The following is a 144,179-nucleotide window of genomic DNA, read 5'->3' as shown; positions in this document are numbered from 1 at the left end:
GGGTTAAGCTACATAAACAATTAACCATTGTTTAACACATATATAGAAAAAGTAGCTTTTAGAAAGTTAGACTTTGACAGGGTGATTCTCCAGAAGGCTACCAGCAGTTGGACCCTGTCAGTGCTTTCCCTTAATGAGGTGTCAAAATTGCTTGAAGAGCAGAAACCATAGATTATGGGCCTCATTCCGACCCAGACGGGCGGCGGACGCCGCCCGCCGGGCGGAAACCGCCCAAACACCGCCCCGCGGTCAAAAGACCGCGGGGGGCATTTCAACTTTCCCGCTGGGCCGGCGGGCGATCTGCAAAAGATCGCCCGCCGGCCCAGCGGGAAAGCGCCTTCCACGAGGATGCCGGCTCCGAATGGAGCCGGCGGAGTGGAATGTGTGCGACGGGTGCTGTGGCACCCGTCGCGCTTTTCAGTGTCTGCTAAGCAGACACTGAAAAGCAATGTGGGGCCCTGTTAGGGGGCCCCTGCAGTGCCCATGCCATTGGCATGGGCACTGCAGGGGCCCCCAGGGGCCCCACGACACCCGTTCCCGCCAGCCAGGTTCTGGCGGTGTAAACCGCCAGAACCAGGCTGGCGGGAAGGGGGTCGGAATCCCCATGGCGGCGCAGCTTGCTGCGCCGCCATGGAGGATTCCCATGGGCAGCGGGAAACCGGCGGGAGACCGCTGGTTTCCCGTTTCTGACCGCGGCGGTAACGCCGCGGTCAGAATGCCCATGAATGCACCGCCAGCCTGTTGGCGGTGCATTCGCTGCCCTCGGCCCTGGCGGATTCAATCCGCCAGGGTCAGAATGAGGGCCTATGTCTTTTGGCTAGACCTTGGAGTGAGCTATATGATTCCTCTCTGCCCAGGAAGAACCTTTGAAGAGGGCTTGAGATCTTCATTAGCTTAACATGGAATAGGGTGAGGCCTGCCTGCTTAATCACAAGTTTAAAGTGAGCCCTGGTGAAAAGAAGCCTTTGTTCCCTGCACTAATTGATGCTTATGTGACACCAATCCAGTGGGAGGGGGAGTTAATTCCAGAATGAATGTGGTGGGGTTGAGGAAGAAGGGACTGCTGATTTCCCTAGACACACCCCTGAATGTGTTAACAGCCACTTCCAAAAGCAGAAGGGTGGAACCATGCTGCATTTTATCAAGAAGAGTGCATTGTGAGATAGTTTGAAGTAAGGCAAACAGGATGTGCTGTAATTGTAGGAATGGTTGTCCATGGAAGCATTTTTTTCTCATTGGTTAGTTGGTGCCAAGTTTCAATGCCACCCATTGTCTAATTAATCATTCAAAGCCTTCCCCAGCTCTGCGCAACACATCTGGACCTCTGGATGAGCAAAAGAGAACCTGAACTGCTGTGTGTGACCTGTGTAGAGACCTGAGGGGCCAGATCTGCTCTCAAAAGTGGGCATCAAGGGTCTGTTGACTCAACACTTTTATTGCTACATGCACACAACAAGCTGCAAGAGGACCTTTTTCTAGAGTGACCCGAGTGCCGATTGGTCCCATATTTAAATGGAGGAGCGCAAAACATTAAATATAAAAAAAGTTAAACTTACCTTGCACTGTTGGTAGCAAGTCCCCGATGTTCAGCGGCACGTCTTTGCTGTTGCTGGCTCCGGACTCCAGTCATAGTGCGAGGTCCTACAGCTACCTCCTTTAGCCAATCACGATGCTGCTCTCACTCTGTAGGGCAGCATGAGTGAAGCATCTTGTTTGGTTTAGGCGGGCTGCCTCAGCACTCCGCAAAAGCACTGGAGAACCCCTCTGGAGGATTTTGAGCTCCAAAAGAGAGAATAAACCCAAAAGTAGAGATCTTGATCAGGCAGAGGCATGAAACTTATCAGACTGATGAAAAGACTTTGGGAAGCTTTTCCTGCTGAAGCCAAGTGCTTCAGTAGGACCTCGTCAATCAGCTAATCATGTTCAAGAAGACTTCACTGCTTATAGCATACAACCTTGCACCTTTGGAGGATTTTGACTTCAGAACAAAGAGTACGTCAAAAGAATAAACAATCTTTACCGATATTACACCCTTGGAGTATCTGATCTCTGCTCCACTTTGGTAAGGCTGAAATCTCTCCTAGGCCTCGCTCAAGCACAAATAGTGATTTCTGATTTGTGCTTTACTTTTACTTGCTGTAAAACGGCCTAAACATTAAAACATTCATATCACTGGTTTCCTTTATTGCATTTTAGTGATTTTGGGGTTGTTTTTCTTCTTTCACATTTGCTCTAATTTCTATCAATTATGTATTTTTTGTTGTGTTATGACCTTTTAATTGGTTTGGTACTGATAAATATTTTGCACACTTTTCCTTAAGTTAAGCCTGTCTGCTAAGGGGTGAGCTCATGTTCGTTTGTTGAACTTGTTTGCTAGATCTGACAAGATTTTAGACTTACTACTTGTGAAGGGCTCATATCCTCCCACAATAAGTAACCTGTTTTCATACGTTGGCACTCAATCAAGTGATTCAAAATGTGTGTTCAGCAGTTGCACTCAGTTTTAAAAGTAGAAAAAAACTAAATTTCCATAAACAATCAAATGAAAAAAATATATTTTCTTTTCTTGTTGTAAGCTCTTTGATGGGAACATTTCTTGATTTTTTCATATTTTTTTCTATTTCAACTTTTGCACATTATGCATTTATAAAATAAAGGTGGATCTACCTGCAATGAAGAGCCTCAGGATCAGGGAACAGTGAACCATGGTCAAGCAGAGAGGCCTGACAATGGAGGAGACTAAGGCCAAGCCAAATAAGATGGTGGCAGCTAGGTGTCCACAGGGCAGTCCTCACTAACTAGAATGCTAAAGATGTTGTGTCTAGATGTCTTGTGGACAATTACTTTTATAAATGATTTGCTTCTTATTAGAGGATGGACAAACAGCATCTGGAAACTTTGTAGTGGAGATTGGTGCCCTCACAGAGGAAGGAGAAGCATTTAAATCTAGAAAAGGAGGAAGAAGAGTTCAACTTCCATATGAAAGATGCACAAGCTCATAAGTTTAACCTTATTCCTGAAGAACACTGCCAAAAATTAAAGACTCATAAAAATCTTCACAAAAGTCTTCAAGTGACTTCATAGGCATTTCACTAAAGCATTGAATAGAGAGCTTGGTGAAGGGCAGTGATTAGAATACTTTTGATAGGCAGTAAATTTTGATTATGAAAGAGCACATCTTGAGTAATTGTTCTTTAAAGTTAGACTATCATCTATTAGACTCCAAGCTGAGAATCCCAAGATTGCTTAGCAGTGCAGCCAATGTATAGGTACGCACTAGAGTACCCCAAAAAATCACAGGAGAGTGAGCTCCAAAAAGGGGTTGCAGGCACTGAAAGGAGGGGATCGACAATGATAAAAAACAAAACTCCTAATGTCCCAAAAGTCTGACAAGAGATAAGAGTTCCAACCCCCTTCTGGGAAGCAGGATGGTGGGAATCCAGGGGGGAAAGCCCTTTGAGAAAGGCAGATGGTTATATTGTATAAGGTCTGGGCACAAGAGAGGTGATTTCTAATGCCCCAAGAATAGGGTACTTATCGGTAGGCACTCTGCAGGGCGGGCGGTGTAACATAGTAGAAGAAGGATTAACCAAATGGGGGCATAGATTATGCCCTAGTCGTTTAGTTGGAAGACAGACCGAGAAAGAATGTTGCCGATTCCTGAGTGTGGTAGGACTTGCTTCAAGACGGTTACAGTTAATGAGGTCCCTGTCACTGTACTGAAGCATGCATGTGTCAGGCAGAACCTACTGGTAGAAGGGACGGTTTTCCCAGAATAGTATTACCCAGGAAAGGTCTGAAGGTTACATAATGTCCATAGGGGGAATTTGATTGCCCTGTGGCCAGCATCTCCATAGAAGGGAGGTAGGAAGTTGCTCAGCGAAGGATATTTATATATACTCACTTGCCCACAGACTACATCCTTGTCACTGAACTGACACTGGTTGGTAGGGAATCAGTGGGAGGGAGTTGCCAGGTCGGTCCCCCACAGATTTTTGGGGGTAGTGTCCATAAGTTTAAGGGACAGGAAAGCAAAAGATAGGAGGCTCATACTGACTGCTGAGGTAGGACCAGCAAACTAGGGGTTTTCTGCTCCGACAGGAGAGTCCCCCAAGGTTGGAACTTGTGAGGCACAGAGACTGTGGACAGGAGATTTTCATTAGGTTGACTCCTGCCTGATATAGGCTATCATCAATGAGTGGGACTTTGAGTCTACTCTAGCAGTCTAGGATTCCCAGGACTACCTTTCTGCTCTGTGACATACCTACCAGGGCTTGATTGTAAAGGTCACATTTAGACTTGCTTTGTGATGAATTTGGGTCTTTTTTTTCGCAAATTCAGTGCAAAACTAACTCCATATTTATACTTTGGGACTAGACCCATCTAGCAACAAAGTTATGGAGTTAAAGTTATTTTTTGGATGGGGAAATCTACCTTGTGTCAATGAGGTGCAAGGTAGGCGTTCCTGTGCAAAAAATGACTCTATGGCCTTAGCGCCATATTTATCCCCCATGCTAAAATCACACACAGGGGGGAGAATGGGTCAAATAATGGTGCAAAGCTTGCTTTGTACCATTATTTAACACCTGGGTCAGGGCAGGCATTAGGGGAACTGTTGGCCTATTTCCATGATGGAACACCATGGAATAAGCCCACAGGTGCCCTCCCCAGGCCCCAGAGACACTCCCACCCACACCAGAGGGACATTGGAGGATGAAGGAACCTTAAATGGGCCTCCCTACATGGCACTGGGTGCAATGGCCATGGCCAGGGGACCCTGGTCCCCTATGTTGGTCGTTGGGCTGGTGGGCATGACTCCTGTCTTTTCAAAGACAGGAGTCATGTGGTATGGTTGGTTTTGTGTTAGAAAATGGCACACATACATTGTACATGAACAAACACAAATATGGACAGACACTTGAGACCAGCAAAAGATTTGAGTGGGTAGCAGAGAGACAAAAAATGGTGGGTGTTGCTCTCCTAACAGTGTTCACATAGTTAATGAAATTATACAGATAAAGAAATTGGAATAAAAAGGTCAAAAATAATAATAAATTAGTTAATAATATAACAAAGTTAGTGATATTTGTATTGGTTTGTAATACAAAGTAATGCAACACAGAACAATGTGCTGCCTTGCTTTACTTTGCATAAAGGAGCACTACAATAGGTGGTGCATTGTCATTGCCCCATGAATTGTGACACAAATCCATATTCAGAAAGATTTATAAACATGAATGTATGCCAAAATCCTTGGCCTACCTAAAGTTAGCATAAGGAGCAGCAATATTTTTTATTTCTCTTTGCGTTTTCTTCTTTATGTGTGTGCTGCATTTGATACCACACATACAAAGAAGACATTGTTTTCCAGCATAGTTTTTGCCCCAAAGCTTTGCCAACTACAATGCAGGTATGCTTGCACTATGGTGCAAGGTCGCCTGCCATGGCTCATGGCTACAGTAAGTGTACCTGCACAGGGATAGAGCAGAACTGCACTACTGCTTTGTAGATATGGTGTTGTTTTGCTTTCTCCAAGTGATGCAACCCAGCACAGTAACACTGCTTGCTGCCCTGCATTGTAGATATGGTGCTGTTTTGCTTTCTCCAATTGATGCAACCCAGCACAGTAACACTGCTTGCTGCCCTGCATTGGTCCAAAGCTTTCTAAATCTACCCCTAGTTTGGGTGTTTTGGAAGGACAACAGCTTTTCATTATGGTAGATAACAAAAAAGAACAAGTTGGAGGAAAGAATAAGGAAGATAAAGAGAATGAAGGGATGACAAAAGGGGAGGTAGGAAAATTACATTCACATACATGAGTATTGTGGTGCCATTGAGAGTGCACTTGTCTTCAACAATGGAAGAAATATCGGAAGGAAGAATGTGCAAGTGTAGCTCAGTAATCACATACAGAAGCTTATTTGTCAAAAAAAGGATTCTCCAGAGGAAGAATGTGAGCTTGCTAGATAGACTAGAGTTCTGAATAACATGGACACTTAGCCAGCAGCATTTTTGTTTATTGAAGTGTATATTGTGGGTGTAACCCAGGGTGATGTTTTGTTCTGTTTAAACATATTGATGTAATCAACATTGCAAATTAGGTGTTGGGGGGAACTTGCTTACAAAATGATGAGGAGTTTAGAGCATGAATGGGATGAACACTAATAAGCAATGGAGTAAAAATGATAGCAAAATCAGGCTACTGATGATGACTCCAACCAACTCTCATCTGGCAATGCATACACCCAGTTGTTTACCTAGCCAATAAAAAATATTTCTTGAATGTACCACCCAGTACAGAGGGACGTTTGTCAATGGGGAAAGATACAGTAGTTGGAGCATGTTAGGAGTTAAACAGAGGCTTTTGCTTCAGATAAATGTGTAACTTTAAATGTGAATGTGCATAATGTGGAGGTGAACATCCTGTTACTAAAAGTTTTGGGCAGATCGCATTGGGTACATAGCGGCAACATGGGAAATGCACGGCTCAATAGCAAACAGCTACATTAGCGATGTCTATGGATTTGCATTCACAATTAGGAAATCACAATTTTGGAAATCACAAAATTTCGATTTCCTAATATCAAATCGCAAATTAGGAAAAGATGCATTTTCAAAGAAGAATGATGATATCAGACTAGGAAGTTTATAAATGCAAGATGTGGCCACAACCCAGAAGCCTAGAAAGCTGCTGGAAGTGGGGAGTTCACCTAATTAACTACCTGCAGTGGGTTTGGCATTTCCAGGATGACACCATGACTGAAGAAGATGGGACAAGGATTCAGGTGGCAGGAAAAGAAAGGTTACATTCTCTGATAAGTAACTGTAGCTCCTAATTGAGGAGTGTGTCTCTCATATAGGCCAACATTTTGGAAAGGCCTCCTTCACAGTATCAGAGAGCCAAAGACAAAGATCTGGACCAGCATCCTGAAAAAGGTGAACTCACTAGGTGTCCTCCAGAGGGCCATGCCAGAAATATGCAAGGTAAGGAGAAGGTGGACAGCAGGACAGCTGAGGATCATGGAACAGGTGATGGGCCCACAACACCCCCCTCTCCGTCTCCTGGAGACACTGTGGGAAAGTCATCCTGTTTGCCGTGATCATCCCCCCAAACGTTTGGACTGATATTGGTGGTTGCTGACTCTGACTGTGCCCTTGGCACTGCCAATCAGTACTAGGGCCAGTGCTCTGTGTAACATGGTATAGGCAAATGAGACCTATTTATAATTGGCTCTGACAACCTACCTCTAAGTCCCTAATCTATGGTAGGACATGTATATTTAGGGACCCCATTATATATAGGTGCAGTGCTGTGGTGTCCAGTGTTATCTTAAAGGTGGGCCTGCATTGCTGGCTCGTTGTAAGTTAAAGTTAACCCCAAATTCATCTTTGGAACAAAAAGTAATTCCATAGTTGTAAACTACCTTATTTGTACACATAGGTTACCCCTACGTTTGCCCTAAGTACCCTCAGGATTGGGTGCAGTGTTAAAATAAGCAGGGGCTTTATAAAAGATGTTTTATAAGCCCTGGTGAGGGAAAAACAGGCACATTTGTTGTTCCCCATTGTAGTCAATGGGCCCTATAGGTTATCATTGAAGATTTTATTTTAAATGAATAAAGTTTTCTTTTCAATAGAGATGAGCTAAAGATAGCACTTTTGGTACCAAATTAAATGTTATAATAAATCCAATAACTTGCCAATGCTGAATTCAGTCTAACTAGCACAGCAAAAGAGTTTTATAACTCTTTCCTAAAGTTACGAAATTCAGCCCTGTAATGTCCTTTCCTGATTGGTCAGTTTCTGGTAGCCGGGGCAGACTGCCCTAATGAGGTGTGAAGTAGTCTGGGCTGACACAAAGGAAGCCTCTGGGGTGTGGGGCACTACTACAGCAGATGCAGGTTGGGTAAAGTGTAGCCAAATTGATCTTCAAAGGAGGAAAAGCCAATTGAGACAGAAATTGGACCTCCCCCATTTCCTATAGCCCCCAGACAGCTAGGAGTCCCATTGATTAGATTAGGAGAGGGGCTGGAGGAGGTGTGGTAGGGAAACTTGACCACACCAGTGGATGGGCTCAGCCAGATGTGACTTTCAATGAGACATTTCCTCCAGGTTGGATTTTTAAAGAATGTTGCTTTGTGGGACTGATTGTTGCAACACTTCACAAGAAGTGGGCACCCCACTTGCCAGGAGAACCCTCTGCTTTCCACCATGAGGAGCAAGGATAAATATGGCAGGGCTGCCCCATAATTCAGATCCGTGCTGGAAGAAAATACTGGAGAAGAAGGACTTCCATGCTGGACCACTGGCTTGCACCTGGATACTGCACTCAGAGGGACTGCATCATCTGCACACTTTAGGCTTCATCATGAAAAGGTTTTTGCCTTGCTTCTACAACTCCAGGAGTGGACTCCCTGTAGCCAGAGTCCCCTGCATCAAGTCCTGCAAGAAAGGCCCAGCTGTCCAGCACCCAGTGCCATTTGAGGATGGATTTGGACCAGGTGCCTTCTGGTAACTGTAGTCCCTATATCCAAGGAGCCACTCAGAGATTTTGGAACCATGGAGCAAGTTTGTGGACACTTTGAGGACCCAAAACATACTTCTGAAGAAGATCCAGAAGTTTGGAGCAACTTTGGAAAGAAGCTCTATGAGGTGACCTAACTGTCGATTAGAGTCAAACCGGTGATGTCAAACCGCAACCCAGACTGAGTTTCAGGTTCCTCCTGCTGAAGCTATTCCCTGTCAACAAGACTTCCTGGAGTTCACCAGGACCTGTGCTGAAGGGAGCCACCGTCATTGCATCTCATCCCAGCCTGAAAAGGAGCCTCACCCAAGGATGAGAGAAAGCACTCTAGAAGAAGTGACATAGTCTGAATGTAACATTTTGATCAAGGCCTCCTGCTCAGTGTAGACGAGCAGGGCTCCATCGTGGTCGGCCTCAATCTTTGACTTTGTCCTGGTCGAGTGTGACCAGATGTCCCTTGTTGGTGATTCTGGTTTTTAGGGGACAGAAAGCCTTTAATATGACACCTCCAATCATGCTGGCAGCAGCCACGGTAAGTCACCCTCTCTTTACTTCTTTAACATAGCATAATGTTAGCAAATCCAAAAATCAAACATCACAGCATTAATAACTTCATTGAGATGCTTGCCTTACCCTGGTCATGCATCATGGAAGTTGAAATACACATAAGTTGCTTACTGTGCTATGTGCTAATGACTACAACAAACATATATGTACATCATAAACATGGCACAAACACACTGTTACATCATTACAGTGTACATACATAAACCATTTAATTACACTATTTATATATGTTCATTTCCACACATCACACCCAGGATGTGTAGGAAGCCCAATATGCCCGATATGCTGAAGGGGCTGCAGACACACATGTTGAAGTTATGGACACAACATCATCATCTAATCAGCCCATCTGACCATTTCTAAATGCCAGGAGAGCAACCATATCACCACTGCCCGATTTTGTGAACAGTGACAAGGGAACATTGCAGAGCAGGAACACCACACCCTTTATGTGCAGGACACACAGACAATGCAGTGGCCAATGATCAACAGTCCACAGTAAAAATGAGTCAGAGAACATGTAAGAGTTTTTGCCAGTGTTTGGTGGCATGGAAAAATCCATCATTTCTGTGCAGCACCTGCAGACAAAACAAATAAGGACTGTCAAAAGGCATCTGCTACAGATGTCTCATTGATGCAGCAATTGGAGAGAGAGCAGTAATGATGGTTAGCTGCAATGGAGCAAGAGCACCATGTGCAGCAACAGAGGCACAGGCAGGACCTGGCAAGGTTTCATCCATACACATGGTCCATCAACAGATTGGCAGTAATGTAATGTAATATAATGGGCAGTTCTAAGGTTCTCTGTTACTCTAAAGCGAGTCCTGACACTCTGCATCTCTGGTGAGACCCAACTGAGAGGACTGACACTAAACCTGCTTAAAAAGCCAAGTTTTCAGTTTTTTCCAATGTCGCGTAGACTCTCATTATCCTAATGAGACTACTGGATTTTTGGGCGGCAAGATCGTTCACAGTGTGGGGGACTAAGTCTGACCCACGTCGAAGGACCCGTGTCACCCCAAATCCGGGTTGTGCTCCGTCTAACTAACAGTGCCTTATCTCTCCCAAAGGGAAGAGACAATTGGGCAGCCGAGCGCATGACATCTTAGTCCTTCCCAGGGAAGTCTTGGTCACTCAGGTCACAATCAGTTCTCTCGTACAAAGTGCGGTCTCATATATAAATGACAAAGGCAGTTTGAGTTTTAAAGATTGGTTTAATAAAACAACTGCATTTTAGATAACAAGGGGTGAGCCGCAATAACCAGAACCATACAACCCAGTAGGATTGAAATAGCAACGAGGAGAGTGAAACATAAGAATAATGCTATCATAGTGCAACTAGATTACGTTCTCTCTCTAAGTTATATTTTGAGCACAGCATGTGAAGCTCTAAGTCTGCCTTTCAGGTTTCCCCAGGAGGACATCAACCCTCATACCTGAGCAAAAGCCTGTGATCTGGATCAGCATCTGCAACAGGGCAGTCAGCATCTACTTGTGGGTTCCTGGTCGGAATCTCCCTCTTACGTGTACCAGGACTAGAAAGTGTTTTTATAACTAACACGCCGGTGTTCTAAGAAACGTCCCTATGTAAGAATATGTACTTTCTACGAACCCTAAAGACTAAACTTCTACCACGTCTATCCAAAATGTACCAGACTGTATCCTTGACTGAAGCACAGAGCGAGCAAGAATGTATTGTTTGAGAACTTCAGTGCTGAAGTAAGCTAAACAGTGTGATAGAAGAAAATAAAACAAGACCGTGAAACTGGGTATTGTAAAATAACAGTGCGAGGCTAAATAAAATGCATCTAGGGCAAAGTGCACAGAGGCCTAATACTTTAAGCAAACGCGCAGAAAGCTACATTAAAAATGGCTACACTACACCAAAACTGGAATGTGGCTGAAATGCTCCGTAGCTGCAGGAGCTGTAGTGCAGGCGACTCTAGCCCTTGAGAATATACAGTCACAACATCTATATCCCCAACATCCTGCCCCCAACCTGAGAGCAAAGAGGTCTCTAGACTCAGTGGCTCATCCATTTAGGAGACATGCAATTACAGGCATTCAAGATGACACACTTCTGGGACTCCCATGTTAAAAGTCCCATACTCTAGTGCTGCTGCCACAGCACCCAACCCCAGAGTCCAAAGAAGTGAACCACACAAGACTCAGAGCAATGAGTCACCTTTGTTTTGTTTTGCTGTACATAATTGGTTACATTTTTTCACACTATTACATCTACAAGGATACAGTAGATCCTTGAGTGAAACAGTGATGTTGGTACCTGAACGAAAGGTGGTCTCTCTGGTATGCACCAAGCATTTCCATCAATTGTGTTGTATCATTATTATGTGTTTCATTTACTCTTACCACTTAAAAGGTTGTTGGTGATCACTGTGTGTCAGGCTTTGCCCTCTGGTGCAAGTTTACCCTCCTGCTGCACCTGTAGTGGTGGTAAGTCATCATTTGAGTCAGAAGCAGGCTCTATGAGGATGTCTTGCAACCCTTCTTCATAACAATATTGTGCAGACTGGCACCAGTGGCAATTATCTTGCAGAACGCTTCCAGTCTGTACAATAGTGCCCCACCAGTCTTGTATAGGCAGCAAAACCGGGACTTCAGGATCGGAAAAGTCCTCTCTTTATTTGTACGCATTGTCCTGTGTTCCCTGCTCTACTGCCTTTCACTTCCTGTCCTTGGAGTCAGGTATGGTGTGAGTATGCAGGGACACAAGGCATGTGCTCTCTCATCTTAAGAGCATGAGAAAGGAAACCATTAGGTCACATTACACACACTGTCCTGACCACTATATTGATTGACTGTGTGATTCTCTTACGTAGTAGTAAACATCAGCAAATTCACCCTGTGAGAGTCAGTTTTATACTCCATTGTGGCGAAACATCAATGAGTCATGGGGTCTGCCAAGGAATCTGGCCATAAGGTCTGTTATGATAAAGGGGGCATCACATATTACCTGCACATTGAGTGAGAGTAAGCTTTTCCTGTTCTGTAAATGAATTCATTTTCTGAGGAGGAGCATGTGGGAATATGTGTGCCATCAACACAGCCCATGACATTGAGGAACTGTGGTACCCTGTAGAACATTGATTTGGTTTATAGCAATAACTGGAGGGTATTCGGAAAATATATATATTGGTTCAGTTTGCTTACCATGATGTCCAGAAACCTGTGAAAGAACCTGTAAAAGGCACTTTGTGACTCCCCTGGCTGCTGCTATGACCCCTTGGTAACTGTCAGAACCTAAGAGGTGTAGGCAACACAATACCTGCCCATGTGGTAGAATTGTGTTGCTTCAGAGAGTAGCTGAGTTATAACTTAACAATTAAATCAAGAATTAAATGACTACTGAGCTTGTACCTTTCCTAAATCTCCTCCTTAGTCTGTTTAAACAGGGCGACCCTCACCTTAAAAATGCTCACTTGTCTCCTCCTACTTCTCTCTCTCCCAGCCAAAATCTTCATCCTCCTCGACAGAATATACAAAGCCACCTTGTAAAAATCATTGATGCATTTTGGGTGCCTTTTTATATTTTACATAAATATAAATAGTACACTGTTCCAACGTATAAGTATGCAGGGTAAAGAAAAGTCAGTAATTTCAGGAGAGCCCTCAAGCATCCACTAGGATGTCAAGTATCATCATTGGGCAATCTCCTCGTCAGACCGGTGCTGCAATGACTGGCGGACCACCCCACAAAGGTGGTGGTACTCTACCGAAAGATATGTAGCAGAAAATAATTAGGTCTGCGATAGATACTGACTGTGAGAAAGAAAAAATAGGAGAGAAAAGTGAGTTAAAATTGGCTCTGAGCCTCAAACATCATCATTAAATAAATCAAGTAAAGGTTCAGGCCAAGATTAAAAAAGAAAACACAAAGGGAGTGAATGCGGGGAGTGTTGTCCCACTGCACTCAATACAAAGGAAATAGGTATAGAAAATGCAATTTCTACAAGATAGGAATCACACTTTGCACCACTGCAAATGCCTCTCGTACATTTGGAAATGGCATTTGGCATTTCCTAACAATCGAAAAATTGTGATTGTGATTTGGACTGTTAGGAAATGCAAATTGCTTTTGTTCATGTGGCTCCCAGTCTGTCGGTTAAACATAGAATGTTATTGATCACTAAGTATTATTTGCACTTGTTTTGAGATGCAGAATATAAATTTTATTTCTTGAAGTTCCTTCTGGGGTCAAAAAAGCATTCTTCCAGTCCTGCAAACCATTCTTCCTTTACAGTTTATAAAAAGTTAAATTATTAACTATCTGTTCCTTACCCCAGATTTCACCTGCCTCTATGTAGAGAGAAAGGAGCTTATATTCATGTCTTCAGCCATGCAACACCTCAGAGACTGACTGCAAAGGGTTCTGGGTTCGTCTATAGTATTGTTTTATACTGATGCCCTGATTCCAACCATGTGGTTACATCTACATGGATTGTTGTGTTGTAATCTCCTCCCTTGCTCTAGTTGGTGGAGTGTGATACAGTATGGGGTAGGTATATTCCGTAGATGTCTCTCCCTATCCTTAAAATTTGGCTCCTTCCATTGTTCTTAGTTTTAGATATAATGACATCTGCCTAGAAAAGTCTGAGACCTTAGATCACAACTTAGGTAAATTAATTGAGTAAGGGTTTAACCTCATTAATTGAGCCCTTACCCAACCATTTTGCCCCTCCCGACCTGCTCTGGTGATTGATTGAAGACACACAGAGATTCACTTGGGTATCCCACAATGAAGAATGTGATGTGGGCCAGATGCTTTTCTATGGTAGTGATTTGTGAATGATAACCTTGTCTTCAATAATATATGCTAGAGCCAACAACTACATTTTTCTTGCTTCAAAAAGCATGGATGATTTTATTAATATCCCACTCTAGCTGTTTCATTCACAGTTTCAATTTGTGATAGTACAATATGATCAATATGCAACAGTGAAGTATGTTTTTCACCTGATTAATAAATGTGGCCAGGGGACAGATTTAGGGGGTCATTCTGACCCCGGCGGTCTCTGGGTCGGCGGGAGCACCGCCGACAGACCGGCGGTGCCCCGCAGGGCATTCTGACCACGGCGGTTCGGCCGCGGTCAGATGCGGGAAACCGGCGGTCTCCCGCCGGTTTCCCGCTGCCCTGCAGAATCCTCCATGGGGATTCTGACACCCCCTACCGCCATCCTGTTCCTGGCGGGTCTCCCGCCAGGAACAGGATGGCGGTAGGGGGTGCTGCGGGGCCCCTGGGGGCCCCTGCAGTGCCCATGCCAACGGCATGGGCACTGCAGGGGCCCCCGTAAGAGGGCCCCACAAAGTATTTCAGTGTCTGCTATGCAGACACTGAAATACGCGACGGGTGCCACTGCACCCGTCGCACCTTCCCACTACGCCGGCTCAATTCTGAGCCGGCGTCCTCGTGGGAAGGTTGATTTGCCCTGGGCTGGCGGGCGGCCTTTTGGCGGCCGCCCGCCAGCCCAGGGCAAATCCCAAAATACCCTCAGCGGTCTTTCGACCGCGGAGCGGTATTTTGGTGGGGGAACTTTGGCGGGCGGCCTCCGCCGCCTGCCGAAGTTAGAATCACCCCCTTAATTAGGATTCATATAAAATCAGCTTTCTGATTATTTCTGATGTATCATAATTGTTTATCTTTGTTAGGACTATGGGGGTGATTCTAACTTCGGCGGGCGGCGGAGGCCGCCCGCCGAAGTTCCCCCACCAAAATACCGCTCCGTGGTCGAAAGACCGCTGAGGGTATTTTGGGATTTGCCCTGGGCTGGCGGGCGGCCGCCAAAAGGCCGCCCGCCAGCCCAGGGCAAATCAACCTTCCCACGAGGACGCCGGCTCAGAATTGAGCCGGCGTAGTGGGAAGGTGCGACGGGTGCAGTGGCACCCGTCGCGTATTTCAGTGTCTGCATAGCAGACACTGAAATACTTTGTGGGGCCCTCTTACGGGGGCCCCTGCAGTGCCCATGCCATTGGCATGGGCACTGCAGGGGCCCCCAGGGGCCCCGCGGCACCCCCTACCGCCATCCTGTTCCTGGCGGGAGTCCCGCCAGGAACAGGATGGCGGTAGGGGGTGTCAGAATCCCCATGGCGGCGGAGCGCGCTCCGCCGCCATGGAGGATTTTGCAGGGCAGCGGGTCCCGCATCTGACCGCGGCCGAACCGCCGCGGTCAGAATGCCCTGCGGGGCACCGCCGGTCTGTCGGCGGTGCTTCACGGGGTCAGAATGACCCCCTATGTGTGGCAGGGCCATTTATGTTGAGAAGTTTTCACCCATGGTCTGCAGCACTTCATTTGCATTGTTTGAAGTGCTCTGTATTTATTGTGTCAATGTGAGAGCAAGGTGCAGGGACATGCAGGTTGGCTTTAATGTAATTTCTGGTTTTATTTGGAAGACAGGGAGGTCTGCTTGTTCCAGAAAAAAAGAAAAGCCTGAGTACAATGTTGATATTTTCAAGTGTTTGAATTGGACATGATCAGGATGGAGACTAGACAACAACACAAATAGCCAAAAAGTCAAAGGGCTGGGATGTCTATGGTAATCCTTTGTCACAAGAAAAGAATAAGGTTAGGAGACTGCAGATTCAGCTTGGGCATTTAAAATTTACCTCAAGGTTTGTTAGAGCAGGTAGGATTTTTCTGCAGGGGATTGGAAATTGCAATATCAGATGCGTTATTGCATCATCCCAAGGTAAGAATTTGTGGTAGTTTACAAACTTACCTACAAATATGGAAACTATTTTTGATGAATTTCATGAAGGTACTATGTTGGCACTTGATGAGTTGCTGTGAGGGAGGCAGGTCTTCATGGGTCTTTTAAGACAGAAATTAGTGTGTGATCCTATGGTCAAAATGCTTACTGAAACAGGGACACAGCACTGTTTTCTTGGATTTATTGCTTTTGTTGGTATAGTTGTGCTTGCAAAGGGATTTAGTAGACAAGAAGTAGAAGGTAACATTCAATGTTGGTAATTAAGCTAATATGACATGACAAAAAGCAATGCATTTTAGATTTTTTAAGCTGCTGACAGGTTTTATATTTTTACATCTTTACACCTTTTTATATTCACTTTTGAGCAGTACATAAGCCAGGTCAACAGTGTAAATGATTGGTCTCATTTGCAGGGGCAGAGATTGCATGTGCTGGTCGTGGAAGGGTTTGTGGAGAGGAAGAAAGCATCAGAACACTAGCATATGGGGGTTGAGGGTTCTAGAACTTGTTGAGAATTCACTGTCACCGTCTTTTTAGTAGAAGAAAATTCAGGGTTGGTGGAATTTTGTGGCTAAGGGTGCTTAAAAGATTGACTTTCTTAGTGTGTGATGTATGCATAGGAACTATTTCAGGCAAAGTGGCAGGTATTGCTTTTTATGGTAAGTATATTTAGAGGTAAGAGCTATGAGTGGAAAATTTGGGGAGGAGGATACTGGCTGACTGCGTGAAAGAGAAGTTAGTGATGCAAAGTTGGCTGCAGCTGGTCACTGGAGATTTGTGGAAGAAGGTTTTAAGAGTGCTGGAGGCTGTTGTTACTCAGTAATTGAAGTATTATTGTTCAGGCTATGAATTTGTCTATTATTCTTTTAAGATATATACAACAGGGGCAGCCCACAACCACCTGGAACCAGAGGCACAAAAACAACAATTAAGACAGAGGTTCTGAATCAAGCATCAAATAAGAAATACAGAATAAACAGAGATCAAAAGTAACAAGTATGTTAAAGGATTATTGGGAATCCCGGTACACTTGCTTAAATAATTGTATTTAGATTCATACAGTTAATCAATATCCCTAAAAACAGTGCTCTGTGCCTGAATGCTGACTTTTGCAGTCATTCCAAGTACCAGCTGATTTGTCTGCAGCTCAATGAGCCTGGTTGTCTTTCTGTACCTACCCGTGTATTACTCATTGGTGTATCGGGCACTTTTGACTTGGTTGTAATATATTTCTCCATAGACAGTGATCAATAACCAGCTCTTGCTTCACATAACTTTGTCAGTCTTGATGATAATTCTTCAGTCACTAAGGGTTGAAACTCTGTCAACATTTATGGTGCTGTCAACAAATACATCTATTAGTTGTACTGGAGTCTGATTGTTTGCAACTCTTGTTCTATTGCCCTCCTGTAGTTTACACATTACTACACTGGTTTATTACTATCCACTGTAGGATCATTTGAGCAAAATAGCACTGTTTTTTGGATACTGATTAACTGTTTGGATAGCACTGTTTTTTGGATACTGATTAACTGTTTGGATTACAATACAATTATTTATTTCTGTCTACCAGGATTTTCAATATTTCCACTAACACCATCCAGAGCCTATGTCTTGATTGTTGTTTATTAATCTTTGCGGTATTTAGACATTTAGATATAATGGGAAACAAGCCACATGAGAACTACAGGACAAGAGGTCACAGAAGTTTTAGGTTATCTGGTTGTTTTGCTTCTACAGTCTAAAACTGACCAGCGAGGGAGGAATTTAATGGACCAATTTGCAAAGGTGATGGCAGACATTAAATGGTAGATTTGTTGAATTAAAGAAAGGAGCAAATGGTCAGCTGTTCAAGTTTTGATTGCTTTGAAGAGTACAATGGGCTTCTTCAGATGGATTTGTCAAATTTTTTTCATATTCTTTTAGAGTTGGGGTGGAAACTGAGGGAGATAAGTTGGGTGTTCTGGAGATGTCAGACAATCCCTTGGCTGTTCAGTAATTGGACTGCTGCTATCATTTCATTAGGCCAGACGAAATATGTAGAAGTAGGTTTCTATGTATTGTTTTTTTTTTTAGTCTGACCCACCATATGCATTGGACAATATAGTTTTGGGAGATGGGCAGTCAAGCAGATAGGTACAAGGACTTATGGATACGTACTAGGAATCTAGGTGGATATCACAGTGGTGCGGCAAGAGGAGTATGTGATGAGGCCAAGTTTTACTCATGTTAGTTTATTTGCTTTAAGATAGAGGCTGTTCAGATTTGTGGGTGATGAACATGGGAGAAAATGACCTTCTGCAGTTATTGGGAACGCAATGAAAAGTGACAGAGAAAGTGGAGAGTTTATGAAATAGTACACATTTATTGTTGAAGGAATTGTCCCAAGACAAGTGAGATTCAGAGCAAGAGCTTGCTATAAAGCAATTAATAAAATGTTAACTGAGAAATGAAGGGGTTCTTTGCAGTGTGAGACTTTGATGTGATTAAACATATTGTGATTGATACGGAAGATCATACACTGTATTGATGAGATGGTGTGCATTTATCACACATATCTGTAGATGTATCTCACTGTGACAAATTGGGTTGTTGGTTGATAGAGATGTTAGCTCTAGTCAAACAAAAGCCACAGTCCCTTACACAGTGAACCACAAAAAAGTCGTCACTAAGATAGGCTGTGCTTAACCATTCCTAACACTGGGAGCTTGGCAGAAAAAATAGTCAGGTTAACTTAGAGACAATATTTAAAATTTTCATGCAGCACAAAAATAGTAATAAAGGGATAAAACAACACAAGAAAACCCCAAACCATTTTAGAAAAAGTACATTTTAATAAATTATTTGATTAAAAAATCACAAAAATCCAATCAGCAGAACTGGACGTACGACTTTTTAAAAAGTTAAATGTTCAAAATAGCACCTAAATGATCGAAGCACAAACCATGGACATTGTGTCAAGCTCAAAAGATAAGGCCGCCCCCGAGCATACTTCAGACACAGGAAGTGGATTGGGCCCGGTCACCTTAGGATTTACAAGAATTCTTGAAGAAAATTGTCTGAGAAGGTAAAGTTCAGTAGGGCAAGGCTGCAGGAGGTGTCCAAGGGGGGAGCAACATCATCGAATGGCCTTAGGTCGAAGCCAGGGTGAAGATTCCTACATTCACAATTAGTCCCCGAAATGAAAGTTGAAAAATTGTATTGGGGTGAAGCAGTGGACTACAGCCAAAGACAGTTACACAAGGTCAGATACCCCTTTTATAAAGGACCACTGAGACAGATTTTTTGCTGCTGTAGAGAAAAACGTAGTGAGAGAAGCTGGAAAGGTAATCTGACTAGCAATGCACCTCAGGCAAATAGGTGAGCAGTTTAATCCTGGTCTCTTCTTGGTTCTCAGAACACTTTTTGGGCAAATTTTGACTACTCTCAGTTTTGGAAATTGGTCATCTGGGCACCTTTAGCACCACATTCAAGGGTCCACAACTAGTGGGACAGTTCTTGGGGGTTCGGGACTCACTAAGGCTGGGTTGAGGTGCTAGTTCAAGATGGTGGGAGCCTGTTATGTCTCTGTGGCTCTGAACAAGTAGGCCAGCAAACTAGCTCTTGGATTACTGGGGACAGATGAAGAGGTATGGCTCCACAGCAGGGCTGGACTCTATGGTTTCAAGCAGGGTCCAGGCAACAAAGCAGCCCTTTCAGGTACAGCAGCTGTCTGACAGAGTCCACAGATCCAGTAGTGAACTGAATAGTGGATCTGAAGGCACCATTTTTATACTCTGGTCCCCATCTTCTTCTGGAAGGTGGAAGAAGCTTCTGGAAAGGTTCTTTGGCGTGCTTGGAATTTCCTGACTCCCCTTTCCTGGCTCTAAGCTGGCTGTAGTGGCAGTACAATGTTGCTAGGCCCTTTGTGTGAAGGCATAGCATTGACTATTCAGGTGTAAGTGGGTCTGTGCTAAGCTCTGCCCCCCCCCCACCTATGCTGCTAGGAGAAGACCCATTATGGCACAACTATTGCCTCTCTAGTGTGACTGTCTAGGAGGAAATCACAAAGACTGTCATCTACACGCATTCATTTGACCCAAGACAGGCTGCAGGCACCAAGGGCTAGGGACAGAAAATGCTAACTTTCTAAAAGTGTCATTTTCAAAATAGGCATAAAAATGTGACTTTACCATTAAAAAGGGAGTTTCATTACAATTCCATAGGTACCAAACATGATATATGTTCCTTCTCCCAATTGGGAATTATAGCTTATTAAATGCAATAAGGAATCCCCAATGTTATCCTCTGGGAGGGGTAGGCCTCACAGTAGTCAAAAACTAACTTGACTTGGGAGCTTTTCACCACAGGACAAAACTTAAAAGTAAATGTTGAACCTTTTAATTACTCAGCACCCTGCCCTATTTGTCTGCCTTAGGGGTGACATATGTAATAAAAGGGAAGGCAAGACAATTTAAATGTCAAGTCAACGTGGCAGTAGGGCACTGCAGTCCCACTGCAATGGCAGGAATGGGACATGCTTTAAGGGCTACTTAATTGGGTGGCCCCATAAGTGCTGTAGTCCCACTGATAGTATTTCATTTACAGGCCCTGAGTATATTGTATACCACTCAAGAGGGACTTATAAATACATTAAGTATGACAATTAGATGCATGCTTATGAAATCATGTTTATGGGAGTGGGTACAAACACTTTAGCACTGGACAGATTTAATAAAGTGCACAGAGTCCCAAGGCCAACTAAAGCAAAAACCTGGGACACATCAGAGGAAAATAGGTGAAATCTTTGGAGGAAGAACCTTGTAAGGCTGACAGGTCTAACACTCCTCAGTAGATGTTTAGTTGATTTGTTTTTTTAAATATTCATGAAACAGAGGTCAAGATCAATGTATACATTTATGAATAAGGATTGTCAGCAACTAATGAATAATTCTTTAAACCTGTGATGGTAATTACATGGGAATTTTTCTTTCTTACATATGCTTGATTTTATAACTTCTTCTCACAATTGGTTTTTACTACATACTTTGTATTGCATACCTACACATATTGTTGCATTTTTTTATGTTAAATTTACTGTCTGAAACACTTGAGTATTAACACTGCCAGAATGTATTTATTGTTAAGCTTGTTTAATCTCACCCCATCTCATATATATATGTCTAATAATATTAGACGCTCATTATTTTTATAAATTGTGGATATTCCGTCCGCCATATTATGATCCCATTATATTCAATAAGGATCGTAATATGACGGGCGGGATATCTGCCACATTTGAGATGGGCCTAATAAGGCCCATAGATTTTTTTTTGAACATTGAACAAACTCTTCATACATTCAAGATAAGGTCAACATCAGCTAAACTCATGCCTAAAATGGTTCCCACAGTTGTTATGCTGACCATATAGTTTTGCTTAGCATCATCGCTGAAAACCCATGCCCAAGATGGCATGCACTGTTGTGTTTTTCACTATTTGGATTTGTGCAAAACACTGTGTGAGTAAGTAGCATGCCTTAAATTGGTATCATGACATTTGGACTTAGAATGCTGAACTGGCACACAAGATGGTGTTAATTTTTATACTTAAAACAACATTGATTATTCCCCAGCTATCCTGACCACATTGTGTGTTTACGATGTTTTTGGTTTGTTCATGCTCAATATGGTGCCCATTGTTGTTAATTTGACAGTAGAGCTTCGTTCCTAATACTGTCTGAGCATATTGCACATCTAAGATGGCATCACTTTCCTAAAATTTAAATGCAGAAAGCTTAATAAACATGCTGTATGCTAGAAAAGGGGGTTCCTATGTTTATTGTCTCAATATCATTGTGATTTGACAAATGTGTACAAGCATACTGACTGGAGCATAGTTATCATGGTGCTGTCACTCTTTTTAGGTAAGCCTTGTCAAGGTTATTTTGTTCTGTTTTCTATGATACGGGGCACTCTTTAGCCACAATATCAATGATTTGTTTCTCTTGATATTGTCTTTCAATGCCAGGTATTAACTTGACCTGTATAATCCATTCTTTATTTACTTATCACTCATTTAACACCATGACATTTGATATTTTATATTCAATGCATGAAAACATTTCAATAATTTTCTTGGGAAATTGAGGTGCAACCATGTTTTTTGATTTGTCACATTAAATTATTGAAGATAACGCTTTTTTGGTTCTCGCTGCCTCTACCTTGAATTCCCTTCCTCTGCACCTCCGGGAGGTGTTGGATGAACAGAACTTTAAACTCCTCCTCAAGACCTGGCTTTTTGAAAGAGCTTTTGAGTAGGTATATGTCAACAGAGATATGCAACAAGCCACATAGTGCTGGGACACTCTTTGAGTAGTTGTGCACTCTACAAATGTTATGGTTTGATTTGATTTATTGGCTCACCTTTTTTGAGGTTCTAATCTTATAGAGCATCATTATATATAATTTATGATACCCATTTGCTTAAGGTTATATTTTTTACATACTTTGTGTGGTTGGTGGCCACATCAGTGCCATCATGAGTTTTAAAAGAACAATGTGTTTCCCTGAAATGTTCATATATTTGATTGCATGTTGAATCAACAAACATAACACTTAATGCATTGCTAAAACCTTAGGCAAACCTGATATTAATTGGAAGTAATGATTGACTTTTAGCACAATAATTTGATAATGATATGGTCCATAAACATATGCTATGTGTGGTTATTAGTACAGTCAAAGTCTCATATTAACAATGTGTTTATTCAACATGGATGAAGAAGTGATTGGCAATTCTGTGAATTTTAGTACATTTAGGTTAAATCTATGAGCTTCTGTGTATATACAAATTACTACGTTGCTAGGTCCATTTTTTTAAAAATGGTTATGAAATTTATGAGAGTGAATTGTGAATCTGCATGATCTAAGTTTCATTGTAATTTTACAATTAATGATGATCATATGAATATGTGTTTACAATATTAATAGAAATTTTGGTTTATAATTATATATAATGTCATTTGTCTTACTATTAAATTGCAATGTTCAGTTATTTGTTTACCCATTTTCTTTTTTCTGTATCATTCCACTTTCTCTATTTTATTCAACCTTTCATTCTAGTTGTGGTTGTACTCTTTTAATTATAATTATATAAATGTGTACACTTTAGCACATGTTTCCTCTATGAACTGAAGAAGTCACAAACTTGTATCTATAAGTCCTAACATGTCTGGGCTTTTCTAGTTCCTTCCTTGTTTAAACTGAACATCCGATTAACTTGAAATCATCTTCGATAAACCAATTTTAATTCATCACTTATCAAATACGTTGGAGTCTCGTATCAAATGTTGGACCATATAATTGTCAAATTGGTGCACTTACACATAGTGCTTGATTTCGATCTTTGTGGACGAGTTACTCCATAACAACGGTGATTGATTGATTTCCCTTCTGCCCAAATATAAACCCCATTATATCCTATGGGATTTATATTTTGGTGGACGGGATATCTGTCACTGTTGTGACAGAGTAATATGTCCGCCAAGATCTAAGTGAGGCCAATAGATTTAAATCTACAGGTGCAGATGTACTATTAGCTTTTTTAACTCTATATATATAGGTGTGAAAGTTGTGGGAAAAACAGATTTATCAATTTCCAGAGACCAAATGTGTTTGCCACAAAAAAACTAGGGGCATATTTATCAAAAAATTACACAGCTCAGCCCATGAGCAGGACTGTGCCTTACCTAACAATATACATTGCATTTCTGTCATTTCCCAGTGCTGGTGCACACTGCGCTGCCTGCAACCAATGCAGGCACCTTTGCATCATGGGGCAAGGGTGACTATGTGGCAAGCTGGACTGCTTTGTGCAGTAAGGAACACCTCTCTGGACAAAAACGATCCCCTGAAACATTATCCTCCTTCTATGTGTGATGCAGAAGGCAGCACACATGGAATAAGTAAGTAACAAGGAGCAATAAAAAGATTTGGCCCTGTTAAGCCTAACCTGGGGAGACGCAGCTTTTTAGTGCATTCCCAGGATTACCAGTAATGGCAAATCTGAGAATAAACACACATGTGTATGTCCTGCCTTTTACCTACTCAGCACCCTGCCCTGTGGGTTACCTAGGCCCTACCTTAGAGGTGACTTATATGTATAAAAAGGGGAGTTTAAGGCTTGACAAGTACTTTTAAATGCCAAGTTGAAGTGGCAGTAAAACTGCACACACAAGCCTTGCAATGGCAGGCCTGGGATATGGTTAAGGGGCTACTTATGTCAGTAGCACAACCAGTGCTGCAGGCGCACTAGTAGCATTCAATTTACAGGCCCTTGGCACATGTAGCGCACTTTACTATGGACTTACAAGCACATTTAATATGCCAGTTGGGAATAAACCAATGTTTAACGTAGAGAGCATATGCACTTTAGCGCTGGCTAGCAGTGGTAAAGTGCGCAGAGTCCTAAACCCAGCAAAAACAGTGTAAGAAAATTGGAGGGAGGCAGGCAAAAAGTTGGGGGATGATCACCCTAAGGCTGTCAGGTCTAACAGCACCAAAATCCATGGGTGGATGTGTGAGAACAACCATGCTCTACCTAAGGAGCACCTTCCCAGGGCAGAGTAATGCAAAACAGTGATTTGCACTGAGTTGCCTTACTCTAGAGTTATCAATCAAAACAAAGCCACACAAGGTGGCCTTGTTTGGCTTGCTAAATTTAAATTTAGAGTTGTGTCGCTCTTGCGCCCCATTGCATGGTGCAAGGGCAGGGTAGGGCAACTTGTCCATTAAGGTAGGACAAAGCCAATGTAAGGCCAGCCACTTATTAGATATGTGTTCCATTTTTAGAATCTTCTTTAACCAAACAGGATTTGGTATATACTGTAAAGAATGTAGTTGTACGTTGAGTGACAGATATCTGCATACCTGCAATTTATAGCAGTAGTTGAAAGTTAGTGTCAAATTCCTAAGTGCCTGTTTAGCAGAAAGAGTACTGTTTTATATGAGAAGTGATACTAGTGTTTGTGTATTTCACTCATGTATCAGAAAAATCTTTCCTACCCTATACAGTTCAAAAGGTTTGGTGTTTCACAATGATACAAAAGAGGCAACAATTGAACTGTTTGAGAATAAACAAACACATCAGTTTCAAATATCTTTCATACTGTAGTGCCTATAGTGCATTTAATACCACTACAATAGTGCTATTATCAACCCTATGTGTGAGTTCACCTCCTATGCTACTCATATTTTCTGTGCAAAGGTCTCTGATACATATGTGGAGATTTCTATACCTGTACACATATATTTTTGTTCCAACTGTGGGAAGCACCAGGGAGAGTGGCTGCAAATTGGGAAATACTTACTCCTGAATGGATGGGGCTTAGGGACCACACTTCTAAATCTAAAACAATAAAATATTTGCCAAAACAGTGGTATATCTATTCCACCTTACCCTTGGAGTACGTCCAGTACCAAACATGTGCAACCATTGGTACTGCTACACATTTCATCAAATATTGGATAAAAAGTTAACAATAGGGTAAAAATAGAAAATAAAGGAACACATGTTTTATTCTTTTACTTGTTTCTATACTTATGTTTTGTACTTATTTTACTCATTGTTAACTAAAGCTTACAGCACTTGCAACACACTTGTTAATGTAAGGAGAAATTGCTCTGGATTCCACCACGAATCTACAGGTGAAAAAGATTACAACACCAATCAATCACATGCAAGCTAACCAAAAATTAAGTGAACTCACACACCTGCAAAGGTTTTCTGCTTTCACTAAGTTGGTGAATGTGTTTGTAGCTTTGCTCCTCATGCAGAGGAACAAATAATTGAAAAGGAGAGCAAGGGTTTACAGGCAAAAGATCAACCGCTTTACCAGTCATTGCCAGGTACCATTTCTCACCTGATGACATCCTTGACATGGTTTCAGACTCAGAACAGAAGCTTGATTCACCTACTGTTGCTATCTCTCTATCCCTGTTTAGTTCACAATACTGGCTGCTCTCCATTTCATGACCATTGGATCTTTCCAGAGGGCACCTCTGACAATATTGGCATTTTTCAGCTCAGCCGACTTTATGCTTGTTTTAGGTGCTATGATGCATCAACAAAAAAGTTTATCGACAGGCCACAGTCACTAGAGGAATGGCACAAAGTGGCAATAGAATTTCTTGCTTGGACCACTTTACGTGTGAGGTAGATTCCAATGACTGCACCCTTCTAGCACTTCAGCCACCTTACCACACCGTACACCTTTACCACAATAGACACCGCTATCACCCTTTCAATGATGTTCCAGTTTTCTGTGATGACAGAAACTGCTTCACTGATGTGAATGCGGCATTTGCTGGAAGTGTACATAACAGGAAAATCTTCCATCAGTTACCTCTTCTACTTTGATTTGTTGCAGAGAATGTTGGTGACATGTAAGTAAGAATAAGAACATGGGGTGGCATCTCATACATAGCCACTTATTACTCACTGCATTACAATAGACACACATCACCTTGATATTACATGTATGTTTGTAGACATAATACATTGCATTTAGAATAGAAAATGCCCTTTTAAGAAATAACAGATATTTTTGTTTCCTGTGATGTCTATTATGCACTCTCTTTCTGTCTCTTCACAGCCTATAAATATTCTCCCACACTTCATTCACAGAGGTAAAAAAAGGACACACACACACACAAGCCATTACTGTAGGCACTTTTGGAATCAGTAAGTGATGATGTAGACTTAGTGACCATACAAGGGAATGCTGGTGTACTTCTTGGACATTGTGTGCAAGATTTCTTAATCATGTACTGTGCTGCACAACAGCTCCATGCCATAGGGCCTATGTAAAGACTTTGTCGCAATCTGTGGTCACATCCAGGTGCTGAGTGTCAGGTACAGTGCAAAGGTTATGTTAGAGAGGTGTATGATTGACTAGTGAACTCATTTTTCACTTGAGATGGAATTTGGTTGCTGCATTTTTGTGGTTGGACAGTATACTGTTAATGATGAGTGGTGGACTACTATACTGTTGCCATATACCATCCTGAGAAAACACTGTTTTCATATAATAATAACAAATATGATTTGATCAATTTAATAAGAAAATGATACTACAATTTCTGTGACATACAAACATTTTTTACTCACCACACTAAAATAGACTCTCTCACATGGTACAGTATTTTATTTGAAGCTATATACTATAGAACTTTATTTTGCTACAAAAATCTAATTCATACCCACATCCTGTTCCAGTTTTATTTTAATCTCCAATCTTTTGTAGGGTCTGCTTCCTGTTTGTGTATGTCTCTTCATGTGTGGCAGACACTGTGGAGGTGAGATGTAGATCTCCCTTTAGTGCAACAAACAGGAACAGTTAGTAGGTCATTTTCCGGTCATTCTGGGCACCCTTTAACCACAACATCCTTCCCCATTCTGCTGCTTCTGTATGCATCCAAACTCCTAACATGTTGAGAGACAAGATGAAGTTGCATCTCATGCATACTCAGTTACTACTGACTGCAATACAATAGACATACATCATCCTGATATTCATTGCATGTTTGTTGACAAGATATATTACATTTAGAATAGGAAACCCCTTTTAAGAAATATCATATATCTTTGTTGCAAATGATGTCTGCTATGCTCTTTCTTTCCATCTCCTCACAACCTACAAACGTTCAACCACAAAAGCTCCATAGAGGTACAATAGGGCACACACACACACACGCCATTACTGTAGGCATTTTTAGGATCCTTAAGTCGTGATTCAGGTTTATTGATCATACAGAGGAATGCTGTTGTGCTTCTCAGAACCTGTGTTTAAGACAGTTCAATTTGGGTCTGTGCTGCACAACAGTGACATGTCATAGGTCTTATGTATGAACCTAATCCTGATCTGTGATCATACCCAGGTACCACGTGTCAGGTACAGAAGAGAGGTCATGTTAGACAATAAGCTCATTTTTCACCTGAGATGAAAGCTTGGTTGGGCAGGACACCATACTGTCAATGATGAGACTACTACTCTGTCCCTATATACCATCCTGAGACAGCACTGTTTATTTTACATAATATTAACAACAAGCATGCGTTGCTCAGGTTATTATGAAAATGATACAACAATGTCAGTAATATGAAAATAATTTTCACTTTCCACACAAAATTAGTCTCTCTCAAATTGTACAGCATTTTATTTGAAGATACATAATACTGACCTTTATTTTGCTACAAAAATCGAATATATACCCACTCCTTGTTCCGTTTTGTGATCTCCAAAATTTTGTAGTTTTTCTATGTATGCAGAGGGCTGCCTCCTCCTTGTTTTGGTCTGCTTATGTGTGGCCAGAGACTGCTGAGTTGAGGTGGAGATCTCCCTTTGCTGCAGCAGGCATGGACAGGAAGCCATTCATTTTCTGGTCATTCTGGCATCCTTTCACCACAACATCCTCCTCCATTCTACTGCTCCTGTATGCATCCAAACTCCCAACATGTCTGACAGACAAGATGAGGGAGGCCTCCCTTCACTGATCAAAAACTTTATATAATCTGTGAAGCAGTCCTTGAAAGGTACCCTCAGCTTTGCGGGAATCCAGGTACCAAGCAGAAAAAAATGCATTGCAGGAACCAATTTGGATCGGCATGCACTGCAGTACCAGGGTTGTCCACACCCGACAGAGTAAGAATTACCACAAGTGCTAGAAAAAACTTTACCTCTGGGTCAGAATTACAGCCAGGGCCTTCCTCTGAGCAACCGTCTTGGTGTCCCACATGTCACCAATGTAAATGGGGGTCAGAGAAGCCTGGCTGACCCTCCATGCTCAAGTGAAGAAGTCTGAACAGCATACAGGCAATAAATGTATAATTTCTTAAGATCACATGAGTTTTGACAGAGGTGTCAAACCTGAGGTTTGTTCTTATATTTCATGTTGTATTTAACATGTGTTATTTTGGTGTTATGAAAGGAAATACCTTCTACAAATACTAACATCTATGTTATCGTGTCTTTTTCTAAAACTAACCATCTTATCATGGCAAAATTAAAATGTTTTTGAAATTTTACGTTTTGTGACCACATCTCATTTCATGCATACTTGTAACATTTGGGATATGTAATATTTCTGATTTATCAACAATGGTTCATATATAGCTGACACTATATACATTTACAGATATTTAAGGTGTGGCATATTTAATATTTCATTTTTTTATTTTTTTATATTTAAGGCTGGCATTGTGCACCTTTACCACCAAAAAGTTTCAAAATACTGTGGCCCGTATTTATACTCCGTTTGCGCCGAATTAGCGTCGTTTTTTTCGACGCAAATTCGGCGCAAAACTAACGCCATATTTATACTTTGGCGTTAGACGCGTCTAGCGCCAAAGTATGGGCAAATAGCGTCATTTTTTTGCGTGAACGCCTTCCTTGCGTTAATGAGATGCAAGGAAGGCGTTCCCGTCTAAAAAAATGACGGCGACGCAAATGCGTCGTATTTATACTCCCGGGCAAAAGTCACGCCCGGGAGGTGGCGGGTCAAAAAACCCCGCATTTGCGCCACTATTTAACGCCTGGGTCAGGGTAGGCGTTAAGGGGCCTGTGGGCTCAAAATGAGCCCACAGGTGCCCTCCCCTGCCCCCAGGGACCCCCCCTGCCACCCCTGCCCACCCCAGGAGGACACCCAAGGATGGAGGGACCCACCCCAGGGACATTCAGGTAAGTTCAGGTAAGTATAATTTTTTATATTTTTTAATTTTTTTTGGTGGCATAGGGGGGCCTTATTTGTGCCCCCCTACATGCCACTATGCCCAATGACCATGCCCAGGGGACATAAGTCCCCTGGGCATGGCCATTGGGCAAGGGGGCATGACTCCTGTCTTTACTAAGACAGGAGTCATTTAAATGGCGTCTGGGCGTCGAAAATAATGGCGCAAATCGGGTTGAGGCGATTTTTTTGCCTCAACCTGACTTGCCCCATTTTAAGACGCCCTAACGCCATTTTCCCCCTACGCCGGCGCTGCCTGGTCTACGTGGTTTTTTTCCACGCACACCAGGCAGCGCCGGTCTGCTAGCGCCGGCTAACGCCATTCCATAAATACGGCGCCCGCATGGCGCTTCAGAATGGCGTTAGACGGCGCTAAATTTTTTGACGCTAAACTGCGTTAGCGCAGTTTAGCGTCAAAAAGTATAAATATGGGCCTGTATTTTTTTGTTGCAAAACACAAAAAGTCACAGAATTAATAAAATGTTTTACAAGATGACAAAAAGGGGGAAAATATGTAACAATACACAGATTACTAAGTAAAGCAACTTGTTATAGAAGTTGGAAAAAATTTGAATGAATGTTGAAAACAAGGAGATGCAAATAAATTACCCTGTTTGAACAAACCTTTCTGACTCCCTGATAAAAACATATAGGCCCTCATTACAACCCTTGCGGTATGTGATGAAGCAGCGGTTATACCGCCAACAGGTCGTCGATAACAAAAATGGAATTATGACCACAGTGGAAACCGCTCAGACAGACAGCCACTTTAACACACCGAGCACCACAGCGGTAACCGCCAACAGCCAGACGGAAGACAATGTACTGCCCACTGTATTACGACAGGCCTATCCTCCAACTTTTCCGGGGCGGTACCAATGACATTGAAAGCACGGTGGAAACAGAAGACAAAAGTCAAAGGACTCACCTCTGGAGACTCAGGGAACAACCACGACACCATGGAGGCCGAGCTGCACATATTTTCCATGCTCATCTACCTTTTCCTGCATTATGAGCAGCAAGGCCGGAGAAGTCGACCATGGTGAGTACTACCGCCTAGCACACAAGGGAGGAAAAAGAGAGTGACACACAGACGCAACACCCCCATCACCATACACACAATCAGATGCACAAACAATACATATCAACCCCGTACCCCTCAGGAATAAGGCAAGGATGAAATGATTGGAAGAAAGTTAGTGTACTAGGATACAATAACATGAATAAGTGCATCAAAATACAAACGTATATACATATTTACAAATGTAGGGACACTGCCCAGTCCTCAATGTCCGTGGGCCACAGGGCCACATCACATAGGCCAAGGCCCAACCTCACTCCTGCAACAACACTGAGAGAACACTGCAGGGGCATCAGGTCAAAAATACACAGGGACCTCAGGGGGACGGGGAATGGGGGGGCACCTCAGCCAGAAGATGGTACAACACCACTGGTCCTGGAGGGGCCAACATGCCCTGTGCACTGTCCTGGGGAGTCCTAGGCCACAGTTTCTCTAGTGGGTGGTTTGCCCACTGCTTGGTCCTGGGGAGTGCAAGGCCACAGTCTCTCAAGTGGGTGGTTTGCCCACTGCTTGGTATTGGGGAGTGCAAGGCCACAGTCTCCCAAGTGGGTGGTTTGCCCACTGCTAGGTCCTGGGGAGTGCAAGGCCACAGTCTCTCTAGTGGATGGCTTCTTCACTGGTTCTGGAGGGGCCCTTGTGCTCAGCATGCTTCATCCTGGGAAGGATGGGGTGAGTGGATGGCTTCTTCCACTGGTTCTGGAGGGGGCCTTGTTCCCAGTGTGCTTCATCCTGGGAAGGATGGGGTGAGTGGATGGCTTCTTCCACTGATTCTGGAGGGGGCCTTGTGCCCAGAGTGCTTCATCCTGGGAAGGATACAGTGAGTGGATGGCTTCTTCCACTGTTTCTGGAGGGAGCATTGTGCCCTGTGATGCAGATCTTGGGGAGTGCAAGGTCACAGTCTCTCACCTGGGTGTCAGACACACAGGATTTTCTGGGGCAAGGACGCACAACAGCCCATAGAGGCAGGACTACACACTGTCCGGTGATGGCTGCTCAGTGGTGGCAGTGGTGGTGCTGGTAGCAGTGCTGCCAGTGGTGGGGGAGGCTGCACCCCATCTCCTGCAGCCTCGGATGGCTGTCCACTGGGGCTGCTGCTGCTGGCAGTGGTGCTGGTGGTGGTGCTGGCAGTGGTGGGGGGAGGCTCCAGCCCATCCCATGCAGCCTTGGACGGATGCCCACTGGGGCTGCTGCTGCTGCTGGCAGTGGTGCTGGTGGCGGTGCTGGTGCGGTGCTGCTGGCAGTGCTGGCAGTGGTGGGGTGAGGCTCCAGCCCTCCCCTTGCATCCTTAGACGGCTGAATCACCATGATTGGTGGTGGGGGCTCAGAATGAGTCCCAGCACCAGGCCCCTTGCCCTTCCTGTCAGCAGCCAGGGATTGCCCCTTGCTCTTCCCTGTCGCAGCTGGTGGTGCCTCCTTGCCCTTCCCTGTCGCAGCTGGTGGTGCCTCCTTGCCCTTCCTTGATGCACCTAGTGCAGGCACCCTGTAAGTGTTGATGCTTGGTGCCTGGGATCCTCTTCCATCTGCAGTAGCTGACCCCATTTCTAACACATGGGTTACCTTGTTCTCTGGAACCTGGTGAGAGGTGCTCTGGAACCAGGTCAGAGGGCTCAGACTGTTCATCTTCCTTAAGAAGACTTTTGAACTGTTTCCCCAATAAATAAGTATATCCATTCAGTGCCTCAAAAGAGGTGCTCACTTTTCCATGTTGGCCACGGTATGAAAGTAATATACTTGCTGTGGCCTCAGATATCTCTTTCTTTCTGAATATTCCCCTTACATTAAGCTTGAAAACCTCTGAAGCCTAATCTTAGCCTTTTGCTTCATGTCAGATATGTTACATTTACTGTTTTCTATCAGCATTTGTTTTTTTTATGACATTGTGATTATATTCATTACACATGCAAAATATGTGTATATTAGTGATACCCACGATTGTTATCCTTACTAATGGATATATGCAACAAAAGTACATGTCAGTGAGTCACATGAAGAAGCATATTTCCAACTTGAATTCTCAACCTACGTGTAAGAAATAAAGTACTATTCAAGGGGGATAAGAACCCACTACAAATAATATTCACATTCCTTGTCAGGGTGAACCACAAAGTTCACTAAATAAACAAGGGCTTAAACCACTGGTGTAATGGCACAAAGTCAGTCAGGCTTCACTTAGAGGCAATGTGTAAATCATCTATGCAGTACTCAATGAGGACATCAATTAGTAAATAATAAATAAATCTAATCAGCAATCAATTATGAATTATAAACGTTTAAGGTTCAAAATAGCGCCAAAAAGAATTAAGCACCAGCCGTAGTCATCTGGTTGCTCTTAAAATGGGGCAAAGTCAAAAGTTAACACCAACCACAATCTGTATTGCTCGGTCACAGAGTCCAGGTTCATCTCAGTGAAAAGTTTTACCTTTGGATTTAGTCACTGGAATAGAAGTCAAAAACCCTCAGATAAAAAGAGCTCTACATCGCCAGATAGCAGCTGGATGACGCTGTGGTGAGCCAATAGATTTTGGTGGGAAAGCTAGTAGTGGGAACAATTTTTGTTTTGTGCCCAAAGACTGTCCCTTGCTGGCCAGACACTTTTTGCGATTTCGCCTAGTGAAAATTTCTAACTTTGGATTAGTTACTCTTTTTGTAACTTGGGGGCATAGTTATACTCCATTTGCACCAAATTTGTGACTTTTTTTTTACGCAAATTTGGCGCAAAACTAACTCCATATTTATATTTTGACGTTATTTTTTAGATGCGTGAACCTACCTTGCATCAATGAGATGCAAGGTAGGCATTCCCATCTAAAAAATAGTGATAACCCCATCTTTATTCCCCGTGCTAAAATGACGCGCGGGTGGGACTAACCCTCCAAGTCACTTCTGGGCCCTGTGTTTAAGGCAAGAAGGTCTAGTCTTCTATCAGGTTCAAGGCGATACAAATGATGTGAAAATGATAGAAACTACCTGAAAACATGACTGATATAGCGTCCATGGGTTCAGTATATTTAGAAAACACAGTAGTAGGAGAAAGGCTGAGGTTATGTATAGGTCGTGTAAAGCAAGGCTGCTTTCCAAGTAACTCCACAATGTCAGATATGCAGTGCCTGACAAGCATCACAGTGCTGACAATGTCTCTAATTGGGAGATGCATAGTACCTGAGGGACAACTTCTCAACAGAAAGAAAATTGGTCGTGGACTATGCCTACTCTGCTTGAAATAAGTTGTCAAAATGATGTTTTAACAATAAAGGGCCAGATGTTCGATACTCAGTGTTTGAGGCATACATTTTGCATATTTTTGCAAGTCGTAAATTGCAAGTCACAAACACTGATGAACAACAGTGTCTGATACACTGTGATCCCCAAGTGGGACACAATGGACCTGCCTCATTAAAATTCATGAGGCAGGTGGCAATTTGCGACATATTTGTAATGGCTGGCACTCACAGAAATGGTGGTCTGCCATGTCAGTGACTGCTTTTTAAATAAACAATTGTTTTTAAAAATACAGCTCATTTTCCTTAAAGGAAAACGGGATGCATTTCAAAAATGAAAATGAAAAGTTTTCTTTTCATTGTTTTAGAGTGGCATGTGGTCTATTGGACCACTGTCTGCTCTGAAAAGATTTTGCTGCCCCCAATCTCAAATGGGAAGGTGTTCCTTGGGGACCCCTTCACGTTTGTGAATTGGTTACCACCTCCTTCAAGGAGTCAGTAAAGTATGACTGTTCTGTGTCCGCAATCCTAGTCGCAAAACATTTATATATACAAGTGTTACTAGCTATAAGGAAGGGACACCCTTTACATGCCCCTTCCTAATAGCGACTCGCAAACCCTACTTTGCAAGTCGGTAATAGCTACTGACTCACAAAATAGGATTGGTGCATCTGGAAATGCATTTTACTGGTTGGAAACAGACCATCGGCCGTTTGCAGTAGGAAAAATGCATCGTACATCTGGCCCTAATGCTTGAGGAAAGGCAGACGTTCTAAAAGAATATTACACGTGCAACCAAGTGACATTCAGATTAAAAAAAATATAGACAAAGGAACTGCAGCAAAGAGAAGGACAGTATACTGCTAAGGCCCATGTATACATTACGCCTGGGGGCAATTTAAATCATACTCTCATAATTCGTGTAATTTCGGCAATTTTCTAATATGCTTGTTAGTCAAAATTCCCCAAAACACGCCATTATACCACTTTGGGTAGGAATGCGCCATTTGCCGTAAAAAGTTACTGAAAATGCATCATTTGTGGAAAAATTTACTGCTAATTAACAGTAACAACAGAATGTGAGAAGTTGTTGCTAGCGATGCTTTTTGCACTATTTTAAGCAGCAAATGCATCCTGGTGTCAAATCTCACATATTTTGCCAAATACTCTGTATAATTACACAAAGCAAATTACATCAATTTAACGCAACCCTAGTATACATTTACACACCCTGGCCCAGAGGTATGAAGTTATTATTCCTTCGATAAGCACAGAATGTTGAGAAAACACATTTAGACGGTTGAAATACAACAGACACGCATAAGTCACACCAATCATCAGAAGAAGCAGCTACATCCCAAGAGAGAGCAGCCAGACACAGAAGAACTGCAATGGGAAGAAATCAGATTGAACACTTACATGAACAGACATGAATGGATTCCCTGTCGCTGAAGGATTCAGGTTATAGAACAACAGACAGTTGAACGTGAACGTTACAAAAAAAGGAAAATAACTATTATGTAGTTGACAAGTGGATTCTCACTCACAACCTATCAGTGAACAGAAAAGAGTTAGATCATGCTGTAGTAAAGCGGGAGCAAAGTGGTAGGAGGGAACAGTTTTCTTTGCAGCCGAATATTCAGGCGAGAGCAGCAAGTGATAGAGCGGCCAACTTCATCACTTGATTAAGGATAGACTGATGAAAATATGTATTACCTCGGCGCAATACAGAACAGGATCTCTGTCCCATGCACGATTCCTAAAGCAGGAGCATACAGGCCACAATGGCACTGCTGCAGGCAGTAGGGTGGTGGCCCCTAGAATGAACTGGGGACTCCATAATGCAGGACAAGCAGTGTAGGGCCAGTAAAACAGCATCTACAGGAGAACCAGAGGTGCCACTAGCATTTTTGCCTCCACCAAGATGGGGCAGGAGTAGAGGTACCTCCCAGGCATTAGAAGAGGGCTCTTTGATAAATGGGAAAGTGATCTTGTCAGACTCTTATGTGAGGGGACGAGGGCCCTCTGACCAGGTACCAGAGCACCCCTCACAAGGTTCCAGAGCACAAGGTAACCCATGTTTTAGAAATTGGGTCTCTAGTTGGCAGAGGTACACACCCTTGTCCAAGTAGGGACCACAACCCTAGTCAGGGTAAGTCACACACAATCCAAATTATCCTGTGCCCACCCTCTGGTAGCTTGGCACTGAGTAGTCAGGCTTAACTTAGAAGGCAATGTGTAAAGTATGTGTGCAATAATTCAATAACACAGTGAAAACATCACAAAAATATACCAGACAGGTTTAGAAACATATAAGATATTTATCTGAGTGAATTAAGGTCAACACGATCATGATTTGATAAGTACAAGTTAAAGTGTCACTTTTGTAATGATAAGAAGAGTCTTAAGTCTTTGAGAAGCAACAAGTGTCTCTTGCAAGAACAAAGTACCTGGTATGCGTCAAAGTTACACGCACGGAGACCGCAGAGGAGGAAAATGAAGAGTGTGTCTGGGATTTCCGGGAACGCACAGACGATGTGTTGATTCTTTCCACGTAGTAAGAACTTTGCATCGAATTCCAGCGTGCAGACTCGAATCCTCTTTGCGATGAGGGGTCTTTTGATGCCCAGGGACGATATGTGGAAATCCTGGGCATGCAGAATAAAGTCATAGGTGCTGCATTGATCTGGTGGGCGATATGTCAGAGTTTCTGATGCAAGGCAGGTGCTGCATTGATTACTCCCGCAAGAAGTCAGGCTGCGTCGTTCCGGCTTGACGATACGTCAATCCAGTAGGCTGTGCGTCGAAGTTCCAGTCGCAACACTGGTGCTTCTTCGATCTCCTTTCAGGGAGTAGGGCTGCATCGTTCCGGTTCGGTGATGCGGTGAATCTTTCACTGCTAGGCAGGCTGTGAGTCGCTTCCAGCAGGCTGTGTGTTGATTTTCATCGCACAAGGAGTTCCTTGCAGAGATGAAGTCTTTTTGGCCCAGAGACTTCAGGAAACGAGAGGCAAGCTCAAACCAAGCCTTTGGAGAGCACTTCTCAGCAGAGCCAGAGGCCATCAAGGTAGAAGGGCAACAGCAAGGCCACAGTCCTTCACAACAAAGCAGTCCAGGTGAGTCTTTGGGCAGCCAGACAGCTCCTCTTGGCAGGTTGCAGGATCTGGTTCAGAGTTTCTGTTCCAGGAAGTGTCTGAGTTGGTAGGGTCAGGGACCCAGTTCATATACCCAAAAGTGCCTTTGAAGTGGGGGAGGCTTCAAAGAGTGGTTTTGAAGTGCACAAGGTCCCCTTTGAGTACAACCCAGGGTCCCAGTAGGGGGTTTGGCAGTCCATTGTGTGAGGGCAGGCCACTGTCCTTTTAAATATAAGTGTCAGGCCCTCCACCCTTCCAGCCCAGGAAGACCCATTCAGTATGCAGATATGTGCAGGTGTGACTGAGCATCCTGTGTTTGCCGTTGTCTGGGTGAAATGCACAAGGGAGCTGTCAATCAGCCCAGCCCAGACTTGGATTAGAGACAGGCTGTAAGACACAGAAGTATTTAAGTGCAGAGAAATGCTCACTTTCTAAAAACTGGCATTTCTAAAATAATAATATAAACTCCAACCTCGCCAGTCAGCAGGATTTAGTATTGCCATTCTGGCTATACTAAATATGATCATCTACCCCTTTCCGATCAGAACCTACCACTCAAACAGTATATGAGGGTAGCCCTCAAGTTAGCCTATGAAAGGAGCAGGCCTCGCTGCAGTGGGAAACAAATTTAGGAGTTTTCCACTACCAGTATACATATAAAAAACACACACAGGTATATGTCCTGTTGTTTACCTACATAGCACCCTGCCCAAGAGGTTAACCAGGGCCTACCTTAGGGGTGACTTATATGTAGAAAAAGGGGAGTTTCAGGCTTGCCAAGTACATTTAAATGCCAAGCCGAAGTGGCAGTGAAACTGCACACACAGGCCTTGCAATGGCAGGCCTGAGACATGGTTTAGGGTCTACTTATGTGGGTGGCACAATCAGTGCTGCAAGCCCACTGGTAGCCTTTAATTTACAGGCCATGGGCACATGCAGTGCACTTTACTAGGGACTTACAAGTAAATTAAATATGCCAATTGAACATGAGCCAATGTCAACATGTTTTGAGGGAGAGAGCATATACACTTTAGCACTGGTTAGCAGTGGTAAATTGTGCAGAGTCCTAAAACCAGCAAAAAATGTGTCAATAAGTGGAGGGAGGTAGGCACAAAGTTGGGGGTGACCACCCTAAGGATGTCAGGTCTATCACCATGGCATGCTGAACACTCATGAGACAAGTTCACAGGTTTCAGGGTTGAAAGAAAACAGAGAGTTTCACATAGGTTCACAGAAAAAGGCCCCTAAGAAGAGGCGGCATGGCACAGCTAAGTAGGTTTCTCTGGAGGAACGTACTATTAGAGGATGAAGACTATTGTAGAACTTTGCGGAGACTATGTGAAGAATAGGAGATAAAGGGAATGCACAGCCCTCAGATGCTCAGCTGCCCACTGAGGCGGAGAGTAAAAGAGTGGGAACAGACGCCTCAGGTAGTAATTGTGCACAGTTTGTTCAATAATACTGGTAATACATAGCAGGTATACAAGGCGTCTACCCCCAATGCTAGGGGGAAAGGGGGCAGTTTGGTGCAGCTAGCCCAGCACATGATGAGGGGGCAGAGGTAAAAAGGGGACCTTTCACCTCTGGGAGATTGGAGTTGGAGTGGTAAGTGGCACTGTCTTGGTGGGTCAAGGTGACAGGGCTTTTATGGCTCGTGTATTGGCCAAGCCAGGGAGCACTGTGATGGATCTGTATCTAACAGGTCCTGAACCCGAATAGGGAGCCAAGGGCGATTATTGTTAGACTGGCCATGGCACAGCCGAGAGGCTGTGTGGCTTAGGTGGATTAAAAGACAGAACAAATTTATAAAAGAGATGCAGGTGTGAAAGAAGGTGGGCCCCTTAGAAGTAATACTGCTGGACCTGTTTATTTTACCTCATGGGTGCTGTATTTAAAAATACTGAATGAAGCATTCAGGCTTACCCACAATATGACAAGGCCTGAAGGAGAATTGAGAAATGTCCAAGTTTCCCTAAGTAAATGCTTGGTGTCATACTCAAGCATTGATGAATCCATTGTAAGAGTCCCAAATTGCAGTGTGGGAGCAAAATGGAGGCACCAGTAACGACCATTACATTTCTGGCCACTGAGAAGAATTCCGGAGCCAAGCTGTCATGATTAGCATCAGCTAAGTTAGAAGGAATTGCTTCATGAAGTGTTGGGCATGGAAAAGTGTGAATTGAGGAAACTCCAACAGGTCTTAGGACAGCTAAACTTTGGAAAAGAAGTGATGTCTCAGGGCCTGGCCTTTAGTTGTTTGCAAGGAAATGATTTTTAGAGTCAGGCATATGGCAGGATTGGCGACTGAAGTGGACAATGCTTTATCATGATGTCAGTGGTTGAGCCTGGCCCTCTGGAGCAGATGAATATGTATCAGAAGTAGATCTAGAAGTAGGTGAGGGTAATAGAATTGACTGAAGTTGGCTATTTACAGTACAGAGACTATTACCAACAAACATGAAGAGAATGTGTAAAGAGAAGGGCAAAGAAGAGGAACAGCGATGAAGTAGGAATGGCTGAGAGAAAAATGTATGTGGCAAATGTTGTTATACCGTGGAGGGACAAAAGGCAGTCACCATATCAGCAAAGTTGTCAGCAAGTGCCTTTTATGGGAAGTATGTCTGGAGTGTGTGCCATTTGGAGATGGAAATTGTAAACAGGACAATAAAGGAGTGGACGAGAAAGAGAGACAGGTAAATAGAGAGACAAGATGAAGCCTAATACCACTAGAATAAATTGTGGAAACAGGAATTGGAAGTATTTCTGAGGAAAGTAAGAAAAACATGTGAATCTGCTTGGGCTTGCCTCTTGTACTGAGCTATATTCTATATTGCATTCTTTGGGAAATTCAGACTAAAAGAAGTGGTAGGACCAAAGGTTTATAGAGGGGTTGACAATAAAAGGCCTGATATTGGAAAGGGAAAAACTACAATGTTGTGTACTTAGTAGCAAAATGGACAAAAGAGGAATTTGGTTTCATGTGTGGTAGAGGAAGACATGGGAAACTGAGGTGTGCCTGGTATTGACTTACAGCATTATGCAGGGGTGAGAGGGTAGAGGTTTGGAAGTGCTTCTACTCATGAGGGTGGCAACAGGGTAACAGATAGTTAGATGTTGAGCAGTTTGAGCAAGGTTTGACAACAAGGAAAGATTGCAGCCTGGATAGAGTTGGAACACAATTGTTTGGATTTTGGGGTGGAGATAGAGGCGTACATGTTGGGATGCATAAATTGAAAAGGCTAGGAAAAAGAACGTAAAAAAAGTGTGGGGTTATGTGTGGTCCAGGGGTGCAGGGGAGCAATAATGGGTCCTTTTTCAGAAGCAGTGGGCTGAAATGTCAGCAAAAAAAATGATTTGTATTTTCAACACTCATAGTAAAGGAACCTAAGGTACACTAACAGGAAAACCTTTGTGGTCAGTAGCTGGGCTTTGAAAAAGAATCATGATGGTGGTGAGGAAGTGTTCTAGTGGCATGAACAGGGGGGAGTTGCTCCCCACACTGTAGGAGAGTGTGAAGAGGACAGTTCTAGAAATAGGCCCTCATTATGATCATGGTGGTTTGGCCCACCATGCCGGCAGTGGCGGCTGAAGCCGCCAGCCGGCATGGAGGGCCAAACCGCCATATAATGGACATGGTGACAGCCGCCAGCGGCAGCCGTCACCCACCGACAGGCTCCCGCCGTCAGGCAGCCTGGCGGCGAGTTGAAACACCATACGCCAGGGTAGCTGCGCTACCCTGCGGATAATGTTTCATTTCCCGCCAGCCTTTTCCTGGCGGGATATCCCTCCAGGAAAAGGCTGGCAGAGAGGGTGCCCCGGGGCACCCCTGGGGGCCCCTGCACTGCCCATGCACTATGCATGGGCAGTGCAGGGGCCCCAGTGCAGAGCCCCGTCGCGCAGGTCGCTGCCCGATTTTGGGGCAGTGATCTGTGCAACGGGTGCAACTGCACCTGCCTCACAGAGGCATTGATGGCGCCTCCATGTGGAGTGGCTGTCAATGTCCCGGCCGAGCCTTTCTGTGAGCCAGCGGGCGGAAACAAGGTTTCCGCCCGCCGGCTCACAGAAAAGTTCATTATGTGGCCGGCGGGGTTCCGGGGTCAATGGCAGTCAGTGTTTTGATCTCCAGCATGAACACCATAATTTTGATTCATCAGGGAGGGCGGAATTACTTGCTGGAGATGATGGTGTTAGATTTGTGTAAACAATAAAAAGAGATGGTGAGTACGGACAAGTATGGCCATTATGATATTTTTTTGGACCCACCTATAACCCAGAAGAGTGTGGAGGGATGCAAGGAAGCCGGCACTATTACCAGTGCAGATACAGAAGTAATCAGGGAAGAGTTCAGTTTGTGGAAATCTCAAGACATGGGAGTGGTTAGCCACATCAACATAGGATACAAATGTCAGATATTCATGTATGATGGGGTGTACTCTTCTTGCTGTGAAACAAGATTCTTTTGATGAAGGTATAGAGGTATAATAGGTTTAATGATCAAAAAAGAGATGAAAAGACAGAAAGAAAAATCTCACGGAAAGTTAAGAGAGAGCTAGAGAGGTTAGGAGAGAAGAAACATGGGGGAAAACTGTGAAATGCGGCCATGTGAGCACATAGAGAGGGCAGTCTGAGACTGGAGATGATTGGGGTTCAGAAGTAAGAAGGGCCAGACTGAAAACCCAAAGTATCCCAGGCAAATTTTGTCAGAGCAGCCTCATAGGGTGCTTAGCAAGGGAGCCTCAACATTATAATGGGGCTTGGGGGTTCTACCCCTAAGAAAATTTGTGAACAAATTGCAAAACAATGCATTCTAACACATATTTCTTTATATAGCCAATTGCGTTAGCTTCTAAAGCATAGTAAGTGATGATATACACTGCACCAGGATACAACACTCTTTGTTGGTGCTCTTCAATGATTCCCATATCATAACCATCTAACAGTGCCTCTTATCTCCCCAAAGCCCCTCTCTCACATGTATTTCATTTGCTTCATAGCTCCTCTCTTAACAGCATATGGTCTTGGAGCAGTTTACATCACACACACATACAGAGACAATGAATCATATGTGTGTAAATCAGTGTATAGAACATGTTACATATGACAAAGGGGACCACGAGATCCAGGATTCACGTCATCCATACTGTTAGGCATTATTTAAGAGTGCTTAGACTGGGGAAGCATAAACTCAGGATTCAGAACGTGACCCAGTGGTTAGGGTTGACTTTACTAATAATTTAATTCCACCTGAGCAAACCCTTTTGTCTTGCAAAATTAGGATAATCAAAGACTGGGAAAAACAGAACTTTCTAACCTGTACCATGCAGTCTGCATGCAGATCTTTAATGGCAGTTCATAGCTCACTGCAGTGGCATAACAAAAGCCCCTGGGGTGCATGGGGCGAGCTCCAAGGGGCCTCCACAGGGGAGGTAGCGGGCTGGGGAGAAGAAGGCCCCTACATGTACTTTGCAGTGGCTCAAGTTCATTACACCACTGTCTTACTGTGTCAGATTATGACTGTAATTTATGAACTGCACAGTAACAAAATGGTCTCTGTAACGAAAGCAGTATCCCACTGAGCATTGCAAGTAAAATACTGCTATGTGATCTGCATAGCACACTATCTTTGCAGCAGGCATACCAACCCTCTGAGCTACCTTAGATGAGTGATAACTGCCACTAGATAAATATCCCGACCTCTCTCCAGCGGATAATTTAATCCCCAGAATTATCTTGGACCATTAATTCTTGCCTGAAAACTGTTGGACACAGAAGGAAGTCTGCTATTCTATAATAACTGCTGCAGTGCTATAAAACTGCCCCCACCAGTAACACAAATGGGCCCCCATCCTTCCAGCCTCGCAGGAAAACACCTGACGGCCAGTAAGGCCAGTCCCGCCTTGGAAGTAAGGAAATGGAAAGTTAACGTTTACATTTGTTAGCATATGTGGCATTGAAGGAACTGGAAGGGAAAAATATAAGCCGCTAAGGCCCAGGTCTCAAACCCATCAGGCAACACAGTGCGGCAGCCAAAAATGCAGTGCTGTGATGTGTGACAGGCAGCGAGCAGGAGAGTGTCATATCCACAGAGATCTGGCACTCTCCTTCACCCTCCCATGCGATGGTGCTGATTTTAGCTGCTGTGCGCTTCACACGCACCTTTGCACCATAGTGCAAGAGTGTCTGTGTGAGTCTAGCAAAGGTTTTGTACTGGAAGGATACCCTTCCAGTACAAAATCCTATGCTTAGACTCACTTTAAAACTTTGCCCACTTTGTATGTGTGTTGTACAGTGCAGCACATATGCAAAGTCAGGAAAGCAATGAGAAACGAAAACATTCCTCTATTGTCTGCTTTCAAAAGGCGTTAATTTTTGCTGAAAACCCTGTCTACTGATGTTAGTTGATAGGGTTTTGCAGCTACCGCCCATGTACAACCCATGTAGCACCCCTTGAGGCAAAGAATTGCAAAACAGTATTTCATACTGCTTTGCATTACTTTTCCATACATCCAACGCCAATACTAATTTGCATTGGTTTCTTAATCCCCAAAAAGGTTTTGAATCAGGTTTGCATTACAAAAGTAAAGCAAACCCAATGTGAAACCTTTGTGAATCTTGGCCTAGTTGTGGGTTATTTTGAGGGACTGGGAGGATTGATTAGCGTTTGAGTTAGATTTTGGTAAGGGACATTCAAAGCGTGTGTTTAAAAGCCGAAAGCTAGAAACTATTGTGCTTTCTACATGCTTCCAATGATACTGCTTTGACACAACTATAAGAAACAGGAGTATTTTTTCCCCGAGTTATGTTTCCTGAAGAGTGGTACAGGGTGACCAGTGGAAAAGGCGAGACCCTAATGAATATTCACAAGCCTTCCCAATATATTTTCTATTTTGGGCTTCCAAGTAAACATTCTTGAAAAAAAGGGTTTGTGTAGATTGGGGCAAAAATGTTCCTCAAAAAGATAGATATTCCTTTCGATCTACTGAAAGTTATTTCTGGACCAAAAAAACTGTTTTCCTTCTGTTAAAAAGAGTAATAAAAGTATTGATATGCTAATGCACATTTCCACCTTTAGCACGCAGTCGCGGTTTGTGACATATTTAAGTCAAGGAGTGCAAAACAAACATTAAATATAAAAAAAAGTTAAACTTACCTTATACTGCCAGCAGCACGTCCTCGCTGTTGGTGGCTCCGGATTCCAGGCTGAGCATGAGGCCCCACAGACACCTCTTTTAGCCAATCAACACACTGTTCTCATGCTGTTAAGCAACATGAGTGAAGCCTCTTGATTGACTGGAGAAGGCTGCCTCAGTGCTCCGAAAAGCACTGGAGCCCTGTGCCTGCTCTCCAACCCAGCCATCTAAGACACCTAGGTTGGAGTAGATTGAATTGCACATCAGTTTGCCATAGCAAGGTAGCCATCCAAACCAACATGCGCTCAGGAAACTGAAGTGGCCACCCCTCACTGCTGACAGTTTTTGGCAGCAGTGATGCACTGGCACCTGCCCTGCCCTCACACTCCACCTGCTGACAGAGAGTAAAAATAAAATGACAATAAAATAATATTGTTACCATTTTATTTTTCAAACTGTGATGCTTCTCTGCTCGTGTGGAGCTAGTACGACTGGCAATCCCTGTACCACGTTGATGATCAAGAAATGCCAAAATTATAGTAAAACTCATATGCCGAGAGTCCCATTGGTCACAGCATTGCTTAGATTACAACGTCCTCGAGCATGCCCTTGAGACCTTTTTGTATTCTTAAGAAATAAGTATATAAAAATTGATGAAAGGTTATAAACAGTGACATGGAAGTGCTTTGATTGCAATCAGGTGCAATTAATATGCAAGAGAGACAATGACATAGGTTTAACCTTTTTGAATAATCTATTGAAGAGCTTCTTCACTTCCTAAATGGAGCCGTCTAGGGTAAGGAAGGCCAGATCTTATCAAAGTTTCAACAACAAATACTTTTCACTTCCTATAATTTTGCGTTTGTCTATCTTGTATTTCCGTTCCAATGGATGATGATAATATTTTACAGCATGGTGTCATGTGATTGATGCCTTGAGAGACCTTTTTTTCTGATCGTATAATGTTTTATTTTATTTATGACAGTTTGATTCAGTACAGGTTGTGGTACTCAGACCACAGAAAACAGAACACAAAACATAATACAACAAGAGAAGAACTTGGGAGCATATTTAAAACAAATGGTGCTGCACACGGTACAGCACCACTTGCCTTGTGCCCTTTACTGCCCCCATGTGTGCGCCGTATTTAAAATAAGGTGCACCATGGCCCAGGGCAATAATGTAATTTTTTATGGTACTATTGATGTACTTTCCTGTAGTGGCCCCAAACTTTTGGCACTACTCCTGCAGAGTACATAGGAGCCCATTATAAATAATGGTGTGCTAACTTTGAATGCCTACTCTGAGCCGGCATTAAAAGTGCCAAAATAAAAAGTGCAGGGATATCTCTTAGATTTTCTTGAGATATATTTTCAGTCCCCCTAACAGGGAAACGACCCCCTTGCATACATTATGCCTGGCACAGGCATAATGTGGCGCAAGGGTTTAGAAAGTGGTGCAATACATGAATTTCACCACTTTGCAAATATGGTTTGGGGATTTTGGCCGTCCAATGAAACATTAGATTAAAATTAATTATGCTAATGTATCGGTAGATGGCACTAGGGGCTCTTAAATATGCCCCTCAGTTCCACAGAGAGCTATGGCACAGATAAGGATGGCATTCAGGAGCATACCGATAAAATCAAGAGACACTTCATGCATTCACTGAGCTAGCAGCTCAGAGAGTACTTGGCAGTCTCCAAGGGTGAAATGCAACCCTTCTAACAGAAATGCATGACAGCGGAAGCCTGGGAGCCCCGTGTCCATCCTGGCCCTGGCTTACTCATACACAGTTGAAGGAGATTTTAGACCATTATCTTGAGAAGCTGCAGGATCGGTCCACATGGTGGGTAGGTAAGTAGCAGAGACTAAATGGCCTTCGGTCTAGAATGTTCAGGCATCAATTTCCAGTAGGCATCAATTATCCTTGGAAATAGGCAGCATCCAACAAGCCAGTTAAGGTGCAGGGTATCCGCCCCTGTGTCCAGCCAATCTTTATTTGATCAGTAACAGCAAAATAGCTGTGAGTTCTCCTGTGTCTGAGGGGATGTCCTTCACATATCCTAGCAGGGCTACCAATGGGGTTCACTGGGGCACATTAGCCATAATCTGCACAATGGCATCAAATACCTTAGCCCAAAAGTGTGTGACCACAAGGCATTCCCAAGCCAAGTGGATGATGTTGGCAGCAGGTACATTACAAAAAGCGCATGTCATCAACAAGGCCCATCCCATGCAATTGGTCGGGTGTATGGTATACCTTGTCCAAATACTTCAAGTGAATCAATCAAACTCTATAATTTGGGGACATGGATGTAGATTAAGTAGGACCACTGCTCCTCACTGACTAGAATGTTCAGGTCCATGGACCACGTCAGGGCTGAGGGCATACAAATCGGGGTGCCCTCCTGCCTCATTACATAGAGTTGGGTAATTAGTTTGCACAGGGAGGGGTTGGTGAGCAGCATTTCTAATGCAAGGAGAGTTTGGGGAGCCACAGGAAATGTGTCATGCATGTTTCGCAAGGCTCCATGCAGGTGACATGTGAGAGCATCTAAGGGGGCGGAGGTAGAGTAGTTGGCTACATGCCCAGGGAAGAGGAAATGGCTCTCAAGGTACATATCTCCCATAGTCCAGAGATGTAGCTTACAAAGATGTCTTTAGGTGTCTGTGTCCATGGCTGTACAGAGGTGGCTGACAAGTGGCATCGCTGGGGCATGCATATGGTTCATTCTCACTTACTTGTCCCAAGCACATATTGTGCAGTCCTTGGTGTGAATCTCCATCTGGGGTCTTCTAGCATGGAGATACAAAGTTGCCTTCAAGGGGCAGAGAGCTATTTGATAATGTTTGGGAGCTGTGTGGGTTGAATCATTATGAGATGTGCCCAGTAGTGAGCAAACTGTGCTTGTGCGCAGTAATAATAAAGGTCCATGTCCAGGGTGCATAGGCCCTCCACCTTTTCAAATAGGATAGTCAATAGCTCCCAAGACAACCAGGATTGTTTTCCTCCCCATGTCAAACTGAGCAGTTGAGACCTGAGCCACCTACGGAAGTGTCCTATCAGAGGGAGCAGGAGGTTAGTGAAGAGGTATAAGAATGTTGACAACACAACCATTTAAGCCACAGCTAGTATCCCTGTGAGAAACAATGGTAGTCCTGTCCATGCTGGCACTTGGTCATCAAGCTACGTCATTAGCCCCCTGTAAATTGTTTGCCAGGGTTCTTTCAAGTCTCGACTGATCCAGACTCCCAAGTATCGAACAAGTCCTTCCACACACATCAAAGGGTACTTTGTCTCAAAGGCAGAGTGACAGTAGTGAGTCGAAATATAAACAACTTGGATCAATTAATAGTGATGCCAGTGAGCCCACCATAGAGAGTGAGCTTGTGTACAACAGGTTGGTATGTGGGTCTCGGACATGCAAAGTATTATGATCAGTGTACACGGAGACTAGAATCCCTCGAGGGGTAAAGGCATGCCCTCGATGCGAGTGGTGGCGCAACAGCCGTGTGGCCAGGTGCTCTACTGCTATGGCAAATAGAATGGGTGACAGAGAGGAGCCCTGGCATGTCCCCTGGGTCATCTCAATCGGGGTGACCTTGCCAATTATATGCAGGTAGGCTACAGGTTGAATGTAGAGCAGTTTAATTGGATGCAGGAATGTATGTCCTCCTCTGCTTGAGATGGGTCCCAGCACAGCGCTGGGATCACTCTGGCCTGTTTGGCTATACAGACCCCACAAATCACCGCCTTTAAGGCTTCCAAAAGTTAGGAGAGTCGACTGAATGTAGGTTGTGCTCAAAATATTTAAGAATGGTGCTCTGGATTTCAGCCCTAAAATCCTGATCTCTGACCATTTTGAGGGAGAGTCTCCAGGTAAAGGGTCTTGTGGCGAGATCTGGGGGTGTCAACACCAGCAGGACAGAGGCATGGTTGGCAGCACCCTAGGGAGGTGTGTGATGTTAGTGGTCCAGGTGACCACATTTTGTTGACCAACCAGTTGTCTAATATGGATCAGGTTATATAAGTAAACTCAATGCATTTGCCCTCTGTACCATCTGCATGTCAAAAGTGGCATATGTCTGTTAGCTCAGTGTTAGAAATAAATCTGTGCAATTGTGCAGTGGCCCCAGGGTCCAGGTGGCGGATGTTGCTAGACCTTTCCACATATGCATGAAGGACAACATTGAGGTCTCCCCCACCATAACACTGCACACAGTCACATGGTCCACATTATTCATCAGACCTCAGAGACAAAAAGAAGGTCATCCACATTTGGGTGATAAATGGAGGTCAGGATCAAAGGATGCCCTTGCAGCGAGCCCTCCAGAACAACAAATCTACCATTTACATCTCATAGTACATGGCATGTGTACTAAACCTTTGCTGATAAGTATAGCCACGCCATGCGCATAACTTGAATAGTAATAGATATGTGATTCAGCAATCCATCCTGCACGGATGTGGGTCTAGCTCAAGACAGATCGGCACAGTTCAAGCAAAAAACAAAGGTCACTTTTGTGTCTCTTTACAGACGGGTTTTACACTGATCGTACAACCCCTGGACATTCCAAGTCTAGCACCTAACTGAAGTCATTAAGGATCAGCAGGGGTGACCTGTTGTAAGTAATATAGGTTCCAGAGAAAGCAGAAGTGTCAATAGCAATAGAGGACTGTGTGACTAGAACAGTAAATGACAGTACAGCGCATAGAACAGTGATCAAACAACCTGGCAGTTGCCCACCCCATTCCAATTCAGCTCCCTAATTGAGTGGAAACTTGATGTTCCCCCTCCTTTCAACAGTGAAAACCCAGAAACTAAAACTGTGAAGGGAATCCTCCCGAGTTCAAAGTGATGTCTATCCAGCACGCGGAGTAGCAAGTTTGATTAATGGGCAGTGACTATTAATTGTCACTGAGGCAGATGTAGCCAGGTGACAGTGCCGACTGGGAGCTCCAAGGTATGGGCTAATATGATGGCTGCCTTGTGGTTTGTGAAAATGGTATGAGTTGCCATTATGCAGGATGCAGAGCTTGGCTGGGTAAATCAGCAAGTAAGTGGCTCCCACTTTCTGTAGTGAACATTTGACTGGCAAGATCTCCTGCTCTGCAGCCCACACTTCCAACGTAATTCCAGGAAAAAGGAGATGGTGTTTCCCTGGTACTGAAGAGGCTGTTATTCCCTTGCAAGTCACAGCATGGTGTCCCTGTCTCTGTAGTTTAAGGGTTGTGCGACAATTGCCCGTGCTGGAGCTCCTGCAGGCAGGCTAGGATGAAGACACCAGTGAGTGCGCTCCACAGTGAACACAGTAAAGACGTTGTCTCCAAAGAGTGCTCGCAGCATAGTTTAAACATAAGCTCCATCCTATCCACCACAGTGATTTCAGGGACACCCAGTTTGTGCAGCTTATTCTGTCAGAACCATGCTTTGACGTCCTCATTCTCACTCTTGAAAAGATCCAGAATCATTTCCATTAAAATAAGTCATTGCTGAGCCATAGAGTGCGCATCTTTTGTGTCCGATGTGTGGTGATCCAACTGGTCAATGTGCTCATGTCTGTCCAACTTTTATTTTAGGTGGGCGAACATGTCTGCAGTTAGGTAAATTTTTTAAATCAATGACATTCAGAAGGCGTTTGAGGTCTAGAATCATGGATTTGATGTCCTGCGGAATCACTGTCTGAGCAGCCCTGACCACAGGCCCTGAACTTCTAGTCCACTCTGCTCATGAGGTGCTTAGACTCGAAAGACAGCTTGGCCTGCCAGTTGTCACTCTTTCCCATTCTGTGAATTATGTTACTCACAGCAAAATCAGTGTCCTAGCACCGGCAATTAGCGGACCAATGTCTATGTCTGCCAGGGTCCTACCTCGCACCTCTGAGGATTTGTTGGGGTGCATTAGATCACTGGATTGCCTCCTTAGCTGCGGGCTGTCTGAGGCAGTTCATTTGGAGGTAGGTGAGTGCACACGAGACTGGGGGCTCACACCCTAAAGGGTCTCAGAGGGAGCATGCATTTGCCCACCAGGCCCTGCCACACCCCAGTAGGTCACAGCAGTGGGGCACAAGCAGGTCCACCACCCCTCACCCCAGAGGGTACAATCCAGTCTCCACGCCATCAGATGTAAAAGGTGTAATGCGGGGGCAGATGGAAGAAAGGCGGTTGAGTCTAGGGGGATCCCCCACCACAGGGCCATTAGTACCAAAGATCAGTGAGCATGATGCACCACCAGCAGCCCTCCCAGCACCACTCCTTACCTGCAAGGCTTGGGTGTGACCACCTTCTGCCATCTGCAAAGCTCCTCCAGCTGCAGTCTCAGTTCCTCCCCTCAAGGCGAAGTGTCAGCCACTCAGGCTCCTGTGGCAGTGCTGATGACCTGTGGGCCATTCAGGGAAGAGAATCCAGCTTGGTGCGACTATAGGCAGTGCTGCTCCATGTCTCCGTGATTCATTGGGGCAGGCCTCATTGGTGTCAGTGGTGGAATCCAGCCTCTTACCACCGTTGCCATAAGACAGAGGGCTCAATTGTGTCGGCACAGCATTTGGGAAAGCAGCACCCATGAGAAAGGATAGGGCTCCTGTGAATGGGAGGATAATTAATAGATTTTGTCTCCCAGCCAGTGGAACCTCACTACATGGCGGCCATCTTGCAGTTGGGCTTTCAAGTGCCCCAATGTTATAATGGTAACTTGCTGTGTAAGGTCTTGATTATGAGTGCCCAGAAGGATCTGGTGTTATTTTTTACCTGAAAAAACAGCTCATACCACAGAATTTAGAACACACCAAGGAGTATATTATATTAGGTACCCATGGAGTGCAGCAGAAATTGACATCCAATTTTGGTGCCCAGAGGGTACTTTAATATTACAGAAGGGGCTCTAGAAGCTTTTGTGGTCTCTTCTGTGATAAGGATCATGCTGGTGCACATATAGCATCAGTGCAATCTCAAGTCATTTCAGATCAACATTCCTAATGTAAATAAGAGAAATCTTGGCCTTTGCATCCATGCCATAGTAAAAGCTCAGGTGCAGAGGCAAAGAGCTCATCATGAGTTGCACTGACTGGGCGGCACATAGAAATGGCAAGCAGTCATTTGGCATCACCAAACCTGCCCACTGAGAGAGGACACTGTGGTTCTAGGGACTCCTCAGCAATGCTTTGTTGGCAGATGCAGTCACTCACTGTATTAGCCAAAGTCAAAAACAATCAGCACCTTCAAACAGCCTGTCTGCCATTCACTAATATGAGTTTAAAACTGCTCTGGGAACAGCACGTTGAATGTAACAGGACACAGGCCTTCATTACGACATTGGCGGTAAATACCACTTACTGCTGCGGTGACGGACGCCAACATACCATAGCGGAGGCAAACATCTGTTCACCATCATACGACAGAAACACACACAAAACTGACAGAATACTGCCACACACACATGTCTGAAAGACCAAAAGTTAGTGTAAAAGTGTCAGTACAAACACCAATACCGTTACGCCAACAAAACAACGCCCACCACATTATGACCCACAAATCACCACGGCAGACATTCAATGACGGTAAACCATTGGCTGTACACACTGGCGTGGTTAGAATAGCCACCCAAATACAAAACAACACAACATTGGCCAAAACTGAAAAAAAACCTAAAATTACACACCTGACACTGATACACACACCACACCCACCCACCCACAGCACTATAAAACACACACCCACATTACACACAACACTTTATGAACACGAAAAATAGTCCAAGAGATAGCCACTTGAATCACAGCAACAACTACACACACCACAAACACCCACCCAACCGTCATGCACCCACACCCCACCACATTATTGAACACCCACCGCACAATAAACACCACAACACCTTTGTCTCCACAAAGGCACCTCCGTTTCACAGATGAGGAGTTGCCGGTCATGGTGGAGGAAATAGTCAGGGTAGAGCCACAGCTGTTTGGATCACAGGTACAGCAAATCTCCATTGCCAGGAAGATGGAGCTATGGCCGAGAATCGTGGACAGGGTGAATGCAGTGGAACAGCATCCAAGAAAAAGAGACAACATCAGAAAGAGGTGGAACTGTCGCGTAGGCTCTCATTATCCTAATGAGACTACTGGATTTTTGGGTGGCAAGATCGTTCGCAGTGTGGGGGACTAAGTCTGACCCACGTCAAAGTACCCTTGTCACCCCAAATCAGTTTTTTGCTCCGGCTAACTAGCAGTGCCTCATCTCTCCCGAAGGGAAGAGACAATTGGGCAGCCGAGCGCATGACATCTCAGTCCTTCCCAGGGAAGTCGTGGTCACTCAGGTCACAACCAGTTCTCTCGTACACAGTGCGGTCTCATATATAAATGACAAAGGCAGTTTGAGTTTTAAAGATTGGTTTAATAAAACAACTGCATTTTAGATAACAAAGCGTGAGCTGCAATACCCAGAACTATACAACACAGCAGGATTGAAATAGTAACGAGGAGAGTGAAGCACAAGAATAAGGCTATCATAGTGCAGCTAAATTATGTTCTCTCTAAGTTATATTTTGAGCACAGCCTGTGAAGCTCTAAGCCTGCCTTGCAGGTTCCCCCGGGAGGACATCAACCCTCATACCTGAGCAAAGGCCTGTAATCTGCATCAGCATCTGCAACAGGGCAGTCAGCATCTAGTTGTGGGTTCCTGGTTGGAATCTCCCTCTTACGTGTACTAGTACTAGAATGTGTTTTTATAACTAACACGCAAATGTTCTAAGAAACGTCCCTACGTAAGGATGTGTACTTTCTACGAACCCTAAAGACTAAACTTCTACCACGTCTATCGGCAATGTACCAGACTGTATTCTTGACTGAAGCACAGAGCGAGCAAGAGTGTATTGTTTGAGAACACAGTGCTGAAGTAAGCTAAACAGTGTGATAGAATGAAATAAAACAAGACCGTGAAACTGGTTATTGTAAAATAAGAGTGCGAGGTTGAATAAAATGCATCTAGGGCAAAGTGCACAGAGGCCTAATACGTTAAGCAAACGCGCATAAAGCTACATTAAAAATGGCGACACTACAGAACGACCTACAGGGGAAGGTACGTTCCATGGCAGCAAGGCACCAGCTCGCCATCCAGAGGACTGGCAGTGGACCCCTACCTCCTCCCCCACAGCTGACAGCATGGGAGGAACAAGTCTTGGCAATAATGCACCCTGAGGGACTCACTGGAGTAGCCGTAGGACTGGACATTGGTGAGTAAATATTTACTACTTATCACCCCCCATACCTGCATGCCATCTCACCCTCTCACCCTCTCACCCTGACTCCCATCACTCCACTCCATCCCACACAGTGCACCTACACATTTGACTAACCCCAATGCCAAACCCTGCATGCCATACCAATGCATGTACAGCTCTCCCAGCCCTGCATGTGCACCCACAACCAATGCATGCACAGCATGGAGGAATAACAATCCCACAACATATCAGCATACAAAAACAAAGTTGGCAGGGCAACAGCAACAATATAGGGGAAGCTAGGGATGTACAATATGCCACAGACATGAAGCATAACACATCACTTACATCCCCACAGGTGCCCCAGCCAATCCCAGCAGCGAGGAGGTGCCACGACTATCCAGTCCCCCAACAGAAAGGCCCCCAGTGATGATAGTAACTCAGGACTTCTGGATCTGGATGAACTACCTGGCCCATCAGAGACCACTGGTCAGTTGGCCACCCCAGCCCACTCGCAGTCCACCACAGAGCCTTCCCCTCAGTATCCAACACCATAGCACCCACCCAACGTCCCCACACCTCTGTCCCCAGGACACGTCAATTAACAGTGTGCCCACCTATACAGGGACCCCAGTCCACACCTCGCAGCCAAGACAGTCAGGGTTCTGTAGTCAGTGGCAGTGGCCACGCCGTTAAGGGGACAGAGGCACCAGGGCATAGGGACACTCGGAGGACAGCTATGCGCCAGCGCCAGAGGGAGAACAGGCCCAAGGGACCGACTATCCAGGAGGCACTCACTAATGTCCTGGGGCTTACCAACAATTCCAGGACAAGATGGGCCAGATTCTTAACAGCATGCAGGAGAACTAGCAGCTGCAGGAGGTGCACCATCAGGAGATCAGGAAAGATTTGCAGGCCCTCAACACCACCATGGTCTCCATAGCAGGGGTGCTAGCTGATATGGCCAACATCATGAAGGAATATACAGCACATCAGCGGACCCCTTCCAATAGCCAGCTGAACAGCCCACTACATCTGCTGCAACTAGTGGACAGGAGGCCCTGCCACAGGACCCACAGGCCACCAGCACTCCTCCCCTTGCCGAAGGTGAACCACCCGCGAACGTTCCCTGCGACTCAGACAGATGCCAGAGACCAAGACCACTGCCAGGATATGAGACCCTCCTGAATGTCCCCCTTATGTTTCACTGTCTCCCCTTGTCCACCTTGAACTGCCATTGCTCCCCTTCCAATGGCCCTTTGGATACTGGACCTGTGCTACAAACATACTGGACCAACACCCTGAACTTACCTGTAACATCACCCCATCCGTTGCACTGTTCCTTCCATAAATTGCACTAAAATAAACACACTTGGACACAACTTGAGTGATAGTGTTTTATGTGATGAAAATGTGCAAATATGTTAACAGTTACATTTTGTGCAATTGACATGAACTTTGGCATTGTATACAAATAATGAGCTGTAGCTGTCTGTAGTCATCACATCAGTACACAGTTGTAATAACACCAACATCTGCAAATTGAGAAGGCAGAGATGCAGTCAGTTGAGATGCAAAGGAAGTGACTGCCATCCTGCTACAGCCACACTGAAAACATAAATAATTAGAGGAATGGTCAGTTCCACTGTCTTACCTGTGTGTCATTGGAAGTACTATTGTATTACTGATGTTATGTTGTCCACATCCTCATCCTCTACCTCCTCATCCTCACTGTCCTCAGGGTCCACTTGTGCCACAGGGGCATTTCCAATCTCCTCCTCCTGCTGATAAGGCATATCTCGTCTGAGGGCCAACATACTACAACTATCTGGCAGACCTTCTCAGGGGAGTAGCACAGGGATCCACCTGTCAGATGGAGGCATCTGAACCAGGCCTTCAGGAGGCTAAAGGTACGTTCTATGATCTGCCTGGTTCACCTATGTACATTATTATACCAATTCTCATCCCCTGTCCTGGTATTCCTCACAGGGGTCAGGAGCCACAACAGGTTTCGGTAGCCAGAGTCACTTGCAAGAATTTAGGGGCAAACATAAGCCTTACACAATGGTATAGGGGATGACTCCAAAAAGGATACACTGACATATCTTGGTTGGGGACTCAGGCTCACCTATTAGCCATACTCTGTGCCTCTGTAATTGTGCCATCACATTTGGGATGCTGCTATTCCTCAGGACGAAGGCGTCATGCACCGACCCAGGATACTTGGCAGTAACGTGGGAGATGTACTGGTCCTCTAGGCACACCATTTGCACATTGAGTGAGTGGAAACTCTTCCGATTCCTGAAAAACCTGTTCATTGTGGTGGAGGGGGGACAAATGCAATATGTGTTCCGTCAATTGCCCCAATAATCAGAGGAATATATCCCATTGCATAGGATCCAGCCTTCAAAGTGGCCAAATCATCGACTTGGAGGAAAACTATGTAGCTGCATATGTGTTGAGCAAGACAAAACCCTTGCCAGCACTATTGAGAATATTGGCTGTGACATTCCTGCTGCCAAGCCCACTGTCACTTGGAAAGAACCAGTTGCAAGGAACTGGAGCACAGATAGAACTTGCACAAGAGGGGGGATCCCAGTGGGATGATGGATAGCTGATATCACATCAGGCTCCAATTGAGTACACAGCTCTGTAATTGTGGCCCTGTCCAGTCTATAGGTCAGTATTATATGCATGTCCTCCAGTGTAGCCAAGTCCACAAAGGGTCTGTACACGTTCCTATTCCACTGCAGTGGTAGGTTTCAAAGGGACACAAGCGTGAGAAGGGTGTCACAAACTGAACAATGGAACCACCACTCCAGTGCTGCTGAGCATGTAAGCAATCGGACAATGTGAATGGCACTGTATGTACAATTCACAGCAATGACACATTTTCCAATTTCTGATTGTTGTCCACCACCATAAATTGGCGACCCTCTGTTCTGTAAATATGGACAGGTGGAAGTGATGTTACTCCGCCGGCGTTGGGTGTCATGGCGGAAGGCGGTCTTGCACCGACGTGCTCATCCTCATTGGCTAAAATGGGGCTCTATGGAGTACACTGTCCAATGGGGATCACTGGCAGCGGTAGCGTTGTACACCACCGCGGACGTGACAACCATTTTCTATCTATAGCCTCACTTGATTCCTGACTTTCCACAGGACAACACCTACATTGCGTGTGCTGCTGTGACCTGTGTCTGGATCCTGCCGTGGCCCATGTGAGTCTTTCCTGTTGTGTGCAGTGTTACCGCCAGGCTTTTGATGCCATTGGTACTGCCCCGGAAGTCCTGGCGGTTTGCTATGTCATAATATGGTGGGCAGTACCTTGCCTTTGCCTGCCTGTTGACGGCTACCACTGTGGTCAGTGGTGTTCATGCCCTGGCAATTGGTGTGGTACATTGCCTGCCTATGGAAGGTATCACTGCCATGGTCATAAATTGGTGGGAATTACCCCCAGGCTATTGGCGGTATTAACACCACTTTTACAGTCACCGCCAGTGTCATAATGAGGGCCACACTGTCTTGGTCTGTGCCCGGCATAACCTCTTAATGGAGATCTGCAACATGTAGTGAACCATTAATTCTTTTTTGTAAAGTTGCCACAGGTGCAAAAAAATCCAATCAAATCAATTATGAATTTGCCTGTAAATTTGGGGAGAGCATTTGGATTTAGTGAATTCCACGCCAAATTTAACACATCCCAATATTTGCTGAGAGTTTTTCACCAATACATTTTAACAGCCTTTTTTTAAATTTAGCACTCAATTACAAGTGGCACTGTAATGTATGGTCACTGTTTAAACACGTCTGCAAAGGGATCACATTTACAATTGGTGTAAAATGTACAGTTTCAAGTCATTATAGGTGCAATAAAGAACAAATGTTTCACTCTTTTCATAGATACGTTTTGTTAGATCAAAGCTGCAAAGGTTTAATTGGATAAAAAAGAAAACAGACAAATACCAGGACATGCTGATTTTGATGTAGAAAGCACCAAACTGTGCATGTTATGACCCATTTTGTAGGGATTAGGGGCCAGATGTAGGAAGCCTTTTGCGCCTCGCAAACGGCGAAAAACGCAGTTTGCGAGGGGCAAAAGGCCTTACGCGATGCAGAGTCACATTTTGCGAGTCGGTACCGACTCGCAAAATGTGATTCCGACTCGCAAATAGGAAGGGGTGTTCCCTTCCTATTTGCGACTGCATCGCGATGTTGAGTTGCTTTGTAACCGCGAAAGCGGTCGCAAACCAACTCGCAGTTACCATCCACTTGAAGTGGATGGTAACTCATTCGCAAAAGGGAAGGGGTAACCATGGGACCCCTTCCCCTTTGTGAATGCCACAAAAAAGTATTTTTCAGAGCAGGCAGTGGTCCTATGGTTTCGGTATTTTTTCTTTTTGCAGCTCGTTTTCCTTTAAGGAAACATGGCAGCCTGGATAGATTTGGAACACAATTGTTTAGATTTGGGGTGGAGACAGAGGCGTACATGTTGGAATGCGTAAATTGAGAAGGCTAGGAAAAAAAGAGCAAAAAAAGTGTGGGGTTATGTGTGGTCTGGGGGTGCAGGAGAGCAATAATGGGTCCTTTTTCAGAAGCAGTGGGCTGAAATGTCAGCAAAGAAAATTATTTGGATATTCAACACTCATAGTAAAGGAAGCCAAGGTACACTAACAGCAAAACCTGTGTGGTCAGTAGTTGGGCTTCTAAAAGGAATCATGATGGTGGTGAGGAAGTGCTCAGGGGACAGTTGCTCCCGACACTATAGGAGTGTGTGAAGAGGACAGTTCCAGACATAATTCTGATTCATCAGGGAGGGGGGAATTACTTGCTGGAGATGATAGGGTTAGATTTGTGTAAACAATAAAAAGAGATGGCGGGTACGGACAAGTATGGCCATTCTGATATTTTTTTGGACCCAGATATAACCCAGAAGTGGAGGGATGCAAGGAAGCCAGCACTATTACCAGTGCACATACAGAAGTAATCAGGGAAGAGTTCAGTTTGTGAAAGGCTCAAGACATTGGAGGGGTTAGCCACATCGACATAGGGTACAAATGGCAGATATTCATGCATGATGGGGTGTAGTTTTCTTGCTGAGAAACAGGATTCTTTTGGTGAAGGTGATGGAGGTGTTAAAAGTTTAATGATCAAAAAAGAGATGAAAAGGGACAGAAAGAAAAACCTCTGGGAGCTTTTGTGGTGGAAGAAGAGCTCACAGTAAGTTAAGAGAGAGCTAGGGAGGGTAAGAAACATGGGGAAAATTGTGAAATGGGGCCATTTGAGGACATGGAGAGGGAAATCTGAGACTGAAGATGATTGGGGTTCACAAGTAAGAAGGGCCAGACTGAAAACCCAAAGTATCCCAGGCATATTTTGTCAGACCAGCCCCCATAGAGTGCTTAGCGAGAGAGCCTGACCATTACAATGGGGCTTGGGGGTTCTACTCCTAAGAAAATTCAAGAAAAAGTTGCAAAACAATGCATTCTAACATATTTTTCATTATATATCCAATTGTAATAGTTTTTAAAGCATAGTAAGTGATGATATACACTGCACCAGGATACAACACTCTTTGTTTGTGCTCTTCAATGATTCCCATATCATCACCATCTAACAGTGCCTCTTATCTCCCCGAAGACCCTCTCTCACATGTATTTTATTTACTTCATAGCTCCTCTCTTACCAGCATATGGTCTTGGAGCACTTTACATCACACACACATACAGAGACAATGAATCATATGTGTGTACATCAGTGTATAGAACATGTTACATATGACAAGGGGGACTACAAGGTCCAGGATTCACATGCCATCCATACTTGTAGGCATTATTTAAGAGTGCTTAGACTGTGGAAGCATAAACTCAGGATTCAGAACGTGACCCAGTGGGTAGGGTTGACTTTACTAAGAATTTATATCCACCTGAACAAACTCTTTTGTCTAGCAAAATTAGGATAATCAAAGACTGGGAAAAACATAACTTTCTAACCTGTACTATGCAGTCTGCATGCAGCTCTTTAATGGCAGTTCATAGCTCAATGGAGTGGCGTAACAAAAGCCCCCGTGGTGGATGGGGTGAGCTCCAAGGGACCTCGTCAGCAAAACAGGGAGGTAGCAGGCTGGGGAGGAGAGGGCCCCTACATGTACTTTGCAGTTGCTCAAGTTCATTACACCACTGGCTCACTGTGCCAGATTATGACTGTAACTTATGAACTGCACAGTAACACAATGGACTCCGCAACGAAAGCAGTATCCCACTGAGCATTGCATTTAAAATACTGTTCTGTGATCTGCAACCCTCTGAGCTACCTTAGATGAGTGAAAACTGCCACTAGATAAATATCCCGATCTCTCTCCAGCGGATAATTTAATCACCAGAATTATCTTGGACCTTTTATTGTTGCCTGAAAACTGATGGAAACAGAAGGAACTCTGCAGTGCTATAATAACTACTGCAGTGCTATAAAACTGCTCCCCCCAGTAACAATAATGGGCCCCCATCCTTCCAGCCTCGCAGGAAAATGCCTAATGGACGGTAAGGCCAGTTCTGCCTTGGAAGTTAGGAACTGGAAAGATAACGTTTAGATTTGTTAGCAATATGTGGCACTAAAGGAACTGGAAGGGAGAAATATAAGCCTCTTAGGCCAGGTTCTCAAACCTGTCAGGCAACGCAGTGCAGCAGCCAAAAATGCAGTGTTGTGTTGTGTGACAGGCAACAAGCAGGAGAGTGTCATATCCACCGAGATCTGGCACTCTCCTTCACCCTCCCATGCGATGGTGCTGATTTTAGCGCTGTGCACCTCACACACACCTTTGCAACATAGTACAAGTGTGTCTGCATGAGTCTAGCAAAGTTTTATACTGGAAGGGTACCCTTCCAGTACAAAATCCTGTGCTTAGACTCACTTCAAAACCTTGCCCACTTTGCATGTGTGTGTTGTACAGTGCAGTACATATGCAAAGTCAGGAAAGCAACGACAAACAAAAATATTTCTCTATTTAACGTCTGCTTTCTGAAAGGCGTACATTTTTGCTGCAAACCCCTGTCTACTTGTTAGTAGAAAGGGTTTTGCATCAAAAAGCCTGGATGGTTGCATGGAAATGCCTATGTACAACCTGTGTAATGCCCCTTAATTCAAAGTAATGCAAAGCAGTGTTTCATGCTGCTTTGCATCACTTTTCGCCAATACTAATTTGCATTGGTTTCTTAGGGCCAGATGTAGGAAACTACAATTTTGCGAGTTGCAACTTGCGAGTCTGACTGACTCGCAATTTGCAACTCGCAAAATTGTATGCAGAAAGGTGTCTCAGACACCTTCTGCGACTCGCTATGGGGTCTCAAAGACCCACCTCATCAATATTCATGAGGTGGGTCGCAGTTTGCGACCCCATAGCGAGTCCCTGCACTCACAGGGATGGTGGCCTGCTGTAGTCAGCAGACCTCCATGTCTGTGACCGCTTTGTAAATAAAGCAGTGTTTTTTTTTCATTTTGCAGCCCGTTTTCCTTAAAGGAAAACGAGCTGCAAAATGAAAACTAAACCGAAACCATTTAGTTTCGTTTTTATCAGAGTAGGCAGTGGTCCGTAGGACCACTGCCTGCTCTGAAAAAATATTTCTTTCGGCATTCACAAAGGGGAAGGGGTCCCATGGGGACCCCTTCCCTTTTGTGAATGAGTTACCACCAGTGTGACACCGGTGGTAACTGCGAGTTGGTTTGCGACCGCATTTGCGGTCACAAAGCAACTCTGAATGGCGATGCGGTCGCAAATAGGAAGGGAACACCCCTTCCTATTTGTGAGTCGCATCCCCAAATTGCGAGTCGGTACCTACTCGCAATTTGGGGATGAGCATCGTGTTCGGCCTTTTGCATGCTGCAAACTGCGTATTTCGCAGTTTGCGACATGCAAAAGGCTTCGTACATCTGGCCCTAAATCCCCAAAAAGGTTTTGCATCAGGTTTGCATTACAAAAGTAAAGCAAACCCACTGCAAAACGTTTGTGAATCTTGGCCTAGTTGTGGGTTATGTTGAAGGACCGGGAGGACTGATTAGGATTTGAGTTAGATGTTGGTAAGGGACATTTAAAGTGTGTGTTTAAAAGCCAAAGGCTAGACATTGTTGTGCTTTATATATGCTTTCAATGAAACTGCTTTGACACAACTATAAGAAACAGGAGTATTCTTTCCCCAAATTATGTCTCCTGAAGAGTGGTAGAGGGTGGCCAGTGGAAAGGGCGAGATCCTAATGAGTATTCACAAGCCTTCCAAATACATTTTCAATTTTGGGCTTCCCAGTAAACATTCTAAAAAAAAAAAAGGTTTGGGTAGATTAGGGCAAAAATGTTCCTCAAAAAGATAGATATTCCATTGGATCTACTGAAACTTATTTCTGGACCCGGAAAAAAGAGTAATACAATTATTGATGTGCTGATGCACATTTGCACCTCTAGCACCCAGTCGCGGTTGGTGACATATTTAAGTCAAGGAGAGCAAAACAAACATCAAATATAAAAAAAAGTTAAACTTTCTTTATACTGCCAGCAGCATGTCCCCAATATTCAGCAGCACGTCCTCGCTGTTGGTGGCTCCGGATTGCAGTCTGAGCATGAGGCCCCACAACCTCCTCCTTTAGCCAATCAACACACTATTCTCATGCTGTTAAGCAGCATGAGTGAAGCATCTTGATTGACTGGAGTAGGCTGTCTCAGCGCTCCGAAATGCACTGAAGCCCTGTGCCTGCTCCAAACCCAGCCGTCTAAGACAGCTAGGTTGGAGTAGATTGAATTGCACATGTCAGTTTGCCATAACAAGGTAGCCGTCCAAACCAACATGCGCTCTTCAAACTAAAGTGGTCACTCCTCACTGCTGACAGTTCTTGGCAGCAGTGATGCTCTGGCCCTGCCCTGCCCTCACCCTCCACTTGCTGACAGAGAGTAAAAATAAAATGACAAAAAAATTATTTAATTACTATTTTGTTTATCAAACTTTCTGCTCAGCAGTGTGTGGGGGTGGGGGTGATGCTTCTCTGCTCCTTCGGAGCTAGTACGACTGGCAATCCGTGTACCACGTTGATGAACAAGAAATGCCTAAATTATAATAAAACACATATGCCGAGAGTCCCATTGGTCACAGCATTGCTTAGATTACAACGTCCTCGAGCATGCCCTTGAGACCTTCTTGTATTCTTAAGAAATAAGTATATAAAAACTGATGAAAGGTTATAAACAGTAACATGGAAGTGCTTTGATTGCAATCAGATGCAATAAATATGCAAGAGAGACAAAGACATAGGTTTAACCTTTTTGAATGATCTATTCAATAGCTTTTTCACTTCCTAAATGGAGCTGTTTAGGGTCAAGAAGGCCAGATCTTATCTAAGTTTCAACAACAAATACTTTTCACTTCATTCATTTTGCATTTGTCTATCTTGTATTTCCGTTCCAATGGATGATGCTAATATTTTACAGTATGGTGACATGTGATTGATGCCTTGAGAGACTTTTTGCTGATGGTATAATGTTTTTTTACAAATTTATGACAGTTTGATTAAGTACAGGTTGTGTTACTCAGACCACAGAAAACAGAACACAAAACATAATACAACAAGAGAAGAACTTGGGGGCATATTTAAGAAAAATGGTGCTGCACATGGTACAGCACCACTTGCCTTGCGCCCTTTACTGCCCCCCTACCACCACCATGTGTGTGGTGTATTTAAAATACAGTGCACCATGGCACAGGGTAGGGGGCAATAATGTCATTTTTTATGACACTATTGATGTACTCTACTGGAGTAGCCCCAAACTTTTGGCACAACTCCTGCAGAGTACATAGGAGCCCATTATAAATAATGGTGTGCCAACTTTTAATGCCTGCTCTGAGCTGGTGTTAAAAGTGGCAAAATAAATAGCGCAAGGATACCTCTTAGATATCCTTGTGCTATATTTTCAGTCCCCTAACGGGAGAACGCCCCTCTTGCATACACTATGCCTGGCGCTGGCAAAACGTGGCGCAAGGGTTTACAAAGTGGTGCAATACATGCATTACACTACTTTGCAAGTAAGGTTTGGGGATTTTGGTAATCCAATGAAACATTAAATTAAAATAAATTATGCTAATGAATCGGTAGATGGCACTAGGGGCTCTTAAGTATGCCCCTTAGTTCCACAGAGAGCTATGGCACAGATAAGGATGCCATTCAGGTACATACCGATACAATCATGAAACACTTCATGCATTCACTAATCTAGCGGCTCGGTAAGTACTTGGCAATCTCCAAGGGTGAAATGCAACCCTTCTAACAGAATTGCATGACAGCAGAAGCCTGGAAGCACCGTGTCCATCCTGGCCTTGGCTTACTCATACACATTCGAAGGAGATTTGAGGCCAGTATCTTGAGAAGCAACAGGATCGGTCCACATGGTGGTAGGTAAGTAGCAGAGACCAAATAGACTTCGGTCTAGAATGTGCAGGCTTCAATTTCCAGTAGGCATCAATTATCCTTGGCAATAGGCAGCATCCAACAAGCCTGTTGAGGTGCAGGGAGTCTGCTCCTGTGTGTAGCCAAACTTTGCTTGACCAGCAAGAGCAACATAGCTGTGAGTTCTCCTGTGTGTGAGGGGATGTCCTTCACATATCCTGGCAGGGCTACCAATGGGGTGTGCTGGGGCACATTAGCCATTATCTGCACAATGGCATCAAATAACTCAGCCCAAAAGTGTGTGACCACAAGACATTCCCAAGCCAAGTGGATGATGGCTGTAGATTAAGTAGGACCACTGCTCCTCACTGACTAGAATGTTCGGCTCCGTGGACCAGGTCAGGTGGGCTGAGGGCATACAAATTAGGGTGCCCTCCTGCCTCATTACATACAGTTGGTTAATTAGTTTGCACAGGGAGTGGCTGGTGAGCAAAATGTTTAATGCAAGGAGAGTTGGGGGAGCCAAAGGAAATGAGTCATGCATGTTTCGCAAAGCTGCATGCAGTTGACATGTGAGAGCATCTAAGGGGTAAGTGGTTGGCTATATGCCCAGGGAAGAGGAAATGGCCCTCCAGGTACATATCTCTTATAGTCCAGAGATGTAGCTTACACAGATGTGTACAGGTGCCAGTGTCCATGGCTTTGGGTGTCAAGAGGTGGCCCACAAGTGGCATTGCTGGGGAACGCATATGGTTCATGCTCACTCACTTGTCCCAAGCACATATTGTGCAGTCCTTGGTGTTAATCTCCATCTGGGGTCTTCTAGCATGGAGATACAAAGTTGCCTTCAGAGGGCAGAGAGCTATTTGATCATGTTTTGCAGCTGTGTGGGTTGAATCTTAATGGGATGTGCCCAGTAGTGAGCAAACTGTGCTTGTGTGCAGTAATAATTAAGGTCCTTGTCCGGGGTGCATAGGCCCTACCCCTTTTCAAATGGGATAGTCAATAGCTCCCAAGACAACCAGGGTTGTTTGCCTGCCCATGTCAAACTGAGTAGTTGAGACCTGAGCCACCTATGGAAGTGTCCTACCAGAGGGAGCGGGAGGTTAGTGAAGAAGTATGAGAATGTTGACAACACAACCATTTAAGCCACAGCTAGTCTCCCTGTGAGAAACAATGGTAGTCCTGTCCATGCTGGCACTTGGTCTTCAAGCCACGTCATGAGCCCTCTGTAATTTGTTTGCCAGATGTCTTTCAAGTCTCGACTGATCCAGACTCCCAAGTATCGAACCAGTCCTTCCACACACATCAAAGGGTACTCTGTCTCAAAGGCAATAAACAACTTGGATGAATTAATAGTGATGCCAGTGACCCCGCCGTAGAGAGTGATTTTGTTTACAATAGGTTGGTATGTGGGTCTCGGACATGCAAAGTAATATGATCAGTGTACATGGAGACCAGAATCTCCTGAGGGGTAAAGGCATGCCTTTGATGCGAGTGGTGGCACAGCAGCCATGTCGCCAGGTGCTCCATTGCTATGGCAAATAGAATGGGTGACAGAGAGGAGTCCTGGCATGTCCCCCGGGTCATCTCGATCAGGGGGGTGACCCTGCCATTTATACACAGGTGGGCTACAGGTTGAAAGTAGAGCAGTTTAATGGGATGCAGGAAGGTTCCACCATAACCAGTACATGACAGGAGAGGGAAAGGATAAGGCCACTCTAGGGAATCAAGAGCCAGATATATGACCATTACAGACTGTGATTCACAATTTGCACATTTTTGGGATTCGAAAACTGCAAGTTGCAATCTCTAATGTACAACAGTGTCTTCAACATTGTTTATGATTCACAAATGGGTCTGAAGGGACCTGCCTCATTAATATTCATGAGGCAGGTCACATTTTGCAACCATTGTCAATGGTCAGCGCTCACAGGGATGATGGCTTGCTGGTGTCAGCAGACCACCATGTTTGTGACTGCTTTTTATATAAAGCAGTTTTTTTTCAAAATGCAGCCCATTTTCCTTAAAGGAAAACATGATGTGTGACAAAAGAAAATGAAAAAAGTCCTTTTCACTTTTCAGGGTAGGTAGTGGATGGTGAGACCACTGCCTGCTCTGAAAAAATGTTGGTGCATCATTCACAAAGGTTAATGGGTCCCTTGAGGACCCCTACCCATTTGCACATGGGTTACCACCTACTTGACATAGGTGGTAACCGTGATTGTTTTGTGACCACATTCCCGGTCGCAAAAAAATCATATATGTCCCTGCCACTCAGCTGAGACTATTAGGAAGGGAAGCCCTTGGCATGCCCCTTCCTAAAAGCAAGTCACCAACTCAATTTTGGAAGTTTGGCAACAGGTTACAGACTTGCACAATAGGGTTGGTACATGGTACAGGACCATTTGCAGTTGCTAAATAGCTTTGTACATCTAACCCCCAATGCCTTGGTGGTGTCAGGCAGCACTGTCACAGCACTGAAACTGAGCATGGGATTAACTGAGTTTAAGAGTGTAAAGAAGGGCTACAAGTTATGCACTGTGAAGTGACCTGGGACAAAGCCCGACTGGCCCAGGCAAACAAAGAGGCATATTTAAGAAAAGTTGTGCTGCACACAGTGCAGCACCACTTTTCTTGTGCCCTTCAGTGCCTCCTACTGCCACCATGTGTGCAATGTATATAAAATATGACGCACAATGGTGCAGGGTATGGGGCAATAGCGTAATGATTTTGACGTTATTGATGTACTCTGCAGGAGTAGCACCAAAACTTTGTCACTACTCCTGCTGAGTGCATAGAGACCCATTGTATTCAAATTCCAACTCATGTATGTCCTCCTCTGTTTGAGATGAGTCCCATCATAGCGCTGGGATCACTCCGGCCTGTTTTGCTATACAAACCCCACAAATCACCACCTTGAAGGCTTCCAAAATTTAGAAGTAGAGTCAACTGAATGTAAGTTGTGCTCAAAATATTCAAGAATGTCTTTCTGGATTTCAGCCCTAAAACCCTGATCTCTGACCATGTTGAGAGAGAGTCTCCAGGAAAAGGATCTTGTGGTGAGATCTGGGGATTTCAACTGCAGCAGGACAGGGGCATGATCGGCAGCATCCTAGGGAGGTGTGTGATATAAGTTGTCCAGGTGACCACATTTTGTTGACCAACCAGTTGTCTAATATGGACCAGGTGTTATGAGTAGACTCAATGCATGTGCTCTCTGTACCATCTGCATGTCAAAATTGGCATATATCTTTTAGCTCAGTGTCAGAAATAAGTCTGTGCAATTGTGCAGTGGCCCCAGGGTCCAAGCGGTGGATGTTGCTAGACCTGTCCACGTATGCATGAAGGACAACATTGAAGTCTCCCCCACCATAACACTGCGCCCAGTCACATTGTCCACATTAATCAATCAGACTTCAGAGACAAAATGGAGGTCATCCACATTTGGGCAATAAATGTAGGTCAGAATCAAAGGATGCCCTTGTAGCGAGCCCACCAGAACAACAAATCTACCATGTACATCTCATAGTACATGGCATGTGTACTAAACCTTTGCTGATAAGTATAGCCACACCATGTGCATAATTTGAATAGTAATAGATATGTTTTCAGCAATCCATCCTGCACGGATGCGGACCTAGCTCAAGACAGATCAGCACAGTTCATGCAAAAAACAAAGGTCAATTTGGTGTCTCTTTACAGACGGGTTTTGCACTGATCGTTCAACCCCTGGACATTCCAAGTCTAGTACTTAACTGAAGTCATCGAGGATCAGCAGGGTTGAACTGTTGTAAGCAATATAGGTTCCAGAGAAAGCAGAAGTGTCAATAGCAATAGAGGACTGTGTGACTAGAACAGTAAATGACAGTACAGCGCATAGAACAGTGATCAAACAACCTGACAGTTGCCCACCCCATCCCAATTCAGCTGCCTAATTGAGTGGAACCTTGATGTTCCCCTCCTTTCAACAGTGAAAACCGAGAAACTAAAACTGTGAAGGGAATCCTCCCCAGAGGGCAGCAGGAGGACCCGGTTTACTCCCCAGCCAAATGATGGCTGGGTAGCCAGGAGAGACATATAGAAAGGGACATCAGGGTAATTTATGGAACCAGTCCTCTCAACGTCGAGGGAGGGCTTGGGAATTTGTGTGATGTAGGTGCTAGTAGCTCTGTCAGTTAGACCCCTGTGCCTGGAGTTCATCAGGGGTCCATATCCCTGGTTCAAAGTGATGTCTATCCAGCACACAGAGACATTAATGGGCAGTGGCTATTCATTGTCACTGAGGCAGATGAAGCCAGAGTCTCCAGGTGAAAGTGCCAGCTGGGAGCTCCAAGGTATGGGCTAATATGATGGCTGCCTTGTGGTCTGTGAAATAGTAGGAGTTGCCTTTATGCAGGATGCAGAGTTTGACTGGGTAAGTCAGCAAGTAAGTGGCTCCCATTTTCTGTAGTGAACATTTGACTGGCAAGATCTCATGCTGTGCAGCCCACACTTCCAACGTAATTCCAGGAAAAAGGAGATGTTGTTTTGCTGGTACTGAAGAGGCTGTTGTTCCCTTGCAACTCACAGCGTGGTGTCCCTGTCTCTGTAGTTTAAGGGTTGTGCAACAATTGCCCATGCTGGAGCTCCTGGAAGCAGGCTAGGATGAAGACACCAGTGAGTGCACTCCACAATGGACACAGTAAAGACGTTGTCTCCAAAGAGTGCTTGCAGCACAGTTTCAACATAAGTTCCATCCTATCCACCACCTTGATGTCAGGGGCACCCAAGGCCATATTTAAACTTTTTGGCGCAAAACTGGGCCGACACAGTTTTGCGTCAAAAGGTTTAACGCCGGCTAGCGCCATTTCTTAGCACCACCCGGGCGTCAAATTTATACTTTGACGCTCCATGGCGCAAACCACAGGTTAGAGTCCTTTTTTTTTACTCTAACCATTGTGCCACGTCGTAAAGAAAAATGACGTTAACATGGCGAAAATGACTTTTTGTTTTATTTTTATTTATTTATGACATCGCAAACCGGATACGCGCCTTTTTTTGCTGCAATAGCGTCAAAAAGCACCCCAAACACAGCAAAATGGGCAAAGGAGCCCCAACATAGATCCCAGAAGCCATGAGAGACCCCAGGAAGACTATAACCGACCAGGAACCAGCCAGAAGGACCCAGACAAGACCCAGGAGAGGGAGAAGAAAAAAAGGAAGTGCGGGTTCAGTGCAGAGGAGCAGGAAATACTGGTGAAAGAGGTGACGGAACACCAGCATCAACTTTTTGTCACCTCAAAATTGCCAATTGGGAGGAGAGAGGCAATTTGCAACAAATTTTCAATAAGATCAACAGTGTGGCAGAAAAGTCACTGAGTGCAAGAAACACTGGCATGACTGCAAGCGCAGGACCAAGGAAAAAATGGCACGGGGTAGGAAGACAGCACTACAGACTGGAGGCGGGAGTCCAGCACCGCAGGAGGCCCTGGACAACATGGAGGAGATGGTGGCAGCCGTCATCCCTGAGGAGATCATCACAGGGATTTAAGGACAGGACAGTGCAGACTACAGCAAACAACACAGATGGAGGTTGAGTTGCATGGGGGACCAAAATGCCTAAATGTTAACTGCAAGCGGGGGGGGGCATACCTACTACACAATGCATGTCAGCCATGATAATCAGGTAGTGGAAAGGGCAAATGGGCACTGCACAGGTGCGTGGACTATCCAGGGGAAACCTGGGGCACAACACTACACCAACAACCTTTGCATGGGGGTACAGCCATGCCAAGGCTATTGGAAAGGCAAAGCCAATCCCGGAGGGTAGGAACAACGTAAAACAGAACTGCTGTCACACGACAGCTAGTATTGTCACTAGATGAACTAGGGCTCAATTCCCAGTGTCAGGCCATATCCGCAAGTGGTATTTACCATTGACAACAGTTGCCACTACCACCTGTGCTGTGTTTGCAGGTCAAGTAGCCAATGGCAGTTATGTGCCCATGGATCAAACACACCCAAAATAGAGGGTTTAGGATGATGACGTTATCAATCCCCTGTAGTTACTACCAATGTGCAAATCCTGTCAAATGCTCATGTCTATAGGCGCTATAAACATCAGGTATTGTTATTAACATTATGAGGTACACAGCAGTATTGTCATACCCATGCTGCACATTTCATGGTCAACCCCGTGCCAGTGTTACAATAGCTGCAATGCCACCTTGCAACATCCCAATTGTCATACTGCTAAGACAACAGCATTGAGGGGGAGGACATATGTGTCTAGCTAGTGAAACACACCCGCACAGTCATAAGAGGAATTAGAACACTGCTAGGACCATCAGTGCAATCCAATGTAGCACATGTTCCCCAACATCAGCAGTACACACTAACAATGCTGACACCTGTATCGTGCCATGCCAATGCTATACATAGTATATGCTAGGTCTGAGCAACATATAGGTGGATGTGAAATATTAGAGACTTGGTCAGTTCCAGATTGTTAAGTGTGGTGCAAGTGCCATCAGAACACCCACAGCCAGTGCAAGGCCTCACCACGATAATGGAAGTAGACGGAGGGTTGAGTTGTACAAAAAGGTGGCAACATACAACTTGGACAGAACCTACACCTAGAGGATGTGACGCACACAGTTCCCCAAGTGCTGGGGACTCTGAGGACACTGGTACCACCTTTAAGAGGACTGTAGTAGGAGTACAGCTGGAGCTGGCCAAGGAGGTGCAGTGGGGATGCAAAATATGGCAGCCAGCCTTGAGGGGATGCGTTTGTGCATGATGTCATCTGTAGAACAGGCAGCAGCCATGCAAGCCCTAACATCCATCCTGCAAGGACTATAACAAAGTGTAAGGGAATTCACCACTGCAGTAATAAGGGAGTTGCCACAACACCTGGCATCCCAAACCTTTCACTGCATGCACGAATGCAATCATGACCCGCTCAGGGCTGACCTGACTGCCTACCACAGTGATGTAGCTACTATACTCAAGAACCAGCAGCTCCTCTATGCTCCAGTAATGCCCTTAATAGCCCCAAAGTTGGCAGCTACCGGGAATTCGGACTCCACGTCTTCAAACACTGAAGTGTGTGTTGCCCCTTCAAACCCACCACCACCAAGGGCAGAGGAGACGACACACACATCAGAAGATGAAGACGTGGAACGGATCACCTCCACCAGTAGAAGTACCCGGTAGCACCAGTCCATGCCTCATGGGCACTGATATCCTAGGGCCTGTTCTTGTTAACATGCAAGTCTTGCAACAGTTGGTCACATGCACTGTTCTCCAGCACACTGTTTACCTTGACACTTTGCTCTATGATTGTCTCTCACTACCTCATTGGCAATTCATGTTCCTCTGCACTGTATGACACTTCACCCCAGCATGTCCAATGATATGTCCCATTGCACTTATGTAGCATCACAATAAAAGGCATAACACTAATGGACTCACAATCCTGGACTATGTAATTATTACACTACAGCACTTTAAAATAAATAGCACTTACACAACCACTTTGTCTCTGTGTAATGTGACACATCAACTGTGTAGGAGATTAGTGATGTGTCAGAGTCACCAGATCCTCGGCGTTTGCGCACGTTCCCAACACGTCCTCTAATGAACAACTCCAAGACTCTGATAGACAATTCACAGAGACTGTGAGAGTTCAAGAGGGGAAGAGGGTATTAGGAAGGGTACTGCTGGGAAGGAGACCTTTAATGGGAAAAAAGGTTAGAACACACAATATAACCTGAAGTAAATATTAATAAACATAGTCTTTCTGAAAATATGAGCAATCTTGAATTTCAGTTTTAAAAATGAACAGATTTTGTGATGGTCAGATACCTGTAATGGAATCAAGATTAATTTGAAATAAAACTTTTCTTATTTAAGCATGAATTAGAATAACAAGAATATGCATAATAGGAGCATATAATATTGCATCTAGAACTTCTGATCCTATATATATTTTCCTTGAAATGTTTTTAACACAGATTACTCTCTTAAAACACTAGAGAAGAAATATTTTTCAATGGGTTCAATAGTTCAAGAAATATTTCCCATACTCGTCAACTCGAATTGTACCAAGCAATTATCCTGGAATGGTAATATGCAGTTCACAACATAAATAAACTCTAGTAAAAAATTGCATGTCCTGCTGACTCGAATGCCACCATGCAAAGTCAAGAAATGGTTGCACAATAAATAGCGACAGGTTTTGAAATTATTTTAAATTGAATTATACATCGTGCCACTTCAAAACCTTCTTTTAAATGTCAATAAATAGTAACACACAATGTACCACAAGCTTTTAAAGCTTCATAAACAAACCGCGCCTCTTGCCGATTCGTGATCAATCATGTATGTGTCAATAAATGCCAGCGCGCAATGCAACTCAAGATTTCAAAGCTTTTCAAACGAATCGCGCCTCCTGCTGATTTGTAAACCTCAACGCGTATGTCAATAAACGCTGGCGCGCAATGTAACCTGAGTTTCAAAACTATAAACGAATCGCGCTTCTTGCCGATTCATAAACATTCATGTACACACTTTAACAAAAATACTCGAGTGCACTTTTTATGACTATGACCTTAAAACATATTGTTAACATAAATAAACGATCAGATCTTAGAATGAGGTAATTCTAGATAAAATAAACGGTATTGGGAATAAACCCAACTACCGTCTTACCACCCAGGAACAAGATGCACCAATGAAGATTTCAAAGCAGAACTGGGAGATCAAAAAGGCCACTGGAACTGAAGTTCTGGAAATAGCTGCTCTTCTGCACTGGAACCTCTGAATAGTGAGCACTGGGAGTTGGGCTGACTCTCCTTATATAGAGTCTTGGCCCAGCCCAGAACCACGCCCAGGCATGTTGCAGGGAAAGTCTCTGGAAGGCCCTGGAAAGAGGCCACACCCTAACCCACTCTGAAAACCTGTAGCAATACCTTGCAAAGAAACAGTATTTGTAAACATATTAAGAATAAGTGTTTAGGATTGAACTATGCAATGCAAAAGGGTAAAATACAACATATCAGCACAATGCATGAATCATGTTATTTTGAAAGTGATGATTTTTTGCATTTTTTGACGCCAATAGAGCGCGTACTGTTCTGGTGTTGACATGATGTATGTCACATGTCAATGGCCATAGAATGTCAATACAAATGCCTTTAAAGAATGTGGGCTGATAACTATGCACTGGGGTCTGGATAGTATCATCTTCTGTGTTTCCTGAGACTTAGGCCCTCATTATAAACATGGCGGTCCGTTCCGCACCGCCGGCGGTGGCGGTAGGCACCGTCAACAGAGGAGTGGTCCGGACTGCCAAATAATGAACCAAACGAAACTCACGCATCCTGCGCACCACCCACTGCCAGGAAAGGAGTCCTGCTGACGACGGCAGAGGCCGTCCACAGGCCGTCGGAAAGGCCTAACCCGCCCATCAAATTATGAACCACCATTTCGCCACCAGTTCCGGGGCGGGAACCACCGTCACACAAAGCCAGGCGGAAATGAAACAAATATAAGGAACCACGCACCGGAGTCCCACAGAACGCGCTGCAGCAGCCATGGACAGAGAGCTGCAGATCATGCCAGCCTTGCTCCTTGCCATATATCTACACAACCGAGACCACCGGCGAAGACAACAACGGTAAGTACCGCAACCTACAAAACAAGGGAGGAAAGGGCAAAGTTACATACCCACCCACCCCGCAAAGCCCCCCCCCAACCCTACCCAGCAGCAATAGTCAGACACCACACACCAAAAGGGACGTACCCAACCGAAGGCCACTGCTACTTGGCCATAGGACATACAATAGCACCACAGCCATAAATGATTTAAACAAACACCAGGGTGGAACTGCGTGCAGCCCAAACACAGGCCACACAGGAACTTTATTATGAAGCTCACTGAGCGAAATGATGAAAACAGGGCCAATGGCCAGTCCATAAAAAGTCAATTTTCCTTGGCCATAACTGGCCACACCTGACTCCCACAAAGTGCTGGGTACTCAACTGAACAGGGCACCATAGGGGGATCCAGGCACCTCATGGAATGGGGTGGGGGGGTGGGGGCGGGGATTTACGACGGGGGTTCGACTTTGACTTGCGTGAGGAGGTTGTAGGGGGGGTGGGCTTCTCCTTAGAAGGGGGTGGGGGCTGTTTGGCACAGGCGGAGCTGGATGCCTTAGGCTTAGAGCCGGCTTCTTCTTAACTGGAGAAGGGGCACGGGAATGGGAAGGCTGGACCGGGGTGGGCTGCGATGTGGAAGGAGCGGAAAGGGCAAGGAGGTGGGCACGTTTCGGGACAAGACAAGGTGGGCCAGTGGGTTCAAACAGGTCTACACGGGAGAGGAAACGTTTCTTGGGAGCAATTGGGGTGGGCGTGGATGAGGGCGGGGGAGTGGAGGCAGAGGGAGTGGATGTATGGGGTGTAGGTGTGCGTGGAGTTGGTGCCGGTGACTGCTCAGTATGCTATGGTGTGGTGGATGTCTGATGGGTGGGTGTCTTGCTGCATTTGAGTGTTTTGGGAGGTGGGGGGTGGACACAGTGGGAGAAGACAGACAGCTAGTGTGGATGTATGTTGGGTGGGTGTCTGCAAGTCGGGTGAGTGTGCTGCATGTGTCAACTACAGTGGAGGTGGTGATTGCAGGTGTGGTGTATGTGGTGCATGTATGGCTGTCTGCTATTGTGGTGAGTGCAGGAAGAGGAGCAGTAACAGTGAGTGATGGTGCAGTGCATGAGGGTGTGCATGTAGAGGGGACGGACAGGGAGGCGGAAGAGGCGGGCACACTGGGGGAAGTGGACGTTGTTGTGTTTGCAGGTGTATGTTGGCTGTGTGAATGCTTGCGGTGGAAGGTGTGGTGCTTGTGTTTGGAAGTGGTTTTTTTGTGTGTTGAAGTGCTTGACTGCGTGTCTGAATGTGTGCCTTGGACGGGTGAAGGGAGTGGGGTGCTGTAGGGGGTAGAGGAGGTTGGAGGGGGGATGGAATGGCCAGGGAAACTGGCTGCCGTCCAAGAGGAGGCCAGAGCCTGAAATGATCTCTGTAGGGCAGACACAGCATTGACGATGGTTGTCTGCTCTACAGAGATGGTTCTGAGGAGGTTAATAGCCTCCTCTGTGAGGGCAGCAGGGCTGACTGGGGCAGGGGAGGAGGTGCCTGGGGCAAAGGAGACACCCACCTTTCTGGGTGGGCGGGCACGGCCAACTTGGTGGGGAGCAGAAGGGAGGGCACTGATGGTATGGGTGGTGGTGGAAGATGTCACGGTCGTGATTTGTCCACTAGTGTCATCCACCACCGGAGGACCCCCATCGGAGGAGGTATCAGAGTCACTACCACCGGTGGTAGTAGCCTCCCCCGTGGAAGTCCCCTCGCCCTCCCACCCACTGGTCCCTTGGGCGTCCGTTGTCTCTGCATCCGAGGATCCGTGGGCCGCTGTCTCCCCACTAGCCGGTGCCTCAGCTCCCTCGCCTGATGTTGATGCTGTACCAGAGACAAAACAGGAGAGACACTTGTAAGTAGCTGAATGCTGATACACAATGGCCAGACATACACCTACCCAGCAGACACACCCAACAGGCAGCACCGTGCACTAGGCCCATGACCATGGCCCTGACTATTGAGCAGTATACTGACCTACACCCATATCCTGTCATTGCATTGAAGCTGAGCTAGGTGAAACCTGACAGGGACACCCCTACACCCTTTGGGGAGCAGACAGTAGCTGGACACCAGTCAAAACCCTGCTCTAAGCCCCATGAGCCGTATCGCACACACACTCATCCTTCCAGGCTGAAGTATGGGCTGTGAGTACTCACCCCCTTGTGAATGATGCTCAGCCTTCAAGCGCCCATCCCGGTCCACCTCCAGGATCCTTCGCATTAAGGGGGTCAGTGCCCGATGGGCACCCCTACCACGTTGGGAGGACTTCCCCAGCTGGGCATCATTGATCTTCCGCGCCCAGCGCCGCAGGTCCTCCTACCTCTTCCGACAGTGGGTGCTCCGCCATTTGTAGACCCCAGGGTCCGTACCTCCTTGGCGATGGCATGCCAATGTGCCCTCTTCTGGTGGGCGCTGACCTATTAGGGAGACACAGAGAAGAAACACAGAGGTCAGGCACCTGCACGATGGCAATAGCTGGCTGATTGTTATACATAGGACAGACAGTACTCCCAGACATGCAGGACAGTGGCACACAGCATTCCATGCACCAAGCCCCATCCTGGCTCACAGGAACGCACATCAGAGCAATCCACTCCATCCATTACACACACAGTGCCCCCCAAACCCGGACTCACCTGTACGTCTGGCAAGCCGTAGAGTCTGCAGTACAGGGGCAGGACCCCTTCCACCAGTTTCTCCAGTACTTCCTGGGTGAAGGCCGGGGCCCTTTCCCCTGCACTACGTGGAACATCCAAAGCCAGAGGCAGGCCACAGCAGTACACGGAGTGGAGTACTTGTCCGCACAAGGTCAGGGAGTCAAGTGAGCACACGATGACGAACGCGCATACATTCCGTGGTGGAATGCACAGTCACCGGCGGCGGCGATCATGATACGCCAAGATTCCCCATTGGCATCCATGTTATCCAATGAGGGTGCGAACAGCAGTAAAGACTGCCTAATGCTGTGACGTCAACCGCTAGCGGTCTTAGGTCACTTCCACAATGAAGGGGCAGAACTACAGTGGGCAGACATTTTGCCATCACCTACGCATCTTGAAATTCAATTTAGTCACAATGCTGGGCCTACTAGCCATAGGAATCACATATGTCTCTATCCATAGAGTATATTATCACACATGATTTACTCCGTTCCCTCTTAGTGATGACAATGTACATCTGTCAGGTTGCAGTTATTGTACAGACACTACTATGAAGAATGCAGTGAATGTTTTTAGCAAATATGCCTGTGTATGTGTGCACATGACTCGTTGTTCTTACCCCTCACAGGTACAGACCCTTGTGGTGAGGAAGGGCACCTTCTGTGTACAGACTACTTGTGGATATGGGGACCATGGATGAGCGTCAGATCATTATCACTTACAGACTCACACGTGCAACTACTCAGGACCTATGTGCATTACTGGATCCTGCACTGACTCCCAGAAATCGAAATCAGCATGCCATTCCAACTGAAGTGCAGGTGCTCTCCGCACTCCATTTCCTGGCCACAGGCTCATTTCAAGTGACAGTGGGCATGGGTGCTAGTTTCTCACAGCCAATGTTCAGCCAGGTACTTACAAGATTTATAAATGCATTTGTACAACATCTGCAATCCTATGTGCGATTACCCCAAAGTGCTGAGCTCCCTGCCATCAAGTCAGACTTCTATGCCTTTGCAAAAAAATTCCCCATGTTATTGGTGCCATCAATGGAACCCACATACCCATCATCCCCCCAAGAGTGAGTGAACAGGTGTACAGAAACAGGAAGAACAGGAAGAACTTTCACTCCATGAACATCCAATTGGTATGGACAGCAGACCAGTACATATCCCATGTGAATGCCATGTTTCCTGGTTCAGTCCATGATTCATTTATGATTCATTTATTTTGATGAACAGTAGTGTGCCACAAAAAATGGAACAACTCTAAGAGGACAGAGGGTGGATCATAGGTACTTGTGCCTGTCACTAACTGACACATTGCTGAAAACAGCCTGTCAGACTAAGGACATTCCAATGACGACTTCTCTAGGTGATTTTGGCTATCCAAACTTGCGTTGGCTCCTGACACCAGTGAGGAATCCCAGGACTGATGCAGAGAGGAAATACAATGAGGCCCATTGACGTACTAGGAGGATGATAGAGCATACTATAGGTCTCCTGAAGGCTAGATTTCGGTGCCTACATATCTCTGGGGGTTCCCTGGCCTATGGGCCTGATAAGGTGTGTAGGATAGTGGTGGCCTGCTGCATGCTGCACAACATGGCAGTGAGACATTCTATCCCCCTTTTGGAGGTGGAGGGTGCTATAGGTCCTGATCTGTTACCTCAGAGAGGTGAGGAGAGTGATGGTGAGGATGAGGAAGGGGAAGATGTAAATTCCAGAAAACAACTGATACAACTCTACTTCCAATAACTGTCTGGGACTTCAACCTGTATATGTGGTTAGTGACTGATACTGTAAGTGTGCCATGTCAACTAGGGGCAATTGGTCATGATATGCGAGTCATGGACTTCGTCAGCATGGTACAGACAGACAACATAAGCATTCCCTTCTTGACTTTTTAGAAACACACTGTACCAGCAGCATGCACAATTTGACAATAAAGTTTATCCCTGCCTGTTGCATCATTACTCCACTTTGTTCAACATTGAAGACAGGGGACAGTGTTACTGGTGAGATATGTTGTTTATTGGTGGAATACAGTGAAATATGCTATGTACAGTGATGGAAGTCAGTATGGTTGGTTGTCTTCAAAACCGACTAGGTGGCAGGCCTGTTTGATTTCATAGGTGTGTCCTATTTGTAGTTCTGTACATCATTTAGCCCTCAGCTAAGTGCAGTTTGTGAATGGGTGGGTTGCTTGTTTGGCAGTAGCAGCAGTGTCAATTGTTGGTAGGGGGCATGTCCTTTGCTGGGTTTCCAGTGCCATATCTTGGCCTGAGACTACATTTGGGTGCCTGCTGTGAAGCTACTTGGGGTGACATGGTCGGCCCTTGTGATTCCTGGGAGGGTTTTTCTTGTGCTGTTTCAGCTGCTTGGGACCACTGTTGCTGTTTGTCCAGGGCTGTTGTGGGGGTCTCTTGTCCGGTGTGGGTGTCTGAGGGTTTGTTGACCAACTGCAGCAGTGCTCCAGCAATGGTGGCCATTGTGGCATTGTGTTCTTTCCACTGCTCCATGGCCTGTTGGTGGTGTTCCAGCTGCATCCTCTGACTTTGCTCCAGGGTGCTTACAATCTGTGCAAACCTGTCTTGGGTATGTTGGTATGCCCCCAATACCTCTGCAATGACGTCCTGGGCTGCTGCATTTATCCAGTGCCCTACCCCCTGACCCACTGGGGCACTTGACCTTGCCCTGGCCCCCTGTGCCTGTGTCCCCTTTGCAGGTCTGGACGTGCCACTAGTACTGGGGCCCTCGTCTTCCTGCATGTTGGGGGTGGGAGACTGTGGCCTTTATTGCTGTGGTCCACCTGTTTGTGCCCTGGGTCCACTGGTGTGGGTACGTCTCCCCTGGCCTACTGGTCTTGACTGGGTGTTAGGGGTGACAGTGTTTTCCTGGGTGGGGCTGCTGCATGGTGAGCATCCAGGGCTGTGTGAGGGGCCTACCTGCTCATCAGTGTCCAGGTATCCTTCACCAGTGTCCTGTGACATGCCTCTGTCTCCCTGGAATGCTGTGGCACTCCTTGTCCCCTCCATTAGGGTTGCATGGGTGGTGGTGCCTGTTGAGGGACATAGAAGTGTTTGTTACATATGCAGGAGGGTCTGAGGTGGCCAGTACTGTACAATTTAGTGCTGGTGTGCCGTTCAGTGGCCTTCAGGGGTACCTTTGTGAGGTGGACATAGCATCTAGTGGCAGTGGTGGCGTTACATTGTGGTGTGGGTTATTATACCATTGTGGGAACGTGCAGGAGTGGGTGGCTGTGCACAGCAGGAGTGAAGTGGGCCTGGTAGTAAGTTGTGGCTGATGCAGGGTGGTGGATGTGGTGGGTAATGGCTGGGAGGGGTGTGGATCTAGGTGGGTGTGGGTGGGGTGGGGTGGTGCATGCATTACAGGTGTGGTGTATGTGGGGTAAATGTAGACGACTTACCTGAGTCCATTCCTCCAGTGAGCCCAGTGAGTCCCTCTGGATGCAGGATGGCAAGTACCTTCTCCTCCCAGTCGGTGTAGTCGGGTGGTGTTGGTGGCGGCTCTCCCCCAGTCTTCTGCACTGCGATGTGGTGCCTGGATGCCATGGTCCGGACCTTCCCCCGCAGGTCGTTCCATCTCTTGCGGATGTCGTCCCTGGTGGGTGGATGGTGTCCCACTGCATTCACCCTGTTGACGATGGTCTGCCACAGCTCCATTTTCCGGGCAATGGGTGTGTGCTGCACCTCGGAGCCGAATATTTGTGGCTCCACTTTTAGGATCTCGTCCACCATGGTCCTTAGCTCCCTTTCGGTGAAGCATGGATTTTTGGGGGGGACATGGTGAGGGTGGTGGATGGCGTCGGAACTGAGGACGGTGTTTGGGTGCTCCTGTGTGGGTCGCTATGCGTGTCCTGTCTGCTGGCGTTCTCTGTCTGGCTCTGGTGCTCTCCGTCTTCTGGTCCTGGTTTCCTTGCAAGGGATTGTGGGGTGTGTCTGGGGGTGTTTTATGGTGTTCCGGATGTGTGTCAGGTGTGTGGGTGCTAAGCCTAGCCAATGTGTGCAGTGGTTGCTGTTGGGCCGACTTGCCGCCCGTGGCGGTCGCATCCGCCAATGGTCATCCGGCCTCCACTGTCCGCCGAGGTGATTTGTGCATCTTTATTTGGAGGGCGGGATGTGGGTGTGCTTGGCAGTGGCGGGGTGGGGTGGGCCGTGATTCCCGCCGACAGGGTCCTGGCAGGGAGTGGTGGTATTGGAATGTTTGGCAGGGTTGGGTTTTTTGTTCATTATATGGCGGGTTTCCAATCGCCGCCACCGGCGGCATTCTGTTCACCGCCGCCACAGCCGTCAGCGGCCTTTACCGCCATGTTCATAATGACTGCCTTAGTTCTGAAGTAAATTTAAAATTAACAGTATAATGATGTGTTGGACTGAAAATGTCAACTTCAAGGTATGTATAAGCTGAAAATCAATGTGGCCCACATTGCCTTCAAGGCAATCTTTATGTATGTGACATCTGACTATAAAGAATTTTGTGATTTATATATATATATATATATATATATATATATATATATTTTTTTTTTTTTGTTTTTTTGTTTTTTAATAAACATTAGCCCCAACATCATCCCCCACCCACAAAAAACACATGTAATAATTTAACCCCCAACCCACTTACACTAACTAAAATAACAGCCTACTCTAACCTAACACTAAGCCCCCTAAACCCACTAAAGATAAGAACCAGGAAAGAGGAGCGAGGGGAGGGAATCATGGCTAAGGGTCCAAAAGTCAAAAATTTGCCCTCCGCAGGATCTTCTTTATACCCCGCTGTCTCCTGCTATTGCGGGACGACTCCTGCTGCAGCCTGTCCATCCTGCGCAACATCCGTTGCATGTCACGTCTCATGGACTGAAATTCTGCATTGTCTATTACAGCAGCTGGGGTTGTCTGTGTTCCACTAGTTGAGGGCAGTGCTGGTGCCAGTGCCGTGCTTGAGGGGGCAGTGCAGGAGCTGCTGTCTGTGGGCCTGGAGCAGATGAGGTTGACGGACCTGCAACAGTGGCTGTCATCCTTTGGGCGACTGTGGTCTGAGCTGTTGTGCTGGTGGCTGTTGTGGGCAAGGATGGCCCCCCCTTGGGCAAATGCCCTCCAGGCCCCTGTGGCTCTCTCATAGCGATAACACCGTGCCATAGTGTGGAAACCCAGACTCTACATCTAGTATGTGGCGGTAACTCATTGCCCGCCTCTGGCATTCCCTAATCTCAGGGGCATTCATGTTGGCAGCTGTAGAAATAGAGACAAACAAACATTAGTGACATCATTGTGTGATACATCTACAGATGATATTGTAACACTTCCTCAACATTATCTGAAACAGTCCAAATCTCAGTACAGATCATAAAATGTCCCTGAGGATTGACAGGCCAACGCAGCCTACACATCTACTATCTAACAGCACAGCAATGCTCTAAAAGGTATCTACCTACTTAAATGATCTGTGCATCATTGTACTGCTATTAGTCACATAACAAATGCTGCAAGTACTCCATATGTGACAGGCCAACTACTGACTATCTTCTGGATGACCATCAAGGCCCACAAGACCTGTGATTTGTAAATGGAATTGCCTGAACGGTATGCAGTTGCTAATCATGAGGGGGTATCCTAGGTTGGAACAATAGAATGTTGAAATTAAATGTCTGTCTTCTACACTGGGATCCTCACACCTAGGTACACATATTTCATATGCCTAACCCTGTGCCTCAGGGGGTGATGGACATGCAACACATACTTTCAAACATCAAGGACAGCCAGGAAGCTTTGGACAGCTGTTCATGGGTTTAGTCAGTCCTCCACAGGTAAGGAGGGCTGCCAACTAGGATTGATTCAAACATTGGACAATCACATCCACATTTATGTTCCTAATTGCGGCCAATTGTCAACATCATTTGATTTCACTGATACCTTTCTAAAAACAAGCACATAGATGCAAGCACCCATCAGGGCTTTAGCTGCATGCACACCTATGACATTCAACTCAAGTGCCACATAAACGGAGCACAACATGTGGAGCTAGATACTGCTAGGAAGTCAAACATACAGTCCTACATGGTCATTAGTTAACAGGGATGCTCAAGTTTGTGGGTCATACTTCGGCATCACTGGTCTGTGTGAATAAGGGTATGACTTGCTGACTAAATCATGAAAATGGCCACCTCCTAATTAATCATTGGCATACATGTAGCAACAAATATCACCCTGTTCACCTGCCTCTGCCTATAGCGCAGCCATAGAATCCCAATATATGACTCTCCACCACTGATTGTCAAACTCAAACATGGAACAAAATGTCAACCTCCAGTCAAGTCACATTTCAGATCATGGCCCACCACATCATATCTTGCAATGTGTCCAACACACAGGAGTCAATCACACAACGGCTGCAAACCCAATACAGGATTAACATATCAACACTTATTGGATATGTCTGGGTCCGCAAATTGAGCCACTTCACCAATTGTGTAGGGGGCTGGTCCACCTGTAAAACATGGAAGGGTGAACTGTGCTCAATGTCTGCTCACTGTACAAAACCTGGAACAACAAATCACTGTGTCTGACATTTTATATGATAGAGCAGCACCTCAGGCATGTAGACACCCCAACAGACATACTACTACAAACATGCACTGACCCTGTCACTCCAGTGAGTGATAGACATACATATGCATACATGCACTGGTCTTAACAATCATGTGGTGCCAAACATGATTACTCAATTTTATGCAGAATTATTTCTAGAGGGTACTCCATTTCTTCATTTATTATGAGAGACATGCAAAGTATCATTCCTGGTGCACTGCAATACCAGTCACTCAGGTATTGTGGCTTGTGCATCAAGGGACAATGAGTGACTGTGTGATGCTCATGTGGGTTGAGTTTAGTTCAGGACTTATTGTGCTTTCTATGATCCATTATATGTGTGCCTGTGTTGTATGTAGGTTACATATGCCACATTGGCAGTGTACCCAGAGCCGTATATGCCCCCTATTACATCATGATGGCAGGGATACTGTGTGTTACTTGATGGCAATGTTAAGATAAACATAGATTGGCCATTTATCTAAATCAGAACAACAAAGAAATATATGCTGACAGTGTCTAATTTGATCATCCGTGACAGAATGCATCGGCACAGGTGTAGTCATTGCACCTGAAATGTGTTACTAAGGGCCCGTGTACCGATATCAGGTATTGTAGATCGAAGTTAGCCACATTCATTATCTTACATTCGTCAAGTTGGGTGATCAGTGGTTATACAACAAAGTGACACTGTCCCCTAATTGAAACATGGTTTAGCAAATGTCCTACTTTGGCAATCTTGATGAGGTAGGTCTCAATGTGTATGCACCTTGGGAATGGCAGCACTCACAGGAATGCTGGCCTGCTGATCTTAGCATACACCCTTGTCTGTGATAGCCTTCATACTGAGAACTTAACAATTGTAGATATGCTGTACTCGATCAGCAGGGGTGCACCAACCATAAACTACCAAACTATTTTATCACTCTAAGTGTATGGTGGAAGACGGCAGGGGTCCCTTGCACAACATCATACAAATAAATAATTTGTGACCATGCATTCACAAAGTTCAGGGATCTCATGATGACCCATTAACTATAGAAAATTGTTTGGCAATAAAGTGACACAAATGGCAAATGCATCAGCTCAGTACCAGCAATTGTGCCCAAGGCAAAATAAAACACACAGGAGCAATGAACTTAGGGCCAGATGTTCTTTTTTTATGTGTAGCATTTGCTTCATTTGTTTACACTACAGCTATGGAAAGTAGCACAAAATATCTAGATATTAGCAAGTGTGCATTATTTTGGCATCCATAATGAATTTAAATGCTGCACAAACCAAGTCAAAATATCAGCCTAAGATATTACCAGAGGTTAGTAAGATCTTTTTATGTATGGCCATGAATACAGTTCAGACATGTATTCAGAAAATTGGGGACTACATTAGTTCCTTGCATTAGCATGTGAAATACATCTCATTCCTGGTGCACTCACAGGCCCTGAATAATACTTGTGTTTGTGCCGCATTACCATCATCTTTTGACGTCAAAGCAGCACTAATTTACAAGATCAAGTTGTCTTTTGTAAGTTTGTGCAGCTTTTGCATCAACAGATGACAGTAATGCATAGCAAATATTATATAAATCAGGGCCACTGTATGTTCAACTTGCATTCCACATGTCCACAAACATTGCATGCAGCATGTCACAAAATCTGCTACTGCCACTACAGAGCATTTTACTGTACACATTAGTCTAATTTGTACTCACCAACAAGGCCACCAATCACCACACCCAGGTGGTCCAGCAGGTCTTGCTCTCTGGCCACAAGGTCAGCCCAGCGATGTTTAAGTTGGTGGTCGTTGAGCTGGCTGTTGAACACTCTCTTTAGGTGGAACAGCAACTTGGACCACCTGAGCCTCTGAGCCTCGGTGTGATACTCCTATATCACCCTGCCACCAGCCTCTAACATCAGGGGGAGGAAGTGGCACACCAGCCAAATAAAAGCACCCAGCTCCTCCTCACCCATTCTCCACAGGAAAGAGAAAAGAGGGAAATACAAGGAAAGGAGGTATGAAAATGAAACTTAAAGAACCCACAAACAGCCCAACAATACCCCAACTAACAAGACCCACTACACACTCCCAACAGTACAAAGACAAAATTAGACACAAAAAATGTCAAAAACACACTTACACTGATTTACAGAGTGTGAGAAAACAGGGCTGATTGCAGAGGCCCCATAACTTTTTGCCCCCATTTTCCACTTTTTGCTGGTGTTTTCCTGACTTTAAAGGTGCCCTGGGTACTGCTAACCAGTCCCAGGGCCTGTGCTCTGTGTAAAATGGATATGCAAATTAGGCTAATTATAAGTGGCTAAGTTAACCTACCTATAAGTCCCTAGTATATGGTAGGGCATGTAGGTTTAGGGACCACAGCATAGGTGGTGCACACCTAGGTGCATTGCTGAGGTGCCCAGTGTCATTTTAAAAGCAAGCCTGCCTTGCTGGCTGCTTTTAAATTAAAGTTATATGCAAATTCGACTTTGGAATTAAAGGTACTTCCAAAGTCTTAAACTACCTTATTTTTACATATAAGTCACCCCTAAGGTGTGCCCTATGTGCCCCTAGGGCTGGGTGCCATGTAACTATAAGCAGGGACTTTATAAAAATAGATTTATAAGCCCTGGTGAGGTAAAAACAGCCAAATTCGTTTTTCCCTCATTGAAGTAAATGGCCTTCATAGGCTAGAATGGGCAGACTTTATTTTAAATTTTAAAGTCTCCTTAAATGTTACATACCAAGAATTTGGTATCAAATTGATTGTTATAATAAATCCCACAACTTCCAGTTGTGGGATTTAATATAACTAGTCCAGGTAAAAAGTTTAGACTTTACCTAAAAAGTTGCCAATTTCAGCTCTGCATTGTTTTTGCTGCTATGCTCTGATTGGCCAGCCTGCAGCAGCTTCTGCCAGGCTACTTTAATGAGGTGTGAAGTGGCCTGACTTCACACAAAGGAATGTGCTTGGGGGAGAGAATCTCCCCTCAGCAGATGGTGAGGCAGGAAGGGGGAGGGCTGCCAAACTGGTCTTCAAAGGCAGAGAAGGACATTTGCAGCACCCAGCAACACCCCCATATCCTGCAACCCCAGACAGCTAGGTGCCCCCTTGATTAGATTAGGAGAGGGCAGGAGAGGGGTGTGTTTATGATTTTTAGCCACACCAGTGGGTGGGCTCAGCCAGATCTCTCCTCCAAAAATCAGATTCATCCATTTTGGATTTTTGGAGACTGTTGCCTTCTGGGATGGATTTTTGCCACACTTCCCAGGAAGTGGTCATCACAGGGGGACGACCCTGTCCCTGATTGGAGAACCAGGGCCCCCCTGCTTTTCACCCAGGAGCAAGGATAAAACTGGCAGACCTGCACCCACGCCTCAGATCCCCTCCAGAATTCAACAAGAAAGGAACTAAAGAAGAAGAAGGACTGCCCTGCTGGACCCCTGGCCTGCACCTGGACCCTGCACTCAGAAGGACTGCACCAGCTGCACACTTGGGCTTCACCACAAGAAGGACTTTGCCTGGCTTCAATTGGTTCAAGGAGGGACTCCCTGTTTGCTACAGGTGAAAAATTGCTAAACCAGAGTCCCCTGCACCAACTCCTGAAGAAAGCGACCAGCTGACCACTGTCCAGTGGCCAAAAAGGAGTTTGCGCCAGGTGCATTCTGGGAGTTGAAGTCCGCACCCCCCAAGGACCATCACAGAACTTCTGGACCCTTGGGGTGAGCTGTGGACCCCCAAAGAACCTTAAAAGAACATCTGGGTGAAGCCCCAGGAGTTTGGAAAAGATTAGAGAATTTTTGGAAAAAAGCTCCAGAGAGGGACCGACCCGCCGCGGAAATTCTAGCCGGCTTGCCTCAACCGCGACCCGGCCTGACTTCGTGGTTCGTCCCGGTAAAGAAAAACATCCAAAAAAGAGACTAAGTCCGAACGTAAAAAGTTGACCGGGACCTCCCAGCCATCGTATCCGAGAAGTTCTCCATGGACGTCGGATCAAGATCCAGGTTTACCCCGGTCGAAGGATTTTCATCTCGAAAAAACGACTAAGTCCGAAGGTAAAAGTATCCACCGAGGAAACCCACATCGCGTATCCGGACAAGGGCTCCAGGAGGTCGGATTCAACTGGCAGGTTCGTCGCGGTGAAGAAAAACTTCAAAATAAAGACTAAGTCAGAAGGTAACTTTTTAACCGAGGCCTCCCGCGACCTGTAGCCGAGCAGGGCTCCATCGCGGTCGGCCTGAAAGTTTGACTTTGCCCCGGTCGAGGTGCAACCAGATGACCCGATTGGCGCTTTTTGTTTCTAAGCGCTAGGAAAGTAATAATTCTTTAAAAATTCATATCTCCGGTTCCCCTGAACCGATTTTAATCGTTTTTGTGTCATTTTAAAGATATAAATATAAACTATTTTTATAAATTGGTTTTGGATTTTTAAACTGTTTCCTGTGTTTTATTTAATTACTGTTTTGTGATATTTGAATGCTTTACACTTTGTCTCCTAAGTTAAGCCTTGACGCTCGTTGCCAAGCTACCAAGGGTTGAGCTGGGATTAATTTACTGAGACCTAACTGTACCTATGTGGAGGTTAGTGGCTTGTTGCTAGGTGTAGGTACCTACCTGCCCTACCAATAACCCATTTTCCAACACAGAGACAATTACAAAAACAACAGATGACAATTCAAATGGCACACAGGAGACAAAAGCACAATATTAACAGACACAACTCTCTACACAGCCACACAGTCTAGAAGAATCATAGACTGCAAAGTGAAAGTGAAAGTACACCCACTGTACCATTTCTGTAAACAGGATATCCTATCACATCATTTCCTGTCTCAAATGCTGTGCGTTTTTATTACGGAATTTTATGACTCTTACAGGTTTTGTGTCAGTATTTTTCTACGCATATGCTTAAAAATTCCCCCACATTTAAGGATCAATATATTTTTCATGGGTAACCGATTTCATGGAGCGCAGTGTTGTAATTAACGCTAGGGACCAATCGATGTATAATGGGTGTGAGCGAAATTTTTTAACGCATATGTACCATATTTTGAGTCAAAACATCTGTCTTTAACTGTGTTTGTGTAATTATTCTCATTTCTAACATACATGAAGGCTATACCTATACAAAGATAGGCTGTTGGGGCCTGCTGTGAATGTTCTAGTGTTTGGGCACATGTGGCAGACCACACTACTCGTTTTGTTCGGCTGGATTAGCACTCTTAACTGACGCAACAGCAACCCAAACTTTTGGAATTAAAATTGGTATTTCCTAGTTTGAGCAGGTGGTGCATCAATAGAGGATAGCAAGGCTACGCAACTTAAAAAATTCACTCATGGCCTGTTTGTTTATGTCTGTGAATTGGCTATTTCAATTGTTGTTGGGCATCTGTGTGAACGTCACAAGGTGTGTTTTGCATAATGTGCTTGTATGCGTGTGTTGCAATTGTGGCTAGCCATCTCATGCCATTCATTGAAGTACATCAGTCATGATATGTGTTTGTCATGTCTGTTGCGTCTTATGCTGTGTGAACTTCCCTGACTTTGGGGACAAAACTTCTCCCATGACAAACTGTACACAGGATAGATAGAGGAAGGTTGATAATGGCAATGTTAAAAATGTAAGCCATCACATGCAATGGAATGATGGATACCACTTCCTGGTCACTTGTGTGTATACTACCCATGAGTCAGGCATTTGAACATGCTAGGTAGGTACAGTGTTCGTGATACAGAGTCTCAAATCCAATCCAAGTTTTTTTTTTACACCACAGTTTGAGTCAGGTCCTTGACCTGCAGACCATGCTGCATGTGTTCACATATTTCCAGTGGTTCATTGCACAAAGGTGTCCAGTTCAAGTGTATCGGCATGTGTACCCTGTGTCAGTGTTGGCCTCCATGTTGTCATAGTTACGTACAGGTATAGTCATGAGTCTGTGGAGCCATTCCCTCAATTAATCCATTCGTCGCCATGGACGTAATGGTTACGTCCATGGCAGCGCCCGTGTGGTGCCATGGATGTAACCATTACATCCTAGGACCGGCCCTCGGGGGATCCCTTCCCCTTCCACCCCTGCCCCCTGCCACCCCCCCATGACGCCAGCGTGCGATCGCGTGCTGACATCATGAAAGGGTGAAAGACGCGCTGGAAGTCATTTGCTTCCAGCGCATCTAAGGAGAAGGTGAGTTTTTCACCTCCGTGCGGGGGGGGATGCCTCTGAAAGAGGCATCGAGGGAAAGGAAAGGGTTTTCCTTTCCCTCAATGCCTCTTTGAGCATTCCTGCTGCCCGATCGTGATGCGATCGGGCAGCAGGAATGCCCACTAGACACCAGGGATTTGTGTATGTGTGTGTGTGTTTTTAGTGTGGGGGAGCGACCCCTTGGGCAAGGGTTGCTCCCCTTAGGGGGCCAATGTATTTTTTGTCATTTCTGCCCCCTTTGGGGGTGGATTGGCCTTATTTTTAGGCCGGCAGAAAGCCACTAGACACCAGGGATTTTATTGTTATTATTTTTTGTGTTGGAGGTGGCCCCTTGGGCAAGGGTCACCCCCAGGGGCCCATATGTATTATTGGGCAGTTCTGCCCCCCTTGGGGGCAGATAGGCCTATTTTTTTTAGGCAGAATCCCAATAGCGCCAGGGATACTATGTGTGTATGTGTGCTTTGTGTGGGAGGGTGGCCCCTTGGGCAAGGGTCGCTCCTCCTGAGGGGCCAATGTATTTATCGCCGTTTCTGCCCCCTTTGGGGGCAGATTGGCCTTATTTTTAGGCCGATCTGCAGAAAGTCACTAGACACCAGGGATTTTTTTTTTTTTTTTTTTTTGTGTTGGGGGGTGGCCCCTTGGGCAAGGGTCACCCCCAGGGGCCCATAGGTATTATTGGGTAGTTCTGCCCCCCTTGGGGGAAGATAGGCCAATTTTGTTTTAGGCACCAGGGATAATGTAGCACCAGGGATAATGTATGTGTGTGCTTTGTGTGGGGGGTGGCCCCTTGGTCAAGGGTCACCCCCCAAAGGGGGCAATGTAATATGGGCGATTTCTGCCCCCCTTGGGGGCAGATTGGCCTATTTTTTTTAGGCCCTTCTGTCCCCTGGGGGGGGGAGCAGAAACCATGAAGATGCCAGGTTTTTTTTTTCTTTCTTTTGTTTTCTTTTGTGTTGGGGGGTGCCCCCTTGGGGTAGGGTCACCCCCAAGGGCCAAAAAGCACTATTGGGCAGTTCTGCCCCCCCCTTGGGGGCAGATCGGCCTTTTTTTTTTTTTTTTGGCCCATCTGCCCTCAAGGGGGCAGAATCCACTTAGCGCCAGGGATCATGTGTGTGCTTTGTGTGGGGGGGTTGCCCCCTTGGGCAAGGGTCAACCCAAAGGGGGCAATATATTCTATGGCATTTCTGCCCCCCTTGGGGGTAGATTGGCCTATTTTTTTTAGGCCCATCTTCCCCCAAGCAGAGAACACTAGACACGAGGGAAAATTTAAAAATGGTTGGTGGCAGGGTGTTTGTCAACTGGCGAAGTATTTGCTTTTATGATAATAACAGTTTTTCTCCTTTTGTTCTAGTTCAAAGCTTTTGCTGACTTTGCTGTGGCTTGTTGCAGTTTTGGCAGTAGTTGTCCTGCGGTTTGCGTAGTTGCATGTTTTAGGTGAGTAAATAAATTTACTCCAAGTGAGTATTGTTGCCATGCATGAATGACATGTTTGTAGGTGGTGTACTGAATGCAGGATTGTGTGTGAAATTGTCCTTAGATTTATGCACAATGATTGTGTTGTCTTATGTCTAATTTGCTTTTTTTTTTTCTCTTTTTAGTGGGATATCATTGGTGATTGCTGTGGCTGTGCAGAGTAGTTGCTGGTGAGTCAAGCTTTTTCAGGCAAGTGAGCAGTATAGTTTTTGAGTTTATAACTCTTAGTGATAAAGCTACACTTTGTTACTTATCTTACACAGTGCTGGTCGTTGGTGGTGTATTTGTCCAGTTAATTTTTGTAGGAAGGATCATGGCTAGCCGTAGGATGACCGCTCAGCAGGTTGTTAGTGTGCTTTTTGAGTCAACTTCTGACCATGAATATGAGACTGACTCTGCATCTGAGGCAGAGGAGGAAGTGCAAGATTCTGGAAGTGAATTTTCTGTCAGAGAGGAATCATCTGATGATGAAGCCACTCTCAGTGCTGATGAAGGGCCTGTTTTAGAGGAGAACACTGATGTGCCGATGGAGCAGGACCCAGCAGCTGAAAGGCTTCCCATTGGAAGACCTGACACGTGGGTTGTACCAAACATGGAACAGCCACAGTTGCCTGTGTTTACTGGTTTTCCAGGGTGTCGAGTTAATACGGAAAACTTTTTGCCCGTCAACTTTTTTGAGTTTTTTATGGACAATCTATTTTTGGAAGAGATTGTTGAGCAGACTAATTTGTATGCAGAGCAGTTTTTGAGGGACAACGCTGCCAGACTTAGGCCACACTCTAGAGCTAGCCGGTGGATTCCCACAAATCTCGAAGAGTTGAAAAAGTTCTTGGGTTTAACTTTTTTGATGGGGCTGATAAGGAAGCCATCGCTGTCTTCATATTGGTCTACTAGTCCCTTGATGGCAACTGCTATATTTCCTGCCATCATGAGTCGTAACCGGTATGAGCTTCTTCTTCAGATGTTGCATTTTGTAGATAATGCTTTAGCCTTGCCACAAGATCATCCTGATTCTGACCGTCTTTTTAAGATTAGACCTGTCCTTGATCATTTGGTAGATCGGTTTTCAGAGATCTATGTTCCAGGCAAAGAAATATCTGTGGATGAGTCTTTGGTCCTGTTCAAGGGTTGTTTGCTTTTTAGGCAGTACATTCATAGCAAGAGGGCACGGTATGGAAATAAATTGAATATGCTGTCTGAAAGTAGTACAGGATATGTTTATAATATCCGGGTCTACACTGATAGGGATTCCAATATTGACCCCCCTGGTTGTCCACCCACTTTTGGAGTTAGTGAGAAAATTGTGTGGGAACTTGGTTAACAAAGGTCACCATTTATATGTAGATAACTTCTACACTGGAGTTCAGTTGTTCAAGGAGTTGTTCAGAGTGGGCACTGTTGCTTGTGGCACAATCCGCTCTAATCGGAAAGGCTATCCAAGAGAGCTTGTCTGTAAAAAACTTGAGAAGGGACAGTGCAGTGCCTTGCGGAATGATGAGCTGCTAGCTCTGAAATTTGTAGACAAGAGGGATGTATACATGCTAAGTACCATCCATGATGAGAGTACTTCACCTGTGGCTGTTTGGGGTCAGGTTGCCGAAGTGCGCAAACCTGTGTGCATCTTAGACTATAATAAGCACATGGGTGGTGTTGATAGAGTAGATCAGAGGTTGGAACCTTACACTGCTGCTCGTAAGTCTTATGTTTGGTATAAGAAATTAGCGGTTCACTTGTTCCACTTGGCAACTTTTAATGCTTTTGTTGTGTTCAAGGATAGTTCTCCAGAGTCAAGGATGACATTTGTGAAATTTCAGCAGTCTATCATAGCTAGCCTTGTTGTGCTGGAACAGGCAAGAGTTCCTAGAGAAGCAGTGGTGGAGGATGTGGCTAGATTGAAAGATCGTCACTTTGATTAGCACATTCCTCCCACGGCCCAAAAAAACTTTCTGTCTGTGCTCGAAGAGGTATCAGGAAGGAGACTAGGAAGTACTGCCCTGATTGTCCTTCAAAGCCTGGGCTGTGTGTGGGTGGCTGTTTCAGGAGCTACCACACACAGAAGAATTATTGGGAAATTCCGTGAGCGTAAACTGCTGTTTTATATTTTTATATGTTCAGTTTCACGGTTGGCATTAGTCATGTATTCAGTTAGAGCTTTTGTGTTTGTAGTTTTGTACTTATTTATGATTAGTGGTTTCTTTGTTGTTAAAAAAAAAAAGGGATGGTATGTGTGGGGTGGCGCTTGGCTGGCGGTGTGCGTGGGGTGGCGCTTGGCTGGTGGTGTGTGTGGGGTGGCGCTTGGCTGGCGGTGTGTGTGGGGTGGCGCTTTGCAATCAGTGTGCGTGGTGTGGCGCTTGGCTGGCGGTGCCAGCCAAACGCCAGTCCACACCCATCAGTTGGTGTGATTGCTGTATCAGGCATGTGGGCGTTTGAAAGTGATGGGCCCTTGAGTGGCGTTGTCTGTTGATGCGAGTGTTGTAATGTGCTGGGCCTGTGGCTGGCAGCGTGAATGGTCTTGTGCATGTCATGTATGAAAGGTGTGTGAATGGACTGTAAAGCGGTTGGTGCTTGCCGTGGCTTTACAGCTCACGAGCTGTGAGTCATTGGTTTAGTTTTTTGGCCTTTCAGTTATTAACAGTGCATTTCACTTTTGTGAAATCTCTTATTAATAAAATTTGATCTGCTGAACCATCACTCACCCTCGTGCCAAATCCAACCAGTATGTGTGGTTAAAAATGACAAAACCTGCTCCGCTGTAATCAGGCGTCGCAGCACACTTGTGACACGCTAGGTGTCTCAGGTGGGATCCCAATGATGAAGCATGCCACCAACTTGGTGAGTGAGGGGTCTTTTTCACATAACCTAAGTGCGTTTCTTTTCACAATTTTTGTGTTTGGCACATCACAGACTTATGTGGACACATCAAAATTATATATTACAAAACTACCTGTGTTTGGGGGGGAGGGGGCACCTATGTTTTTGGTCCTGGGTGCGGCCTTCATCTAAGAAAACCTACCAAATCCAGACATTTTTTAAAACTAGACACCCCAAGGAGTCTAGGGAGGTGTGGCTTGTGTGGATCCCCCAACATTTCTTACTCAGACTCCTCTGCAAACCTCAAATGTGCTTAAAAAAGCATATTTTCCTGACTTTTATTTGTACGATCACCGCTCCAGCACAAAATTCCTACTCCCCAGCATTCCCCTCAGTCTCCCAAGTAAAATGACACCTCACTTGTGTGGGTCCCCAAAGCACAGTCAGCCTAAAGATGTATAAAAGAAGAATATGTGCTTATCAACTCGCTGTGCTATCCCCTCAATCTCTACAAGTTTTTGGCCTTTTTCTGTTGCAGGCACCTGGCCCACCCACACAAGTGAGGTATCATTTTTATCGGGAGACTTGGGGGAACGCTGGGTGGAAGGATATTTGTGGCTCCTCTCAGTTTCCAGAACTTTCTGTCACCGAAATGTGAGGAAAAAGGTTTTTTTTAGGCAAATTTTGAGGTTTGCAAAGGATTCTGGGTAACAGAACCTAGTGAGAGCCCCACAAGTCACCCCATCTTGGATTCCACTAGGTCTCTAGTTTTCAAAAATGCGCAGGTTTGGTAAGTTTCCCTAGGTGGCGGCTGAGCTAGAGGTCAAAATCCACAGCTAGGCACTTTGCAAAAAACAGGTCTGTTTTCTTTGGGAAAATGTGATGTGTCCACGTTGTGTTTTCGGGCATATCCTGTCGCGGGCGCTAGGCCTACCCACACGAGTGAAGTACCATTTTTATCGGGAGACTTGGGGGAATGCTGGGTGGAAGGAAATTTGTGCCTCCTCTCAGATTCCAGAACTTTCTGTCACCGAAATGACAGGAAAAAGTGTTTTTTTGGCCACATTTTGAGGTTTGCAAAGGATTCTGGGTAACAGAACCTGGTCAGAGCCCCACAAGTCACCCCATCTTGGATTCCCCTAGGTGTCTAGTTTTCAAAAATGCGCAGGTTTCCTAGGTTTCCCCAGGTGCCGGCTGAGCTAGAGGCCAAAATCCACAGTTATGGCACTTTGTAAAAAACAGCTCTGTTTTCTTTCTGAAAATGTGATGTGTCCACGTCGTGTTTTGGGGCATATCCTGTCGCGGGCGCTAGGCCTACCCACACAAGTGAGGTACCACTTTTATCGGGAGACTTGGGGGAACGCTGGGTCGAAGGAAATTTGTGGCTCCTCTCAGATTCCAGAACTTTCTGTCACCTAAATGACAGGAAAAAGTGTTTTTTTGGCCAAATTTCGAGGTTTGCAAAGGATTCTGGATAACAGAACCTGGTCAGAGCCCCACAAGTCACCCCATCTTGGATTCACCTAGGTGTCTAGTTATCAAAAATACGCAGATTTGCTAGGTTTCCCCAGGTGCCGGCTGAGCTAGAGGTCAAAATCCACAGTTATGGCACATTGTTAAAAAACAGCTGTTTTCTTTCTGAAAATGTGATGTGTCCACGTCATGTTTTGGGGCATATCCTGTCGCGGGTGCCAGACCTACCCACACAAGTGAAGTATCATTTTTATCGGGAGACTTGGGGGAACGCTGGGTGGAAGGAAATTTGTGGCTCCTCTCAGATTCCAGAACTTTTTGTCACCGAAATGACAGGAAAAAGTGTTTTTTTGGCCAAATTTCGAGGTTTACAAAGGATTCTGGATAACAGAACCTGGTCAGAGCCCCACAAGTCACCCCATCTTGGATTCCCCTAGGTGTCTAGTTTTCAAAAATGCGCAGGTTTGCTAGCTTTCCCCAGGTGCCGGCTGAGCTAGAGGCCAAAATCCACAGTTCTGGCACTTTGTGAAAAACAGCTGTTTTCTTTCTGAAAATGTGATGTGTCCACGTCGTGTTTTGGGGCATATCCTGTCGCGGGCGCTAGGCCTACCCACACAAGTGAGGTACCATTTTTATCGGGAGACTTGGGGGAACGCTGGGAGGGAGGAAATTTGTGGCTCCTCTCAGATCCCAGAACTTTCTGTCACCGAAATGACAGGAAAAAGTGTTTTTTTGGGCCAAATTTTGAGGTTTGCAAAGGATTCTGGGTAACCGAACCTGGTCAGAGCCCCACAAGTCACCCCATCTTGGATTCCCCTAGGTGTCTAGTTTTCAAAAATGCGCAGGTTTGCTAGGTTTCCCCAGGTGCCGGCTGAGCTAGAGGCCAAAATCCACAGCTAGGCACTTTGTAAAAAACAGCTCTGTTTTCTTTCTGAAAATGTGATGTGTCCACTTCGTGTTTTGGGGCATATCCTGTCGCGGGCACTAGGCCTACCCACACAAGTGAGGTACCATTTTTATCGGGAGACTTGGGGGAAGGCTGGGTGGAAGGAAATTTGTGGCTCCTCTCAGATCCCAGAACTTTCTGTCACCGAAATGATTGGAAAAAGTGTTTTTATGGCCAAATTTTGAGGTTTGCAAAGGATTCTGGGTAACAGAACCTGGTCAGAGCCCCACAAGTCACCCCATCTTGGATTCCTCTAGGGGTCTAGTTTTCAAAACTGTGCAGGTTTGCTAGGTTTCCTCAGGTGCCGGCTGAGCTAGAGGCCAAAATCCACAGCTAGGCACTTTGTAAAAAACAGCTCTGTTTTCTTTCTGAAAATGTGATGTGTCCACGTCGTGTTTTGGGGCATATCCTGTCGCGGGCACTAGGCCTACCCACACAAGTGAGGTACCACTTTTATCGGGAGACTTGGGGGAACGCTGGGTGGAAGGAAATTTGTGGCGCCTCTCAGATTCCAGAACTTCAGTCACCTAAATGACAAGAAAAAGTGTTTTTTTGGCCAAATTTTGAGGTTTGCAAAGAATTCTGGATAACAGAACCTGGTCAGAGCCCCACAAGTCACCCCATCTTGGATTCCCCTAGGTGTCTAGTTTTCAAAAATGCGCAGGTTTGCTAGGTTTCCCCAGGTGCCGGCTGAGCTAGAGGCCAAAATCCACAGTTATGGCACTTTGTAAAAAATAGCTGCTTTCTTTCTGAAAATGTGATGTGTCCACGTCATGTTTTGGGGCATATCCTGTAGCGGGCGCTAGGCCTACCCACACAAGTGAAGTATCATTTTTATCGGGAGACTTAGGGGAACGCTGGGTGGAAGGAAATTTGTGGCTCCTCTCAGATTCCAGAACTTTTTGTCACCGAAATTACAGGAAAAAGTATGTTTTTGGCCAAATTTTGAGGTTTGCAAAGGATTCTGGGTAACAGAACCTGGCCAGAGCCTCACAAGTCACCCCATCTTGGATTCCCCTAGGTGTCTAGTTTTCAAAAATATGCAGGTTTACTAGGTTTTCCCAGGTGCCGGCTGAGCTAGAGGCCAAAATCCACAGCTAGGCACTTTGTAAAAAACAGCTCTGTTTTCTTTCTGAAAATGTGATGTGTCCACGTCGTGTTTTGGGGCATATCCTGTCGCGGGCGCTAGGCCTACCCGCACAAGTGTGGTACCATTTTTATTGGGAGACTTGGGGGAACGCTGGGAGGGAGGAAATTTGTGGCTCCTTTCAGATCCCAGAACTTTCTGTCACCGAAATGACAGGAAAAAGTGTTTTGTTTTGCCAAATTTTGAGGTTTTCAAAGGATTCTGGGTAACCGAACCTGGTCAGAGCCCCACAAGTCACCCCATCTTGGATTCCCCTAGGTGTCTAGTTTTCAAAAATGCGCAGGTTTGCTAGGTTTCCCCAGGTGCCGGCTGAGCTAGAGGCCAAAATCCACAGCTAGGCACTTTGTAAAAAACAGCTCTGTTTTCTTTCTGAAAATGTGATGTGTCCACGTTGTGTTTTGGGGCATATCCTGTCGCAGGCGCTAGGCATACCCACGCAAGTGAGGTACCATTTTTATCGGGAGACTTGGGGGAACACAGAATAGCAAAACAAGTTTTATTGTCCCTTGTCTTTCTCTACATTTTTTCCTTCCAAATGTAAGACAGTGTGTAAAAAAGACGTCTATTTGAGAAATGCCCTGTAATTCACATGCTAGTATGGGGACCCCAGAATTCAGAGATGTGCAAATAACCACTGGTTCTCAACACCTTATCTTGTGGATTTTTTGGAAATACAAAGGTTTTCTTGATACCTATTTTTCACTTTTTATATTTCAGCAAATGAATTGCTGTATACCCGGTATAGAATGAAAATCCAATGCAAGGTGTAGCTCATTTATTGGCTCCGGGTACCTAGGGTTCTCGATTAACCTACAAGCCCTATATATCCCCGCAACCAGAAGAGTCCAGCTGATGTAACAGTATATTGCTTTAAAAAATCTGACATCGCAGGAAAAAGTTACAGAGTAAAACGCGGAGAAAAATGGCTGTTTTTTTCACCTCAATTTCAATATTTTTTTATTTCAGCTGTTGTTTTCTGTAGGAAACCCTTGTAGGATCTACACAAATGACCCCTTGCTGAATTCAGAATTTTGTCTACTTTTCGGAAATGTTTAGCTTTCTGGGATCCAGCATTGGTTTCACAACCATTTCTGTCACTAACTGGAAGGAGGCTGAAAGCGCAAAAAATAGTACAAATGGGGTATGTCCCAGTAAAATGCCAAAATTGTGTTGAAAAATTGGGTTTTCTGATTCAAGTCTGCTTGTTCCTGAAAGCTGGGAAGATGGTGATTTTAGCACCGCAAACCCTTTGTTGATGCCATTTTCAGGGGAAAAACCACAAGCCTTCTTCTGCAGCCCTTTTTTCCCATTATTTTGAAAAAAATGAAATTTTCACTGTATTTTGGCTAATTTCTTGGTCTCCTTCAGGGGAACCCACAAAGTCTGGGTACCTCTAGAATTCCTAGGATGTTGGAAAAAAAGGACACAAATTTGGCGTGGGTAGCTTATGTGGACAAAAAGTTATGAGGGCCTAAGCGCAAACTGCCCGAAATAGCCAAAAAAGGCTTGGCACCTGAGGGGGAAAAGGTCTGGCAGCGAAGGGGTTAACAGAGTATCCTTCAAAGCAGATTTGACCTAAAGCCAAAGATCAACTAACGACACACATGGTTATAGTCCAGTTCTGGCACTGCAGAACTTTAATAAGGCTGACGACAGGGCAACCTTGGTGTGCTCAAAAACCTTATGGATGAGTAATAGGTAACAGGCAGCTTTCATCACAATGTGTACACAGGATGGTCTTGAACATTCCCACTGCAACAGGGACCATCAGTGCCTCTGTGCTAATTATTCTCACAGCTAGTCACCACGCAAGCACCATCAAAAGGTGGCGGCACAAGTGAATCTGTTCTTGACCGTCAGGGCACAAACATGTTTTGTCCTTAAATACACATTGGCAACCCTTGTTTGTTGTGCTGGAGGCACCATACCAAATCCACGCATACAGCCATAGCACACTGTCACTGTTTGGCACTAATGAATACATGCAAAACCAGTCAAGGGATAGGGGCTGGATTAGGCATTTTGAATACATGTCCCAGAACAAAACTGATTAAATTATAATATATATTTGAGGATTCATCGTAGACCTACCAGACACAATACCCCAGGAGGGAAGAGAGAGCATGGAAAGCAACTATGAGACAAATGTAACCACAGGGAACCTCTATGGTTAACGCAAAGACAGGAACCAGTCAGGCTAACAGGATGCAGGCTCTGTCAGGAACAAACATGAACAAGGCAAATACACAGTGAGCAGACTCTGACTGGGAAAAGCTGGAACAACACTGTGGGAACGAAACACTGTTTTTGTGCTGTGGTCTGCAACGCTACACAATCCCCCAAGGGCTCTGTTACACAAGTGATCTGTACACCAATGCACAACAAGGAGAATCAGAAAATGGCAGCTTCTAAGCAGTTCCAGGCAGCAGCAATTTCAGGGCAGGTTCAAATGGCTGGTCTGCATGGAAGTGCTCACAGGTGTGTGCAGCTTCAGTCTCTCACAAGTCCTGGAGTTGAAAATCAAGTTCAAAGGGCCAACTGGACCTTTCACATGGGAAGCAATGGACAGCTGATTACAGGTCCTACCGACTACCATGCAGTGCATTATCGGACATAAAGTCCATGCAGACTGATGAACTATGACTATGGCATGCCATACTGAAGATGGAAGCACACAGGAGTCAGAATGGGAGTCTGGGTGTGTGTAGATGAAAATTCTCAGGGTACAGATAGTCCATTTACAGGGCCCCCTAGAGAAGGGTGGGCAGAGAGTGAAAACATGGCAGCGGCAGGACTTATTACCTGGGCTGGACTGCGCAGGTCATGTCTTGTGAGCAATGCTTGTGATACCTGGGGCACTCGTGCTATCCATTTTCTGCTTAGATGGACTTCTTGTCACACATGCTCCTTGCAAAGATAGCTGTTGTCACACTTACTGTTGTCAAGGGTCTGGTCATACATTCCTGTTACCAATGTAATAGCACATACACTACCTCATGTATGGAACACTTGTTTACCTTATGATTGATGGTGTCTTAGTTGTATGTCATGTGCTGCAATGGACCATGTTGGTAACATGGAGGTGTGTGATAGCGGTGGTCCTCTGATATTGCCCTTAACATGTGAAATAGACAGGATATATGTTATTTACACTGTGTGTGATGTTGGGTGTACATTCATACCCATCAAATGTGATATTGCTTTTTCAGTATCCTAATCTGTATTTCTGCAATGATCCATGAGGCTAAACTCTGATTATGGTTCCTAGGGATCATGTGATGTATAAAAATTACCCAGAGCATGATTGAGTGATGAACGTAGGTGTTTAATGACAAAAGTGGCGATGGTGACTATAGTTAGAAGAAGTTTTATACAATGTGTTGTCTCCAACGCAATCCTGCTGCAGTGTTTGGATGGTCCCCCTCATTTTCAGGGACAGCATCCTCCTCTTCCTCCTCATCAGGCGTTTGTGGGTCTGGTTCATAGAGGGTAATGTTCCTACTTACACAAATGTTGTGCAGGATGGTAGAGATTAAAATGCTCTTGCAGACCATTTCAGGTGAATATAGGGGGCTGCCTCCGGTGATGTCGAGGCACCTGAATCTGGACTTCAGGATGCCAAAAGTCCTCTCAAATATGGTGCGTGTCCTCCGATGTGCCTCATTATAGGCACACTCTGATGCTGTACTTGGGTTGGCAAATGGGGTCATGATCCATGGCTGGATCCCGTAACCCTGATCAGCTGAAAGAGAAAATGAGGGTAAATATATGGATGTTGGTTGCACCTTGATTTTCACTTTGCATGGCAGTTGTTATCTAATGTCATCTGTGACTTATCTGTGTTTGTGTTATTGTGTGTGATCCTAGGCTTCTAGGATGTTATTTCTGCATTGGGTTGTTTAATTATCCAAACTGGTGTTTGGCTGATTGACCTGATATCAGCGGTATATTTGTAAACTTGCAGTTCATTGTGCATCTCCAATGCATTATGTCATGTGAAAGAAGTGTCCATGTGCCTTCAATCGAGGTGACATGATACTTCCACACACATAATTGATTCCACTGTGGTGGTAACACAGTGGCACTATATGGCCTGAACATCCCATCCAATTCAACATAAGAAATAGCATGTGAAAAACAACAGTAAGGCACTATGATTTGGCTAGGTGACAATGTACAATGCATCTCCATAAGTAGGCAGCACTGAAGTGTTCACAATTGACAATGCACAAATATCCCATGTGTGATAAGTTCTAGGCAAACCTATTTTTGTGCCCTCACTGAGTTGGCTCATTAGCAAACCTGTACCTACATTACTGAACCTGCTCCAGGTAAGCTGGCTAACTTGGTTGTGGGGGTGAAGGTTTAAGTGTCAGAAGGTCCATGTGCCTGTACACCTGTTATGTATATATGTAATTGTCTCAATCCGTATATGTAGGAGTGTGCACTATGCATTAGTGGCACATCAATATGTGTTCATAGCACAGTCAACTTGCTTATTGGTAGCAGGCAATGTCACCCCAGGAGTGATGTGAGATGTTGGTACTGCCTCAATGATTCCATGTCACCTTCATTAGAGTCAGCATCATCATGCTATGTGTCTCATGGTGTTTGACCTGAAGCAAAACACATTACACACCCCTTACACAGAATGTATTGCTTGGAAGGGTGTGTGATTGAGTGTTATTGGTGTGATATTGGAAGATTCATCTTCCAAGTTGTACTGCCAGTTTAGGCCATGTCATTGTCACTGTGTGTTTTTAAATTGATTATTCCCTTGTGGCTCTGGGGTGGCATATGTTGTTATTTGCATCTGTCATTTGTCCATAGGTGTGTATCCCATTGGGTCATGATATCAAACATGACTAGCAATTTCACTACCTTAGTGTCTTCCTGGCCACTTGTCAATGTAGTGGTGTATGTGTTGTGTGTCCTACAGGGTTGCAGTGCTGTGTGTATATAACTAGGTTTCTGTACTTACCAACAAGTAGGCCATTGCCATATAGTCCATCCTGGAAGTGTTGATTGATGGTGCTGTGGCGGAATATGAATGAATCATGTACACTCCCAGGATACTTTGCCACAATGTTGGTGATCAATCCCCGGTGAAGTATAATGGCCTGTACAATGATGGAGTGTGTGCGCTTCCTGTTTGGGTATAGATGCTCCGTTGCAGCAGGTGGCACAATCGGTACATGTGTGCAGTCAATGGCACCAAGCACATGTGGGAAGCCATTGATTTGACAGAAGTCCTGTTTGGTCTCCTGCTGCTTCTGCTGTGTGTTGGGGAAGCTGATGTGGCGGGGTGTGAGGGAGATGATGGCATCCAGTACCTTGGGAAGGAAGGCAGAGAATGAGGGCTGTGAGATCCTGGCAACCAGGGCACCAGTGGTTTGAAAAGAGCCACTTGCCAACCAACATGTGCAAGACAGCTAGCAGCTTGGTCTCTGGTGGAATGATGTGAGGTGTCTGCAAGCTGGGTGCCAACTGTGGCTCAAAATTAGGCAACAAATAACTTCTCCAAACAGAGATAGGAAATCAAGATTGTAATCCCATGTAGACCTGTTCACAAAATGCCTAGCAAGGCCTGTTGACTGAAATAGCATTTTCCTTTTATTTTTCTGTGAGAGGAGGATAAACCCAATATATCGGGGGTCATTATGAGTTGGGTGACGGAAAAGGCCCTCCGCCAAGCTCCTGCGGTTAGGTTGCTGCCAGTGCGGCCGCCTTCCCACTGCCCCATTAGGAGTTTCCAGCAAATCAGACAGTGAACAGCGTGATGGGGCTGGCCTCAGAGGCCCCTGCACTGCCCATGCCAAGTGCATGAGCAGTGCACGGCCCCCTGAGACCCCTGCACCCCGTATCTGCCAGCCTTTACATGGCGGTGCTACCGCCATGTAAAAGCTGGCGGAGAGGAGGGTAGTAATCCCCAGGGCGGCGCTGCTTACAGTGCCGCCCTGGTGGATTAGGACCGCCAGTCCCTCTAGTGGAGGAAAACTGGCAGTGCTTGTGGTCCGACTGTGGCACAACCGACACAACAGTAATGGTGCAGTCAGACCACCTCCAAAGCGATCAGACCACTGCTTTGGCAGCGGTCAGACTGCCACTGCGACCCTGGCAGTCAGAAGACTGCCAGCGTCGTAATGACCCCCAGAGTTTTCTTTATTGTTATATATTACCATCCTGCACTGTGATCTTAAAAGGCACACTTTAGGGGGTCATGGATGTAGAAAAGCAGGTTATTCCTACATGCCAAATGCACTTTCCCTTTCCATGTGTCACTGCAATGTATTTAAACTGCAACCCAGCCTTAGCACATTGGTACTTCTGGAAGACATATATTTTTCTCATACATGTGGTTGGAGTAAATATATATTTTAAGCCACATATGGCATTTAACCTTCTGTGCCACTGATGCATTTTAGCCACTAATTACAATGAATTTATAAGTCAAACAGGGGATTCCAATGTATATTACATGTTTTGTAGGACACAAGTACAGATCCTACCAGATTCATGTAACCTCTTTCTTTTTAGATCCTTACTGCATTAACTGTAACTGGACAAGGCTCTAACATGAAAACTAATTTTCTACAGCTATGCAGATTGCTCACAGATAATTCTCAAACTGGAGAACTTTAAGGATATAGAAATTGCAAAACATAACACCTGCCTAATAGTCACAGATGTGTGGATGGTATGGAATTATACTAAGCTGAATGTTTCAAAAATAGAAATACAGAGGGCGAAAGAAGAATTATAAACATGGATCTTTCTGTCCAAAGGAATTGGGACCCCTACCAAAAATAGCTTAAGATTTGAAATATATCAAAATCTTCTTTGAATCTAAACTTTCCATGAATGTTCAAGTGGACAGGTGATTTCTATCAGATTTCTACAGAACACAAATCGTTACACACATCTTTCCACGTTTTGTCAAAAGGTTCAAGCAACATCAGTCATGCTCTCCAAACATTGTGTTAACAGGCTATACAAAAGTTCTGAATTTAAATATATGAACCCCTATCTTTTAAGTAGAGAAGACTTTACACTGTCTTCCAATTACAAGAAAATCATCTTTCAAGCTACTGTGTATCACAAAGAGAGTCATGAACAGCAAAGGACCAAAATGTATTCAATAACAAAATTACAAAATATTCCCACCCCACAAATGTATGCTTTGACCTGGCACTGTGCTTAACAATTCCTGCAGAAGGAAGTGAACCATTGGTAGCAATTGTGTTAGAAATTGGGTCTCTAGTTGGAAGAGGTATAACCCCTGTCTAAATAGGGTTCACAATCATAGTCAGGATAAGTCCTTAGACAACCTAAATTATCCTGTGTTCATCTTCTGGTAGCCTGGCACAGAGCAGGCAGGCTTAACTTAGAAGGCAATGCGTGAAGTATTTGTGCCACACTTTAATAATAGGGACTTTGTAAACACACCACAAAAAGTACTCCAACCCAGTTTAGGAAAATAGGTAATATTTATTTAAATACAATAAGTGATATTTTGGGTGCTCTCAGTAAAATAGAAAATATTCCAAAAGGCCCATTATGAAGTCATCAACACAGTAGAATTGAGAGGCTTTATCTCATGATAATTTCATGATGGAAGGAAGAAGAACTGTGGGCCTGTTTTCGAACTTGGGGGACAGAGTTAACTCTGTAAGGATGACAGAGGATAATTCCTTTTCCATCCTGAGTGACCTTCACCTGTCAAATTTAGAGCTATCCACTGGCCCTGTGGACAACTCCCTACATTAGCAGGAGGTGCTGTCACTGTGGTTCCTTTCTCTGCTGGAAATGTTTGATGGCCAATACTTTTGGACAGGATGGCAAGCCTGCCGGCCAGCAGACTTCTCTATCCTGAAATAGATGGAGGTTTCAGGGAGTTGACAGCACAAGAAGCATAAATAAGAACCATTTACAAAAGGGATATCCTAATGCATGTGGCACAGAATCACATATGTGTCCTGCTCTAGTCCTCCCAGTTCTCTTCCATTTCCTGTAGGTCCAACTTTGCCTTCTAGTGTTGAACTTCCTCCTGGTTCTGTTCCAAGTCCTACTTCTTTATGTTGCCTTAGTCTCCCTGATCCTCAGGCTGCCCCTGGTCCAATTAGTTCTGCTCACTCTGATAGTTGTCTCTTGAATCTAGCGCTCCTGGTTCTATGTATATCAGACCCTTGTCCTACTGGCCCTTCCTTGTATTAGCCCTTCCTGGACCTGCTGATCCTGGTTCCACTGACCTTCACCCTGTTGTCCTGGTATTCCTATATCTGGCACTCCTCGTCTTCCTTGTTTCAGTCATCCTCATTTCCCCTTCCCTGGTCTCTATCTTCATGGTCCACCTGGTACTGCATTAACATGTCTACATCCTCCTCATTAGGTCCTCCTGTGCTGGTTCATTTTGACCCAGGGTTAGTCTAATAAGTCATTGTGGCTCTGGTTGTCCAGGAATCCCAGGCTCTAACAGGTTCTTGTCCTCCTGCTCCACCAGTACCATTGGATGTGACCCCTCTTAGCCCAGCTCTTGATTCTGCTTACTTTGATTGCTAGAAATTAGGACTCTAGTTGGAAGAGGTTTGCCCTCAGGTCAAGTAGGGACCGCAGTCCTAGTTAGGGCAAATAAGAGACATTCTAAAAGTTTACCTGTGCTTACCCTCAGAGCAGTCAGACTAAAGAGGCAATGTTAGAGATGGGGTCTCTATTTGGCAGAGGTATTCACCTTTATCCAAATAGGGACCACAATCCTAGTCAGGGTAAGTAACACACAATCCAAATTATCCTGTGCCCCCCTCTGGTAGCTTGGCACTAAGTAGTCATGCTTAGCTAAGAAAGCAATGCGTAGAGTATTTGTGCAATAAATCATACAGTAGCACAGTGAAAACACCACAGAAATACACCACACAGGCTTAGAAAAATATAAGATACTTATCTGGTTAAATTAAGATCAAAACGATAGAGATTCAATAAGCACAAGTTGAGATATCACAAGATTTAAAAGATTATATATTTTTTTTTAAATGAACAGTTATCTCTTGTTTGTAAAAAGTAACTGTTTTGCGTCAAACATTAAATGCACTGAGATGGCAGGAAAGAAGATGCGTGGAAAAATAGGGTGTGTGTTTGAATTTGTGCTGCGGCACAGACAATACATTGTTTTTTTCCACGCTGCAAGGGGCTTTGGGGGTTATTCCAACTTTGGAGGAGGTGGTAATCCGTCCCAAATGTGACAGATTTACCACCAGCCGTATTACGAGTTCCATAGGATATAATGGACTCGTAATACGGCTGGTGGTATATCCGTCACTTTACCGTCATTTTTGGGACGGATTACCACTTCCTCCAAAGTTGGAATAACCCCCTTTGTGTTGATTTCTGGTGCATAGTCTTGGTTCCTTTCTGCGATGTGGGGATCTTTTTCTGACACCCAGGGATGATGCGCGGAAATCCTGGGCGTGCAGGATGAAGTCACAGGCATTACGTCGATCCGGTAGGGAATGCATAAAACTTTCTGTCGCATGCCAGGCGCTGCCTCGATTCTTCCCTCTGAAAGTCGGGCTGTGTCATTCTGGTTTGGGTGTGCCTCAATCTGGTAGGGCTGTGCGTCGAATTTCAATCCGCAAGGCATGCAGTGCATCGATTCTTCATTGAGAAGTCAGGCTGCATCGTTCCGGTTCGGCTGTGAGACGATTTTCTCATAGCAAGGCAGGCTGTGCATCATTTCCGGCAGGCTGTGCATCGATTTTCAGCACACAAGGAGTTCCTTGAAGAGATGAAGCTTTTTTGGCCCTGAGACTTCAGCAAGCAGGAGGCAAGCTCAATCCAAGCCCTTGGAGAGCACTTCTCTGCTAAGTCAGAGGGCAGCAGGGCAGCAGTCCTTCTCAGCAAAACAGTCCAGATGAGTCCTTTGGGCAGCCAGGCAGTTCCTCTTGACAAGATGCAGGTCCAGGTTGAGAAGTGTCTTATTTGGTGGTGTCAGGGACCCAGTTTATATTCCCAAAAATGTCTTTGAAGTGGGGGAGACTTCAAAGAGTGGTTTTGAAGTGCACAAGGTCCTCTTTCAGTACAGGTCTCTTTGCCAGGGTCCCAGTAGGGTGTTTTCAGTCCATTGTGTCAGGGCAGGCCACTATCCTTTGAAATGTAAGTGTCAGGCCCCCCACCTTCCCAGCCCAGTAAGATAATTCAGTATGCAGATGAGTGCAGGTGTCAGTGAGTATCCTGTGTTTGTGGTTGTCTGTGTGAAATGCACAAATTAACTGTCAACCAGCCCAGCTTAGACATGGATTGGAGACAGGCTGTAAAGCACGGATGGATTTTAAGTGCAGAGAAATGCTCACTTTCTAAAAGAGGTATTTCTAAAATAGTAATATAAAATCCAACCTCACTAATACGTAGTATTTTCTATTACCATTCTGGCCATACTAAATATGACCTGGTTACCCCTTTCTGATCTGAATCTACCACTTAAACAGTATATGAGGGTAGCCCTAAAGCTATCCTATGAAAGGAGTAGGCCTCACAGTAGTAGAAAGTGAATTTCGGAGATTTCCACTACCAGGACAGATAAGACACACATGTACCTGTCCTGCCTTTTCCCTACATAGCACCCTGCCCTATGGGTTACCAGGGCCTACCTTAGGGGTGACTTATATGTAAAATAAAAGGGGAGTTTAAGGCTTGTCAAGTACTTTTAAATGCCAAGTCGAAGTGGCATTGAAACTGCACATAAAGTCCTTGCAATAGCATGCCTGAGACTGGGTTAAGTTGCTACATATGTGGGTGGCACAACCAGTGCTGCAGGCCCACTAGTAGCTTTCAATTTACAGGCCCTTGGCTCATGTAGCGCACTTTACTAGGGACTTACAAGTAAATTAAATATGTCAAATGGGAATGAACCAATGTTGCCATATTTAAGGGAGAGAGAATATGCACGTAAGCACTGGTTAGCAGTGGTAAAGTGTGCAGAGTCCTAAAACCAGCAAAAATGAGATCAGAAGAAGAGGAGCAAAACAAGAAGTTTAGGAGTGACCCTGCAGAAAGGCTTTTTCTAACAGGCAATGGGTAAAGTATTTGTGCACACACACACACACACACACACAGTAACACAGTGAAAACACCACAAAAGGACTCTAGAAAAATAGAAAACATTTATTTGAGTCAAACAGAGGCCCAGTACATTTACCCAAATGGGCCTTTGAAGTGAGGGAGACTACAAATAGTAGTTTTGATGTTTATCAGCCCAGTCCTGTTTGCAAGGAGGTCTGTGAGGAGTTATCAGTGCTTTGTGAGGGGTTAAGTCACTACCCTTTAAAGTGTGAGTGTGATCCCCTCTGCCCTTCCAGCCCAGGAAGAACCACTGGTATGCAGATTGAAAGGAGGGGCAGTGGAGTGTCCTGTCTTTTACAGCTGTCTGGATGGAATGCCCAGATGTAGCTGTCTCATAACCCTTACACAGCCAGACATGGATTGGAGGCAGGCTAAGGCACAGAGGCCCAGATTTATACTTTTGGACACAAACCTGCGCCAGCTAGCGCCATTCCAGGACGCCAGCCAGGCACCATATTTAAGGAATAGCACAAGCTGGCACTAAGGCTGGGTTAGCATTAAAATAAATGACGCTAATTGGGTAAGGGAGGAGTAGGGCAAACTGGAGATTGTGCGGGAAAGAATGGCGCTAGTCAGGTTAGAGTCAAAAAAATTACTCTAACCTGACTAGGGTCATTTTTTTATGCACAACCCCCATGGACATGACACCTGTCTTAGTAAAGACAGGAGTCATGCCCCCCACCTCAATAACCATGCCCACGGAACTTATGTCCCCGGGCATGGCCCTTGGGCACAGTGCCATGTAGGGGGGCCCAAGTTAGGCCCCCCATGGTACTTTTGAAATAAAATCAAAAAATTTACCTGGACTTACCTGGGATGGGTCCCGCCATCCTTAGGTGTCCTCCAAGTGTGGGTGGGGGTGTCCCTGGGTTCAGGGAAGGGCCCCTGTGGGCTGTTTCCATGGTCAATGACCATGGAAAATGGCCCACAGGTTCCCTAACGCCTGCCCATTCCCAGGAGTTAAATAATGTTGCTAAGCAGGCTTAGCGCCATTAATTTAAGGCCCTCCTCTTCCCGTGCATAATTTTTGCATGGGAGGATAAATAAGGCGCAAGGGCCTCAGAGTCATTTTTTGCCCTGGAACGCCTACCTTGCATCTCATTGACGCAAGGTAGTTTTCCACAGGCAAAAAATGACGTTAACTCCAATATTTTGGCGCTAGATGGGTCTAGCATCAAAATATAAATATGGAGTTTTCACCGGATTTGCGTAAAAAAAATGGTGCAAATCTGGCGCAAACAGAGTATAAATATGGGCCAGAATGTTTAAAGTAAGAAAATGCCAACTTTCTAAAAGATGGCTCCCTTTTAGTGCAGATGGAGCTCTGGAGACCCTCTTCCCCTTTCTGTGGCCTCAAGGATTTGGCCTGTAAACCGGCAAGGGATGCTTCCTTGTTATGGGCATCCCTGGTGTTTTGTTGACTTTTGCGCAAGATGATTCTCACTGTGCATTACATGATACTGTTTTTACCTGCTTTGTGATATGTTTTTTCATGATATATGCAACCCTGATGTTATGGTAATTTTTGCACAATACAAGTGTTACAGTGTGCATTCATGACTTGCCATGTCTTCTCTAATGTTCCTCTTATGGGCACTTATGATGGTATGTTTACTTGGACAAGCACCTTCTTGGTAACGTGTTTATTGTGAACCTATGCCTTTCTGGTAATTTGTACCTTTACCCACACTAGTATGTGCATTTTATTAATGTTTACCTGACTACTGGTTATGTCACAGGATTACCAGTAACTTATATGTTCTATGTGACTATTGCTGGCTACTGCAGAGTATGAGTACTATGTTATGTTCTGACAAGTGCTTGAGTAGCAGGGTATTATTGACATGTGTTTGGTACAATAATGTTGTGTTTATTTTTATATAACTTGGTGTTGTGTTTCCTTTGTGGTGAGGATCGTGTGTCACATGTGTTGTGTGTGTTGTGCAAATGCTTTACACGTTGCCTCTGGGTTAAGCCTGACTGCTCGTGCCAAGCTACCAAGGGGGTGAGCAGGGGTTATCTTGGGTGTGTAACTCCCTAGCCCTGACTAGAGTGGGTGGGTTCTGCCTGGCTTAGGCGCATACCCTAGCCAACCAGAAATCCCATTTCTAAAAAGCTCCAAAAGTGGACTGACCCAATGTTGTGAGTCAAGCCGGCTTACGTTGACCAAGACCCAGCCTTACTTGCAGGTTTGTCCCACTGAAAAGTTCTGGAGTCCCAGAATTCCAGGATTTCACCGGGGGCTCGTGGAAAGGCAATCCAACGACGTTGACTCAAATTTGATTTGCTGTGGAGGGTCGTCCAACTTTGGAGGGAAAAAGGTTAAAAAAAAGTGTGTAAGTCCAAACGTAAAAAGCTGACCGAAGCATCCAGCACAGTGGATCCAAGGAGGCCTTCAGGGAGGTTGACTTCAATTTCAAATTGGTCCCGGAAAAAATTTTCCGGCATGAAAAATCATTTAAGTCTGAATTTAGAATTTGTCACCGAGTTCTCCTGTGACGCCTATCCTAAGAGGGCTCCAGGCAGGTCAGATCCGACTAGCCACTTCGTCAAAGAAAATCTTCAAGAAATAGGCTAAGGGCCATATTTATACTTTTTGAAGCAAAACTGCGCCAACGCAGTTTTGCGTAAAAAATGTTAACGCCGGCTAACGCCATTTCTTTGTGCCGCTCGGGCGTAAAATTTATATTTTGACGCTCGGCGGCGCAAACTACTGGTCAGAGTCATTTTTTTTTACTCAAACCAATGCACCACGTAGTAAAGAAAAACAACGTTAACGCGTCGAAAATGACTTTTATCCGATTTACGACGTCGCTAACCAGATAAGCTCCTTTTTGTGCCACAATTGCGTCAAAAAGCAGTGCAAACACAGCAAAATGTGCAAAGGAGAGCCAAAATGGATCCCAGAAGCTATGAGAGACCCCAAGAAAATGACAACCGACCAGGAACCAGCCAGGAGGACCCACACAAGACCCAGGAGAGGAAGAATAAGAAAAGGAAGTGTCGGTTCAGTGCAGAGGAGCAGGAAATACTGGTGAAAGAGGTGACAGAACACCAGCACCAACTTTTTGTCAACTCTAAATTGCCAATTAGTATGAGAGAGGCAATTTGACAACAAATTGTCGACAAGATAAACCTTGTGGCAGAAGTATGGAGAACAGTCATCGAGTGCAAGAAATGCTGGCATGACTGCAAGTGCAGGACCAAGGAAAAGATGGCAAGGAACAGGAAGGCAGCACTGCAGACTGGAGGTGGGAGACCAGCACTGCAGGAGGCCCTGGACCACAAGGAGGAGATGGTGGCAGACATCATCCCTGAGGCGATTGTCACAGGGATACAAAGACAGGACAGGGCAGACTGCCAGGAGACAACACAGATGCAGGGTAAGTGGCATGGGGAACTAAAATACCTAATTGTTAACTGCAAGCAGCGGGGGTATACCTACAACACAATGCATGTAAGGCATGGTAATCAGGGAGTGGAAAGGGCAAGGGGGCATGGCACGGGAGCATGGGCTGTGCAGGGCAAACCAGGGGCACAGTAAAACACTACACCAACAACCTTTGCATTGGGGTATGCTGTCATGCCAAGGATGTTGGAAAAGCAAAGCCAGTTCAGGAGGGTAGGGTACAATGTAAAACTGGCATGTTGTCACACGACAGCTGGTATTCTTGCTACATGAACTAGGGCTCAAATAACAGTCTCAGGCCATATCCGCAAGTCGAATTTAACATTGACAACAGTTGCCACTACCACCTCTGCTGTATGTGCAGGTCAAGTAGCTAATGGCAGTTACGTGCCCATGGATCAAACACACCCAAATTAGAGGGTTCAGGATGACGAAGTTATCAATCACCTGTAATCAATAAAAATGTGCTAATCCTGTCAAATGCTTATGTCCATAGTCGCTACAAACATCAGCCATTGTCATAAACATTATGAGGTTCACAGCAGTAATGTCATACCCATGCTGCACATGTCAGGGTCTACCCTGTGCCTGGGTCACAATAGCTGCAATGCCACCATGTAACATCTCAACTGTCTTACTGCTAAGACAACAGCATTGAGGGGGAGGACATATGCTTCCGGCTAGTGAAACACACCCGCACAGTCAGAAGAGGAAATTGAAAACTGCTAGGACCATCAGTGCAACCCGATGTAGCACACATTGCCCAACATCAACATTACACACTACCAATGCTGACACCTGTATTGTGCCATGCCAATGCTATACATAGTATATGCTAGGTCTCAGAAACATATAGCTGGATGTGAAATATCTGAGACTAGGGCAGTTCCAGATTGTTAAGTGTGGTGCAAGTGCCATCAGAACACCCACAGCCAGTGCAAGGCCACAACATGAGAATGGAAGTAGACGGAGGGTTGAGTTGTACAATAAGGTGGCAACATTCAATTTGGGCAGAACCTACACCTAGAAGATGTGACACAGACATTTCCCCAAACTGCCCACATTACATGTGACATGCAGGTGGGTCATAGGCCTGGGAGAATGCTAATCTTAATGACAGGAACAATGAACAGGAACCAAGATCACAATGTGCAACTAATAGGAAGTCAGGAACGTCACATTACAAATGCCACAACACAGACACACTAATTGTACAATATCCCATTGCAAAGGACAATGGCTCTCCTGGGGATATGCCTGTCCTGGACTTTCCTGATGACATGGATGATGAGCTGACAAACATCAGCCAGCAGACCCCCCAAGATGTCCTTGGAACCCCCCAGACCCCACCTTCAGTCGCAAGTAGGAGCACAGAAGTAGCAGCCATCATAGAGGACCCACCCACCACCCCAATAGTACGACCTGTCAGCTCCAACCCAGCTGAGGACTCTGATGACACTGGCACCAGCTTTGAGAGGCCTGTAGTTGGAGTACAGCGGGAGCTGGCCAAGGAGGTGCGGGTGGGATTGCAAAATATGGCAGCCAGCCTAGAGGGGGTGCGTTCCTGCATGATGTCATCTGCAGAACAGGCAGCAGCCATGCAAGTGCGAACATCTATCTTGCAAGAACATCAACAAAGTGTGAAGGAAATCAGCACAGCAGTAAGGGAGTTGACACAACACCTTTCACACAAAACCTTTCAACGCGTGCATGAATGCAATATTGACCCCTCAGGGCCGACCTGGTTGCCTACCACAGTGATATAGCTGCTATATTTAAGAACCAGCAGCTCTTCCTTGCTGCAGCACTGCCCTTAATAGCCCCACAGTTGGCAGCTACCAGGATTTCTGGCTCCAAGTGTTCAGACACTGAAGTGTGTGTTGCCCCTTCAAACCCACCACCACCAAGGGCAGAGGAGACGACACACATCAGAAGATGAAGAAATGGAACATATCACCTTCACCCATAAGAGTACCCTGTAGCACAAGTCCATGTCAAATGGGCACTTATAATCAAGGTCCTGTGCTTCGTAACATGCCATTCTCACAAGCACTGTTCTCTAGCCCACTGTTTACCTTGACGCTATGCTCTGTGATTGTCTCTCACTACCTCATTGGCAATTCATGTCCCTCTGCACTCTATGACACTTTGCCCCAGGATGTCCAATCACATGTCCTTTTGCACTTGTGTAGTATCACAATAGAAGGCATCCCACTAATGAACTCACAATCCTGGACTATGTAAATATTGCACTACAGCACTTTAAAATAAATAGCACTTCCACAACCACTTTGTCTCTGTGTAATATGACACATCAACCTTGAGGGAGATTAGTGATGTTTGCCTCATGTCAATGCCCATAGAATGTCAATACATCTGCCTTGAAAGATTGTGGGCTGATAACTATGCACTGGGGTCTGGATTGTACCATCATCTGCCCTTCCTGAGGGTTAATTCTGAGGTAAATAGAAAAATTACAGTATAATGCTGTGTTGGACAGAAAAAGTCTGCTTCAAGTGATGTCTAAGTAGAAAATCAATGTCTTCAACTTTTTCTTCCAGACAATCTTTAGGTATGTGACATTTGACTCTAAAATGTCATCACACACACACCATACAGCAGAAATGGATGTGTACGAGTGTACGGACAAATAAGTAACCTGGCAGTACAATGTAAGAAATGATAGGTGTGAGTTATGTACAATATGCTACATTGGATTATACCATCACTCACCTTATCAGGGTCACATGAACATCAGGCTGCAGGCAGACGTACCACAGTGTCTTCGATATAAAATCTGGTCTCAAAGTCTGGCAGATTGAAAACATACATCCAAACTTAATAACACATTGGGAACCATAATAACCTTGAGTGGTGGGTGCAATGGTTGGCAGATGCATAGAGAAGTTCCTTTGGTGTAGCTGCCAATGTGACAGCTCAATTGGAATTGGGAAGAACCATGTCAATAATGGGATTTGGATGCAGGATGGAACACAAATGCTAATACTAAATTGACACTGTTCACCTATGCCAAGGCCGTGATCCCCAAGCATATGACACATATTGTAAAGGAGTACCTAAGTATTTGTTTAACTGTAAAAAAAAGGATGCTAAAACTAGGGAAAACACCTTAACTAACCTAACCTATCCTAACTACACATTACCCACAACTGGCCCTAACTACCCTAAGCTAAACTTACATATCACATTTAACTAAACATTCTAAACATCAACCCCCAACCCCCTTAAATGACGGGACACATGGAGGACAACATATACTAACCTAAACACATACTATCTTATCCTAAACAATTATATATATATTTTGTTATGTATTTTTTTTGTATTTTTTTAATACACAAAAAACCCAACATCATCACCCACCCATCCACCCACAAAAAAAACACATGTAAAAATATCATACCCTCCACCCCCAACCCACTTATACTAACTAAACTAACAGCCTATTCTAACCTAACACTAAGCCCCCTAAACCCGCTAAATATAAGAACCAGGAAAGATGAGGGAGGGGAGGGAATCATTGATGAGGGTCACAATGTTACAAGTTTGCCCTCCGCAGGATCTTCTTTATCCCACACACTCTCCTGTTGATCTCGGACACCTCCTGCTGCAGCCTGTCCAGTCTGAGCAACATCCGTTGCATGTCACGTTGCATGTTACGAAATTCTACATTGTCAATGACTGCAGCAGGGGTGGTCTGTGTGCCAGCTGTGGAGGGTTATGCAGTTGCCAGTGCCATGCTTGGGGAGAGGGGCAGGGGCTGCTGTCAGTGGTCCAGGAGCGGATAATGTTGACGGACCTGCAGTGGTGGCTGTCATCCTTGGTGCCACTTGGGTCGGAGTGGTGGTGCTGGTGGTGGCGGCTGTTGTGGACACAGATGGCCCCCCTTGGGCAAATGCCCTCCACACCACTGTGGCTCTCTCATGGCGATAACGCCGTGCCATGTGGCGGAACCCAGACTCAATATCCAGAACGTGGTGGTAACGCATCGCCCTCCTCTGGAATTCGCGGATCTGATTGTCATCCATATTGGCTGCTGGTAAAAAAATAAAATAAAGCCAGACATTAGTTACATCATTGTGCGATACAGCTACTGATGATATTCAAAAAATCATCAAATTTAGCTTAAACAGGCCAAATCACAGTACAGATCACAGATTCTCCCTGAGGAAGTACATGCCAACGCAGCCTACACATGTCCTAACAGCACAGCAATGCTCATAAAGATGTGTACTTAAATGATCTAAGCATCATTGTTCTGCCATTAGTCACATAACAAATTCTGCAAGTCCTCCACATGTGACAGGCCAACTAATGACTAACTTCTGGATGACAATCAAGGGCCACAAGATCTGTGATTTGTAAATGGAATTGCCAGGATGGTATGCAGTTGCTAATCATGAGTGGGTATCCTAGGTTGAAACAAATGAATTTCAGAATTACATGTCTGTGTACTACACTTGAATCCTCACAACTAGGTACAAATATTTCATAACCCAAAACCTGTGCCTCAGGGGGGATGGACAAGCAACATATACCTTCAAACATCAAGGACAGCCAAGAAGCTTTGGACAGCTGTCCATGGGTTTAGTCAGTCCACCACAGGAAAGTAGGGTGTCCAACTAGGATAGACACAAACATTGTACAATCCCGTCCACATTTATTTTCCTAATTGCAGACAATTGTCAACATCATTTGATACCACCAATACCTGTCCTACAACAAGCACCTGGATGCAAGCACCCATCTGGGCATGAGTTGCATGCACACCTATGACATTGTACTCAAGTGCCACATAAACATAGCACAACATGTGGAGCTAGATGCTGCTAGGAAGTCAAACATACAGTCTAACATGTCCATTAGGGAACAGGGAGGCTCAAGTCTGTGGGTAATACTTCGGCATCCCTACTCTGTGTGATTCAGGATATGACTTGCTGACTAAATCATGAAAATGGCTCTCTCCAAATTTTTCATTACAAGAAATGTAACAACAAATGTCACCCTATTCACATGGCCATGCCTACAGGGCTGCACTACAATCCCAAAATGTGACTCTATGCCACTGAGGGCCTGATTCTAAGCTTGGCGGGCGGCGAGAGCCGCCCGCCAAGCGGGAACCGCCAGAAGACCGTACCGCGGTCAAAAGACCACGGCAGCCATTCTGGGTTTCCCACTGGGCTGGCGGGCAACCGCCAAAAGTCCGCCCGCAAGCCCAGTGGGAAACACCCTTCCCACGAGGAAGCCGGCTCCGAATGGAGCTGGCGGAGTGGGAAGGTGCGACGGGTGCAGTTGCATCCGTCGCGAATTTCAGAGTCTGCAAAGCAGACACTGAAATTCTTTGTGGGGCCCTCTTACGGGGGCCCCTGCAGTGCCCATGCCGTTGGCATGGGCACTGCAGGGGCCCCCAGGGGCCCCACGACACCCCATACCGCCATCCTGTTCCTGGTGGGCGGCCCGCCAGGAACAGGATGGCGGTATGGGGTGTCAGAATCCGCGCCGCCATGCGGATTCCCATGGGCAGCGGAAAGTCGGCGGTACACCGCCGGCTTTCCGCTTCTGGCCGCGGCTGTACCGCCGCGGTCAGAATGCCCGGCGGAGCACCGCCAGCCTGTTGGCGGTGCTACCGCCGACCCCGGCCCTGGCGGTATTTACCGCCAGGGTCGGAATGACCCCCTGAGTGTCCAACTCAAATATGGAAAAACAAGTCAAACTCCAGTCAAGTCCCATATCAGATCATGTGCCAGCACATAATAACTTGCTATGTGTCCAACACACAGGAGTCAATCACACAACAACACAACACAGAACTGAAATATCAACACTTACTTGATATGTCTGGGTCCGCAAATCGAGCCACTTCTCCAATGTGTAGGGGGCAGGTCCACCTGTAAAGCATGGAAGGGTGAAATGTGCTCAATGTCTGTGCACTGTACAACACTTTGAAAAATAAATTACTGTGTGTGAAATTGTATCTGAAAGTCCAGCGCCTCAGGTATGATGGCACTTCAACAGAAATACCACTGCAAACATCTATAGACCCTGTCACTCCAGTGAGTGATACACACACATATGCACACATGCAGTAGCCCTAATTATCATGTGGTGACAAGCATGATTCCTCAATTGGTTGCAGATTTATTTATAGAGTGTACTCCATTTATTATTTTGTTGTTATGAGAGACATGCAAAGCCATATTCCTGGTGCACTGCAATACCAGTCACTCAGGTATTGTGGCTTGTGCATCAAGGGACAATCAGTTTCTATGTGATGCTCATGTGAGTTGAGTTTAGTTCAGGACTTATTGTGCTTTCTATGATCCATTATATGTGTGCCTGTGTTGTATGTATGTTACATATGCCACATTGGCAGTGTACCCTGAGCCAGATATATGACACCATAATGGCAGGGATCCTATGTGTTGCTTGATGACAATCTGACGCTAAACATGGATAGGCCATTTATCGAAATTAATACAACAAGGAAATATATGCTGACAGTGTATATGTTGGTCATCCGTGACAGAATGCATGGGGACAGGTGTAGTCATTGCACCTGAAATGTGTCACTCATTGCCCTGTGTACCCATATCAGGTATTAGAATTCACAGTTAGCCACATTTATCATCTTACATTAGCCAAGTTGGGTGATCTGCTGGTATACAGCAAACTGACACTGTCCCATTAGTGAAACATGGTTTATCAAATGTCCTACTGTGGCAATCTTGATGATGTAGGTTCCAATTTGTATGTACCTTGGTAATGGCAGTAGTCACAGAAATGCTGGTTTTCTGATCTTAGCATACACCCATGCCTGTGATAGCCTTCATACTGGGAAGTTAGCTATTGTACATATGCTGCTCTAGATCAGCAGGCGTGTACCAAACGTAAAGTAGCAAAGTATTTAGGGACTTTATATGTATGATTGAGTCGGTCAGATGTCACTTGCACAGCATTATTCAAGTAATACATTGTGACCATGCAATCACCAACTTCAGGTATCCCTTGATGACACAATAACTTATGAGAATTGCATGGCTATAAAGTAACACAGATGGAAAATGCATCAGCTTTGTTCCAGCTATTGTGCCCAAGGCAATTAAAAACACACAGGAACAATGAACAGAGGGCCAGATATATATTTTATTCCTCAATTTGTAGCATTTGCTTCATGTTTTATGGTACAGCTATGGAAAGTAGCACCAAACATTTAGATATGATCCTATATGCATTACTTTGGCATCCATTTCTAATTTAATTGCGGCACAAACCAAGTCAAAGTATCAGCCTAAGATATTACCTGAGGTTAGGAAGAACTTTGTACGTATGGCCAGGAATACAGTTCAGACATGTATTCCAAATAATTGGGGATCACATTAATTCCTTGCTTTAGCTTGTGAAATACATCTCTTTCCTGGTACACTCACAGACCAAGAATGAAACATATGTTTGAGCCGCATTACCATCATCTATTGACGTCAAAGCAGCACTAATTTACAAGATCAAGTTGTGTTTTGTAAGTTTGTGCAGCTGTTGCGTCAACAAATGACGGTGAGGTGTAGCAAATATTGTAGAACTCAGGGCCACTGTACGTGTAGCTTGCATTCCACACGTCCAAAAACATTGCATGCAGCATATCAACAAATCTGCCACTGTCACTACAGAGCATTTAAATGTGCACATTACTCTGAATTGTACTCACCAACAGGGCCACCAATCACCACACCCAGGTGGTCCAGCAGGTCTTGCTCTCTGACAACAAGGTCAGCCGAGTGATGCTTGAGTTGGTGGTCGTTGCGCGGTGTGTTGAAAATTCTCCTCAGATGGTACAGCACCTTGAACCACCTGAGCCCCCTCACCTCCTTGTGATACCCCTGTATCACCCTGCCACCAGCCTCAATCATCAGGGGGAGGAAGTGACACACCAGCCAAATGAATGCCCCCAGCTCCTCCTCACCCATTCTCCCCAGACATGGCCTACCCAACATGACCAAAATAATAGTAATAGGAAAGGGTACAGAGGCAAATACAGGGACAGGAGGGAGGAAAATGAAAGTAAAGTAAACCATAAACAGCCCAAACTAACAATACCCACTACACACTCCCAACAGTACAAAGACAAATTTAGAAACCAAACATGACCAAAACACACTTACACTGAACAACTGAGACAATTACTAAAACAACAGATGACAGATAGGATGGCACACAGGGGACAAAAGCACAATTCGGACAGACAAAACTTTCAGCACAGCCACACAGTCTAGAAAAATCACAGACTGCAAAGTGAAAGTGAAAGTACACCCACTGTATCATTTCTTTAAACAGGATATCCTGTTACATCACTTCCTGTCTCAAATGCGGTGCGTTTTTATTATGATGCATGAAAATTTTATGACGCTTACGTGCTGTGCATAAAAAAAAATGTACGCAAATGCTTCAAAATTCTTCTGCATTCATACTTCCATATATTTTTCATTGGTAACCAATTTCATGGGGTACAGTGTTGGAATTACCATTCAGGCACAATGGTTGTATAATGGCTGTGAGCGTCATTTTTGCACACATATGCTGCAAAATTTGACGCATGTTTTTTTTACGCGTTTGCGTCAAAATATCTGTCTTTAACTGTGTTTATGTAATTTCTATCATTTTTAACATACATGAAAGCTGTCTGTGCCTGCATTGTGTGTTCCAGTGTTTGGCCACATGTGGCAGACCACACTACTGTGGACCATAATGCTCATATTGTTGTACTGGATGACCACTCTTAACTGACGCAACAGCTACCCAACCATTTAGGATGAAAATTGGTATTACCGAGTTTGAGCAGGTGGTGCGTCAATAGAGGATATCAAGGCTACGCAACTTAATACATCCACTCATGGCCTGTGTGTTTATGTGTGTGAATTGGCTATTTTAATTGTTGGTGGGCCTCTGTGTGAATGTCACAAGACGTGCTTTCATTAATGTGCTTGTATGCATGTGTTGTAAATGTAGATAACCCTCAGATGCTATTCAGTGTGGAAATGAGTCAGGATATGTGTTTGTCATACACATAGCATCTAATGCTGTGTGAACTTCCCTGACTTTTGGGACAAAACATCTCCCATGACAAACTATGCACAGGATAGATAGAGGATGGTTGATAATGACAATGTTACAAGAGTAAGCCATCACATGTACTGGAATGTTGGATATCATTCATTTGTATACTACCCATGAGTCAGGCATATGAAAATGCTATGTAGGTACAGTGTTTGTTAAACAGAGTCCCAAAACCAATCCAAAAATGTAATGTCACTCCACAGTTTGAGTCATATAAATAACCTATGTTTCTCTTGTGGCAGTGGAGGACTAGCAGACCAAGCTGCATATGTTCACATATTTCCAGTGGTTAAATGCACAACGGTGTCCAGTTCAAGTGTGTGGCCATGTGTACCCTGTGTCATTATTGGCCTCCATGTTGTCACAGTTACATGCAGGTCTAGTCATGAGTCTGTGGAGCCATTCCCTCCATTAACAGAGTATCCTTAAAAGCAGAATTGAACGAAAGCCAAAGAGGAATTGACAACACACATGGGGATAGTCCAGGGATGGCACTGCAGACGTTTTATGAGGCTGACAACAGGGCAACTTTGATGTGCTCACAAACTTAATGGATCAGTAATTAGAAACTGGCAGGTTTCATCACAACATTTGTACACAGGGTGGCCTCTGAAATTCCCACTGCAACAGGGAACATCAGTGCCTCTGGGCTGATTAATCTCACAGCTAGTCACCCTGCAAGCATCATTGGTTTGCAGCCAATATGAATCTGTGTGTGGACCATCAGGGCACAAACATGTTTTGTCCTTTCATGCACATTAGCAAACATTGTTTGTTGTGCTGGAGGCACCATACCCAATCCATGGATGCAGTGATGGTACACTGTCACTGTTTGTCACTCATGCATACATGAAACCCAGACAAGGGACAGGGCTGGGATTAGGCTATTAGAATACATGTCCCAGACCATGATACAATAAGTAAACTGATTACGCTATACAATCTATTTGAGAATTCATCGTAGACCTACCAGACACAATACCTCAGGAGGAAAGAAAGGGCATGGAAAACAACTATGAGACAAATGTAGCCACAGGGAACCTCTATGGTAACAGAAAGAGAGGAACCAATCAGGCTATCAGGATGCAGGCTCTGTCAGGAACTAACATGAACAAGGCAAATGCACAGTGAGCAGACTCTGACTGGGAAAAGCTGGAACAACACTGTGGAAACTAAAAACTGTATTTGTGCTGTGGGCTGCAATGTTACACAGTAATCCAAGGCCTGTGTTAGACAAGTGATTTGTATGGCAATGCACAACAAGAATATACATAAAATGGAAGCTTTTAGGCCGTTCTAGGCAGCAGCAATGGCAGTGCAGGTTCAAATAGCTGGTCTGCATGGAAGTGCTCACAGGTGTGTGCAGCTTCGGTCTCTCACAAGTCCTGTAGGTGAGAATCCAGTTCAAAGGGCCAACAGTACCTTTCAGATGGGAAGCAATGGTCAGGTTATTACAGGTCCTACAGACAACCAGGCAGTGCATTATTGGACCTGAAGTCCATGCAGACAGATGAACTAGGACTATGGCATGCCATACTAAAGAGGGAAGCACACTGGAGTCAGAATGTGAGTCTGGGTGTGTGTGTAGATGAAGGATTATCAGGGTACAAATAGTCCATTTACAGGGCCCCCTAGAGAAGGGTGGGGAGAGACTGAAAACATGCCTGTGGCAGGACTTATAACCTGGGATGGCATGTGCAGGGCATGTCTTGTGAGCAATGCTTGTCATACCTGGGGCACTCGTGCTATCCATTTTCAGCTTAGATGGACTTCTTGTCACACATGCTCCTTGCAGAGATAGATGATGTCACACTTACTGTTGTCAAGGGTCTGGTCATACATTCCTGTTACCAATGCAATAGCAAATCCACTGTCTCATGTATGAAGCAGTTTTTTTACTTATGATTGATGGTGTCGTAGTTGTGTGCCACATGCAGCAATGAACCATGTTGCCAACATGGATGTGTGCCATAGCTGTGCTACTCTGATATTGCCCTTCAAATGTGAAATGGACAGGATATAGGTAATTTCCACTGTGTATGAAGTTGGGTGTACATTCATACCCATCAAATGTGATGTGGCTTTTACAGTATCATAATCTGTATATCTGCAATGCTCCATGAGGCTAAACTCTGATTATGATTCCTAGGGATCATGTGATGTATAAATAATTACCCAGACCATGATTTAGTGATGAAGTGAGGTGTTTAATGACATATGGTAAGACAGTGGTGATGGTGAGTAGAGTTAAAAGAAGTTTTGTACAATGTGTTGTCTCCGACGCAATCCTGCTGCAGTGTTTGGATGGTCCCCCTCATGTTGATGGACAACATCCTCCTCTTCAGGCATTTGTGGCTCTGGTTCATAGAGGGGAATGTTCCTCCTTTCACATATGTTGTGCAGGATAGCACAGGTCAAAATGATCTTGCAGACCATTTCAGGTGAATGTTGATGCACCTGAATCGTGACTACAGGATGCCAAAAGTCCTCTCTACTATGGTGCGTGTCCTCCGATGTGCCTCATTATAGGCACTCTCCGATGCTGTGCTTGGGTTGGCAAATCGGGTGGTGATCCATGGCTGGATCCCATACCCTTGATCAGCTGAAAGAGAAATTTGTGAAAAATATTTTGATGTAGCTTGCACCATGATTATCACTTTGCATTGCACCTGTTATCTTGTGTTGTCTGTGACTCATCTGTGTTTATGTTATTGTGTGGAATCCTAGGCTTCTAGGATGTACTATCAACATTGCCACCCTCTAGTAGCTTGGCACTGAGCAGTCAGGCTTAACTTAGAAGGCAATGTGTAAAGTATTTGTGCAATAAATCATACAATAACACAATATAGCACCACAAAAATACACCACACAGTGTTTAGAAAAATATATAATATACATCTGGAAATTTGCAGGTCAAAACGATCAAAGATGCAATAAGTAAATGTAGAGATATCACTGAAAAGAGATATAAAGGGGGTCATTCTGACCTCGGCGGTAAAAGGCCCTTACCGCCGGTCAGAAGTCCGCCATTCTACCGCCACGGCCGCGGTAAACAGCCACAGTCATTTTGACCACCAACTGTGAAACCGCCAAAAACCCGACATCCAAGGAAGGCCGCCGCATCAGCGGGCCGCGGAAAACTGGAGATGACCAAACCTCCACCATCACGCCAACACAAACACGCCCATGCCATTCTGACCTACGAATCCACGCGGCGGTCTTTCAACCGCGGTATTCCATTGGCGGTACACACCGCCGCGCTCAAAATACACACACAGCTCCAAAACACAGCCACATTGGACAATTTGAAATACACACACCTGACACACATACAAACAACACTCCCACACATCCAATCAACTATAAAACACACACCCACATCACCCACAAACCCCCACTAGTTGGAAATCGGAGAGAAGGCGATAGAGATAGAGATAGAGAGAGAGAGCGAGCACAGCAATCGAAAACCCCAACACACACAGGAACCCAACTTCATCACCCACACCACATTTACGCACACATCACCACATATCACCACGTACATCACCACAAACACCACCCCACACCTCATCCACACCACCCCATGGCACCTCAAAGACACCCCAGGTTCTCGGACCAAGAACTCAGGGTCATGGTGGAGGAAATTATAAGGGTTGAGCCCCAGCTCTTCGGCACACAGGTGCAGCACACCACTTTAGCAAGGAAGGCTGAGCTATGGCAAAGGATCGTAGACAGGGTCAACGCTGTGGGACAGCATCCCAGAAATCGGGAAGATATCAGAAAGCGATGGAACGACCTACGGGGGAAGGTGCGCTCGATGGTGTCGCGACACAACATCGCTGTGCAGAAGACTGGCGGCGGACCCCCACCCACTCCACCCCAATTCACAGCATGGGAGCAAGAGGTAGTAAACATCCTGCATCCTGATGGCCTCGCTGGAGTACACGGAGGAATGGACTCTGGTAAGTCGAATCTCAACTACTTCACCCCCCCAACCACCAGCATGCCAACCCCCCCCTCACCCCAATCTCAACCCCCCAGCACACAACCTCCCTGCCAATGTCTCACCAGCACAACCCACCCTAAACAACACCAACCCCTGAATGCCAACACAAACCATAGACAGCCACCACCAAAGCATGACCATTGCACATACCCATACACCCCCCCTCCCCCACCACCCTCACAACAACTCCCACAAGGGAATGCCAGCACTGGGGGACAAGGGCACTCAAAATGCACGCCATGGCACACACAGAAACAATAACCATACTCCTTTACCCCTGCAGGGCCCGAACGCCAACACACCGCCACGGAGGGTCCAGATTTGTCCATCCCACCCCCAGAACAGGCCCCCAGCGAGGACAGCAGCTCTGTCGACCTAGAACCTGATGACCAGCCCAGACCATCGGGGACCTCTGGACAGTCGGTTCCCCACACACAGACACAGGCCACAGCAGACCCAACCCCCTCTGGGAACACCAGCACAGCTCCCACCCAGCGGGCCCATGCCTCTGTCTCCAGGACGCGTCAAGCAGCGGTGTGTCCGCCACTACAGGGCACCCAGGCTGACCCAACACCCCAACAACAACAGGGACCTGGGGGCAGTGGTAGTGGGCACACCGTCCAGGGGACAGAGGCCCGGGGAAACAGGGCAACTGGGAGGGCTGCTGTGCGACAGGGGGGGGAGGACAGGCCCAGGGAACCCACTCTCCAAGAGGCCCTCACCACCATCATGGGAGCATACCATCACTCCCAGGAGACGATGGCGACGGTACTGGCCAGGTTCACCGAGATCCAGGCACAGCAGGAGGAACGCTACATGGGGTTCAGCAATGAACTCAGGAACATCGCTACCGCTATGGGGACCATAGTCCAGGCCCTCAACCGGATAGAAACCACATTGCGGGACCATGTGGCACCACAAAGGGCCCCTGTCACTAGCCAGGAACAGCCTACCACCTCCGCCGGCGCTAGTGGTCAGGAGGCCCCCACAGAACGACGGCCCACCAGAACCTCACCTCCTGCTGAAGAACAACCACCCCGCAAGAGGAACCTGAGATCTCACAGGAAGACAGAGTAGGATGCCAAGACCCCCGCCAGCATAAGATACCCCCTGATGTCATCCCACTGTCCCACAGTGTCACCCTGTCCAACCTTGAACTGCCCCTGCTCCATCCTTCCACAGGCATATGGAAAATGCACCTGTGAAACTGAGAACTGGACTCTGCCATGGACATAACTCCACCCTCACCCATCACTGTTTTAATATCATGTACCAATATCTAGCACTAAAAATAAATCACTCATTGCACTGAAATCATTCAGGAGTCAGCCTGTATTATTTACAAATGTATAACACATTACTGATCAATAATGTTCTGTTATTTTTGTGATGACAACATACCGATGTCAATAAGCATTAGTCCATGGGCTAACCAAGCAGAAGTCATGCAGTGGGTCATACGGCACTGAAAAGGGAAGGGAAAATAAAACATCAGTTTAAAAGAACTGGGGGGAAATACACAAAGTAAAGATGCAGGGGGCTTTCAGTAAATGTTAAATGGCGTGGGTGATTCTTACCTGTGTGCTAATGAAAATACTGTTGGATAACTCTGTCCCTGTTGTCTGGGTCGTCCTCTTCATCTTCCTCCTCTTCACTCTCCGCAGGCTCCACAGCTGCTTCAACACCACCATCTGGACCATCCTCCTGCAGGAAAGGCACCTGACGTTGCAATGCCAGATTGTGAAGCATACAGCAGGCCACGATGATCTGGCACACCTTCTTTGGTGAGTACATCAGGGATCCCCCTGTCATATGCAGGCACCTAAACCTGGCCTTCAGGAGGCCAAAGGTTCTTTCTATGATCCTCCTAGTTCGCCCATGGGCCTCATTGTACCGTTCCTCTGCCCTGGTCCGGGGATTCCTCACTGGGGTCAATAGCCAAGGCAGGTTGGGGTAACCAGAGTCACCAATTAGCCACACACGTTGTCTCTGTAGCTGTTCCATCACATAAGGGATGCTGCTATTACGCATCACATACGCGTCATGCACTGACCCAGGGAACTTGGCATTCACATGGGAGATGTACTGGTCAGCCAAACAGACCACCTGGATGTTCATAGAATGGTAACTTTTCCTGTTTCTGTACACCTGCTCATCGTCTTTTGGGGGTACTAAAGCCACATGGGTCCCATCAATGGCACCAATTATGTTGGGGATATGTCCAAGGGCATAAAAATCACCCTTCACAGTGGCCAAATCAACCTCCTCAGGGAATACAATGTAGCTCCGCATGTGTTTCGTCAGGGCAGACAACACTCTAGACAATATTTTTGAAAACATAGGCTGAGACATTCTAGATGACATGGCCACTGTTGTCTGGAATGAGCCACTTGCCAAAAAATGGAGGACTGACAGAACCTGCACTAGAGGGGGAATTCATGTGGGTTGGCGGATGGGGAACATCAGGGCTGGCTCCAGCTGGGCACACAGTTCATGTATAGTGGCTCGGTCAAGTCGGTATCGTAGTATGATATGGCGTTCTTCCATTGTCGACAGGTCCACCAGCGGTCGGTACACGCGAGGATTCATCCTTCTCCTCGCAAGTCCCAGCGGACGGTGCCTAGGAAGGACAACATGGAGCACAGAGTCAAGCAAATCACAGGTACGTTCACCACAGCATGCCGAGCACACGATTATCTATGTATTGAAAGGCGTGTATGTGTGGCAATGCAAGGCCTAGGCCTGTGTGACGCAGTACAAATTATGCCATGTGGGCCCTTGAAATGGCGGCTGCCTGACCTGTGAAGTGGGACAATGGGATGTGAGGTCAATGCGCTGGCGTGGCACACCGTGGCGGTAGGCGGTCGAAGACCGCTATACGAAGCCGCATTGGTTAACATTGAAGCCTATGGGTTTCAGGAGCCAATGACGAGGTGCGCCGGCGGTCGCGGTACGCACCGCCGCGGGCGTGACTGCCATTTTTTATCTGCTTAATCACTCGAGACCTGATCATCCACAGGAGAGGACCTATACTGCAAGTGCTGCTGTGACCTCGGTCTGGAAGTGACAATGGCTGCTGCGACTGGGGAAAGGGCCCCTGCCTTCACGTCTGAGGAGTTGGAGAAACTTGTGGATGGGGTCCTCCCCCAGTATGCGTTACTCTACGGTCCTCCAGACCAACAGGTAAGTACACTGGGTGCACATTGAATGGCCTATGCCTGTGTGGAGTGGGGTGGATGTAAGTTGGTGGGGTGGGGGGCGAATGAGGAGTGCAACGCACGACAGATGAGAGCATGTGCCATATGGCAAGGTTGGGGAGGGGGGGCCAATCACATCTAACATGCAGAAAATTGATGATTTTTTCCTTCCCACCCTGTACATGTCAAATAGGTCAGCGCCCATCAGAAAGTGGACATTTGGCATGCCATCGCCAAGGAAGTCCGGGCCCTGGGGGTCCACGTCAGACGGGGCACCCACTGCCGCAAGAGGTGGGAGGACATCCGCCGCGGGACCAGGAAGACTGCCGAGTCACTGCTGGGGATGGCCTCCCAACCTAGGAGGGGTGCCAGTCGTACCCTGACCCCCCTGATGTCCCGCATCCTGGCGGTGGCCTACCCTGATTTGGATGGGCGCTTGAGGACATCACAGCAGACACAAGGGGGTGAGTATCAGCACATTCTGCTATCTTTCTGCGCAGTGGAGGCGTCTGGGTGGGGGAGGAGGGTTGTGGGTGACATTAGGCCAGGGCGCTTTCTGTAGTGTAGTCCTCTCGTTTAGACATGGCCCTGTGCTCCCGGCCCCCACCTCTGTAGGGTGACAAGTACAGCTATCGATGGTCCAGCATCACACATGTGCGCGTTTGTCATCTCTAGACCTGTTGTCCTAGTCAGAAGTACTGAGTAGTGTACCCCGAATGCGCGGCTTAGTGCATGAGGCTCCTGTGTCTGTCCTCTCCGCCAACGGTGTTGACATTGCATGCACTCAACCTGGTCTTCGTTTTTCTCCCCCCACCCTTTTTCTTCATCTTCTTGTGTATGTGTGCATTAGCATCATCAGGCGGAGGAGAATTGGCATCGGAGCACGAGGGAGCTGCAAGTCACAAGGCCCCGGTGGGCCCAGGAACAGACACCGAGGGCACCAGTGATCCGGAGGGCGAGGGGAGCACCACAACGGGGACAGGTGGTGACACCAGCGACACCGACACGTCCTCGGATGGGAGCTCCCTAGCGGTGGCGGCAACATCTGGTCCTCCCGCCTCTACAGGTACAGCCGCCACCCAGCGCACCAGCTCCGCCCTCCCAGCAGCCCCTCAGCCTACGCTCCGTGCCCGCTCGCCCAGGAAGGCGGGCGTCTCCTTCGCCCCAGGCACCTCAGCCCCTGCCCCTGTCACCCCTGCTGCCCTCAGTGAGGAGGTCATTGACCTCCTTCAGACCATCATTGTTGGGCAGACTACCCTTTTGAATGCCATCCAGGGGGTAGAAAGGGAGGTGCATCGGAGCAATGCCTACCTGGAGGGCATTCATTCGGGTCAGGCTGCCCATCAACGATCGTTCAATGCTCTGGCCTCAGCACTGACGGCAGCCATTGTCCCTGTTTCCACCCTCCCTCTTCTGACTGCCTCCACCCTGTCTCTGTCTCCTGTTCCTCAGCCTATCCCATCCACACCATCAGACCAGCCTGCACACACCTCAACACCCAAGGGCAGCTCATCCAGACACAAGCACCACAGAACCCACAAGCATTCACGCAAGCAACACCCAGATGCAGACATTCCAACAGTCACTACCACCTCTGTGTCCCCCTCCTCCTCGTCTCCCTCCTCCCTCCCTGTGACGTCTACACTCACACCTGCATGCACACTGCCATCAGCCAGTGCTTCCATCAACAGCACACCCTCCAGTACAGTCCTCACACGTGCAGTCACCACCCCCACTACCATTTACACGTCCCCTGTGTCCTCTCCCACTGTGTCTGTCACCCCCTCTTCCAAGACACACAAACGCAGGCAGACACCCACCCAACAGCCATCCACCTCACGACAGCCTCCAGCACAAGCACCTGCACCCAAAGACAGCACACCTGACTCTCCTACAACCACATCCTCTTCCTCCACTCCCATCACCACTTCTCCTACCCTTTACCTTGGTCCTAAAAAACTTTTCCTCGCTAATCTTAACCTCTTTCCCTCCCATGACCCACCCCCTCCATCTGCAAAGAGTCCCAAGAGCACCTCAGCAACCACCAGCCCAGCTTCGAGTGTCACTGTGGTGCATGGGTTCTGGAGTCCACCCTTTGCCAGCAGTGACACTTCAATCAGCAGCAAGGGGACAGCCAGCCCCCCCCAGGCAAGAGGACCAGGAAACTAAAGGGCCGCCATGAGAGGACTGACACGGCTGCCCCCAAGGAGCAAAGTTTGCCCACTTCACCAGCCACAACATCTAGGGGAGGCAAGGGACCGAGAGCCCCATCTAAGGAGCGAAAGGGCAGCAGGGCGGAGAAGTCAGCCAGCAGGAGCGCGGAGCAGGAGGGCCCCACAAGCCCCATCCCGGGTGTTAGGGAGGACACCAAAGGGCCCAGGACTCCGTCACCGAAGGGTCCAGCAACAGCACGGTCGGAGGGCGACTGAGCAGGGAGTCCAGGCCAGGTCTGGCTCCCTTGACTTACTAAACGAGCACCGCTGAAGAGGGCCCCGCCGTGCAGAAGAGCACCGCTGAACAGGGCCCGCTGTGCAGAAGAGCACCGCTGAAGAGGGCCCCGCCGTGCAGAAGAGCACCGCTGAAGAGGGCCCCGCCGTGCAGAAGAGCACCGCTGAAGAGGGCCCCGCCGTGCAGAAGAGCACCGCTGAAGAGGGCCCCGCCGTGCACAAGAGCAGCGCTGAAGAGGGCCCCGCCGTGCAGAAGAGCACCGCTGAAGAGGGCCCCGCCGTGCAGAAGAGCACCGCTGAAGAGGGCCCCGCCGTGCAGAAGTGCACCGCTGAACAGGGCCCCGCCGTGCAGAAGAGTACCGCTGAAGAGGGCCCCGCCGTGCAGAAGAGCACCGCTGAACAGGGCCCCGCCGTGCAGAAGAGCACCGCTGAACAGGGCCCCGCCGTGCAGAAGAGCATCGCTGAAGAGGGCCCCGCAGTGCAGAAGAGCACCGCTGAAGAGGGCCCCGCCGTGCAGAAGAGCACTGCTGAAGAGGGCCCGCCGTGCAGAAGAGCACCGCTGAAGAGGGCCCCGCTGTGTAGAAGAGCACCGCTGAACAGGGCCCCGCCGTGCAGAAGAGCACTGCTGAAGAGGGCCCCGCCGTGCAGAAGAGCACCGCTGAAGAGGGCCCCGCCATGCAGAAGAGCACCGCTGAACAGGGCCCCGCCGTGCAGAAGAGCACCGCTGTAGAGGGCCCCGCCGTGCAGAAGAGCACTGCTGAACAGGGCCCCGCCGTGCAGAAGAGCACCGCTGAACAGGGCTCTTCCTGTCAAGCACCGCTCCGCTGGGCCCCGCCGTCTCAGGCACCGCTCCGCTGGGCCCTTCCTGTCAAGCACCGCTCCGCTGGGCCCCGCCGTCTCAAGCACCGCTCCGCTGGGCCCTTCCTGTCAAGCACCGCTCCGCTGGCCCCTTCCTGTCAAGCACCGCTCCGCTGGGCCCCGCCGTCTCAAGCACCGCTCCGCTGGGCCCTTCCTGTCAAGCACCGCTCCGCCGGGCCCTTCCTGCATGCACTGTTAACGGTTCACTGTGCCCACCATGCCTCCTCCTTGACCAGTGGAGACTGTAATCCACCTGATGGACTGTGGCTTTGCACTCCCCTGGATGGAACAGTGGGCAACCCACCTACTGTATAGACTTGAGAGACTGTGGCTTTGCACTCCCCAGGATGGCACAGTGGGCAACCCACCAACTGTAGAGACTTGAGAGACTCTGGCTTTGCACTCCCCAGGATGGTACAGTGGGCAAACCAACCACTGGAGAGACTTGAGAGACTGTGGCTTTGCCCTCCCCAGGATGTAACAGTGGGCAACTCACCTACTGTAGAGACTTGAGAGACTGTGGCTTTGCACTCCCAGGATGGCACAGTAGGCATGGTGGCCCCTTCGTGGATCTGGCGTCGTGGACTCATGTGGCTGTGGTGCCCCCCCTTCGCTTCCCCCTGAGGTGCCTGTAGTTTTTTCATCAGATGCCCCTGCAGTGTTCTCTCCAAAGGACTCAGGTCTGCTGTGTGGGCTTTGCCCTTGTGTTGTTACACTTTGGCCCACGGACACTTCGATTTTCTTTTGATGTGCAGGACTAATTGCCTCGGTTATCCATTGCACTGTATATAGAATTATTTTGATATTGATTTTTTGGCTAGTTGACCAATACTTTTCAGAGCCTATTTTGTACATAAATTTGTATTCACAATTTAATTATGTCTTTGCATTTTTCAGGGGGGTTTGGGTGGTGTCACTGTGACTTGTTGCTCTGCATTGGTGTGTACATAGTTTGGGGGGGTGGGGGTTGCATATGTGTGTGCCGTAAGCTTTCCTCCTCCCCCCTCCCGTGTGTCGTAGGTGCAGTACTCACCGTTGTCGTCTGCGCCGGCGTTCGTACTCGTGGTAGATGAGCAGGTAGACGAGAGCAGGTAGGATGTTTAATTCGGGTTCCATGCTGTCCTCCTTCCTCGTGGAGTGCGTAGAGGTGAGCGTTTTCCCGTTCGTAGTCTGTTTCCGCCGTGTTTTTATCGGCGGGGCTCCCGCCCCGGAAAAGGTGGCGGATTGGTGAGTTATGATACTGTGGGCGGTACATTGTCTGGCGCCTGTCTGTTGGCGGTGACCGCCGCGCTGTTTGTCTGTACCGCCGTGGTGGGCGGAGTGTTAATGTGGCGGGCTGTGTTGGCGGTTCCCGCCAGGGTCAGAATTCAATTTTTGGGACCGCCAGCCTGTTGGCGGGTTGGCCGCCGCTTTATCACCGACCGCCAGGGTTAGAATCACCCCCAAAGTGTCTTAGGTCTTTTAAAAGCAAACAAAGTCTCTTTTTAGCACAAAGTACCTGGTTCGCTTGATAAATCTCCGCAATGGGCCACAGAGGAGGAGAAGCTTGGAAACAAAAGGGGGTGCGTCGATTTCTCGGGCTGCACACGTTGATGCGTCGTTTAGTTTCCACGCAGGGACGGCTGTGTGGCGATTTCCAGCGCTCGGTCGGGGATCCTCTTCGGGTTGCGGGGTTTTCAGACACCCCGGGGTCTGTGCGTGGAATCCTGGGCTTGTGGAGCACAGTCACAAGTGCTGCATTGTTCCAGTGGGCGTGTGAAAATATCTTCCGCACGGCAGGCGCTGCATCAACTTCCCCTCTGGAAGTCAGGCTGTGTCATCCCAGGTTGGCTGTGCATAGACCCGGTGGGCCGTACATCGAAGTTCTGGTCGCAACGCAGGCGCCGCATAGATCTTCTCCTTGCGAAGTGGGGCTGCATCGTTCTGGTTTGCCGTGCAGTGAATTTCTCACTGCGGTGCAGGCTGTGCGTCGTTTTTAGCAAGCTGTGAGTCGAAGTTTCGCCACACAAAGAGTCCAGTTGCAAGAGAGAAGTCGTTTTGGTCCTGAGACTTCAGGGAACAGGAGGCAAGCTCTATCCAAACCCTTGGAGATCAACTTCTTCACCACAGCCAGGGAGCAGCAAGGCAGCAGTCCTTCACAGAAAGCAGTCAGGTGAGTCCTTTGGGCAGCCAGGCAGTTCTTCTTGGCAGGATGCAGGTTCTGGTTATAAGTTTCCTCTCCAGGAAGTGTCTCAGTTGGAAGGGGCAGAGGCCCTGTTTATATACCCAAATGTGCCTTTGAAGTGGAGGAGACTTCAAAGCATGGCTTAGAAGTGCACCAGGTCCCCTTTCAGTTCAATCCTGTCTGCCAGGGTCCCAGTAGGGGGTGTGGCATTCCTTTTGTGTGAGAGCAGCCCGTGCACCCTCCCAGCCCAAGAAGACCCATTCGAAAATGCAGATGCATGTAAGTGAGGCTGAGTATCCTGTGTTTGGGGAGTGTCTGAGTGAATGCACAAGGAGCTGTCAACTAAACCCAGCCAGATGTGGATTGTATGGCACAGAAAGATTTAAGTGCAGAGAAATGCTCACTTTCTAAAAGTGGCATTTCTTAAGTAGTAATATTAGATCCAACTCACCAGTCAGCAGGACTTTATATCACCATTCTGGCCATACTAAATATGACCTTCCTACTCCTTTCAGATGAGCAGCTACCACTCAAACAATATATGAGGACAGCCCCAATGTTAGCCTATGAAGGGAGCAGGCCTCACAGCAGTGTAAAAATGAATGTGGGAGTTTTACACTACCAGGACATGTAAACTACATAGGTACATGTCCTGCCTTTTGCCTACACAGCACCCTGTCCTATGGGTTACCTTGGGCATACCTTAGGGGTGTCTCATATGTAGCAAAAGGGGAGTTTTAGGCTTGCCAAGTACTTTTAAATGCCAAGTCGAATTGGCAGTGAAATTGCACACACAGGCCTTGCAATGGCAAGCCTGAGACAAGGTTAGGGGGCTACTTAAGTGGGTGGCACAACCAGTGCTGCAGGCCCACTAGTAGCATTTAATCTACAGGCCCTGGACACATTTAGTGCACGGTACTAGGGAACTATAAGTAAATTAAATAGTCCAATTTGGTATGATCCAATGTTACCATGTTTAAAGGGAGAGAGCATATGCACTTTAGCACTGGTTAGCAGTGGTAAAGTGTGCAGAGTCTAAAAACCAGCAAAAACAGTGTCCAAAAAGTGGAGGGAGGCAGGCCAAAAGTTAGGGGTGACCACCCTAAGGCTATCAGGTCTAACAATCTCCATAAGTTAGCAGGACTGAAGTGTTGACAATTGACAATGCACAAATATCCCATGTGTGACAAGTGCTAGGCATACCTATTTTTGTGCCCTCACCGAGTTGGCTCATGTGTAAACCTGTACCTATACTACTGAGCCTGCTCCAGGTAAGCTGGCTAACTTGATTGTGGGGGTGAAGGTTTTAGTGTAAGAAGGTCCATGTGCCTGTACATCTGTTATGTATATGTGTAATTGTCTCAATCCGTATGTGTAGAAGTGTGCATTTTGCATTAGTGTCACATCAATATGTGTTCTTAGCACAGTCAACTTGCTTATTGGTAGCGGGCAATGTCACCCCAGGAGTGATGTGAGATGTTGGTACTGCCTCAATGCTTCCATGTCACCTTCATTAGAGTCATCATCATCATGCTAGGTGTCTCATGCTGTTTGACCTGCAGTGAAACATATTACCCACCCCTTACACAGTACGTATTGCTTGGAAGGGTGTGTGATTGAGTGTTATTGATGTGATATTGTAAGATTAATCTTCCAAGTTGTACTGCCAGTTAAGGCCATGTTATTGTCACCGTGTAGTTTTAAATTGGCCCCTTGTGGCTCAGGCGTGGCATCTGTTGTTATTTGCATCTCTCATTTGTCCATAGGTGTGTATCCCATCGGGTCAGGATATCAAACATGACTAGCAGTGTCACAACCTCAGTGTCTTTCTGGCCACATGTCAATGTAGTGATGTATGTGTTGTGTGTCCTACAGGGTTTCTGTGCAGTGTGTATATTACTAGGTTTCTGTACTTACCAACAAGTAGGCCATTGCCATATCATTCATCCTGGAAGTGTTGATTGATGGTGCAGTGGCAGAAGATGAATGAATCATGTACACTCCCAGGATACTTTGCCAGGATGTTGGTGATCAATCCCCGGTGATCCACAATGGCCTGCACATTGAAGGAGTATATGTGCTTCCTGTTGCGGTATAGATGCTCGGTTGCAGCAGGTGGCACAATCCTGACATATGTGCAGTCGATGACACCAAGCATGTGTGGGAAGCCGTTGATTTGGTAGAAGCTCTGTTTGGTCTCCTGCTGCTTCTGCTGTGTGTTGGGGAAGCTGATGTGGCGGGGTGTGAGGGAGATGAAGGCAGAGAATGAGGGCTGTGAGATCCCAGCAACGATGGCACCAGTTGTTTGAAAAGAGCCACTTGCTAGCAGGTGGAGGACAGCTAACAGCTTGGTCTCTGGTGGAATGGAGTGGGGTGTCTGCAAGCTGGGTGCCAACTGTGGCTCAATGTGGTACAACAGCTGCTGTATGGCTTGCCAGTTTAGTCTGTACCTCTGGATGATGTCATGTTCCCTGAGGCCCAGAAGGGTTGTCCTGGTCCGGAATATCCTCTCTTGCCTTCGGCGTTGCCTTTGGGGTCCCTGTTGGTGTGTAGAAGCTGCTGCTGTTGGTCCTGTGCTCTGCGTCTTCATGCATGCTGGATGAATAGCACCTCAGTGTCTTCCTTTTGGAGCTCTGATGTTGCTTCTGTGTGTTTTCCTTAAGTACTGTTGTGATTTAACGCCTACCCTGACCCATGCGTTAATTTTTGATGCAAATTGGGCTGTGTAGCATTTTTGCACGGTTGGATAAATATGGTGCACGGGTGTTTAAGTCATTTTTTGGATGGGAACACCTACCTTGCATGTTAATAACACAAGGCGGTTTCACGCATCCAGAAAATGACACACACAGTGGAAATTTGATGTTCACGGGATCGGGTGTCAAAGTATTAATATGGTGTTGGCACAAACAGAGTATAAATATGCCCCTAATCCTGAAGGTAAAACTTTGATTGAGACCTTCCACTCACTGTAGCCGAGCAGGGCTCCATTTCAGTCGGCCTCAAATTCTGACTTTGCCCTGGTCTAGTGCGACTAGATGTCCATATTGGCTCTTTTAGTTTCTATGCGCTAGAAAATATTTATTTTGTCAAAATTCATATCTACGGCTCCCTTTATTGAATTTTTGTTGTTTTAGAAGATAAAAATATAATCTATTATGAAAAAAAATTGATGTGGAATTTGTATTGTGTTTTGTGTTTAACTTATTTATTGTTTTGTGATTTTTAAAACCTTTACACACCTGTCTCCTAAGTTAAGCCTAACTGCTCATTTCCAAGCTACCAAGGGTTGAGCTGAGATTAATTTATTAAGACCCTGAATGGATCTAGTGGGGGTTTGTGGCCTATTGCTATGTGTAGGTTCTTACCAGTCCTTACCAATAACCCACTTTCCAACAATGCACAAAGACACAAGGTGGCTATGCACAGCCAGTTGTTTGCAAATAGAAGCCAACCAAGTATTGTGGGGACGAGCATAGAACAGATAAGCAAAATAAGTTTGAGCAACACTTCCCTTGCCAAGGAACATGCCAGACACATATCCCTGGACCCATTGTCCCATCCCAAGGTAAATGTTTTTAAGGGCAGTGCATCAACCCTAAACTGGAAATATAACTTTCAATGCAAAGGTACTGTGATCAGGTTCCAAAAAGATTAATAAACAGTTGATGACTTAAATAATAAGATTCTTCAGCTGGATGGAGCGAGTTCCTAAAAGCTTCTGCATCCACACTGCCCCAATAAAGGGCCTTCAATACCTTCTTAGATGGGAACGGGGTTGTCGCTGGTCGGTCCCATAGGACTATTAGGCCAAATGTTTTGAGCAAGTCTGTAATACACCAAAGCCACAGTACAATATGAAATTGATCAGCACCCATGACATCCTGCAATTCTATTCTCTAGTGGGCCAATTCAGGAGTGGTCCACAACCCCCTCGAAGAACATCAATAATCACAACCTGGCTTGGCCCTCAAAACTTCTCCAACCCGTGTCACAGCGATGTGGATGCAAAGGGGTACTAGAGGGAAGAAAACCCAGACTGCAAATAAATTTACTCTCCAGAGATGAAAGGAGAACAACATCGGAACCAGCCCATAGATCTGCCCCACACAGCATAGTGGCCTAGTGTTAGACCTGACAGCCTTAGGATGGTCACCCCTAACTTTTTGCCTGCCTCCCTCCACTTTTTGGACACTGTTTTTTGTTGGCTTTTAGACTCTGCGCACTTTATCACTGCTAACCAGTGCTAAAGAGCATATGCTCTCTCCCTTTAAACATGGTAACCTTGGATCATACCTGATTGGACTATTTAATTTACTTATAAGTCCCTAGTAATGTGCATTATATGTGCCTAGGGCCTGTAGATTAAATGCTACTAGTGGGCCTGCAGCACTGGTTGTGCCACCCACTTGAGTAGCCCTTTACCTTGTCTCAGGCCTGCCATTGCAAGGCCTGTGGGTGCAGTTTCACTGTCACCTCGACTTGGCATTTAAAAGTACTTGCCAAGCCTATACCTCCCCATTCTCCACATATAAGTCACCTCTAATGTGTGCCCTAGGTAGCCCCTAGAGCAGGGTGCGGTGTGGGTGAAAGGCAGGACATGTACCTGTGTAGTGTATATGTCCTGGTAGTGTAAAACTCCTAAATTCTTTTTTGCACTACTGTGAGGCCTGCTCCCTTCATAGGCTAACATAGGGGCTGCCCTCATACAGTATTGAAGTGGTAGCTGCTGATCTGAAAGGAGTAGGAAGGTCATATTTAGTATGGCCAGAATGGTAATACAAAATCCTGCTGACTGGTGAAGTTGGATTTAATATTACTATTCTAAAAATGTCACTTTTAGAAAGTGAGCATTTCTTTGCACTTAAATCTTTCTGTGCCTTACAATCCACATCTGGCTGGGCTTAGTTGACAGCTCCTTGTGCATTCACTCAGACACACCCCAAACACAGGGTACTCAGCCTCACTTGCATACATCTGCATTTTGAATGGGTCTTCCTGGGCTGGGAGGGTGGAGGGCCTGCTCTCACACAAAGGACTGCCACACCCCCTACTGGGACCCTGGCAGACAGGATTGGACTGAAAGGGGACCTGGTGCACTTCTTAGCCACTCTTTGAAGTCTCCCCCACTTCAAAGGCACATTTGGGTATAAAACAGGGCCTCTGCCCTACCTCATCAGACACTTGCTGGAGAAGAAACCTGAACCAGAAACTACATCCTGCCAAGAAGAACTGCCTGGCTGCTCAAAGGACTCACCTGTCTGCTTTCTACAAAGGACTGCTGCCTTGCTGTTGGCCTGCTGCCTTGCTGAACTCTTGTCTGGCTGTGAAAGTGCTCTCCAAGGGCTGGGATAGAGCTTGCCTCCTGTTCCCTGAAGTCTCAGGACCAAAAAGACTTCTCTTTTTCACTTGGACGCTCCGTGCGGCGAAATTTTCGACGCACAGCTTGTTCCGCGGCGAGAAAAACGCCGCACACCGACGCTGATCGATGCAACGCCTTCGGGACGACTGGAACTTCGACGCACGGCCTCGCAAGGACAACGCAGCCCGACCTCCAGAGGAGAAATCGAAGCAACGCCTGCCGTGAGAGCGAAACTTCGACGCGCAGCCCCGCAGAACGACGCGCAGCCGGAAAACAAGCAGGAAAATCCACGCAGAGACCCGGGACATCTGGTAATCCCCGCGATCCACAGAAAGAGACTGTCCGCGCGCCGGAAACGACGCACGACTTCCCCGCATGGAAAATAACGACACAAGTCCATGTGTGCTGGGGAGAAATCGACGCATACACCCTTTTTCCACGTATCTCTTCTTCTGTGGCCCTCTGAGGAGATTTTCCACTCCAAACCAGGTACTTTGTGCTTGAAAGAGACTTTGTTTGCTTTTTAAAGACTTAAGACACTTTGGGGGTCATTCTGACCCTGGCGGTCCATGAACGCCATGGCGGAGGGCGGCGGAAGCACCGCCAACAGGCTGGCGGTGCTTCCTGGGCTATTCTGACCGCGGCGGTAAAGCCGCGGTCAGAAAAGGGGAACCGGCGGTTTCCCGCCAGTTTTCCCCTGGCCCAGGGAATCCACCATGGCGGCGCTGCTTGCAGCACTGCCATGGGGATTCCGACCCCCTTCCCGCCAGCCTGTTTCTGGTGGTGTCCACCGCCAGAACCAGGATGGCGGGAACGGGTGAGGTGGGGCCCCTGGGGGCCCCTGCACTGCCCATGCCAGTGGCATGGGCAGTGCAGGGGCCCCCTAACAGGGCCCCACAAAGATTTTCACTGTCTGCTTTACTAAACTTACAGATAAGGAACTCTCAAAAGGCACCCAAAAGAATTCCCAGGGAGGGGGTGGCAACCATTCCTTTTCCAGATTTGGGAAAAAGCCAGGGACTTATGACAAATCAGGGGTATCCAACCCCAAATGTTTAGAGTGCTACCAATATGGTCACTATAAAGGCAACCCCCAGTGCTCCAAGAGGGCACCGTCCACTACTGGACAGACACCTGGGTTGACTAGTGTAGTGCTCGGGGGGAAGATGGACCCAGATAGCTTTGGGGAACAGGTAGAGATTTCCCTAGTGTCCCTGGGAGAAGGAGAAATGGTGCCCAAAGCCCACATGCCCCAAAATACTTCCAAGTACAGGCAGTGGGTCACCATCGATGGGCAGAAGGTGGAGGCTCTGCGTGACACAGGAGCCAGTATGACTACTATCAAGAGTCAGCTGGTGTCAACAGAGCAGATAGTCCCTAATACATTCCACCAGGTCATAGTCGCTGACAATCGTGAGAGTCACCTACCGGTGGCTCTGGTTTCCTTGGAGTGGGGGGGGGTCTCTGGTACTCTGAAAGTAGCTGTGAGTCCTGCCATGCCTGTAGATTGTCTGTTAGGCATTGATCTTGAGCATACTGCTTGGAAAGAAGTAGAGCTCAGATCTCACCTGGAGATGTTAGGGTTACCTGAGTGGGTCTGCATGACCACACGGTCCATGGCTGACCGAGAGGGAAGTCAAGGGCGTCTGGAGCCTGGAACAATGGCCCAGAGAACTGCCAAGAGGAGGGGCACAGGACACGGGAAACCGATCCCAGAAGTTCCCGCAGTGGTTGACGGGGCTCCTGAGGAGGAGGCTCTCGAGCCAACTGGGGAAGACATTGCCACCCTAGGTGACCTACCTGAGCTTGCTGGCTGGTAAGTGGAGGATGGACCCACCAGGGAGGAATTCTGCAAGACGCAGAAAGAATGTCCCACTCTAGATGGTCTGAGGAAGCAAGCCTCAGACCAGGCAGCAGGTGAAGCCTTTGGCGATCACCACCTATATTGGGAGAATGATCTCCTCTACAGTGAGCCTAAGGTTCCGGCCATGGGGTCACCGCGTGCGCTGGTGGTCCCCCAGTGTTACCGAACCTTCCTACTGGGTCTGGCTCACGACATTCACTTGGCAGGACATTTGGGGCAAGGCAAGACCTTTGACAGGCTTGTCACCCACTTTTATTGGCCCAGAATGAGGACAAACTCAGATAAGTTCTGTAGATCTTGTCCTACCTGCCAGGCCAGTGGTAAAGCAGGGAAAAGGGTTAAAACCCCCCTGATTCCACTTCCTGTCGTTGGCACCCCCTTTGAAAGGATGGGCATCGACATTGTTGGTCCCTTGGACCCCAAAACTGCCCTAGGCAACAGGTTCATCCTGGTTTTGTTGGACCATGCCACACGTTACCCAGAGGCAATCCCTCTGAGGACCGTAACTGCACAGGTGGTGGCCAGAACTCTGATGGGGATATTTACCCGTGTGGGATTCCCAAAGGAAATAGTGTCTGACAGAGGCACTAACTTCATGTCTGCATACATGAAGTCTCTGTGGGATGCATGTGGTGTAACCTACAAGTTCACCACACCCTATCACCCCCAATCTAATGGTCTTGTGGAGAGATTCAACAAGACCTTGAAAGGCATGATTGGTGGCCTCCCTGAGGCCATGAGGCGTAAGTGGAACGTCCTCTTACCGTGCCTTCTCTTTGCTTACAGAGAGGTCCCCCAGAGGGGGGTGGGTTCAGTCCCTTTGAGCTTCTCTATGGGTACCCTGTCAGGGGACCCTTAAGCATTGTCAAGGAGGGGTTGGAGAAAGCTCCAGAGGCACCCCCTCAGGATTTGGTCAGCTACATGTTGGCCCCCTGCAACCAGATGACCTTCTTCTGGAAAGAGGCCCAAAGTAACCTTGAGGCCAGTCAAGAGGTAATGAAACGCTGGTATGACCAGAAGGCCACCCTGGTAGCGTTTCAACCTGGAGACAAAGTGTGGGTAATGGAGCCAGTAGAGCTCTTTAGGACCGCTGGTCTGGCCCATTTGAAGTAAAGGAGCGGAAAGGGGAGGTCACTTACCTAGTGGACCTCCAAACCCCTAGGAACCCCCTAAGGGTGCTCTATGCCAACCGACTAAAGGCTCATTTTGAGAGGTCTGAGGTCAGCATGCTTCTGGTCACAGATGAAGGAATGGAAGAGGAGAGTGAACCTCTCCCCGACCTCCTCTCTGCCCAAGAAGGTGATGGGTCAGTAAAAGGGGTCATTCTCTCTGACTCCCTGACTCTAAACCAGAAAGGAGACTGCTATGAGCTGTTGGAGCAGTTCTCCCCCCTGTTCTCCCTTACTCCTGGACTGACCCACCTCTGTGTTCATGACATTGACACCGGTGACAGTCTCCCTGTGAAGAACTAAATTTACAGATTATCGGATAAGGTGAAAGCCAGCATCAAGGAGGAGGTCTCCAAGATGTTAGCTTTAGGGGTTATCTAGAAATCCAGTAGTCCCTGGGCCAGCCCAGTAGTTTTGGTCCCTAAGGCTACTGCCCCAGGTGCGAAGCCAGAACTCCGGTTCTGTGTGGACTACCGGGGTCTCAACTCAGTCACCCGGACTGATGCTCACCCCATCCTCCGAGCTGATGAGCTCGTTGACAGGCTGGGCGCTGCCAAGTTCCTAAGTACGTTTGATCTTACTTCAGGGTACTGGCAGATCGCCCTGACTGAGGGGGCTAAAGAGAGATCCGCATTTTCAACCCCTGATGGCCATTACCAGTTCCGGGTGATGCCATTTGGATTGAAAAATGCCCCGCTACCTTCCAACGGTTGGTTAACGGGGTCCTAGCTGGCAAGGATGCCTTCTGTGCAGCCTACCTGGATGACATAGCTGTCTACAGTTCCAACTGGGAGGAACACCTGCTCCACCTCAAGGAGGTGCTTCAGGCCCTGCAACAGGCAGGCCTTACCATCAAGGCTAGTAAGTGCCAGATTGGGCAAGGTTCCGTGGTGTACTTGGGATACCTAGTGGGTGGTGGCAAGGTGCAGCCACTCCAGGCCAAGATTGAAACTATCAAGGCCTGGCAACCACCTAGAACTCAGACTGAGGTGAGAGCCTTTTTAGGCCTCACAGGATACTACCGCAGATTTGTCAAGGGCTATGGTACCATTGTGTCACCCTTGACAGAACTCACTTCCAAGAAACAACCTAGGTTGGTGAATTGGACAGAGGCTTGTCAGAAAGCCTTTGACTCCCTGAAGGAAGCCATGTGCACGGCCCCAGTGCTCAAGGCCCCTGACTACTCCCAGGAATTTATCGTGCAGACAGACGCTTCAGAGCATGGCATAGGGGCGGTCCTAGCACAGCTAAATGAGGAGGGCCTAGACCAACCAGTAGTCTTTATTAGCAGAAGGCTATTACCACGGGAACAGAGGTGGAGTGCTATTGAGAGAGAAGCTTTTGCTGTGGTCTGGGCACTGAAGAAGCTAAGACCATACCTGTTTGGGACTCACTTCCGGGTTCAGACAGACCACAGGCCCCTCAGATGGCTTATGCAGATGAGGGGTGAGAATCCAAAACTCTTGAGGTGGTCCATTTCCCTACAGAGGATGGACTTTACGATGGAGCATCGCCCAGGGGTTGACCACGCGAACGCTGATGGTCTCTCCAGATACTTCCGCCTTAGCGATGAGAGCTCCCAGGAGGTCGGGTAGCTCTCCCCACTTTCAGCTGGGGGGCACATGTTAGACCTGGCAGCCTTAGGGTGGTCACCCCTAACTTTAGCTTCATATATACAAAGTACAGGGGATATTTGCTTAGAATAGGAAGAGGGAATCTCCCTCAGAAGGACACCAGTGAGTTGGCTAAACTTCAAGGTGGCTTTGCCAAGGCGATAACTCCAAAACATGATTTGGAAACCATAATTCCTAGATAATAAATGAAGAAATGATCAACCATCTCAAGGGGACTCTCCTCTATGATCACTATTCCCCTGAAAGACTTATGGGGATTAAACAACATCACCTTAGTCTACCTATTCCAGATTCTACCTACTCTATACTTGTACTCCCAGTGCTTGTGGTGAGGATGGGTGGGTGACACAGGGTATGACTATCATATCAGGCCAAATAATGGTCAAAAAGCTGATTCAGTCAGTCACCCTTCCCAGATGTTTGAATTGAGTTTGGTCATAACACCACTTATGTAAAACCATTCATGAATTATCCAGCCTTTTCTAGTCTACTTATCCAACTCTTAAATGACACATTTTTCTGTATGACCCTTCCTTGCGGTCTCACAGTATCTAATTACTTTGACCCTATTAACTTGTACCACTTTTTTCACCTGTATGAGTTCACCGTAATACTCACACCTAACTCCCATTTATCTTAGTGCACTACCAGAAAATGGAGGAAATGCTTCAAACTGTTACCTCAGAGTGCAAGACTAGTGCAATAACAGTATCCCACAATAACTAATAACCACTGGGTTAATCACTAACATTGGGTTATGGAATAGCATGCTATCCCCTAAAGTGTGTAAAAACTTCATCAAGGATGGTAATCACTATATAAATGCAACTACAATACAATACACATGCTTTACTCACATTACTGCTGTTTAGCAAAGTTAAAACACTCAGGGCTTGCTTACAAGTGGGTTAGGTAATTTCGACCCATGCATACTGTATTTACTGCATCATGCAGATTTTGGTGCTTTAAGCACCAAAGTCCATGTTATTCCCCGCAACTCGAAATACATGTTATTTATCTCACCCAATGAATAACGTATGCTGTGGCATTGTTA

Source organism: Pleurodeles waltl, chromosome 2_2, assembly GCF_031143425.1.
Source record: "Pleurodeles waltl isolate 20211129_DDA chromosome 2_2, aPleWal1.hap1.20221129, whole genome shotgun sequence".
NCBI lineage: Eukaryota > Metazoa > Chordata > Amphibia > Caudata > Salamandridae > Pleurodeles > Pleurodeles waltl.
This window is presented reverse-complemented; position numbering follows the sequence as displayed.